The sequence below is a fragment of the Mytilus trossulus genome, chromosome 13 (genome assembly GCF_036588685.1).
Source record: "Mytilus trossulus isolate FHL-02 chromosome 13, PNRI_Mtr1.1.1.hap1, whole genome shotgun sequence".
Taxonomy (NCBI): Eukaryota; Metazoa; Mollusca; class Bivalvia; order Mytilida; family Mytilidae; genus Mytilus; species Mytilus trossulus.
The window spans coordinates 14,051,709-14,178,685 of NC_086385.1; the positions used below are offsets into that span (position 1 = coordinate 14,051,709).

Genomic DNA, 126,977 nt, shown 5'->3' on the forward strand with positions numbered 1-126,977 from the left:
TATGAATTTGACTTATGAATGATTTTTTTGTTATTCTGAGAGAGAAAGAAATGACAAGCATAATGGACCGTGAAGCAAGTGCATAATGGACCGTTAAGCAAGTGCATAATGGACCGTTAAGCAAGTATCAGCAACCAATTTCTGATTTTAACATATTCATAAAAACAAATGTTGATTTTACTATCAATATGTATATACAGTGGAATAAAACATTTAATCAAAGAGGAATTCCTAGTATGATTTTAGCCAATGAGAATACAGAAAATGTATAGTCATATGAAAAAAGAGAATATAATCAAAGTTCAATAAAAGGGGATATCAAATGCCAATAAAACAGGACCCATAAGGCCAATAAAAGAGGATACTAACATCCAATAAATCAGAATTTAGGTGATGAAAGACCGACAAAAGACCAAAATTTCAAAACAAAAAGATGGAAACGGTCTGCATAGCTCTAAAGTGACTATACTTGTACCTTGACAAATTTGTTTCGGTATATAATTTACCCCTATTTTTGACATTTTTACTCTTTGAGTATGTTTGTTTTGTTCATGCATCGTTGACAATGTAATGGAATTTGATGCGACTGTCATTCAAGTGAGAGGTTTAGCTAGCTTTAAAACCAGGTTCAATCCACCATTTTCTACATTAGAAAATGCCTGTACCAAGTCAGGAATATGACAGTTGTTATCCATTCGTTTGATGTGTTTGGACTTTTGATTTTGCCTTTTGATTTTTGATTTTCCTTTTTGAATTTTCCTCGGAGTTCAGTATTTTTGTGTATTTACTTTTTACTCATTGTTGAAGCTGAATGGGACAATTTGCCACATTTGCTAATATCTGCGTCATTTTGGTCTTTGTGCATGAAATCCAACCACAGTTTCTCATGTTGTTTTCTCATTTAGTATGTTTATGTAAGCATATCTTATAAACGCTATGTGTGCAATTTAGCGACCATGTGTTGGCTGTTACATGTACCCTTTTATAAAAACTATCTTCTCTTTTAGAACTGCAGTGGTGTCTTCTCCTTTATTTAAACTATTTGCGTTTTCAACCGCCATAACAGTACCCACTCCTTTATATAAATTGTTTACGTATAAAACCGTCAATAAATTGATGGATTGTGATACCTTGAAAAACTACTAAATTTGTATTAAATTTATTTTTTTCATTGACAAGATGATGGTACAAAAGTTGCACCTATTTTAACAGTTGTTTTCACCTACTCTTAATTAAGAAGCAATTAATTCACAAGTTTCAATTCTGTGGTTATTTTGAGAACGTATCATTATGTACTACATGATAGTTTCATAAATTCGAATTTTGCATTTATACTAAATCATATTAATATTGGTTTAAACCGACTTATTGACGATCCACGATTCTGTGATAAAGAGAATCTAACATTCATACATGATGCTTATGTCGTTACTACAATTCCATGCCTTTCCACGAATGTGACCTTCCGCATTTTTTCCGGTTTTTTACAACATAAGCAACACGACGAATGTCTCATGTTCAGCAGGAACTGCTTACCTTTCCGGAGCACATTAGATCAACCCCCAGTTTTTGGTGGGGTTCGTGTTGCTTAGTCTTTAGTTTTCTATGTTGTGTCTTGTGAACCATTATTTGTCTGTTTGTCTTTTTCTATTTTAGCCATGGCGTTGTTAGTTTTTTTTTTTTTTATTATTTTGTTCTATAAGTTTTAATATCCCTCTGGTTTCTTTCGCCCCTCTTTTTTTAACAGCAGATCTGCAAACATCAAAAAATTGATGTTTTGTTGTATTTCCTCGCATTTTGCTGACAATTTTAATTTAGAATATATGATTCTTATTCATTTTGTATGAAATGGATGTCTGTGACATATCTTAATTTCTCATTTTTAAAAGTATACTTTTTGTAGAAGTTGCATGCCTCGTTTCCTAAAAGTTTACTTTTTTTTCACTAGAGACTTAATCTGTTATATATATATTGTTACCGTCTTGAGTATATGTACGCTTATTTGGCTACATTTATATTGATTGAAAGACGTGTTCAGTAGCAACCTACAAATAACACAAATTGTTTAGTCTCTAAGAAAACCCATAAAATGCTATTTGCATTCTTTTGTGTAGAAAAGGCTGAATCTGCTTACCCTCCAAAAAGTAAAATTACAAAAAACTGAACACCAAGGAAAATTTAAAACGGAAAGTACCTAGCCAAATGGCAAAATTAAAAACTCAAACACATCGAATGGATAACAACAATGTCATATTTCTGACTTGGTACAGGCATCCAAGAGCACCTTAAATCATACACGGTTTTTGTTTAGGGTTCGTGTGGCTTAGCCTTATTTTTCCATGTTGTGTAAACTGATATATGTATTTTGTTGGCTACATTGGCCATGACGTTGTTGGTTCATTTTTGATAAATAAGTTAAAATTTTAGCGACAAATCAGGAATATAAAAAATATTTTCCATTCATTCCGTTGGTTGTTAGAGTTCACCCTGCATTTTGTCAGTTTGTATGGACTTTCCGTTCTTTAATTTGCCCTAGAACCCTAGAGTACTATTTTATATAAACTGTTTACACTTGTTTCAACTTATACAACAGGTGGGGTGTGTATTTTAATTTAAAACTGTTAAATGCAAGTTTCATTTTTTTTGTTATTGTACAGAAAGTACTAAAACATGTTTTCTTGATGGTCTTGATAGGAGGGTATCAATTTTTTTTATTTTTTTTTTCGTTATGTTTTAAAGTCCTTTGATCCCTATTCTTTATTGAAATGAAAATAAGAAGATGACTTTTTTAGTGGTACAATTGGACTTTTTTTTAGGTATAACTGCCAATAAGGCAAATATCCGCCAAAATTCAAATTAGTTGGATGAAAGCAATAATAGGCAATGGCAACAATGAGGAAGCCCATACCGTTTAGTCAACTATAAATGACCCAGACATGGAAAACTAACGAACATATTTTTATTCTATATTGTAATTTATATTTTAGGCCCACATTATTCTATATTAAAGTTTGATAAAGTTTCATATTTGATTTACCAGTCAGCAAAATTGTCCGTTGTTGTCTTTGCGTCCACCTTTTAAATTGTTAACTGCAGATGGATCAGATCTGTTTTATTAAAGTGGAGCGAAGATACCAGAGGGACATTCAGACTCATAGATCAAAAATAAACTGACATCGTTATGGCTAAAAATGAAAAAGACCATTAGGCAAATAATAGTGCACAAGACACAACATAGAAAAGTAAAATCTAAGCGACACAAACCCCACCAAAAACTGGTTTATTAAGTGCAGTGAAGACGTCAAAGTCCGGTATGAGAGGTACCAATTAAGGGTCAATTAACAGGTTTTATTTAATATGACACATTAAAATGGCAGCTGCGAGTCACAATATGAAGATGTTTCGAGTGGGAGAGAAAGATATCAATATTATATATGTGACGTCACAAAACCGTGATATACAAATTTAAGAAAAGGTTATAAACAGAGTGGTAAAGTACGAAAGAAGACCGATAAACAAATGGTGGTATATGCTTTGCTCATTGTTGAAGGCTGATTCTTTCTTTTTATCCAAAAAGCTTCTTAAGTTCTTCTGTAAATTTCTGTTCCAAATACTCTTTCTATTGCTGTAACTTTTAAATTTTTCATCGAATGATTATGTTGAATGAAGAAGATCGTCTGTAACCGACAACAGTTGTGTTTGTTGCTATTCTTTTACTTTTTAAGAATTACAGCAAACAAAACAGACGATGTTTAAAATAAAATTTTCAAATTTATAAAATCTGTGTTCTTTTTTGACTGAACGTTTGCACTAAAAATTGGGTTAAGGTGGTATGGGAGTCTAAAATAAAAATGATAGAATTTGTTCATACTTTGTCAAAATGTAGTATCTATTGATACATTTTCAAAAATATTATAAAAATGATAGGTCACCGTGCATTTTCTCAAGCTACAGGTTGTGACAAAATGACCAATTTTGTATGGATTATACAGGAAAAAACAACATTTTGTGAATAGAAACTAAACAAAATGATAGAATTGTAAAATAAATTAGGAAAAGATTGCTTTCATACAATGCTTTGAGAATATCAAAAGAAAAGATAGGGTCACCGTACCTTTTTTACGGCTAAAAGACAAAATAGGAAAATTTCATGAAGAGTCCTTCAGAAAATGCACTGTTTTAGAGTTACCTCCCCTTAGATTGCAAATTTGAAAATATTAAAAAAACAACCAAAAATAATCTACACTTGTAAAAAAAATAATATTTATAAGTTATAATAATGTAGCAAGGGGCAGATAACCCACAGTAAGCAACGTCATATGTGCCATTAAAACCCAAGGTTTATTGCTTTATTTGGGAAAAAAAAAACTCCTAGGACCACGTTTTTTTCTTTTGCAATCAATATGAACACCGCTCCGTAAAAAAATTCAGAAAAAAATAAAGATCGATTTTTTTTCTATACTTTTAGAAGACGCAATTGTCAATTTCTTTATTTCCCTAGTGGTAATATGAATTCAGAAAACAACATCAACAACAACGTTTGTATGGTGTTTCTAATTTATTACTTGGATAAATGCATCTTGCATGTTCAGGACAAGAAATATTTATCTATTATATAACGTATAAAAAAAGGTTTTGTAGGGTAAGGGGTGACCGAGGACTTGCGCATATTGAACTTGGACAGACATTTTGCCTTGCTCCAGGACAGTGCTCCTGACTTAACAGATATTTGTTTCAAGGGTTTAATGTAGAAATTAATGTAACTTACTATCAAATGGCCGTAGAATGATTTTTTTTTATTAAGTTTTCATTTACATTTTGAGACCAAATAAGGGAACATCCATTTAAATCCAAAGAGTTGTTTGTAGTTGGTTTTTTGTTGTGGGGTTGTTTTGTTGGGTTTTTTTTTTGGGGGGGTGGGGTGTATTTGGGTATGGGGCTAACAAAATATTCTAATTCGCAAATTGATAAAAAAAAAATAAAAAAAAACTGTTCAAGCAGTGGACAAATAATATTCTGAATCCATATTCATTCCGTATCTTAATTCAAGTGCTAAATTTTGAACAAACTAATTCGATTGAAAGCGTAAAACTAAAATTATATTGTTTGCCAAAAAAATACCCAAGTTTGCATAGATTGTTCATGTAGAAAATCCATTTTTTGTGAATAAAAAAAAAATCTTTGGGATAGAATTTTAAAATTATATTGTAACAGGTATTTCCCCTTGAATGGCTAACTTGAAGTTAAAAAAATAATTTTAAAACATATTTTTGGGGTATTTGCTGAAACATGTTAGGAGTATGCAACAAATTACTTAATATTTGTTCTATACAAATAAACTTCCTTTTACATTATTTGCAAACCTGCCTAAAACTTGCAGATTTCATGGAAGAACTAGACCGTCACCGATTGTAAACTGATATTGTACAATCCCAGATGGCGGTTTTCATACAGTGAATCTACATTAAATTCATATGTAGTATCACAAATGCTGAAATTGATGTAAGTATAATTTTCGATCAAATAAAAATTGAACTAACTAGGTTTATACTTTTTCGATCCAAGTTTCATTTGTTTTCGATTTCTTGTATTCTTTTAATGATTTCAGGATGCAGTCTGGTGCTGGCGGTTTAGTAACTGCTATCAGTCGTTCCATTGTAAATTTATGTTGAAAACTGTCATTCTACTTATTTTCTTCTGTTACCTTTTCTGACATGGGACTCGAACTTAATTTAAACTGAGTTTTACTGTACGTACAAAATGTGCATTGTATTGATGTATGTTTGTTTATTCCACATTTACTATAGATACATGTATATATCAGGGAAGGTGAAGATCTCACAAAACATGTTTCTCCTTCCGGAGCACCTGATATCAACCGATGCTTTTGGTGGGGTTCGTGTTGCTTAGATTTTATTTGTCTGTGTTGTGTTTTATGTATCATTGTTTGTCTGTTTGTTTTTGTTCTGTAGCCATGATGTCAGTTTATTTTGATATATGTGTTTGAGTGTCCTTCTAGTATCTTTCGTCCCATTTTTAAACATTTTTGCGCCCATCCCATGTTAGCTACCTATCGCCTTTGTTAGTATTTCCCTTTTTTCATGTTTAGGAGTTAAGTGTAAAGTATAAAGTGCTGGATTAGTATACATTATTATTGGGGGGCTAGTTGAAGCTCGCGTCCGGATTTCTTGATTTTCCCGCTACGTACAACACCCTATATGTAAAAAATATTTCCCGTGTCCAAAAAACTAAAGTTTGAGATTAAAGAATTGCTTTATATCATTTGAAAGAATAAATCGAAGAGATTGAGTTTCAGTAGAATTTAAATTATTTTATCTCTTCGTAAGTTAATTATGGTCTACAAATAACAAAAACATGTTTTGCTTTAATTGTGTTGTTTTGTCGATTTTATTGGATGAGGCAAACCTTACATACTAATTATACTGTTGTGCTTATTAGGTGTCACATGTTTTGCCGAGAGTTGAGCTCTCACAAACATATAGCTGAAATTCTTGTGTGTGTGTATTCTAAGCCATATTTATAATCTGCTGTTAATTTGGTTACGTTAATAGCCGTCTGCTCTCCAGACTCGCAAGTAATTTTAAGGCAAGTTTAATTTGACATGTTTGATGCAGCATTATTGTAACACTATGCAGTGCTTATACAATAACTTTAATATTCAATATAATTTTTAGCTACAAAAAGACATGTATACAAGTGGACAGTAAAGTTATTATATGTATTATAGTTATTATATAAACTTGCAGATTTATAATTGTTACTACGTGACTTAGTGCATACATGTTTTGCCTTTAAAGAAAACCAATATAATACTTTAGGCAGGTGGTCAGTTAATTCCCATTTACTGCTTTATATTGAATGAACTTCAATGCTCAGATATGGGTGGTCAGTTAAGTCAAGTCTATAGAAGTATTTAAAGGCTTAAGCTATTGAAGCAAAAGTAATATCCACCGTTTATAACTTTTGTCATCGTGTAGCGGTCAGTAAAGTCACGTTTGTAGAAGTATTAAAAGGCTTAAGGTATTGAAGAAAAAGTAATGTCCACTGTTTATCACTTTTTAACATATTGCTTTTGGCCTTCTAGAAGTTCGAACCCGTCGAAAAGTAGAAACACACAACATTCTTTCTAAATTTAAGTCACGTTTGTAGAAGTATGGACTGTCTTTTTCAGACAGTCCAGATTGTAACTTGATCAGTTAATAAAGAAACGTTTGTACATGTACCAGTTCAGCCATCGTTTGCTTTTATACTTGTGCCTTGACTAATTTGTTGGTTTGCTGTCGAACTTGACTTTTCGAGAGTCTAACATTATTTTAATTTGTTATATTGCACAGTGTCTTGAGGAAAGTACATAAAGAAAAACTTGCAAGTTGAGTTGATGCCCATGCTTTGCTCACAATAATATTAATACTTAATCAGTTTATTTGCGAAACAAACAAAAAACAATTTTGGTTATAGCAAATACATAGACAAAAAACATATTAAGAAAAATGCGACATTGATATATGTATAAACATGTTAAAATAGTTATTGGCCTTCTTTCCTCAGTTCTAAATGGCTCTTTGATAAAAAGAAACAAGTGTTTTTTTAATATCATTTGATGTTGATGGATTCAGTATAATCACGAGTTTATCAGTTAAGTTAAGTGTATCAGTGTTGACATATGTTTTTATTTAGTTTTTAAAGGGGCACTAGCTACAAGATACATGTATATAAAAAATCTAAAGTATGATTTTTTTTTTGTTCAATCATTAATGAAAGTGAAACAGTGAAATAATAATTTACTTTTATCAGCTAAAATGGTTCACATTTGTCAAATAAAGCTAATAAACATTGATAATGAATTATTCACTTGCAAGTAAAAAACTCGACCTCATTAAATCCGTATTCATGTGTCCAATTAAACCCCGTGGAAAGAGATAGAATACGCATGCATTGCCCGTGTATGGTTATTTAAAGAAATGATAATGTCAACATTAAAAGAGAAAGGTAAAAAGTAAAACGAAATTCAACAGACCTATAAAAATCTAATTGCACGGCTTGCTTAATCTATTTATATCTATATATATGTTTATGTTTACATCGCTTATATATGGTCATGGAAGGTCAACTCGATAGTTAATTTTATGGCGTCTTGGTTAAAATTCTTACGAAACTAAGCTACATCTTATTGAGACCATGTCTTGTAAACTGTTTATTTTATAAAAATCGGTGAACATGAATTTGGCAGCTAGTGCCCCTTTAAGAAAGATTTCTCTTTTATTTTTAATTGATTTAACAGTTAAAGAAAAATGGAATTCATTATCTAAGATATTACATATTTTATACATTTTCTTTCGTTTCTTGGTATTTTTATATCGTCCAGTTTCTATTATAAGATAATGATCGCTTAATTAAGTTAACATTGTTCTTGTTTCTTTGTTTGAGTGAGAATATTATAATGAAGGTAAAAAGAGGTAAAATATTTTAAAGAAATAAATTTTAATATTTCATATAAAACTTAGGAATTTTCTATGTAATTGTAGAAAATAACTAATTCTTGTATAAAGCTTTTTGTATAAAAAAAAAAGATATAATTAGAAAGTCTTTAATATTATGTAACTTTTAATATATAAGTATTAGATGTGAAATTCTTCTTATTTGACACTTAGCGACATAAATAAGGTTTGACAGCTTAAACTCTTAGAAGTATTTCCTTTAGCAAATATATCTGATTCTTTTCTATTGTTCACCTAGAATTCAATCTAACCAAAATAATCGGTTTCCCGTAATGGTCGTAAAAACAAAGTATTAAGTTATTAAAAATAGTAACCCCAAATTATGCAAAAATGAAAATAGGGTTAAAGAGATCTAACCAATAAAAACGGTCCTTATAAAAACTAGAGGCTCTAAAGAGCCTGTGTCGCTCACCTTGGTCTATGTGAATATTAAACAAAGGAAGCAGATTGAAAATTGACTACAAAGGTCAATAACTCCTACAGGGGTCAATTGACCATTTCGTTCATGTTGACTTATTTGTAGATCTTACTTTGCTGAACATTATTGCTGTTTACAGTTTACCTATATCTATAATAATATTCAATATAAAACAGCAAAATTTCCTTAAAATTACCAATTCAGGGGCCGCAACACAAAAACAGGTTGTCCAATTCATCTGAAAATTTCAGGGCAGATAGATCTTGACCTGATTAACAATTTTACTTCATGTCAGATTTTCTCTAAATTATTTGGTTTTTGAGTTATAAGCCAAAAACTGCATTTTACCCCTATGTTCTATTTTTAGCCGTGGCGGCCATCTTGGTTTGATGGCCAGGTCACCGGACACATTTTTTAAACAAGAAACCCCAAAGATGATTGTGGCCAAGTTTGGATCAATTTGGCACAGCAGTTTCAGAGAAGAAGATTTTAGTAAAAGATATATAAAATTTACGAAAAATGGTTAAAAATTGACTTTAAAGGGCAATAACTCCTAAAGAGGTCAACTGACCATTTTGGTCATGTTGACTTATTTGTAAATCTGACCTTGCTGAACATTATTGCTGTTTACAGTTTACCTATATCTATAATAATATTCAATATAATAACCAAAAACAGCAAAATTTCCTTAAAATTACCAATTCAGGGGCCGCAACCCAAAAACAGGTTGTCCAATTCATCTGAAAATTTCAGGGCAGATAGATCTTCACCTGATTAACAATTTTACCCCAATGTCAGATTTGCTCTAAATGCTTTGGTTTTTGAGTTATAAGCCAAAAACTGCATTTTACCCCTTTGTTCTATTTATAGCCATGGCGGTCATCTTGGTTAGTTGGCGGGGTCACCGGACACAATTTTTAAACTAGATACCCCAATGATGATTGTGGCCAAGTTTCAAATAATTTGGCCCAGCAGTTTCAGAGGAGAAGATTTTTCTAAAAGATTACTAAGATTTACGAAAAATGGTTAAAAATTGACTATAAAGGGCAATAACTCCTAAAGTGGTCAACTGATCATTTTGGTCATGTTGACTTATTTGTAGATCTTACTTTGCTGAACATTATTGCTTTTTACAGTTTATCTCTATCTGAAATAATATTCAAGATAATAACCAAAAACAACAAAATTTCCTTAAAATTACCAATTCAGGGGCAGCAACCTAACAACGGAATGTCAGATTCATCTAAAAATTTCAGGACAGATAGATCTTAACCTGATTAACAATATAACCCCATGTCAGATTTGCCCTAAATGCTTTGGTTTTTGAGTTATAAGTCAAAAACTGCATTTTACCCCTATGTTCTATTTATAGCCATGGCGGCCATCTTGGTTAGTTGGCGGGGTCACCGGACACAATTTTTAAACTAGATACCCCAATGATGATTGTGGCCAAGTTTGGTTAAATTTGGCCCAGTAGTTTCAGAGGAGAAGATTTTTGTAAAAGTTAACGCAGGACGACGACGGACGACGACGACGGACGACGACGACGGACGACGACGGACGCCGGACGCCAAGTGATGAGAAAAGCTCACTTGGCCCTTCGGGCCAGGTGAGCTAATAAGTATTCTAAAAGTCATTTTAATAGGTGAATAAAACAAGTCCAACCAGCACGTGTTCTTAGGGTTTAAAATAGGAAACCCTAAGGAATGAAACATTAATTTACTCGTATGGTTGGACTCCAAATAAACATATATTGACATCTTTGTTTTATTCGCCAGGTTCGTAAACTTATAATTTTTGTTTAATGAAAAGTTAAATAATAGAAGTTTTTCTTGATTAAAGTTCCACAACTATTATGATACATTATTTTAATTAATTGATAAAGTATTTTGATAATTGTTATTTCAATTTCATTTAAGAATCAAACTCTTTTATTACATATTTATGTATTTGATTAATTTACTCGTATGGTTGGACTCCAAATAAACATATATTGACATCTTTGTTTTATTCACCTATTAAAATGACTTTTAGAATACTTATTTTTATAAGGACCGTTTTTATTGGTTAGATCTCTTTAACCCTATTTTCATTTTTGCATAATTTGGGGTTACTATTACTAATTCTTGTATAAAGCTTTTTGTATATAAAAAAAAAGATATAATTAGAAAGTCTTTAATATTATGTAACTTTTAATATATAAGTATTAGATGTGAAATTCTTCTTATTTGACACTTAGCGACATAAATAAGGTTTGACAGCTTAAACTCTTAGAAGTATTTCCTTTAGCAAATATATCTGATTCTTTTCTATTGTTCACCTAGAATTCAATCTAACCAAAATAATCGGATTCCCGTAATGGTCGTAAAAACAAATATTAAGTTATTAAAAATAGTAACCCCAAATTATGCAAAAATGAAAATAGGGTTAAAGAGATCTAACCAATAAAAACGGTCCTTATAAAAATAAGTATTCTAAAAGTCATTTTAATAGGTGAATAAAACAAGTCCAACCAGCACGTGTTCTTAGGGTTTAAAATAGGAAACCCTAAGGAATGAAACATTAATTTACTCGTATGGTTGGACTCCAAATAAACATATATTGACATCTTTGTTTTATTCGCCAGGTTCGTAAACTTATAATTTTTGTTTAATGAAAAGTTAAATAATAGAAGTTTTTCTTGATTAAAGTTCCACAACTATTATGATACATTATTTTAATTAATTGATAAAGTATTTTGATAATTGTTATTTCAATTTCATTTAAGAATCAAACTCTTTTATTACATATTTATGTATTTGATTAATTTACTCGTATGGTTGGACTCCAAATAAACATATATTGACATCTTTGTTTTATTCGCCAGGAGCCTCGAAAGAACGCAAACGATAGTCCCCCAATTATCGTAGTTAAATAGAGAACTCAGAAACATGTAAAAGAATAGACCAACAAAATATATAACCCTTCAACGGGAAAGGGGAGGCAACTGTCTTAGTCTGCGCTTTCCCCCTCTTTCCCGCATAACAATATTATAATACTGTGTGGACACATTGAACTCTTATTTTCATCGTTTTGACAATATTTTAAGAGAAAATCGTATAATTACAATTATGTATTTGCTGTAATATGAATTGTATTGACGATGAATACCATTTTGTTTTAGTATGTCCTGTCTTCAGATCATTGAAGCTTTAATTTTTACCTTCGTGGCCAAATATTAGAAAGCTAGTATTTCTTTTACAGGCTAGCTCAAAGAATACAACTAAGATATTGTGTCAATTTTTAATGCAGCATGAAAGTTACGAGAACAAATAATCATTGCATAACAGTTGTAGTTCTGTGCATGTTTACTGTCATTATTGTTATTATACATTTTTTTGTATCCTGTTTTTTTGCTATTATATAGCATAACGTTTTCTTCTGCATTACAAATATTCATTCATTTCAAATTCAGTTATTAAGAAACAAATAATCAAACTTTTTTGAGCTTGTTGATTTTATGACATTTAGTTTGACATTATCGTCTCCCTTCAATTGACAGGTTTAATTGCTATAATAAACAAGCTTGTCTAGTTTGGTACTTACTTACTGTATTTGTTATTTATTGACATTAAAAACATCTGCTCTGATGCTCTGATACAGAGCAAAATAAAATTATTCCTTTTAAAAGAGATGTAGTGTAGACAGGAGTTCTCAGAGGCAAAGACTTTGTTTGTTTAGAGGAGCAACCATTTAACTTGAAAAAGGGGGTGTATGTTGGGTTTTTTTTTGTTTATCGATCAAAATATTTTTTTCAATTTTTCAAAATTTAATACTATATTAGGTATACAGAGAATTTGCACTCAGAATAATTTTTTTTGTCATCTGCTTGACCAGGATTCCCCCCAATCAAATTGAGAATATTTTGTTAGTAAAAACAATCCCCCCCCTTTTGGAAGTAAAATGGTCGTTCACTAATAAATTAGAAATTCCGCAATTACGCCGAAATCTGATTCCCCCTTATGTAAGTCCCCATTGACAAAACATGATTGATTGATTACGTGTTGGTGTTTTAACGCCACTTTAAGCCCCACTTTTGGCTGTCTGTTTTATTGGTGGATGAAGCCGGTGTGCCCGGAGGAAAAACCACCGAACTTCGATAGGAATACTGACAATCCTAGTCAATTAAGATTGTAGTCGAGTGCACCCGTACGGATGGGGTTCGAACTAATAATTCCGGTGTTATTATATGATAAATGGCTAGTGATTACAGTAGTAGAACTAATTAATTCACTTGGCCACCGAGGCCCAGACAAAAACAAGACAAATGTCAACCAGTATACATACATTCACTGGACACTGGAATTTTCCCTCAAAGGTCGAGTGTCTAGCGTCTAGGTCTTGACAGTAAACAAGGTATAACATTTTGTTTCTCAATGATATACACATGATACATACATACTTGTTTCAAAACAAATAATCGGTTCTTCGCAATGATTGCAATAAAAAAAAATGTTCTCGCGAAAAACAATCCTCTTGCCAAGCGACCTTCAACCCGAATATTTGTATTTCTTTTTTAATTTTTCAAAACATCTGCCTGCCCAATATCATATAAACATTTAATTTACTTGTTTAATGATTTGCGTCATTGTTGACAAAAAACACACAAAAAATAAACTGACGTATGGTAAAGAGATTTACACTTGCAGTTTACCATTTGATGGTATTTTGCATTTGGAATAAACAAGGGGAAACAAAGTGTAATAAAAAAACTTGCACAGACAAACATAATCAAGCAATGCCTAGCGTTTAGTATTTAGTGAACAACTCCTGCACATTTTGTTTTTATTTCTGTGTAAATAAAAAGTCATGCAGCTCTGTCAAAAATACAAAAATGTTAACACAATTGAGAATGGGAAAGGGGAATATATTTAAGAAACAGTAAGCCGACCAACGAGCAGATAACAGCTGAAGGTCGCCAATGGATCTTTGACACAGCAAAAACATCCCACGCCCGGAGACGTGATTCAGCTGGTCCCTTAATAAAAATAAAAATCCCCATCTGCCTTAACCTGTACATTTTGTTCTCATTGGGGCATCAGCAGCCAAGCCACCTTCCTCCCAAATATTGCGGGGGAAAATCTGCTGTCAAGCGACTGTCTCCCAGAATATTAAATACTTCTATACTTCAACTCGGAGAAAAATCATGTAAACATTTCTTCTTAAACTATTGGCGCCATTATTCACCCAATGAAAACAGACGCTAGAACAATGCAGTTTAACGCTTGGCGGTATTTTGTTATTTCAATAAACCAGATACAGTCGAGTGTTCAATTGAGTTTCGTCTCTTTGAAATAAGGTTGATTTTTGGCGTTAAGTTCTTAGTGATTAACACCTACAGATTTTGTTCAAATACCTACACGAAGCAACATTATGTAAACTTTTTTTACTTCTATAACTAAACGCTTATTCATTGACAACTACCCACCAACCTCCAAAACCCCACACACAAACAGCAACAACAAAAAACAACAAAAAAATCTCACACACAAAAGAAGTTTTAAATAAAAAAATAAATTTACCATTTGTCGGTGTTTCGCCGTGTCAGTAGATCGTAATAAGAAAAAAACGAAATCTTCCAATGCCTGCCAATCAATAAACTCTTCTAACTTCCAACTCTTAAGCTGTGGTCACACCTTATCGGATAGCACAAACGGACGCCTATTGGCTAAAAAGTTTTCCGATTACAAAATTGTTATCCGTTGGGAGTCTGTTAAAGTGACTGACCAAACAAAACGGACGCATAACGAATGCGTAACGGACACACACACAGGATATGCAACGTACGAGAAACAGAAACGTAGTGGACAGAGCGGATGAGTACCACATAAAACGAACATCTACCGGAAGCGTCCCTGATAAGTAAAGGCAACAGTAGTATACCGCTATTCAAAACTCATAAATCCATGGACAAAAAACAAAATTGGGGTAACAGACTAAAACTGAGGGAAACGCATTAAATATAAGAGGAGAACCACGGACACTTCATCGGTTGGACGTCCGTTCAAAGTTTTCAACATGATCAAAATTGGACAGAACGGACGTCGACGGATAAAACGGACGCTGAACGGACATGGAACGGAAAAGAACGAACGTCTAACGGATAAGAACGCACGTCTAACGGACATGAATGGTATGAAAAAAGTTATCCGTTAGGTGTCCGTTCGCGCTATCCGTTAAGGTGTGACCGGGGCTTTAGTAATATAACTCTTACTTTTCATATTTGTTGTACGAGAAGGGAAAACAAAAATATTCAACATTGTCTCCAAAAAAATCGTCCTCAAGTGACTAACCACATATATAGATATATAATTATAGGAAGATGTGGTATGGGTGCCAATGAGACAACTTAAAGCCATAAAGTTACAATTTAAAGAAGTACACAATTATAGGTCAAGGTACGGCCTTCACCATGGAGCTTGGTTGTAAAAAGTTCCCCTAAGAGCCCCTCTCCCCCTTTTGATTATTTGATATTTTTCCCTGAAGACCGACATCTGCTCGGCTCCAAGGCAAAATCAGTTATACAAATAAAAATAATTTCTTTAACTATTTACGTCAATATTGACAACAGAAAAACAGTGCTACACAGTACAGACGTTTAAAAATAGCAGTTTATAATTTGTCGATATTTTGGTGTAACATTAAACAAAATAGGATGTCATTATTACATTAGTAAATAAATGTCGCTCTGTTTTAAGTAAATCAAACTGAACTAAATGTTGAGTATCTAACTTTCTTGTTCTGGATTATACAAACCTAAACTACTTGTTTTCTTTTTCATTTTCCAAAAATGGCACTTCAAAAGTGGCGTATAAACACCATCTTTCTTTTTCTTTACTTTTACTGTTGATGACAACAACAAAAATAACATTGTTTTGTATATCCTCATAAATTCGGCCATCTTAATTGAATAAGCATATTAAACTTATTATGCAAGATGCAAGGTTTCGCAAAGAAAGGACCAAACAAACAAACAACTAGCCTAAGATCAGTTGAACGTGATAAGTACACTATTTAACGGAAATGATTTAAAACATATTGATTGCTTATGGCCGGAGCCTTTTTTTCGAGATATATTTTTTGTAATGGCTGTATAAGGCTGACTCGGACTTCTTCCTAATATTTGCACTGGTATTATTTTGGTCTCAAATTAAAAGGAAAGAAATCTAGAATCTTCGTAAATTTTGGTAAATGACCTTTATGGGGTGTTGTAGTCTTAAATGAGAAGAACAATGGATGAAATATGTTACCCTGTATCATAAAAACAGTTTTCAACATTTGTCAAACAAATCCTAATCCTCACCTAAGTGCATACTTAAAAACTTTAGGTGAACGTACAGCTTTTAACAACAAACCGATAATGTTTCCATGGCTTCGAAGAGTTCTAAAATTCTACTACTGAGATTTTTCCTAGCTTTTCAAAACTCCGAGCATATACGAATCTAGACACGTTTGAAGTAGAAGACTGTTACAGTATTTTAACTTCTTGGTAGTTTTTTTAAGGTACTATATCGCTAGATCATTTAAGGAATGACTATAATATTTTTTCTGTCTATGAAGAAATAACATAAAAATGTGGTGCACACTGAATAACGCGCGAAGCGGGTTATTTAACAGTGTGCACCACATTTTTTATGTTATTTCGAATAGACAGAAAAAATATTACAGTCATTTCTTATAATCTAATTCTGAATTCCATTTTAAACCATAGAAAACCATGAAAAAACTTTGATGACGTCACGGTCACATAACTAAATTATGTCTATGAGCTGATAACAAAATAACGTCAGCCAATCAGAAGACGCGTTACATCCAAAACTAAATTATTGTCTCATATTTCACATCACTTGTAACATCCGCTGACTCCTCTTCATAAATTCGAAGATTGCCGGAAAATATAGAATTATTATAACGAGCATAAGAAACCGAGAGGAAGCCTGCGACATTTTCTTTTGTTTTGTATGGAGTACAATTAAATTTTGTTTTGATTCCTATACTGTACGATTACTGTTTGCATCCTGCAACATTACATTGGTCTGTGACGTAAACAGATATAAGAAGATGTGATAGAAATGTCAATTAGACAACTCTATATCCGAGTCACAATTTGTGAAAGAAAAACCATCTTTCAACGGTCTTCAACACAGAGCTTTGGCAATGACAAGTGTAAAACCATTCAAATCAGTAAACCAACGGACTTATTAATCTTAATAAAAAAATCGAGAAATGATAAACACGCTAACTACTGAAAATCAGGTTCTTTTCCTCGCTCTAATCCCTTCTTTGGATTTATTTTTGATTGAAATTTATATGAATGAAACCATGAAGACGCGAACCACAAGTTTAATGAAAACGTAATTAGTGCAATTTTTTAAAATTTGATTATTATACGACAAAAATGACGTTTTTCTACATTCATGAACATTTGATAAATTTGAGCTATTTGTAAAAATAAAATGTACAAATTTATGCAATCTTTATAAAACACATAAATTACTAATAAATTAACAAAAACCAGCTCGTGTTTATCTTATAAATTAAAAAAGTTGTGTATTTCTATCGAAAGGAAAAATACGTGCACAAATCCGTATTTTGAGGGAATATCTGAAATTTTAACCTCAATTTACTAAAAAAATTACACATGAAGGTATATTTTTTATTATTACATATTTGATTTAATCAGATAAAATAGCCTATATGCAAATTTTAATCAAAATTTAAATACGGGATCAAAACTGTGTCGTCTGCCTTCAAAGACCAACCTGTATTTTTGACGTATTGCAAGACTTTTATTTTGTATAATAAACCTACTGAAGCTCGTAAAAACAAGATTTCTTCATTACGAAATCATACAATGTAGTACTACGTGGTTATAATGCCATCTTAATATTTACATTCTCAGTCTAGTAACGGCGACCACTCGACTCCGTCTGTTAGTCTGTCTATATTTCCAAAAGACTTTCGTGCAATTTTTCTTGATTCAAATAAAACGAAATGAGTTTATATCTTTGTATATGTATGATGCTGCTTTATTATGTTTAGTTATAGCTAGCAAGCAATTTTCATCAAATTTAAATTTGCTTTTATCGCCTAACTTTTGTCGACATTTTCGTAATTTTAGACATGGCAGTAATACCAATGAAAAGTCATGTGTCGGTCAATAGGAAGACAGAGTTCAAATTTATCTTTTGTAACATTCTGTCACTAGACTTAAAATATGACTAAAGCTGACTATGCGGTATGGTATGGGCTTTGTTTATTTGTTGAAGGCCGTTTGGGAATCTATAGTTGTTAATTTCTTAGTCATTTGATCTGCTGTGAAAAATTGTCTCATTGGCAATCACACTGCATCTTTTCTTTTATATTGTAACGTAAAGAGATAGTAGGATATTATACAGTGTAGTTTGTGGGGCCGAGTGGTCTAAGTAGTTAATATTGTAATCACTAGCCAATCAACACTGAGGTTGTGAGTTCTACCCCCTCTCGTGCGGGTACACTCGACTCTAATATTAATTGACTAGGAATGTCAATTTTCCTGTCGAAGGTCGGTGGTTTTCTCCGAGCACGCCGGCTTCCTCCACCAATAAAAACTGGCCGCCATGTCATTGTGGTGCTTAAAGGTGACGTTAAAACACAAAAAATCAATCAATCAATATTATTGTTTATAGTGTTTCTCTCATTTCTTCTTATATTTTACAACATTCGTTTCAGCATGCACCATTGGACTCACAGAAATATAAAATAAAATGTATTTTTGTCTTTGATCTTAACTTTCATTACTTGAATAGATAACATAGTCCCATGTTTTTACACGTGAATTTTGTTGTTTTTATTAATTTCTTCATTCATATCAGATTGTCAGTTTTGTATCACATGATTATCACATTCTATTGTTTTGCAGTACCAAACTGACAATTTCACACGCCTTTCGGAACTCTCTTTTGACACTTTTCGTCAATAGATTTTGATTCGATATTGGAGAACAAAACACGCCTTAAAATTTTCACACGTATATTATTTGAAATAATACAAATATTGAAAGATATTTAAAGATTTAGTGGCACTCAAATTATTTATTATTCTAAGAAGAGACAAACAACGAGCATCTACCTAAGACTTGATAAACTGTGTACATTATGTAAGTATTGGTATTATAAGTTATAACTGTTATAGACTTTTGAACTGTGCTGTATATCTAAGGTAGTTAATGCACAAATTTGCTGTGCATTATAGCACGGTAAGAACAAAGGAGTTTACCCATGTTATGTGAAAAGTATATTATTTGTTCAATGATTGTTAATTTCTTTTGATTATTCATTTTGTTCTTGCGTATAATGTATTGCCACAGATGTAAGTTATAGTTAATATTATTACAATTATAATTATTATTGGAGTCAGAATGACGCGTATCCTGGAAGGATGACCATTACTTAAATTTCTGCTGGATACAATTTGTGAACTACCACGTGAAAAATACAGCTAGTACTAATCATGGTTAATATATATATAATACTGTAATATTATGTTTTATTGTCTTGAACATACATTCTTGCCTTTAGTCGTTAGCAGCCACCCACCCACCATTTTCGTGATAATTTGACTATCACATGTATAACAAATTGAATGACTTAAAAACTGTTTTAAACGCAAACAGATAAATATTGCCAGCACATTTTTCTACTAGAATATTGGATTTGGTATAATTTAGATAATTTGATTAACACTCAGATCTATATCTGATTCAAAACTTATATTTTTCTTGTTTTATCATTACAGATCCTGAGACATAGTTCATCAAAACATCATTCATCAAAGCAGACAAAACCTGTCTGATCAAGGAAACGGTATCCAAAAACTGACAACGTGATTCCAGTCTATACTTATCGGAAAGTAACGGACAACTGTATGATAATAAAAAAAATATTAACGTTTGAGATCATTTGATAGAATCCTGTCTTCATCCAGCGAAAAGGGCGGCTAATTGACATAAAACTGTTGTAAGTAATTGTTAGAAAGTAGATAGCCAATCGTCAAGCGTCGGGTGAATCCGCTACTTTGAATCGGCCATCCTCGGGTTAATCCGCTACTCTGAATAGGCCTAGTTGTGACGAATTGGTAGACAGCATGTCTTCTAACACATCAAACATAAACGCAACCTTGGACGCAGAACTTAAACCTACCACGGTTTTAATTGTAACAATAATTCTTATACCGGTATGTTCTGCAATATTCATATTGAATGTTCTCGCTCTCGCAGTTCTCTCGAAATCAAAGAAACTTAAGAAAAATAGATTTCATCGTCTGACTTTGTATCTCAGCATCAGTGACATCATAGCGAGCATCTCGTCATTATTCCTCATTACAAACTTGCTACTTCAGTTACAAGGCGTCCATTTACCTTACATATGCTTCGGAAGTACTCTGGTGACATCGTTCACCGTATTGTTTTCTCTAGTACAAGTGTTGTTTATTTGTTTTGAACGTTTGTTAGCCACGTTTTCGGATACACGGGTAAACAAATGGAGCAACGTTTGCGAACTGCTGGTGTTCGTTTCGTTTGCTATTACTGTCGCGTATTGTTGTCTTATTCACTTTGGATTTGAGGATACCAGTAGCAATGATGGCTGCGAAATGAAATCCCTTTTCGGTAAAAATCTTTGGAAATTCCAACTAAGCCTCGGAATCGTACACTTAATATTATTCATTACTATGTTTATTGTGTATGGGATTCTAGCATGTAGACTACGGAAAAGATACTCTCCTTTTAAGCCGTCACGATATAGTCAAACAGACAATTTATATCCAATATTAACTTTTTTTCGACGCTATAGTATTGGAAACAAAAATAACTTCGAAAAAGAAGAAATATCAAATGGCGGAAGAGCACAATTGGTTCAACGTCTCGAAAGTAATCCGTCCAGTATCAGCAACAATCGAGCCAAAAATTTTCACACTGCTTTGCATACTCTTGGTTTGATAATAATAGTCATGATCGTAAGCAGCCTACTTCCGGGCATGGTGAATGTGTTGTCCGCCATTACAACGGACGTAATAAGCCATGACGTACTGACTTACGTAAATGGGCTGTTCTTGATTAACCCTTTGTGCGATCCGATAATCTATGTTCTGCGAATCAAAGAGTTTAGGAGTATTATAACACGTTCAAAATGAAAATACCGATAATACCCCCGGCGATTATCGTAGTATGCCGGTCCTCATCATTGCAGCATTCCGGAGTGTCTGAGTAAAAGCCAAACAGACAAAGCACAGGAAACCAGTTTAATACATGTTCAAAATGAAAGTACCGATAATATCGTATGTGAATACCGCTATATGCTGGTTTTCCACCTTTACATTCGAATATCTGAGTTAGAGCCAAGCTGGATTGGTCCCCTTCGTAAAATATCCAGTTTTCCTTCGGAATATACAAATATTAAGAATTTCAATAACGGCCGAGTAACAGACCAAAGCCAAGCAGACTCATTCCTGCAGGGTACCAGTCTTTTATCGCTTTTGTTAAAGCTGCGTATCCTACGTGATCTTTTATTGTCTTACCAATGTGGGGAGAGTGACATTGCATGGTTTTGTGATAGACGTTGGATTTTAAACAAGTGTGTTGAATAATTATTTTAAAAATGTACGAGGATTATAATTTGAAGTTATACTGGTTAATCTTAGAAGTTTTATTATCATTTGATCCGGATAACAATTATCACAAGTGTTTTATTGTTTTAAATTAACACTGTTTTGTATTGCAGTTTTATATTAATGAAATATATTTTGAAACTAACAAATGACAGATTTTAAGTTTGATATCTTAATAAACAGTGTTACATATCCATTCGTTATGTTTTTGATGATCGATGAAAGTCCCTAAGGGAGCTTCCATTTGATTTTTATTTGGGGGGGGGGGGGGAGGGGGGGGTCTGGGGGGGCTAGGATGAAATTTGAAAAAAATAGTCAGGACAGGAGTTTTGGGTAAAAAAGGCTGGATGAGCAACTTGGTAAAAAAAAAGGCAGGATGACCATTTATGTAAAAAAAGTCGGGATAAACTAGTAAAAAAAAGGCAGGACCGAATAGAGTAAAAAATAAAAATACAGGACAGAGATTACAACTAAAAGAATAAGCAGGACAACATTTTTCATCCTAGCCACCCCCCCCCCCCCCCCCCCCCATAATCAAATGGTAGCTCCCTAAATTAGTCTTTTTTAAACATATAAATATTGGTGCGCTATTTTCAATGTATATTCAAATACGGCATAATCATATTTATATATATGTTAGTATTATGTAAAATGAACATATTAACTCTCGAAGAGCTTTTCCAGGAACGCTCAAACCCACACATTTGAAAACTACAACGTTCAAGTATTAACTTTTTAAAAAAGCTTGTCTACAGATAACCAGCATATGTTGAATGTGATATAAGGAGTGATCAACTAGATGTTAAATAATGTTTTGGGGCAGATTTATGATCTCAGTTAAGGTGCGGATTGAGGTTGTTTTTTGTTAAACTATTAATTGTCACAAAAATGCATGGCACATGTATATGTGTAATGACATCGTTTACAATACAACACATAACTTGAAAGGCGTGGTGTTATGGTTTTCGCATCGGACTACTAACATTAAAGATGGACCAAATAGAACAGAGGGACATTCAACCTCATAGATATAAACTGACAAAGTCATGTCTGAAAATAATAAGACAAACAGACAAATAATATTACAGAAGACACCATGGAAAACTAAAGACTAAGGGTTCCTGGTTATACACCCATTCTGGGGAGAAAACTTTGGTTGACTATCAAAGGTTTATACAATTCAGTGCCCCAAATTTTAAGGTTTAAATATTTATTATCTGTTTAGGAGATAACTGTATACATTTTAAGCCCCGACGGTATTAATTGATGATTTGATGGTCACAAATTCAGTTTACTGGCGACGCGTTTTATTCAGCTTCATGTCTAAGTGCCTGTTAAAAAAAAAGCAACCCTGTCACTCAGTGGGTGTATGTTGCTTTAAAACGTGCTTCATCTTAATTTATTTCATTGTTCTGTTTGTAAAGATCTAATGTCATATCTTTGCTAATTTATTGTATGTTAATTGATACATTTTATATACTCGGAGCTATACTTTTTAATCTTGATGATTGGAGTTTTTAACGACATTGACTGGCTATACGGCCCTCGCACGGTCTGTAATTTCAATCTCTAGATGTCCTTCGGAATTTAAAGTGTGATTTTAACCTTTAGTTAACTTGTTTTGATTTCGCAAGGTTGACTATCGTCTGATTAAACCTGTCAACTGTTTTATTCACACTTTAAGAAAAAAATATTGCTAAATATAAACTAGTAAAACAAACAACCAGACAGACTGCAGAAAAACAACCTTGATATTAAGTATGTCTTTATTTAATATACATACATTCTCAATTTAGCATTCATAGCAAATATCTGTAAACGTTAGAAACCTGTCTTGTTTTGTCTAGACCGATGGACAATTGATGTGTCAAGACAGTAGGTATGGGGTAAATTTGTAGTGGTAGTGGGTATGCCAGGAAAGTGAAAATGGGGTACATCTGTACTACCACGACGTGTTTAGAGAGTGGAAATGAGTTATATTTATACTCAAAGGATCTGTCAAAAGGTGAGAAATGGGGTACATCTGTACTGCCACGAAGTGTTTAGAGGGTAAACATGAGTTGCATTTATACTCAAAGGATCTGTCAAAAGGGTAGAAATGGGGTACATCTGTACTGACATAAGATGTCAAGAGGGTAGAAATGAGGTACAGTTGTACTCGAAGGATCTGTCAAAAGGGTAGAAATGGGGTACATCTGTACTGCCACGAAGTGTTTAGAGGGTCAAAATGAGTTGCATTTATACTCAAAGGATCTGTCAAAAGGGTAGAAATGGGGTACATCTGTACTGACATAAGATGTCAAGAGGGTAGAAATAAGGTACAGTTGTACTCAAAGGATCTGTCAAAAGGGTAGAAATGGGGTACATCTGTACTGACATAAGATGTCAAGAGGGTAGAAATAAGGTACAGTTGTACTCAAAGGATCTGTCAAAAGGGTAGAAATGGGGTACATCTGTACTGACATAAGATGTCAAGAGGGTAGAAATAAGGTACAGTTGTACTCAAAGGATCTGTCAAAAGGGTAGAAATGGGGTACATATGTACTGACATAAGATGTCAAGAGGGTAGAAATAAGGTACAGTTGTACTCAAAGGATCTGTCAAAAGGGTAGAAATGGGGTACATATGTACTGACATAAGATGTCAAGAGGGTAGAAATAAGGTACAGTTGTACTCAAAGGATCTGTCAAAAGGGTAGAAATGGGGTACATATGTACTGACATAAGATGTCAAGAGGGTAGAAATAAGGTACAGTTGTACTCAAAGGATCTGTCAAAAGGGTGGAAATGGGGTACATCTGTACTGACACGACGTATCAAGAGAGTGGACATGAGGTACATTTGTACTCACAGAATCTGTCAAGAGGATGGAAAAGGGTATATATGTTTTGACACGATGGGCTATGAGGGTGACGATAGGGTACATTTCTATTCAAATGACGTGATTACAGGGTGAAAAGCGGGTACATCTGTACTGACGATTGGCCATGAGAGTGGAATGGTTTATATTTATAATCAAAAGACGTGCCAAAAAAATGGTACTTCTGAGAATCTGTCAAGAGGGGTGGAGATTGGGGACAAGAGGTGTTTTAAAGAGGGTGGGGATATGATACATTTGTACCCAAAGGATGTGTCTCGATGGTAAACATAGGGTACATTTATTTTTTCCTCACAGGATGTGTAAAGAGGGTGAAAATGGGGTACATCTGTCCTCATATGATGTGTCACATCTTTTCAGTACAAATGTCCCCCTTTCCTATCCTCTTGACACACCCTCTGAGGATAAATGAACCCTACCCTCTTGTCACATTCAATATCCCTTGAGGACAGATGTACCCCATTTCCACCCCTTTTCACATTCAATATCCGTTGATGTATGTGTCCTGCTAGACTGTACGGCGCAATAACTCGACTTCAAGTGTCACGCTAACAAAAAAATCAACAATCCCGCGTCACGCTTAGACCCCAAGGAGCCCCACTAAATTGACGATTGATATTTGTTGATTCATACATGTATAGTGTTTACGATATCAATACGCAACAGACTAATAACAGAGTCGGGATATGCTGTGAGCTTGCTAGTTAGTCAAGATACTAGAATAATTTCCGATCAAATTTCCATTGGCTTATATCTCAAAAACATGCACACACTATATTCAATTTATTTTGAAATCATAAAGTACCTACAATTTGCAATGACAAATGATCTAAGATGGATTTGTTTTTTTATGTCCTGCTTGGCATACAGCCCCTCGTCCATTTCGGTTTTTATTCAATAATTCTACTGGTGGAGGTTAATCGAGAAAAGCGCTTCGGACGTTCATAATTTATAACATTTTGTTTTTCTATTTTATAGTACAGGGTCGATACAACTGCTTGTTAACAATTAGTTTCCGAAGGCTTCATCAGTTCGGACTTTGATACTAACACGATTTACAACAAATCTTTGAACTCATTATACCCCCGCTTTAAAAAAGGGGGGTATACTGTTTTACCTCTGTCTGTCCTTCCGTCAGTCAGTCCGTCCGTCCCATGAATATTTTTCGTCGCATTTTTCTCAGGAACTACAATACAAGGATTTCTGAAATTTGGTTACAGGGTTTATCTAAGTCAGCTATACCGTGTGATGCGTTTTCAGATTGATCACTTGACAACTTCCTGTTTACCGAACACTTGTATGATTTTACACATGATAGCCAAGTTGAAAATTTTCGTCACATTTTTCTCAGGAACTACAATACAAGGATTTCCGAAATTTTGTTTCAGGATTTATATAAGTCAGCTATACCGTGTGATGCGTTTTCAGATTCATCACTCGACAACTTCCTGTTTACCGAACACTTTCATATTCTTACACTATTAATATTAACCACTTGCGGTGGGGGTATCATCATCAGTGAGCAGTAGCTCGCAGTTTCACTTGTTGTAGATAAGATTCTTTTGTTAACATGTTTTTTTTTATGAAGAAAACGAAATTTCACAAACGTTTGCATTGTTAGTGTGACAGCACTGTTTTATTTGTACACGCTATTTGCAAGGGTCAACTTTGCGCATTTGTTTTCAAGTATAATATTAATTTATAAGTCGTGTAAATGTGAAAATGTGACAGGTGTTATTATAACTCTTCATTTATACAAGCAAACAAAATCCCCGTCTTTTCTAGCCTTAACTTCATTACGAACATTCAAAACCAGCAATTTTAAAACAAGTAAGATGTGATATGAGTGCCAAAGAGACAACATTGTGTATCAAGTAGACAATTGGAGAATGCTTTACTGAAGAAGATTTAAGCCATATAAGTGTTGGAGTATGCTTTACTCAAGAAGATTTAAGCCATATAAGTTTTGAGTATGCTTTCCTCAAGAAGATTTAAGCCATATAGGTATTGGATGAGGAAATTGTGTCCTTAGTATCGAAATGGCTTATGAATTTATTATCTTAGAGCTAATTCCCTTATGTTGTGGAGTAAGGTTTTGGTTGGCTTGCTTGCTTTTTTGTTTATACAATTGCTCAACGATGTAATTAAAATTGACATCTGCAAACAATATAGGTACATGTACATGTAGGCATAATTAAACTTGCATATAGTATATTTAAATTTGATTGGACGCAATACTTAATATATGTGTACAATATACAAACAAAGCAAGCATGCTAACAAATTCTTTCTCTACATGCATTATTTAATTACATGTAGCTCTAACAATTACATTTGAATGGAAACTCACGCACATTGTCACACAGGACAGATGCCTGTCTATGACTTAATTATAACTTGACATTTCATTTGACTTTTCCTTTCCCCCCATTCATTCACTATTTTGAAATGTTATGATAATCCAGTCATTTGGTAAAATACATGTACGCTTCTTTCTGGCAGTAAATACACCTGCTTTATTAAAAATGTATGTAAATCGGACTTCTATAAAAATCTATGTCAAGTCTGGTAGACTTTTATTGGTTGTGCGAAATTCACTTTGCACTAGCTTTCAGAAACTGTAAAGATAAATATACCTGCTTTGTTAAAATTGTATGTAAATATATCTTGTATAAAAATCGTCTTCAAGTATGGTAGATTTATTGTTTGTTCGAAATTCGCTAAGCACTAGCTTTGAGAAACTGTAAAGATAAATACACCTGCTTTGTTAAAATTGTATGTACATAGATCTTGTATAAAAAAAATCGCCAGGTCTTTGCACTAGCTTTCAGAAACTGTAAAGATTCTTAGATATTTTAAGGCTGTTCGTTTACATTTATGTAAGATGTTTCTCTCTGCAATTCCGTTTTTAAATGGGTTTCGTGTTGCTGAGTCTTTAGATTTCTATGTTGTCTTGTGTAGACTGATTTGAGTGTTTTTGGCGTTTTTTCGCTTTTCATGTCATGAGCTTCCCAGTTTTTTGTCGACTTATGAGTATGAATATAAATTTCGTATCATCAGGCCCTCTTTACTGTCACTGATGACTAGTGAAATGGCATTATTTTATATAAATTAGGCCGTTAGTTTTCTCGTTTGATTGTTTTACATTGTCTTATCGGGACCTTTTATAGCTGACTATGCGGTATGGGCTTGTTGAAGGCCGCGTACGGTGACCTATAGTTGTTAATGTCCGTGTCATTCTGGTCTCTTGTGGACAGTTGTCTCATTGGCAATCATACCACATCTTCTTTTTTATATTAGCCATATAAGGATTATTAAGGACCCAAAAAACAAAACATCTGTAATTTCCATATTTCGGTCAATCTCTGAAATATTTATATAAAAATCTTCAGTTTTCTGAACCTTTACACATGAATATATGACATAAAAAAACCGCCTAAATGATTAATTATGGAACCCCTCGCTACACATTTATTTTTTGGGGATATAAGCGCATATTCTTTTTTTTTTTTTTATAAAAATGAGACTCAAATTAAAATATTCTACACAGAAGAACAAGTTTTCAGTATGCCATAGTTTCCCATTGACAACATATGCTGAACTTGGTGGTAGAATTTTCTAGAAGGTTTTCGTCAATCCTAGTTGAACTTAATGAGCACCTCTCTGACGACTTTTTCTAATTTTCATGAGTCAAGAGTTCCATTTGATACATTTGTACTTGTAAAAATAAAACGAACAAAGAAGCTACATCATTTAAATTCACATACATGACAATTGTATATATTGATGATGTTTTTTTCAATAAACAGTGCAAACTTTTCTGATTGGGTCCCATTGGTGTTTTCTATTTAAACAGAGATAAAAGAAACCACTCCGTCATTTATTTACAGTTATCACTAATTTGACAACAACGTTTATCGAGAAAGTGGACTATACTAAGTATGTACGGTATACATTTTTTTATCGGCGTTTTTTTTGTAAATTTACTATAAACTTTTTTTATAGATTATTTTAGTCAGCTTTGATGTATGTCTGTGATGTATGTTTCATGATAGATCCCGATTATTGTCTATCAAATAAGGGACGACATCAAAAGATCAATGTAAGATAAAAAAAAAAAAACTTTATTCAAATATTTTTTATTTTTATTTTTTTTTGGGGGGGGGGGGGGGGGGGAGGTTGAACTGTTACAAGATTTGGTTATCCGACATTGATTTTTACATATATCCATATGGGTCAATCAATTTTTCCCAAATTAAGTTAAGAGGGGGTAGGGAGGTCAGTGAAAAAACTATGTGAATTAATTTTTGTTTATCCTCCATTGAACTTTATCCCTAATCCTATTATGTATATACAAAAAAGAGGTGGCATGGTTGCAATTAAGACAACTCTCTACAAGAGACCTAGTGACACATACATTTCTCGTACGGCCTTCAAAAATTGACAAACCTAATACTGCATAGTCAGTTATTATGTCTGTTTACGTTACTCACTTCATTTTATTAACAAAAGTGTCTGACAAAAAAGCTAGCTATTAAACCAGGTTTAATCGAATATTTGCTTAGTCAAACCGGACGCATCTATTCTTAGACTATTTTTGGGTACATATTAGTAATTTTAAGCTTTATTGAGAGTTTAAAACCGAATGAATTTGGAAACTTAATTAGGATCTACCAAACATATTTATGTATCACTGAAACTAGATTTTAACATCCCACGCACATTGATATAAAGGTTGAGTGTCTAGCCCTTCAATTTAACTTGCCATCTACTTGACCTAATCTATTTTCCATAATCTTCTAGGACTAAATTTTATGATAATTTAAGTCTGTTAGTTTATCAATCGTGTACATGTTATTTAACAAAAGCATTCAGCAAAATAACAATTTGCAAATTAACTCAGATTTATTCTAAAGTTTTAACTCTCTTTAAACTAACATTGATTCAGTAACTGATAGTACTTTTATACTGGTATATTTCTGCTTTATATAATTTGATTTTTGTTTTGCACTCCAATCTGATAAGTCAGGCAAATGCCAACTTAGTTGAACGTTTGTGCATGTATATTATGCTGTTTTTCCACCATCAAAGATTAGAATGTGCTGTGTACGTAATGTTTTACCTACCTTGCCAGGAATCTATATATCAAGAATTTTTGTTTGTTGCTCTGGCTCGTTCATATCTTTTTTGATAGTAATGTCATGGTTTGATTTGTTTTACCTTTTCACATTGGAACTTTATAGCTGAATATAATGTACATGTATACATGTAACACATTTCCTTTTTTTTACATACAAAACAGTTCAACATTTTTACAGGTGAAACATGTGGAGCAGGATCTGCTTACTCTTCCGGGGCACCTGATATCACCCCTAGTTTTTGGTGGGGTTCGTGTTGCGTATTCTTTAGTTTTCTATGTTGTATCATGTGTACTATTGTGGTCTTCTTGTCTTTTTCATTTTTAGCCGTGGGGTTGTCAGATTATTTTCGATTTATGAGTCTGACAGTCCCTTTGTTATCTTTCGTTCCTCTTTTATAGTTTCCAAATTTAAACACGGTGATGGGTTTTTCTTTTTTTCTCCTCAAATTTAAAGGTTAAAAGTCTCCTGTCTAGATGAGACAAGGTTTTATTTGTTTGTTATTTTTTATGAAGAGTGTTCGTTACAAAGCATTGTATCTTTTGGGTGAGAGTTAATCTTTTTCGCATCTGCTATGTTAAAATTCTGACGTACAACATTTTTGTTTTCCTTCGTTTTATGACACTTATCTTTTAAACGTCTCCTTCGTGTTATTGTGTTTTTTTTTCTCTTTATAATCAACGTGGTTTTCTTTACTTGAAACATCAACAGTTTGTTTTTGATCATTTTTTTTTCTGCTGTGAAAAACTCTATATTCTTGTCCTTGCCATTTAATTGGTCAGACACAACAACATTGTTTTAATTCTCTTTCTAAATGATTCGAAATAAAACAAAAGTCTTAAGACGTTTACAAAAACTATTGGGAACTAAGTGCCTTCAATTTCGCAGTTATATGGATACGTAAATGGACTGTTCTTGATCAACACTCTGTGCAATCCGATCATCTATGTTCTCCGAATCAAAGAGTGTAGGGGTATTATAAATAACACTTTCAAAATGAAAATACCGAAAGTATCCCCGGTGAATATCGTAGTATGCCGGTTCTCACCATTGCAGTATTCGGGTGTCTGAGTAAGAGCCAAGCAGACAAAACACACGGTACCAGTCTTTTATTGCTTTAATAAAAGATGCCTCTCCTTTAGAGACAATGCAATTTCTGATTAACTATGTGTAATGAATGACAATGGATAGTTTTGTGATAGGCGTTAGATTTGAAACAAGTTTTAAACTTTGAAGTTATATTGCCATTAGCTACTGATAACTGTTTTCTAAAGGGTTTATTGTTTTAATTTAACACTGTTTTGTTTTGCAAATTTAAATCAATGAAATATATTTCAAAACTTATAAATGGCAGATTTTAAGTTTGATATCTTTAATAAATAGTATAACATCATTGTAAATATCCATTTTTTTAGGTGTTAGTTGATCGATGTAAGTCCCTAAATTTGTCTTTTTTAAATTTATTTATATTTGTGTGCTATTTTCAATGTATTATCAAATATGGAATGATCATATTATGCAAGCATAATGTAAAATAAACATTACTCTCTACAAAATTAGTGAGCACGAAGCGCTTTTCCAGTTTCACTTTGACCAGGAACGCTCAAATCCACAAATTTCAAAACTTAGAATGTTAAAGTGCTATACACGTATTTCCTATTTTTCAAATTGGAAAATGTCATAGATATATTTTGAAAAATATAACAGAAGTATTTCCTTTTTAAAAGCTTGTCTGAAGATGACTTCAGCCTAAACATTTTTGTGGATGTGATCAGGAGTGGTCAACTAGATGTAAATTAATGTTTTGGTCCTGATGGTGTAGATGTATGATCTAAGTTAAGGTGCGGATTGAGGTTGTTTTTTGTTAAACTATTGTCACAATATAACACCCAATTGAAAAGGCGTGGTGTTGTGGTTAGTGGATCGGACTACTTACATAAAAGAAGGACGAAAGATACCAGAGGGACATTTAAACTAATATATTGAATATAAACTGACAACGTCATGACTAAAAATAAAAAGACAAAGAAACAAATAATAGTACAAAAGACACAACACAGAAAACTAAAGACTAAAGAATACTGGTTCGACAGCCATTCCGGGGAGAAAATGTTGTTTGACTATCAAAAGTTTCTACAATTAAATGCCGCACAATGTATAACTTTGAGGTTAAAAATTTCTATTATCTGTTTAGGAGATAACTGTATTGCATTTTAAGCTCCAATGGCATCAATTGGTGATTTGATGGTCACAAATTAACCAAAGTTTAGTGACGACGCGTTTTACTCAGCTTCATGTCCAAGTGCCTGTTAAAAATCAGCAACCTTATCAGTGGGTGTATGTTGCTTCAAAACGTGCTTCATCTTGATTTATTTCATTGTTGAGTTAAAAGATATAATGTCATATCTTTGCTAACGTATTGTATGTTAATTGATACACTTTGATTACTCGGAGCTAAAAAGAGCTCGACCAGTGGCGGATCCATTGACTGTCTAAGAGGGGCCACTTCCGTCACGCTTCAGTGATACCCTATATAACCAAATATTTTTTTTCCCAAAAAGGGAGCCCGGGTTGACTGCAACCCTCACACCCCCCCCCCCCCCCCCCCCCCCCAAAAAAAAAATCCGGCTCTGTCCATAAATTGAATCAACACACGTCTATTGTTGAAGAGCATATTTTTAAACCTTGATGATGGGAATATTTAACGACCTTGCAGCCCGTGCACGGTCGGTAATTTTAATCTCCTTCGGATTTTAAAGTGTGATTTTGACCTTTAGATAACTTGTTTTGATTTCGCAAGGTTGTCATCTGATTAAACCTGTCAATTGTTTTATTCACATTTTAAGAAATAAATATTGCTTAATTATTGCTTAATATAAACTAGTAAAACAAACAACCAGACAGACTGCAGAAAAACAACCTTGATATAAAGTGTGTCTTTATTATATACATACATTCTCAATTTAGCATTCATAGCAAATATCTGTAAATGTTAGAAACCTGTCTTGTTTTGTCTAGACTGATTGAAAAAAGATGTGCCTAGACAGAAGGTATGGGGTATATTTGTACTCGCATGATAGTGGGTATGCCAGGAAAGTGAAAATGGAGTACATCTGTACTGCCACGAAGTGTTTAGAGGGTGGAAATGAGTTACATTTATACTCAAAGGATCTGTCAAAAGGGTAGAAATGGGATACATCTGTACTGACATAAGATGTCAAGAGGGTAGAAATGAGGTACAGTTGTACTCAAAGGATATGTCAAAAGGGTAGAAATGGGGTACATCTGTACTGACATAAGATGTCAAGAGGATAGAAATAAGGTACAGTTGTACTCAAAGGATCTGTCATAAGGGTAGACATGGGGTACATTTGTACTGACATAAGATGTCAAGAGGGTAGAAATGAGGTACAATTGTACTCAAAGGATTTGTCAAAAGGGTAGAAATGGGGTACATCTGTACTGACATAAGATGTCAAGAGGGTAGAAATGAGGTACAGTTGTACTCAAAGGATCTGTCAAAAGGGTAGAAATGGGGTACATCTGTCCTGACATAAGATGTCAAGAGGGTAGAAATGAGATATAGTTGTACTCAAAGGATCCGTCAAAAGGGTAGAAATGGGGTACATCTGTACGGACATAAGTTGCCAAGAGGGTAGAAATGAGGTACAGTTGTACTCAAAGGATCTGTCAAAAGGGTGGAAATGGGGTACATCTGTAACGACATGACGTATCAAGATAGTGGAAATGAGGTACATTTGTACTCACAGGATCTGTCAAGAGGATAGGGATAGGGCATATATATATATGTTTTGACACGATGGGCTATGAGGGTGAAGATAGGGTACATTTCTATTCAAATGACGTGTTTACAGGGTGGAAATCGGGTACATCTGTACTGACACGATTGGCCATGAGAGTGGAATGGTGTACATTTATAATCAAAGGACGTGCCAATAGGTTGGGAAAGGGTACATGTACATCTTAGGATCTGCCAAGAGGGGTGAAGATTGGGACAAGATGTGTTTTAAAGAGGGTGGGAATAGGATACATTTGTACTAAAAGGATGTGTCTCGAGGGTAAACATAGGGTACATTCATTTTTTCCTCACAGATGAGTTAAGAGGGTGGAAATGGGGTACATATGTCCTCATAAGATGTGTCACATCTTTTCAGTACAAATGTTCCCCATTTCTACCCTCTTCACACACCCTTGAAGGACAAATGTTCCCTTTCCTTACCGTCTTGTCACATTCAATATCCCTGGAGGACAGATGTACCCCATTTCAACCCCTTTTCACATTCAATATCCGTTGATGTATGTGTCCTCATAGGATGTAAAAAGTGGTGGAAATGGGGAACATCTGTCCTCAGCTGGTATTGAATGCAACACGACGGTATGAATTGGGTACATGTGTCCTCCAATTATGCGTAAAGAGGGTAGTAATAGGGGACATTTGTACTGAAAGGATGTGTCAAGAGTGTCAGTATGGGGTACAACTGTTCTCAAAGGATAATAGATGTGTGAAGTGCGTGAAAAGTGAGTACATTTGTCCTCACAGGATGTGTAAAGAGGGTGGAGTGGGGTAGGGTACATCTGTACCAACACCATGAGATAAGAGAATTAGGTACATATACATCTGTTATAAATTGGGGGGGGGGGGTCTGATCCCGGATCCCGGTTACTGTTTTGACAGATTCCCATATCCCGCTTACACTATGTATGTAAGCAATTCTCATATTTTTGTAATTTCCCATGTCCCGCTAGACTTCATTTCTCGTTTTCACGGCACAATAATTTGACTTTCAAGTGTCACGCTTTCAAAAAAATCGACAATCCCGCGTCACGCTTAGACCCCAATAAACCCCACTAAATTGACGATTGATATTTGTTGATTCATATAAATTAAATGTTTACGATATCAATACGCAACAGACTAATTACAGAGTCGGGATATGTTGTGAGCTTGCCAGTTAGTTAAGATACTAGAATAATTTCCGATCAAATTTCCATTGGCTTATATCTCAAAAACATGCACACACTATATTCAATTTATTTTGAAATCATAAAGTATCTACAATTTGCAATGACAAATGATCTAAGATGGATTTTGTATGTCCTGCTTGGCATACAGCCCCTCGTCGATTTCGGTTTTTATTCAATAATTATTCAACTTTAACTGGTGAAGGTAAATCGAGAAAAGCGCTTCGGACGTTCATAGAATCATATTCAAAACAGTATGGTCCTGGCCATTGATTGACGACCTAAATTATCACATTGACTGGGACAGATTAGGTGAACGTTTGTCGGTAACAATCACTGCTCTGATTTACTTGTTAAAGACACTGAATATGTGGGGTCACCAAAGGTTCTCAACACCTAAATAAAGCAATTCGAAAAACGAATCCGGAATAATACGATGTGTTGATTTATATTAATAATATAAATCAAAACATAAAGGTTATTCCTGAATGATTTTTCGAATTATTTTATTTTTTTTTATTTTTTTTAAATTGATACTTGTTTATTCCAAATATTTCCTGTTTACAATTTCCTCAGTTGCCCAGGATGCAAACTGTGGATTCCCGTTTACATTTAAGCCAACTGTCCGGGAAGCAGGAGGTTGAAAAATGTGCACTATATTATCCGAAAAAAATAGTATACATGTAATAATACTTATATTCTTGTATATGACAATGAGTGAAAAAGGAATATCTTTATAGAATGTACTACTAGTGGTAAATAATATAACATTATAAAAACATAAACGAGTGCACCTATAAACCAGATTCGCATAATATTGTAACATAATCGAGTGCATCTTTAAACCATGGATTACCGTAATCAATATAAATTAAAGAGATATGAAAAAAAACAGACAAACATGACTGCTATCTCCTGCAAGGTATGTACTTATAGTATGAAATTAATTAATGTGTTTATTTTCTCTTTGTCTAATGTATTAATTGATAAGTAACAGGGTACAGATGTGTTACCATGTATGATTTCCAAAGATTTAAAATATATGTAGAGGACATTTTTATCCCATCATATTTAATTTTGTTTCTTATTTTCCACAAGGACCATTTTGTCAAAATAAAAAATAGATTAACAAGTAAATTTTGGTTCGAGTGACCACTGCTATCTCCCAAAAGCATAAACTGTTTTTAATTATCATCATCTAATTGAATATTCCATAATGTAAAAATATCTTTGATTTTACTAATGATTAATTTTGTTGTATTGCAATCAAAAAATAAATGTTGAAGATTTTCAGTATTATTTACAGTTTGGCAAATATGACATTTTCCGTTTGACAATTGCATTTTTTTAAGTCTACTTTCCGTATATATGATATTGTGAATGCATTTCCATTGAAATTCTTTCATTTTATTGGTGATTTTAACTTTTTTCAAATTGCCCCATACTATTTTCCAATTAATTTCGTGGCCATAAAATTCTTGCCATTTAAGTTGACATTTTGGATATATATTCTTATTAATCATGTCTCGAATATATTTTAGTTTTAATTCTTTTGGTTTGATTGTTTTCCCAAATCTGTCTAATATAACCATTGCATTAGAAAGTTTCAATTCTATGTTTGGTTTCTTATTAATTTCATTATCAATTTCTAACATTTGTAAGAAGTCAATTGGTATTGCACTTTTAATTCTTGAAAATTCCGATATGCAGTTTCTTTTATCTACAAGTTTTTCAAATATAGAACAACAACTGTTAAATTTGTTGGTTTCTACATTCCATATGTCTTTGATATATTTCATGTTACTATTTAGAAAGGAAGAAAAAAACAATGGCTTATTTTGAAATGAAATTTTTTAATTACCAAATAGTCTCATATTAAGTACTTCGTTCTTAGTTTTGGGATTATCTCCAATTTTTAGAAAATTAGACCATGTTAAAATCATTTTCTGATAAAATAAAGGAATATTTTTAATATTTAGTCCTTTAATATTTGAACATTTACATAAAAAATACTGATCATTATACTTGTTGTCAAAGTGTCGAAGCCAATACTTGCCAATCGCATTCCAGCTTTCTAATGGTTCATGGAGAATGCGATAAAGAGGCTTTATTTGTTTACTTCTAATGAATAAGTCTATACTAATCATGCCCATTCCGCCCTTTGTTATATCAAGACAACAAACCTGTCTTTCTATTTGGTTAACTTTCCCATCCCATATAAAATTCCAAATAATATTGTTTATTTCTTTTGAATATTTTTCAAGAATTCCCCGCATTTCAATTTCATAACTACACATGGGCAATATGAAATTTTTTACAATTAAGGTTTTACCACTAAATGAAAGTTTCCTGCTTTTCCAAACGTGGACACAGTTTTTAATCTTTTCTATTATACTTTGCCATATAGCATCATTATCAATTTCATATCCGTGATTTACTCCGAGGGTTTTTACACTACCTGTAATCCATTTAATTTTATTAAATTTTAGTTTTTTCCTTTTAAGAGATCCTATAAGTAAACCTTTGGTTTTATCAAAATTAATTTTAGATCCCGAAGCTTTTTCGTATAGCGTTAGGACATCAAAAGATTTTTCTACTGATTTCTCATTTTTGTTAAAAAGCTGAGTGTCATCAGCAAACATGCATAATTTAGTTTCTATACTTTTACCCCCCTCACCAGGTATTTGAATCCCTTCAATTTCCTTGTTACCTCGTATTGCACATGCCATTGGTTCTGCTTGCAAAATATATATAAGGGGTGCTATTGGACAGCCCTGTCTGGCCGAACGTGTTATCGAAAAATATTTTGAAACATGTCCATTTGTTTTTATACAAGTAATAGCATCATAGAGTAACATTTTAATCCATTGTCTAAATTTCCCCCCAAAATTAAACTTTTCTAATACAAAATCCACCCATTCCTATTCAACTCTATCAAAAGCTTTTTGTTGATCAAGAAATATTATTATTCCATCTTCGTCTTCGTTGTCAATATAGTCTATTATATCTTGAATTAATCTGTTTTATTATTAAAGGCGTTACTGAGAACCTTTGGTGACCCCACAGTTTAAATTCTATAATAAGTAGGAAATGAGCAATGGTCGTTACAGACAAACGTTCACATAATCTGTCCCAGTCAATGGGATAATTTAGGACGTCAATCAATGGCCAGGACCACACTGTTTTGAATATGATTCTTATTTATAACATGTTGCTTTTCTATTTTATAGTACAGGGTCGATACCACTGCTTGTTAACAATTAGTTTCCGAAGGCTTCATCAGCTCGGACTTTGATACTAACACGATTTACAACAAATCTTTAAACTTATTGTGGATCAGATTCTTTTGTTAACTTGTTTTTTGATGAAGAAAAAAAAATGTTCACAAACGTTTGCATTGTTAGTGTGACAGCACTGTTTTCTTTGTACATGCTATTTGCAAGGGTCAACTTTGCGCATTTGTTTTCAAGTATAATATTTATTGATAAGTCGTGTTAATGTGAAAATGTGACAGGTTTTATTATAACTCTTCATTTATATTAGCAAACAAATTCCCCGTCTTTTCTATCCTTAACTTCATTACGAACATTCAAAACCAGCAATTTAAAAACTAGTAAGATGTGATATTAGTGCCAAAGAGACAACACTGTGTATCAAGTAGACAATTATAGATCAAAGTTTGGAGTATGCTTTACTCAAGAAGATTTAAGCCATATAAGTTTTGGATGAGGGAATTGTATCCTTAGTATCGAAATGGCTTATGAATTCATTATCTTAGAGCTAATTCCCTTATGTTGTGGAGTAAGGTTTTTGGTTGGCTTGCTTGCTTTTTTGTTTATACAATTGCTCAACGATGTAATTAAAATTGACATCTACAAACAATATAGGTACATGTACATGTAGGTATAGTTAAATTTGCATATAGTATATTTAAATTTGATTGGACGTAATACTAAATACATGTGTACAATATACAAACAAAGCAAGCATGCTAACCAATTCTTACTCTACATGTATTAGGAAATTACATGTAGCTCTAACAATTACATTTGAATGGAAACCCACGCACGTTGTCACACAGGATAGATGCCTGTCTAGGACTTAATAATAACTTGATATTTCATTTGACATTTTCTTTTCCCCCATTCATTCATTCATTATTTTGAAATATTATGATAATCCAGTCATTTGGTAAAATACGCTTCTTTCTGACAATAAATACACCTGCTTTATTAAAAATGTATGTAAATAGGACTTCTATAAAAATCTATGTCAAGTCTGGTAGACTATTATTGGTTGTTCGAAATTCATTTTGCACTAGCTTTCAGAAACTGTAAAGAAAAAAACACCTGCTTTGGCAAAATTGTATGTAAATAGATCTTGTATAACAATCGTCTTCAAGTATGGCACTTAGCTTTCAGAAACTGTAAAGATAAAAACACTTGCTTTGGCAAAGTTGTATTTAAATAGATCTTGTAGAACAATCGTCTTCAAGTTTGGTAGATTTATTGTTTGTTCGAAATTCGCTTAGCACTAGCTTTCAGAAACTGTAAAGATAAAAACACCTGCTTTGGCAAAATGTATGTAAATAGATCTTGTATAACAATCGTCTTCAAGTATGGTAGATTTATTGTTTGTTCAAAATTCGCTTAGCACTAGCTTTCAGAAACTGTAAAGATACATACACTTGCTTTGTTAAAATTGTATGTAAATAAGACTTATATAAAAAAAACGCCAAGTCTTTGCATTAGCTTTCAAGAAACTGTTAAGATTCTTAGATATTTTTAGGCTGTTCGTTTACATTTATGTAAGTTGTTTCTCTCTGCAATTCCGTTTTTAAATGGGTTTCGTGTTGCTGAGTCTTTAGATTTCTATGTTGTCTTGTGTAGACTGATTTGAGTGTTTTTGGCGTTTTTTCGCTTTTCGTGTCATGAGCTACCCAGTTTTTTTGTCGACTTATGAGTATGAATATAAATTTCGTATCATCAGGCCCTCTTTACTGTCACTGATTACTAGTGAAATGGCATTTATTTAAATCTCGTTTGAATTGTTTTACATTGTCTTATCGGGACCTTTTATAGCTGACTATGCGGTATGGGCTTGTTGAAGTCCGTACGGTGACCTATAGTTGTTAATGTCCGTGTCATTCTGGTCTCTTGTGGACAGTTGTCTCATTGGCAATCATACCACATCTTCTTTTTTATATTAGCCATATAAGGATTATTAAGGACCAAAAAAACAAAACATCTGTAATTTCCATATTTCGGTCAATCTCTGAAATATTTATATAAAAATCTTCAGTTTTCTGAACCTTTACACATGAATATATGACATAAAAAACCCGCCTAAATGAAATATTCTACAACGTGTTTTTTTTCAATAATTATGGAACCCCTCGCTACACATTTATTTTTTGGGGATATAAGCGCATATTCTTTTTTTTATAAAAATGAGACTGAAATTAAAATATTCTACACAGAAGAACAAGTTCTCAGTATGCCATAGTTTCCCATTGACAACATATGCTGAACTTGGTGGTAGAATTTTCTAGCAGGTTTTCGTCAATCCTAGTTGAACTTAAGGTTCATGGGACCCTATGGCTAAAATGGCCGTATTTTCACCTCAAAATTACAAAGAGTACAGACAAACCTGCGCATCTGTAAAAAAATTCAGGCATAGCATGCCCTAGATAAATGAATTTTAAATATGTTTTGTTTTAGAAAAATAAAAACTTACCCGGATTTTGCCGTGCACTTTTTTTCATTCCTCCAGAAGGTGACAAAATAAACTAAGTTGGGAAACAGGTTTGAGAACTTCCCCTCAGGTAAAAATTAAAGTGAGCATTTTAATTGACATGGACATTAGCTGGACAATAGATACCTGACAATAATTGGTTATTTAAACTGTGTACTTGAGTGGACCATATCAAGGTAAACTCAACTGTTTGTTAATTTTATCATCTTCTGCAGAGACGAAAAAAGACTTTAAGTGTACGGCAAAATCCAGTTAAGGTGGCTCACCCCATCTTCTGCAGAGACGAAAAAAAGTGTACGGCAAAATCCAGTTAAGTTATGAATTTTCTAAATCATACAATGCATTTGAATTCTATTTATCTAGGGCATGCTATGCCTTAAAACTTTTCCAGTTGCACAGGTTTGTCTGTACTCAGAGTAAATTTTGAGGTGAAAATACGGCCATTTTAGCCATAGGGCCTCTCCTTGACGACCTTTTCTAATTTTCATGAGTCAAGAGTTCCGTTTGATATATTTGTACTTGTAAAAACAAAACGAACAAAAAAACTACATCATTTAAATTCACATACATGACACTTGTATATTTAAGATGTTTCTTTCAATAAACAATGCAAACTTTTCTGATTGGTTCCCATTGGTGTTTTCTATTAAAACAGAGATAACAGAAACCACTCCGTCATATTTTGACAGTTATCACGAATTTGACGAATTTTATCGAGAAAGTGTATACTAAGTATGTACAGTACGATGTTTTTTTCAACTATAACATAATTTTTTATCAGCGTCTTTTCGTAGATTTACTATCAACTTCAAAACTTTTTTATTTGCATTTCTGTAAGATTTAGTTCTATGTTTTTGTATGGCTTTTTAGTGAGCTTTGTTGTATGTCTGTGATGTGTGTTTCATGCTTGATCCCGATTATTGTCTATCACATAAGGGACGACATCAAACGATTATTGTCTATCACATAAGGGACGACATCAAAAGATCAATGTAATTGTCTATCACATAAGGGACGACATCAAAAGACCAATGTAATTGTCTATCACATAAGGGACGACTTCAAAAGATCAATGTAAGATAAAAAAAAAACTTTATTCAAATAGTTTTTTTGGGGGGAGTGGGGGAGGGTTGCTGCAAGATTTGGTTATCCGACATTGATTTTTACTTACATCTATATGGGTCAATCTATTTTTCCCAAATTAAGTTAAAAGGGGGGTAGGAAGGTCAGTGAAAAAACTATGTGAATTAAGTTTTTTCATCCTTCATTGAACTTTTGATGTCGTCCCTAATCCTATTATGTATATAAAAAAAAGGGGTGGCATAGATGCGAATAAGACAACTCTCTTCAAGAGACCTATTGACACATATATTTCTCGTACGGCCTTCAAAAATTGGCAAAGCTAATACTGCATAGTCAGTTATTATGTCTCTTTACCTCATTTTATTAACAAAAGTGTCTGACAAAAGAGCTATCTATAAAACCAGGTTTAATCGATTATTAATTTTCCTTATCCAAACCGGACGCATCTATTCTTAGACTATTTTTGGGTACATACAAAGATATTGGTAATTTTAACTCTATATTGAGAGTTTAAAACCACCTGAATTTGGAAACTTCATTAGGATCATTATACCAAACATATCTATGTACATTTACCATTGAAACTAGATTTTAACATCCCACGCACATTGATATAAAGGTTGAGTGTCTAGCGCTTCATTTTTACTTGCCATCTACATGTACTTGACCTAATCTATTTTCCATAATTTTCTAGGACTTAATTTTTTGATAATTTAAGCCTGTTAGTTTATTCATCTTGTAATTATGAATTGCACATGTTATGTAACAAAAGCATTTTGCAAATTAACTCAGATTTATTCTAAAGTTTTAACCTGCTTTAAACTAACATTGATTCAGTAACTGATAGTTCTTTTAGACTGGTATATTTCAGCTTTATGTAATTTGATTTTTGTTTTGCACGCCAATCTGTATAGTCAGGCAAATGCCAACTGAATAAAACGTTTGTGCATGTATATTATGCTGTTTTTTCCACCATCAAAGATTGGGATGTGCCGTGAACGTAACGTTTTACCTACCTTGCCAGGAATCTATAAATCAAGAATTTTTGTTTGTTACTCGGACTCGTTCATATCTGTTTTTCTTTTATAGTCATGTCATGGTTTGTTTTGTTTTACCTTTTCACATTGCATCTTTAAAGCTGAATATAAGAAATATATGTAACACCTTTCCCTTTTTACATACAATACAGTTCAATATTTACATCTTCCAAATTTAAATACGGTGATGGGTTTTTCGTTTTTTCTCTTCACATTTTAAGGTTAAAAGTCTCCTGTCGAGATGAGACAAGGTTTTATTTGTTTGTTATTTTTGATGAAGAGTGTTCGTTACAAAGCATTGAATTTTTTAGGGTGATAATTAATCTTTTTGCATTTGCTATGTTTAAATTCTGACGTACAACATTTTTGTTTTCCTTCGTCTTATGACACTTATCTTTTAAACGTCTCCTCATTTCATGGTGGTTTTTTTTTCTATTTATAATCAACGTGGTTTTTCTTTCCTTGAAACATCAATAGTTTGTTTTTGATGATTTTTTTTTCTGCTGTAAAAAAAACTCTATATTCTTGTCCTTGCCATTTATTTGGTCAGACACAACAATAATGTTTTGATTCTTTTCTAAATGATTCAAACTAAAACAAAAATCTTAAGACGTTTACAAAAAATATTGGGAACTAAGTGCCTTCAATTTTGCAGTTATATGGATATTTCGTATCAATAATGTTCTATTATCGTGAAATCCCTAATTATTTTACAAATGTATGCATAACTAAGATTGATTGCTTTTGTATGTTCTATATGCTTGAAATTAGACAATATCATATAGTAGAGTACTAGTATTTGAATCTACATGAAAATGTTCCTTAGGTGTTTGAATCAGAGGTGGAAATTACGATTCCAAATATCTGTTGGAATACATACAACGGTAGTTTGCGTTCACGTCTACTTGAAGACAATATTCGCCTTTTATAACCTCGACATCTATACTACTGAAGGGAAAGACCGATTTAATTGAGTCGCAACTCATCTGAAACCATACAAAGTCGAAAATATTTGTGACATGTCGGGTAAATGTAGTGTTTTCTACGTCCTATTTGTCTTTATTAAGACACTCTTTTTTCACCGGAAATGCACATTTTTGGGGAAATATCAAAATTATGAGATCGCATTGATCCGTGTGGTATACGCAGTCGACGCAGATAGGATTTCAATATTAAAGAGTTATTAACTGTTGACATTGTAAATGGTAAACAATTTACTTACGGTGAGTTATTCGAATTAGTTTAATGCGCATTCGAAACGTGTGACGTCCTAACGTCCGATCCGCTCCGATCCGCATACAGGTACGCATACTATGGAAAATATTTCCGGAACGAACATGATCACTATACGGATTTTGTTGCAATGCGCATTAAATTCGCTTTATTCTCCGAACGAAGTTAACTTTTAATTCGTATTAACAAAAATCGTATTTCTAATGCTGCGAACTGGATAATTCGAATTAGCCAACTGTGTGGATGCAATTAGCGTATTCGATTTGCATTCGATTCGAGTTCAATTCGAATTAAATGTACGCGTGTGAACGAGGCTTCAACTATAAAATTACAGACAATAATGTGATTAAAAGACTATGCTAGAGAATTGAAACAGAGGGTGAAATATGTCGTTGTTCTCCGATTTTTTGTCGAGTTTGCATTCCATGCACTCCGGGCTCTCAGGCACACTTCCTTCCTCCACTGATAAAAACTGTCCCCCATGAAATAGCCCGATAGCGGTGATTGAAAGTTGCGTTAATACACAAATATCAATACTGTTATTCATGTCAGAATATGGTCAATGGTTGACTTATGTCATCACTTGATTTTCTTATTTTCAATATATCTTAGAGTGTTGGTTTCACAAGCAAAGTTTGCTCACATGAATTTCACATGAATCTCATATGAAATAACATAAAAAATGTGGTGCACACTGTTAAATAACCCGCTACTCGCGTTATTCAGTGTGCACAATTTTTTTTATGTTATTTCTTCATAGACAGAAAAAATATTACAGTCATTCCTTAAATAAAAATCAGAAAGCTAATTATAACGTTTATTTCTTGAATATTCAGAAATGTTAAGGCTACGTCTTGCACTGAAGTCAAGTCTAGATACCTAGATACTATAGGTAAAACGTTACTCCAGCGGTATTCTAATTTCTAATCTCCATTGGAAATTACGCGAATATAATGACGCTTGCGTTCAAATAGTTTCATTGCGGCAAATTATTTAGTAACAATCGAGCGGTCCATTGATTGCAATTTGAAAAAAAATAGTCAAAATAGCGTGTACTTATTTTTATAGTAAATTATAACTGAGGTATATTAATGATCTATATTATTTTCTTTGAAGTAAAACAATGGAAATATTAAAACCTGTAGTAGCAAAACCTATCTTTGTTTTACTTCATTCGAGCATTCTTCATCGCGGTTATAATCAGTTGCATTTCCATAAAAAAAAATGATTGTTTAAATGGGGGAAAAAATACATATCTAATGTATAGTCGTTAAATATATCAGGTAAAGGCAACGTTGTACAGAAGATGATATTAAGGAAGTTTGCTGCTCAGTTCAAAATAAGTAGCTTTCAATAACTCTAGTATATATTGGTAGGGGATTAATTGAGAAATTAAAAAGCAAAACAAATATAGGGGTCAGTGTGTTTGTTTTCGAAATATTAGCCATTGGAATTTTAGCGGGAAAATGTTCTCTCTTGATTTTTCATAGCTTTATCATTGACCAGTTAAATTTCTCAAAAACTGTTAAAAAAATACTAAGATTCTGTAAGAATTTTACAAATGGCTTATAATTATACAGATAAAACATTTATAAAAAGAAAAATGAGGGTCCATTAGCAATTTTTTAAGGCAAACACATGAACAAGTCCAGAGGATTACTAAATTTGACAAAAATTCAAAAACATGACAAGCCAACATTCTTAAGTAGCGATACAAGAGACGATAAGTATGAATACATGAAGTTTAACTTTGAATGTAATATTCTTATTCAGGAGTATATTGAACTCGTTGGATTGAGTAAATGTGACTGTATTTTTATAACGTTAAGGACGCAGCCGTGAACAGAGGTGCACATATAACCTTCCAAAAAGTTAATAATCTCCTTAAAACGGAAGTCGTTAAAATTACGATAATAATTTTCATCACATTCATAACCGTGTGTTCCAGAAGGACAATCTGTTTTAATATACAAACACATTTTTGCCAAATGCCTATACTGTGTGAAATCCTAATACTAATCTATCAGGATTTCAGGATTTAAGGATTTTAAATATTTGTTACATAGAGATAGATCTTTTTTAAACACATAGTTAGTAATAAAATTGAGAATGGAAATGGGGAATGTGTGAATGAGACAACAACCCGACCATAGAACAGTAATGTATATATATAATACTTTCCAAAGGTCCTTATTGCAAGATTTAGTGAATTTTGACTTTTCTAAACATACATCAGTGCTTGGTTGAATCCCTAGTTCGTCACGAAAAACAAGAAAACCAATCAGTGACGCTTAGATAAATAAAATCTGAAAGTGCCAAAAAATGTTCGAAGTTGAAGAGAACTGATGACAGATATTGTCGAATCGCTTTGTCTTTATTTGAGTCAGCATTAACTAATAAAGTTGAGAATGATAATCAGAAGAATTGTTTTATTCGTCTGCTTTTCTTATACCATTGTATACGTAAAGATCAAAACATTGATGCAACGGTTAATTTTCTTATCCTGATTTATGTTGAAAAAAAGTAAAATCACGAAAAAACAGAACTCTTCGGAAATTTCAATCAGAAAGTCACTAATCTCATGGCAAAATCAAATGACAAAAAACATCAAACAAATGGACAACAACTGTCGTATTCCTGACTTCGTACAGGCATTTTCAAATGTAGAAAATGGTGGATTGAACCTGGTTTTCTAGCGCTAAACCAATCACTTGTATGACAGTCAAATCAAATTTCATTATATTTACAACATACGTGAACAAAACAGCCGTTATAGGTAAAATAGTCAAAATAATGGAACAGCAGTCATCACTGTGTCACAATCTTAAAACTAATAAATATTAAACAAAAAAGCACAAAAAGTATCTATTAAATCTAAAAACTACAGCAACTTCACGAAATAACAAAAGTCTACTCTCTTTTGTCTTGTAGCAAATATATTTCATGTATTTTGTCATAATCATAAATGAATTCGCAATAAATATGACAGTCTCGTCAAATATGATGTTGGGACTTCTACAAAGAGAACAACACCTGGTAACGTAATGATAAAATACCTAATATGTTTATATCTATATACAGACTTCATTTAAAGTTTCTAGTTATTATGGCTGACATGAAGATCGTGAATTATTTAAACTGTAATTTCACGACAATAATGTCATTAATGAAACATGCAATTTAAGAAACACCTAGAGTTATTGAAAGTCATTAACCGAAATAAAAGATCCAAAGGCTATAATTACGTACATTATACGATATACAATTTTGAACAAACATTCTATGATCAGGTTGTTGTCTCATTGACACATTCCCAATTTTAATTCTCAATTTTATTAACAATACACAGTGTAATACACAAATTTCTTTTTATGTTATCAATAACCATTAGAGAATTTAACTGTTTCTATAGGTAATGGGATTATATATAGGCATTCGTGTTAATCAACCTTTATTTTGTGTCAAGTTAATGGGGGACTGGTGTTTGTATTTTTGTAAGTGTCGCTCTAGTTTTATTTTTTTAAACAGCTCTTTCAAAACTATATTTTTTAGTATAATTGAAAATATATACATTTTATCTTCACCAAAAAGTAATATTAAGTTTTAAATATCGAAACCAATAGTTCTTAGTGTTTTTTCAAATTATTTTATACACAGGTGATTTATAATATCTCAGTACTACCAAAATTGATTTCAACTGAATGGGCGGAGCTTATGTTTTATGTGATAAAAGGATGATTGCCGTTATACTTATCATTGATTTCCAATCACCAATCAGTGCAACCAAACGATTTTAAAATTTAAAATGACCATAAGGGAACACTTCATTGATTAGTTCATCCCAACACACCGTTTAGCAGATAGACTGGTCAATGATAAGTGACCCGTTTTAACTCCGCCCAGTCAAGTGAAATAAATCAAGTATATAGATAGTAAGATCATCAGATGTGTAGATACACGATGAATATACGTATAACCTTCTCTTTCATATTATTTGTAGCAACCCTGCATGGTTGATATATCTCTGCTTGTAACCAATGTGTTTTCTATTTCATCTGCCAGTTCAGTAGTGGCGGAGTCTTCTCGTAGAGATTTGAGAAATTCAATAAATCTCTTTTCCTTCCCATGCAAAAGAATGTCCATTAGTTTTCTGTTCTTTTGTATTTGTGCTGGACAGGCATTTATCATTTGACTATCAGCTATTGTCAAAATCTCACATGATATTAAATGATCTACTATGTTCTCATGATTTATACAGTCAACGATAGTTGAGTAATTCTTCTGCAGACGAACTCTATAAACAGGAACAGTCCACTCCGACAATCCTAAAATTTATAGATTAGAAGTTTTTATAATCACTTTAAATACACGTGTTATAAGAATAAACAACGAGAGTTTCAAGGTATATCATAGATCATGGCCACATAAGTCGTACACTATTTTGGAAAGTCCGAGTAGAAACTTTTGAGGGAAAACTCGACATAAAAATAAGACAAACAATAATCGAAAATGTAAAAACAAATACTGTTTTTTTTTAAATCATTTAAGTGAATGATAGTTTTAACAAAACACGGGTCATCCAGGTTAACATTGTAATTATATCAGCGACAAAACGAAAACCCAAACCAAGAATACAAACCCCTAACATTAACAATGGTGTCACAATAATTGTAGTGTCAGCCTATATGAGACTATCCTTTCCACATGTATTTTGTGGGTTTTTGCATTGTTTATTTTTTTATGTTAAGTCTACCATTACCTTCTTGATTGATTGAACCTTCGGTACTTTCACTTTTCAAACAAATATAAGATTTTTTTTTAACTTGAAATGTATCAAGAACATCAATGCAATACAAAGATTGCTATTTGTGTATTTTCATATAAAAGACAGCTCATACCTTTATTTTGAGGTTCTAATTCTTCACTTGAGCCCTCTTCCTGTAAATTATATTTTAATTCATCTGCTAAATCTGTGTATCCACTATCCCGTAGTGCTTCAACGAACACAGTATAAGTGTGCCATCCTCTTTTATTTACTACTTCAATCAATGCTTTATTTTGATCATCTTGTCTAACATACTGTTCAATGCTGCGTCTATCATCGGATGATATCACCAATTGTGACATCATATAATCTAAAGTCTGACTGATATCTATATCTTGTATGATTCTCTCTGTATTTGGGATATATGAATAAATCTAATTATACTGTTATACTTTCATATTCATGATGTTAGTAAAATATAATATTTAATTTGGTTTGTTTTGCGTGAAGCAGATTTCAAAATTGACTTCGAACTCTTGTCAAATGAACAGGCATACCTTCAATCATTTCTTTTTCTTTTTCGTATTTGACCATTTGTAATCTGGGGATATGTATTCTTCAAAAAAATACAAGAAAGCAGCTTGTATTTGATTAGAACTTCATGCTCTTTTTATTCATCAGAGTACAAATGTATGTTTTGTTTAAGGTTGCCCCATATCTTGTTTCATCGTAAGAGGGGTATATCTAGACCAGAGGAACAGTCATACTCATAGATCGAAAATAATCTGACAACGCCATGACTAACAAAGAAAAAGAGTAAAGTTTTTGGCTAAGTGTTAGTTGTATACAGTTATCCTTTCAGTATTAAGTTGGCTCTTTTTTATACTCTTTCTTTTCATCCGGCACTATTTTTGATTAGTTTTTAACATGAAAAAATCAACAAATATGGTTGATTATTATAACAAGTAGGAGACTTATTAAATCACTGAATTGGATGGTTATAATTAATAAAAGAAGAGATGCGAAAGATACCAGAGTGACAGTCAAACTCATATATCGAAAATAAACTGGCAACGCCATGGCTAAAATTTAAAAAGACAAAAAGACAAACAATAGAACACATGACACAACATAGAAAACTAAAGAATAAGCAACACGAACCCCACCAAAAACTAGGGCTGATCACATGTGCTCCGGAAGGGTAAGCAGATACTGCTCCACATGTGGTACCCGTCGTATTGCTCATGTTATAACAAATCCAGTAAATAGTCTAATTCGGCAGGTCACATGCATGAAAGGGAAAGGGATAGGGATTGTAGTTACGACGTAAGGAACATATCTGATATCATATGTGAAACAGTTATTTCATAATGGTCAACAAACTCGTGATGACGTCCGTGGTAAAAAATAAAAGCCGAAAATGGCACATACAAAATTAATATCAATGAAATCTTAGGCGAACAATTAAAATATTATGAGAAACATTTTACGTCGAGGTGGGCGGTGGGGTTGTAATAGTGAGGCTTGGGGAAAATACTACATAATGTAAATGTTTCGGACCATATGAGTATTTGGACCATATGCGTATGGTCATGACCATATGCGGATACTCATATGGTCCGACCATACGCGTATGGTCGGATCATATGACTATATATACTGATTTGGTTATTAAAGGGGCCGGACCATATAATCATTTGGACCATGAATTTATTTTTTTCAAATATTAATAAAGTTTATCTAAAAAAAAAACAATGATGTTTACATGAAAATATATTAATTTTATAATTCAAAGGCTACATAAAAATCAAATCATTTGTTTTCATCGCGAATTGTATTCTTAAAATTACGCTTAGGATGGCATTTACTTCCAACCGGTACCATTATTTTTTCTGCATTAGCACGTCTTGATCGTGCACAATCCTTTTCAGTTACACCATTTGCATTCGAGAGAAAAACTAGCCTTCTTATCAGCTGCGTGCAGTGATACCGAGGTCTCGGGAAATTCCATAACAGTAACTTATGAAAATATCTATCTAAGTCGACATATTGCCATGCACTCGTAATAACAAGTCGGTAATAACTATATGTAAAACATGTGTTTACTATAGTCACTAGTGAGTAAAATTAAATGCACGAAACAGCGTTTTTTTTTTTTATTATAATATAATGAAATGACCTTTGATATCGTCTTTTTAATGACGTAACAACTACAAGGGTTATACGCTATGAAGAGTTTATGTGTTACCTGAGTGTTAACTTGTTACGGTCGGACCAGATGAGTATATAGAAAAATACGCGTATGGTCCAAATACTTATATGGTCCGGAACATAAATAAAACTATATCAGAAGCAAAACACTGTTTATGTGATAGTGAAATTACAGAAGAAGAAATTTTCAAAGCAATTAAATTGATGAAAGGTGATTAATCACAAGGGGAAGATGGCATAACTGCAGAATTTTATCAGGAGTATTGGTTTCTGATACAAAACGAGCTTACGCAAATATTAAGAGAAACTTTTTATGATAAAACACTTTCCGAATCGCAGATACTTGGAGTGATAAGCTTATTATACACAAGTGGGGAGAGGGAGTATATTATGAACTGGCGACTTATACCATTATTAAAACTAGACTATAAAATGTGCTACAAAATTCTGGCTGAACGTTTGAAAATAGTTCTACCATCAATTATAGAAACAGATCAAAAAGGGTTTGTTAAGGGCAGAAATATTTTTGATATTAATATATGCTGCAAGATATTTTGCGATTTTATAAATATGGAGAACGAGGGAGGATTTAGCCTTTTTCTGGACCTAACAAAAGCTTTTGATTAGTCAGAATGGGAATGGTTAGATGCGTGTTTAGAAACCTTTCAATTTGGGGAAACTTTTCGGGAATGGGTTAAAATGTTGCAAAAAAATGCTTAAACTTGTTTAATGACTAACGGTTTTAATCATAATATGACCCAATTTCTAGATTAATCCGTCAGGGCTGTCCAATATCGCCGATGCTATACATTTTACATGCAGAGCCGATGGTAGATACAATTAATGCTAGACCAAAAACTCAAGGAATACATATACCCCACCCCAACACAGAAAATGAAAATGAAAAGAACGAGGTTAAGATAAACATTTTTGCAGACGATACACAAATTTTTAATAGAACAGAGGAATCGATATAGGATACATTTAAGGCTTCAGAAATATACGAGAAAGCATCGGGAGCTAAGATAAATTATGAAAAGACAGTAGGGGTATAGTTGGGTCGTTGGAAAAATAAAACACCAAAATATAAAAAATTAAATTGCCATTGATATATGATCATATTCATGTGTTCGATCCCTTAACGATTTTGCTTTATATTGGTTATTACAGAAAACATATTCACAAATGAATTCCTTTAAGTGATACTAGACTTTGAGAGGTAGCTAACTAGACAAAATGTGAGTAAAATTGATCTGCTAGATTTATAAAGTATATATACATGTAAGACATTGATGGATTACTCTGTAAAATTGTACATACCTTTAACTTTTCCCTCTAATTCTAACTCCTTTGTTTCATCTAACTCTTCTTCGTAAGTTATGTAAGAAAGTACACTGGATAATTCAATACGGTGCAGAGCTTTGACTAAAACTTCAAATGTAGCTTCTGGACGTCTTCTCCAATTGTTTAGAACCTCTTCTGTTTGGCCACGAAGATTTCTCACATGGTTTCTCTCAATCTGCTGCATCTCAACAACTTTGAACCCAAGTTCTATTCCCAGCTGATATGTTTGATCTCCTATATGATTAGGCAGTTATTGTATACTTGACTCTGACGGTCTACGAAGTAACACATCTCTTGGTTGGTCTAAAATATGTTCATCAACATAATTTTTCATCTAATTTCAATTGCAAAACATTATTATATGCTACCGACCATTACAACAGTGCTGACTTACTGTAGATTCATTTATTTTCCTAGGTTCTTTTTTTTATGTAGGAGGAAAAAATACGATTTTCGTGAATCGTTGATTTCTTGGTTTTGCAAAATTCTGCATGAAACATTGTAATAGTCTACAAAATGTTGATTTTAGTTGAACATTTAAGTTGGTATTTCATCTTTTCCCTATAAAATCCACGTAAATTGGTATTAAATAATCATAATCCAGTTGTATCCATATCTAGCATATCTTTCAATATAATAAGTGGGGAAAAATGGCTAGAATAGCATTTGAAGGGCAGCAACTCATATACGGAATTAACTAAGTTGAATTATTAAAGATCTTGTATATGTGATAAATGTTGATATCCATATCAGGAGCGTTCAGATTAGTAGGTCCTCAATACTCTTCAACTTTGTCCTTTATATATTATCACTCGTTTTTTATTGTTTTATTTAGACGTCAATGAAGAGTTGTTCGTATAAGAAAGGCGTGACTAGCGTTTACAATGTTAATCTGTGATGAATTTAATTTGTTATGAATTATTTCTAAATGATTTAAAGATTATGTATGTCCACTTACCCAACACTTTTTGAACTTCTCTTAAAATCTAAAATTAGAAATATTTACAAACAAGCTTGAAATTTCTTTCACAACAATCCTTATGTACCGATGGTATTTTTTTCCAGACAAATGGATTCTAATGACATTTATTATCAAATAATCTTCAATATGGTATATAGAGGGGGAATTAGTAAGGAAGCATACAATCGTATCAACACCTAGGCCAGTACGGTTATGAAGATTTAAAAAAGCGTATCTTGTTATCAATTAAAGACCTCTCAAACTTTGTGTTCAAATTATAGCCCTTTTCAACTGATGACTTTTATTTTCAACAAATTCCGATTTTTTTGAAATATTATACTTTAGCTGGATCTGCGCCAAACCTAATAATAAATTTACAGATGATTGTTTTCTTTATCGTTGAAATTCAGAGCCACTGTGTTTTTCACCCTTCGTTTAACTTTTACATTTTCATTTGTTTCTATATATATAAATTTGATAATGCACACAAGCTGTGAGTCAAACATTCGATTTTTAACAGGAAACAACTTTATACTTTCAGGTGTAGTGACGCAAAAGCTGAAATACACATGAGTCCATCCAGTTTTTGGTGGGATTCGTGTTGCTTAGTCTTTAGTTTTCTATGTTGAGTTTATGCACTATTATTTGTCTGATTTTCTTTTTTTCTTTTTTAGCCATGGCGTTGTCAGTTTCTCTCGATATGAATTTGTATGGCCTTCTTGTATCTTTCGCCTCTGTTTTGTATTGTCCTGAATGATTTCTTAAAAATTGTTGAGTTGTTTTATGAAAACTTAGAGGTAAAGATTAACTATAGGATTCTTTTGAATGATACATTATCTATTATTTATGAAAAAAGAGTAACATCATATAAACCCTATCTGACAAACTTATTCCAATTACAGTTACTATATACACCAAATACATGTGACATGTCACTCATAAACTGATAAACTAAACACAAAAACTTAACGTTGTCCAATATATCATGCAATCAGGTCAGGTGAACCATGTACGCGGAATATTGAAATATTTACAGTCAAACAATACAACGATATTATTGACTATTAAAAATGGAAGCAGAAAAAAAGGTACCTAACTATGAAAGCTACATATTGACCAAAGAATCATGACATTGCGGTTAAAAAAAACATAAGTCCTGACACGCTAGAACAAGCTTGTACAATGATGTACAATCTGCAATAGACATCTTAGACCACACGGCAACCAAAAGCCCTTTCATAGTTGACATACTACATTTTAGTATCTGATGTTCGGGTTTGACTACGAACATTGAAACTTAATTAAGATGTATCTGAAAGACATAGAGACCTTACCACGAGTATTTATAGCATGGTTGTTTTATTACTCATGATAAGAGAGACTATCACTGGTTTACAATTTTTTTTCCAAATCTGTTATTGAAGTAAAAACATGCGTTCAAGGATATTAAATTAAATAAAACACCAGTAACAATTTATGAGTTACATGTATACCTGACATAATTTGTGGATATCTTCCTCTTTCAAACTGTTCTGAAGCTGCTTAAATGTAGCAGACTGCGTACTTTTCTTCCAATCATATAGAGCGTTCATGTTGACATCAAAGGCCATTCTGATGCTTGATTCTTTGATTTTATCCCAAGACCTAAATGCATTTTTTTCCTTCAGGTGGATATACATTTTCCTTACTTCTTCTATTGTCATTTCAGCTGCTAAGCGTCCCAAGTGTCTATCATCTGGATTACTATCTAGCCATGCTATATCTAAACCTGCAATATATTGTAACTCACATGACTATAATTTAATGCGTTGTATAAGGTTGTATAACAGTTAAAACTAGCATTCTTATTTTAAAGGCATGATTTGTACATAGCTTTAAGACTAGTTTTACATTAAAAAAACCATTAAAGCTACAATGTAGTATTTTTTTTTTTATATAAAAAAAAACAATTGATTGAACTTGTTTAAGAAATTAAACAATAACTTTTTTCTCACAAAGTTTAACAAATATATGTATTACTTAAGAGAGTCAGAATTGTTTGCTGGTTAACAAAATGTTATTCAATAATTGAGGTCCATGCCATAGTTATAACAAGACATTTCAGATTTACTTAAAAATATGTTCCACATCGCAATTTAACAGTCACAGATATTTCTAATGAGAACACACCCAAATGTACAGGTTTACCTACAAGTGTTTTCAATGGTGTTTTTATTCAAACCTCTGAAACAGTTTTAACAGCAAAATAACACCCTACACATATTTTACAGTATGAACAAGGTAAACAATGAATTATTCATCATAAGGGATACAATACTTCAATTTTTTGGTTAACTGGAAATTGACGAAGAATGAACACAAACTCATGCTTGAATAAGGTAAAGAAAAATCGTATTTGTGGCTAATGGTCATTACTGAGGATTCATTAATTTTCGTGGATACTAATTTTCGTGGATTGAGGAAAACTTCCCTATTCGTGGTTATTTGAATTCGTAGTTTTCGTTCAGTCTCGCTTCATTCCTTTAGAAAATATGTTATTCGTTGAACATCTAAATTCGTGGTTCGCGTGTACCCACGAAATCCACGAAAATTGGTATCCAACGAATATTAATGAATCCACAGTATGTGTAAGCATATACATGTATAGAATAGAATGAATCACACAATACAGCTTGCCATACCAATGTATCTTTTGTTTGAATATTCCTTTTCTCTTTTTTTTTATAATTTAACACAAAAACCTTTAAAATAATGTTTGTTCGGGGTAAGGTTATCAATACTAGCAAATCAAACTACTGATTGTAATTCTAAGATATATTTCTTACCTGGACAATCAACTTGGCATATGTCATTCTCTGTATGTAACTGAAAGATAAAATTATCAATACACATTCAATTCTTTATTACTTTAAGCAAATGATGCTCAGCAGTACAAATATAATATATATGGAAATACAATATATCATAAATAAATACATAAAACAAACATAACTGATAAATGAATACTTCGAAGAAGAACAATGATTTATATCACATATCTGTAACTTATAACTTGTCTGTTCTACGCTTAAACAAACTACACATGTCGTTTTTACACTTAGTATGATGAAGATGAAATAAAGATATATATATTAGTTTTTGTGCATAATGGGACTTTAACTACCATCGAGTAACTTCTTCGAGTTTTCTTAAATCAGCATTTTTCATTTACTTTTGATAATTGATTCTGTTGGCAAAGTAAATTAAGCCATTTCAAACTGATCTTTACAGTTTGGTCTTAAGTTGCGGCATTAGTTTGTGAGAGAATTGAGCATTCACAAATATTTATAACGATATTACATTTTAAAATGAACTTGTCTAAAAGCGTCTAAAAGCAGAAACCTATTATATAGTGTGTGTCGTGTTAGCTTGTATGCAATAATGTTCATTTTTCTTGTATGTTCTAGTATAAATCAGAATATTTTTTTTTCAATTTAAAAAGTACCTAATTTATAGTCAAAGCAATATGTATACATCATTTTACGACATGCATATACTTTTTTCACCTGATAAGCTTCATAACATATACTTAAAGGTTGCTTGCCTCTGTTTAAATGTATTGAAAAAAATCAATGCAAGTACAATCATCATAGATAACAGGATAGGAATTTTATATTTGCTCTAGACGTGCGTTTCGTTTACAAAGGACTATTCAGTGACCAAATAAAGTACGAAGTTGAAAAACGTTGAGGATTAAAAATATCCGAAACGTTTTGGCAAATACAGCTAAGGTAATTTAATCCTCATACTAGGGTAGAACGGCCTCAGTATTAAATTCCTCATCCTAGGGTAGACCGGCCTCAGTATTTAAAAAAAATGGTAAACAGTTAATATATAATTATGACATAAGTACCGACTACTGGTCTGGTGATACCTTTGGGAAATACAACTCAACCAGCAGTCTGGAGTTTTCCTTATTTTGCCATTTAAAATATCATAAGGAATACTGTTATTATAGATGCGTTCTTTAACCTTGTTAGGGTATTCAATATACCATTTACTATTTAAATTATCTAGACCTTAAGGATGTACTTAGGTGATCTTGGGTAAAATGAAATAAATCCAAAATTTTAAAATTGATTATAAGCTGGAAGAGTATTAGTAAAGGATCATAATAAGCTTTGGATATTGATAGGTCATGGAGCTCCTTTTCGAGATATTTGATCTACAAATATGTTGGGAAAAGGCTGACTCAAAGTTTTACCTTACGTTTACATTGGTATCGTTTGGGTCTCAAATGAAAAGAAAGAAAATCAAGAATCTGCTTAAATTTTGACAAATGACCTTTTATGAGCTTAAGTCTTATATTAAAAGATATTAATATATGTTATGGGGAAAAATATTTTACATTGTATTGTATGGAAAAAACCATGGAGTTCGAACATCTGACACAAATTCCAAAACCGCACCTAAGTACATCCTCAAACAGTCAATTTCAATTTAAACAACAGAATGCGAGTTTTTTTAAAATGTTATTCTCATTCAGTTGCGTAATATTTATTAATCAATAGTAGTATACACCCTTGGTTTTAAAACATTTGGCATTAAGTGTTCTTGATGATGACAAATAAGTGAAGCGCTTTGCATGTATGAATTCTTTAAAGTGTTGAATTCGTTTCGTTTTTCTTCTCTTTTTCCCCTTACGATTGTAAAAATCCAAATGACTGTTTATGAGTTCATTTAATAGTGAAATTACTCTTCATCGAAACAGAAAAACGCATTTAATATTATATAAAACAGAGATACCTTGTCTGCAAACCACATAGACACAATATTAGTCTTGTGTATTCTTTTGTGATCAGGACATGTCCATTCCTCCTTGGTTCTCAACATGTGGTCAAAAAAGCAAAGATCTGACCCACAAACTATACCAATTTGAATGATGAATGGCAAATCTCTCGTGCAACCAGAATCATCTGAAACTGAGAAATAAAAATTGGAAATGTTTGTAATAGCATGTGTGAGGCATTCCTGAGCTGTTGATGCTATTGTATGTACAATGGACATTTGGCTTTCTTTGTGAGAAAGAGAAACTATGATTCTGTTTCCCTGAATGTCAATTCTCATATCGTGTTCATTATCAATTGTAACATCAGCACTGTCCGTGAAGATCATCAGGCGACTTGATTTTGTGCTGACTCGGAGCTTCCACATTGATATGAAAGTCGCGATGAATCGGTAAAGGATAGCAGGTGGTACAACTTCCTCCTTAAACCTATAAGCCAGATGTATACTTCTGTCAAAATCTATCTGTTGGCTGTCTTCTCTTTTTGTGCTTATCATGCATGGAACTAAGAAAAAATCAGATTCATTTTCATCGTCTTTTTGTCTACAAATTATGTCCAGATGAACTAACATTTCTACCATATAATCTTTGTGCTCTGAGATCTCCTTGAAACAGTCTTGTTTCCATATTTCATGTAAATCCTTTTTCAACAATTTTCCACTCTCTTTGAGATCTCTTAATATTTCAATGAGATGTTCTGGCCAAAACTGTTCGTCAGTAACGATGGAACGTAGCACGTCTACCAAAAATACTGGATCAATGATAACATTATCTCTCAAGCAAGCTTCATCGAAGTAGATCAGCTTTCCTAGGGCATGGTTGACCTTCAGAAACTTTTGTAGCTGATCTGGGGTTAATGCATGTTTTTCATTCTGCTGGTTAAGCTCATTCAGTTCACCAATGGATAGTACTTTCTTTTTCTCCTCTACTTTTTTGGCTAATTGAAGTTCAAGGGGCACAAACTTTGTTGGCATAGGTTCTCCACAACAAGGATGGCCTAATGCAACTTCCACCAACTGCCTCTTCAATGTGTCTAATTCTTTGTCCTCTTTGTTTCTTGCATCCACAAAAATAAGTGGTTGATATTGAAGATGTTGTTTTCCTCCATGATTTTCGAAGAGTTTTTCGATTGAGTCTTCTAAAATTCGTCTCTGTTCCTCAATATCACCCTAAAATATAAACAGATCAAAACGTGATATTTACAATCCTTCTACATTATTTTCCTTACAGGATAATATAAAAGTATCGTCTCCTTCAATGTAATCTCACTTTATCCTTGGATATAATAATACAATAAGATATAGCAAAAACTTTTGACGATTGCTTTGAATGGAAATGTTAACGATAATAGTTCCAAAAAATAATGTTTAATTGTTTAGAGAATTCCATAGGAGATAACAATTGACAATTCAAACTGTCACATGGGTACTTCATGATGTTGTTAAGTGAGGAAAAGCCATACAAATACATTCCAACTACATAACATATTTCTAGCAAAAGCGGACATGATCATTGATGGATCAAATTTTAGATGCACTTTGGTTTATTTAGAATGTTCAGGTTAGTTTTGTGTGTAGTTTGTGCAATTTTGTGCTGACATCAATTATTATTGATATGGTTATATGTATAAATTAACTGGGTTTTTTTAAAAATAATTCTGAAATACTAAGGCTTTTCTAACTCGGAATAGATTACCTTAGCTGTATTTGGCAAAACTTTTAGGAATTTTGGTCCTCAATGCTAGCTCTTCAACTTCGTACTTTATTTGGCCTTTTTAACTTTTTTGGATTCGAGCGTCACTGATGAGTCTTTTGTAGACGAAACGCGCGTCTGGTGTATATACAAAATGTAGTCCTGGTATCTATGATGAGTTTAATTATAACACAGTGATGACTGCTGTACCAATATTTTGACTATTTTATTTATTATTTCTGTTTTGTTGACGCATCGTTGTAAACATAACGGAATTTGATGAGACTGTTGTAAAAGTGAGAGGTTAAGCGCTATAACACCAGGTTCAATTCACCATTTTCTACATTTGAAAATGCCTGTTCCAAGTCAGGAATATGACAGTTGACGTCCACTCGTTTGATATATTTTGTCATTTGATTTTGCCATGTGATTAGGGACTTTCCGATTGAATTTTTTTCGGAGTTCAGTATTTTTGTGATTTTACTTTTTTCAGAGATCTTGAATACAACTTAAATGTGTCAATAACTTTTAACAAATTTATTCAGATTAATGAAGTGTAAAACACTAAAAAAAATAATTAAAAAAGAGCTAAGTGGCAGGTACACAACTACAATTAATTCTTCGAGGTTTAATGGATGATCTTTGTTAACAACAATAGGAGCTGATAGCACAAATCTAGTTCATCACCAATATTTTTTTGTTGAAAAGAACTCATTGCTGAGGAACGAAAATGAGGGAAAAAAATATTCGAACAATTTTGTAATAGAAGTGCATCACTTGTTTGCAATCCTTCTGTGAAAACTCAATAATAAAGGCTGAAAACTTTCAGAGTATATTATACTTAAATATGTACTATCTAGTAAATCAGACGGATGATCAAAATACCACAAAATATTTAATTGTGACAGCTTCATTTCTTCAACATATTTCAATCTTTTCTGTAGTTTTGGAGATAAAGGGGGAAACCAACGGATGGGTTCTTTACACAACATTCAATTGCGACTCTGTCTTACATAGCAAAGTATTAGAGCTACAAAATTCCTTAAATTACGTCAGTACTTACTTTTACTTGATCTTTGTGTGTTGCAACAAATTTGATTTTTGGGTATCCTCCATTTTCGGTCAAAGTTTTACAATATGTAAGGACTGAATTAACCCAATGGACGAGATAGACTGCAACGAACACACATACATGTTAATATGTAGGAAAGTGTAAAATAGTCTTTCAATAATTAATGATCAGTAAGCAGTTATAAGTAAATGAAAATAACTGATTCCCACAAACACTATCTAATCATATTAATCTTTTCAAGTGTTAAATGTATCAGCAGCATTGGTGAATTTAATACAAAAACAAACTGTCGATCATTTTAGTAGTTAGATTAATTATTCCTTTAGGAAAAATATTTTGTTTTCCTGATGACATAAACTCATACAATACTGTGTTATTTGCATGAATCATAAACTGAATTAAGCAACAACAGAATGTAGGGATTACATGTAGGCATAATCATTCTTATACATATCAGCATTTACGACGAGGTGATTTAAGAACATCACAAATCGGTCTTCCGCTCTCTGTGTTTAAGTTCAAAAACAACGAACAATGAAATTCTTCGTTCTTGATACTGGATAAAATAAAATCGATTTAAAACAATTAATTATCAGTTCATCTAGATGTTTAATTAACCAATAATACTAGATCTTGTATTGCTGACCCTGTTGCTGTATACATCTTTGAAAAAGGGCCTATAGTTTGTTATATTAAGGCCTTAAAATTACTATAAACATATCTTATTTAAATGAAAATGGACAGATTGTTTTGACCATTTATAAAAGGTACCATACCTGCTGTATTTCGTTGATTTCTACAGCCAGGTAAGTCTAGGTAGTCAGGTATTTCTTCGTTAATACCTTTACTACCGTTGAATATCAATACAAAAGTGCCTCTGCTAGATATGAAGAGTTGGTGTGTAAAGTGATATATCTTTTGACCGCCAAAGTCCCATAAATCAATGGGGACAATTACCATTTCGTAATTGCCTTTATTACATTCAGATCGGATTAGTTGAATAATGTCTTCTTCTGAAATGGCATTGGCAGTCAATTTATCTTCAGTGTCTTCCTCTCTCCCAGCATTATCATATCTAGTAGCTCTATGCATCAGAGCACTTTCGTCATTTGAAGATTTAAGATTTCCAACATTTTGACCTGAAAACAAAATACAAGTTGATTTGTGTATGTAAGAATTGATAATTGGAACAAGATAGTCGTGTATTTTGTTAAAATAAAACTTGTGTTTCCTTAATCACATATATTATGCGTGTAATTGAAAAAAAAACGAATATTTAAAAAGAATAATTGTCCATTTTAAAGTTTGTCAAACCAGTTTTGTTTATACAGACATAACTTATTCGCAAAGCATTGTTGCACTTTTCAAATGGTTTGCCTTTTGAAATGTATTGCACTGATATTCGTTTTAAAACAGCCATGTTTAAATACAAATAAATCAATGAATCAGATACAAAAGAAAAGATTATCTAATAGATCTTTAAAATGATACATGTACGGGCTAGTCCATTTTACACTTAAATGTTAGACAGGGGAATACAATATAGTCATTCTTTGGACTGTTCAATTCTACATGTTCTAGGCAGTACAAAACTTGTTAAAGTTCAGAAACTTTTGAAAATGGCCTATACAAATGGAAAAAAAAGTATTGCAACACCTTGATGTTTTAAAACTTAATTTTAGAGGGAATACGATAAAATATTTGTAAAATAATATTGAAACGTAGTTAATGATAACATTGGCCTTAAAACGAACAAAAAATGAATGAAAATTAAATGTTTTATCTAATTAAAATTTTTATAACAAAATGAAGTGCTTTTTGTACATAAAAATGCATTTTACAACTGTAGTCGAACTTTACAATGTGAGACATTTCAAAATTAATCTTTAGATGATTGTTCACATCATGGTTGATCGTTATACGCGAAAGAATTTGTACTTTATGTGCAGCCTCCATTTAAACGTATAACTGCATAGTTACGTCTTCTGATTCCTCTCATAAGTGTTTGGAGTGGGTTGTCCTTGCATGCACTTCACGCAGAATAGTGTCCCATATATGCTCGATATGGTTCAATCCGAGCTACGATCGGCCCCAGGAAGATAAACCGAATTTTATTGGAACAATGTATCTTCCTCCATGATGCTAATTTCCAACTTTGGCGAGCTCTGCACTATATTGGATACGGGCAACTGTGTGTCTGTTCGTATAGAAAGGTCCCCAGAACGGTCTTCTCGCACGTTAACCAGTACCGATGAGCCGAACTCGAACAGTTCTTGTTTAAGGCTCCCGTATGGTCATCACTCTCTTTTTAGGATTGTATTGTTTGCAATGGGTTTCCTTCTGACCAACCTTCATTATACCTGATTTTCCCTAGCAGATGGTATAGGGGTCTTCATGATCTCAGAAGGTCTTTAAATTGTTTGTTGCCTGATTTAATTGTCAAAACGACTTATAATGGAATGGTGATGACCAACAATACGTGCATTTGTCAAAGCGACATACCTGCTTCTCTCATGCTGATTTTCTGCCACCTTGCTACAGTTATGAGTTGTAAATAATCAATTACAAAGTTTCAATCACATATCTTTATAAACTTGGTTATTTAAAGTGTTGAAAACAATGAAGATAAAAAAATCTCTTTTATTGTTTACGAGTACAGAAGCTGCATGTGCAGATCAGAACTTATCGAGTCGATGTTTAATTGATTAAACTCAGGTGATATTTAGATAATGTTTAACTAGTTCTATTTCAACAAATCATATCACAAAAACATAAAGAGTGTGTTTTTAATTTGAATTTTAATTTGGTGCTGCAATACTTTTTTCCATGTGTATATAATAGTAAAACATAAAACATAAAGATACATACATGTACATTGACATAGTTTGATAAAGCATATTAAAGAGTCTTTACAATCAAATGTCTGATCGATGATATCAACATAATTTTATTTAGATTTTTTTCTGATTCAAAATAGACTAAATTGATAATACTTTGAATACACAGTTCGGTACGGCATATCAAAGAACTTTATGAATTATTGTTTTGTTTAATTTGAACAATAATGGTAAATTTAGACTCTGATTTAGGCCGATTTGAAAACCGGTTCTTAACTTATCTAAAGACATGTTCAGATTTTAAAAAAACATCCGTTAACTTCATTTGCTTTTCTATATCAAAGCAGCGTATTGCGGATACTCTATACCTAAATGAGGACCAACTTATAAAAGGGTTTACAATACAAACATGAATAGCATATTAAAGATACAAAAGAATTCAAGTCTTTGAATTATACCCCCACTTACCTTGGTAAAGAAAAAAACAATTTATATAAAGTACACAAAACTATCGTTTAGTCCCTTTTAGAAAAAAAAATGTGTAGGGCCTTAACCCAAAAAAATCCTTCGAAACTATCCATTTTCTGTACGGAGCTTAGTGGTTTTAATTTCAGAGACCCATACAATTATACTCAATTTGTTGTCAGGAACCATGGGAATCAAAGTCTTTCTGGTCACTACTTCCTACACAGTTTGTCCATTATTCCAAAAATAATACCTAACCTTCCTTTGACTATAATTTTATAGAGAGCCATAGAGTTATACACAAGCTATTGTCCAGAAACATTCAAATCGCAGTTTTTTGTCCTTTTTAACAGTTTTGGCCATAACCACCAAAATAAATATTGTGTAGTTTAACATATTTACAAACATTTATACCAAAATCCTAAAACATAAAAAAAAACTTCTTTTTGTCGGACTCCTCATTCACATAAACATAAATTGTCCGGGAACATCTAAATCCTATTGTTGGTCCTTTTCAACAGTTTGGGCCAAAATCACAAAAATCAATCCAAACCATCATTTTGAAGTATAAGAACTCATCATAGATACCAGGATTAAAATTTAATATTAACGCAAGAGGCGTGTCTCGTCTACAAAAAACTCATCAGTGACGCTCGAATCCAAAAATGTTGAAAAGGCCAAATAAAGTATGAAGTTGAAGAGCATTGAGGTCCATAAGACGTTGTCGTATAATGTAAAGATATCCAAACATTTATACCAAAGTCCTAAGACATAGAAAAAACTACTTTTTGTTGGAGTCTTCATTCCTAAACGGTGGTATAGTTTTAGAGAGATCCATAGTCTAATACACAAATAACTGTCCGGCGAAATAATCATCCTAGTTCTTTTTGTACTTTTACAAAAACAGTTGGACCATAACCATCAAAATCAATCCCAAACTCCTGTTTGAAGAATGGAACCTTTTGGTCAAATTCACAACTTGTCACTGTTTGATCACGTTCTTGGTTAACATAAATTGTGAAATGAACAAGGTTTGGCACAACACTCATATTGACACTGACAAGAAAGACAAGACGCCCACACAATATGGCATGATTTATATTTAGACATAATTCTAACAACAAATACCTTTCAATACTTTCTGTTTTCGACTTTGGAGACTGAAGAAAGCTTTTAACCTTGACCTAATTGTGCGTACACTTGGAGTACTGACATAAGACTTAACACCACTGCGATCTGGCATTTTCTCTTCACGTTTAACAGCACCTGGACTTGATGTATCATGACCTGGACTGGATGATACAAACCTTTGTTTTGGATTTCCTCCCTGTTTTTAGAATCATCAGAATCTGACATCTCTTCATCTGTAGTTGCCATTTCTTTACTCCGTAGCAAACTTTGCACAGTTGCATTTAAGATAGTCCCTAAATAATTTATAATATAATTTATCAATCAAAAGTTCGTTTCCAAAACATTTGCTTTGATCATTACAAAACATTAGTTCACATCAACTGGGGAAATACTCTTAGATTACGACATATGGTTGAGAAAGGCATATCATGGTTACATATAATCACATTGTCAAAAAAGTAATCGATAACAACATGAACAACTGATTACTTATAACGATAACCCCTGCCCTCATGACAAAATAAATTGTAAAACATTTCAAACAAGTAGGCTAAGGGTCTTTTTAATTGGTTAAACTAGAGAAACGATTTTTTTTTATTGTTGTTTGCTTAATATTCAGTGACAATTATTTCATGAACTTTCATTACTAGAATAGATTAACAATCAACAAAATAGGTAGGTCCAGTAAAGGAGGCCGTCAAGATGAAGGTCTGTGAAATTTCAGCTGCCACTGGAAAACGATGGTATAATGGATAGGGTCAGAAATTTAAATGACATTCTCTTTACACGAGGCATCGGATTAAGCATCCACATTTTAAATGGTTGGACATTTTATATATCCCATACAGCCAAACGGAAGCCTCTTCTTCGGCAGGATTTTACTGCCGTTTGGAAAAAGACCTATGGTGACAATATTTCTATTCACCTATGGGGATTTTTGTAAAGAAGGCAAATCTTAAAAATGGATTGGAAGTAAGTTCTGCATTCAGGAGTAACTGAAATATTCGTTTGCATTTGATTTTTTTAAATGGTGAAGAAGAATATATGAGAATATACCATGTTTGACTACACAAAGCATTAATGATTTTCCAAAAGATTGAAAATCAAAAGTTAAAAACGTAGTAAATTAATATTCTAACGTGATGAATTGAGAATACTTATATCTATATATATATATATACTGCAGCTGTGCTATTTGAGCAGTCAAATTGCATTGACTGTATATTCATGTCATATACAGTACATGACCGTATATCACCTTGTTTATGACGTTGACAATGGGTTTCCGTGGAGTTTTATTTATGACGTCAATAAAACATACAGGATCGCGGAAATTTAACGTCGTCCGCTTTAGATTAAGAAATGATGTTTTTTACCCAAAATACTTCATTTAGAACAGTTTTAAGAGTTGCAATATATAAAGAATAACCATACATTGTCTCGAAATATCAATTTGTTATTTGTACTCGGCTCGAAACAGGTAGAAATGCTCGGCGCAGCCTCGCTTTCAACCTGTTTCTAAGCCTTGTACAAATAACTTTGATATTTCGAGACAATGTATGGTTATTCTATATATATACAAAAAAAGTTTCTTTTCAAGCGGTGTACAGAACTATATATTAAAGATTTTAAATACACAAAAAGAGTTTTAAAAGCAGCATTGTCTAGCGCTTTCATCCATCTTGGGACTTTTCAAGACTATGAACGTCGTTATGAACGTCGTTATGGGGAACACATTAGTATTATGACGTAACGTCATTGTTCGTAAAATATAAGGAGTATGACGCAACGTTATTGTTCATGTAACTACTAGGCATTAAGCTTGGCGTCAAACACTTTAATGAATTTTCTTTCTAGTTCCTTACGGTATTTTTCTGTTGGTTCCGTACATTTGAAGAACGGGGAAAATTTGAATTTTCCGCCGGAAAAAAATGTCGAAATGTTCGCTCAACGGAATTTGTCTGTTCTCGGGTTGCGGTAGCAATACACAGTTAGAACTTTAGTTTCGCATTATGGCCCCTGTGATTTTTTTAAATATGAAAGTTTTTGTACAATAAAATTGATTGTTAGATAATTGAAGAATAATAGAGCCTTCTTAGTGGGTTTATATGAACATTTAGATTGATTTTAACATGTTTTATAGACCATTTGTATGATTGACAGTCCGTATTTTCCTATCCGTACCGTTCATAGGTCCTTACATTATTGAAGTGTTTATCAACAAAGATTTTGTGCTCGATCTTTTCAATTCAATTTTATGGAAAAAGGAGCAGGAAAGCATATGATTTTTTTTGGACCACTTGATAGATATAAACCTATGGATTCAGGAAAGGTATCACTGTAATTCATTGAAATTTTCCTTTAGACCAAATTTTGGAGACTTTTGTGACATGTTCACCCCCCTTTTTTGCTATATTTTGAATCTAAGAAATGCAGATTGTTGCCATGGTTACACCCAAAATGGATTATATTTCACCCTAATGAGCATTAGAAATCAAATATATGGAAGATTTTCTTTCTACAAGTATATACATGCATAACACACATATAAAGCCTTCCTTGTTAGACAGGAGGGGAAATAGGGTGATTAAAAATTATGAGTGTCAATTTTAAGTTTTTTTCCTAACTGTGTATTGCTACCTTATGGCATTTGACAAAGCAAATAATTGCTCTTTTTAAGACAAACATACCACAAAAACTATTGATATTTATGTTATAGATACAATTCTAAGGGAGAAACAACCTTTGGTATGACAATATATGTTAGTTTTGTTGTTTATTGTCCTTAGCAACCAATATAGACATTTTCACACAAAGACTTGGTTCCGTTATAAATTGATAATTTATTGGCTACCCCTTGGACAAGAAGATTGCACGTTATGTAGAAACCTTAGAAGGGGGCGCTTTATATTTTTTCATTCGACTAAATCAAATTTATTATTTTAGCAAGTATAAAGTCACAACTTAGGATGAATTAAGCCTATTTTTTTCCCCGCTGTTATAAAAAAAATTCAGTATTAACTAAATTTTAACCAAGGCTTTGGTATGGTAATACACAACAAAATTGACATTCTAGAGCTTTAAAATATCATTAACTTATAAAAGCTGTCTACTGTTAAGGTTAATTTAAGTTTTTAAATAAGAAAAGACAGGGTTAGAAGGTATAGTTTTAGAAAATTGACTAAAAAAGGTGAGAATGCACTCTGACATGGCATGTTTCATAAAATCACTTTTTTGTTGCATTTCAGTGTCAACTGCTAATCTTCATAAAATATTTATTTCTGAACCGATTTTCAAAACTAGCAGGCGAAAATGCTTGTTTTAACTAGTAGAAAACAGAAATCCATTTAAAGTGGAATTGGGGAAAAAAATGTTTATCCTTAAGGTAGCAATACACAGTTAGAACTTTAGTTTCGCATTGTGGCCCCTGTGAATTTTTTAAATATGAAAGTTTTTGTACAATAAAATTGATTTTTAGATAATTGAAGAATAATAGAGCCTTCTTAGTGGGTTTATATGAACATTTAGATTGATTTTAACATGTTTTATAGGCCATTTGTATGATTTACAGTCCGTATTTTCCTATCCGTACCGTTCATAGGTCCTTAAATTATTGAAGTGTTTATCAACAAAGATTTTGTGCTCGATCTTTTCAATTCAATTTTATGGAAAAAGGAGCAGGAAAGCATATGATTTTTTTTGGACCACTTGATAGATATAAACCTATGGATTCAGGAAAGGTATTACTGTAATTCATTGAAATTTTCCTTTAGACCAAATTTTTGAGACTTTTGTGACATGTTCACCCACCTTTTTTGCTATATTTTGAATCTAAGAAATGCAGATGGTTGCCATGGTTACACCCAAAATGGATTATATTTCACCTAATGAGCATTAGAAATCAAATCTATGGAAGATTTTCTTTCTACAAGTATATATGTTACAGTGAATTTGTATAATCAGGGATTATGTAGAATCCCTGATTTTTCAGGGAATATGTAGAATCACTAAAATCATTAGTAATTCTATATAATCCCTGAAAATGACCAGTGATTTTACATAATCACTGAACATTTTAATAATTATTCTACAAATTCCCTAATATGATTTCAGGGATTATGAATAATTTGATGGTCCTTTGTTTAATAAACAAAGTTAATATAGACACATTATAATTTTAAGTTTCTTTCATTTTCCTTGCCAGATGAAATAATTTAGCTTTTAAACACAGAGGATGATCTAAAAGATATAACCAACACAAGGTTTCGAGATATAGTTTAAGACTCCAAAATTAAAAATATTATCCTTCCCTTTATAACGATAGCATTATGTGTATTGTTTGTTTTTTAAAAGCCATCGTCAAATGGATATTCATGCTCTATTTGTAAATCCACAAGCATGTTATTTTTGATACATGTAAAGCAAATGGTGAAGTAGATTATGGAACAACTGTTTTGTGTGTTTGTTTTTGTTAAAAGAACAATTTGTGAGAACTTAGGCATCTAAATGTATAGAAAAACAGGCAGAACTTGGGATTGACAAATAGAACAAACTTTAAGAGGAAGCTTCCATATTCTCATAGCAATTCGACAGGATAAAAAAGAAAAGGGAAACCCATAATGGCAATTCTTAAAAGAAATGTCTAAAAAAGGATATTGCCTTCCACAAAACAATGGTATCTGTATCTTTCTTGCTCGAACCAGTTCAAGGTTGCAAATTCCCATTTATTTATTTATTTAAAAAAAAAAAAAAAAAAAAAAAATCGGGGGGGGGGGGTTGTACCTTAGTATGTTTTTACTGAACTTTTTATTTCTCTTAGGCATGTTGTTAAAATCTGATTCGATATTTGCAGATAAAGGATTTGTAATATGTGGATATTGTGGTTAAAACAGATGTGAAGCATATTATTTTAATATATTGTGTCTTACTTTAAAAAAAAAAGGGTTTATCATTTTGATATATTGTTACAATTTTAGTTACTTCATTCTGATGTTTTTATGTGATTGTATATTTTATTTTTATTTACTTTCTTTATAAATACAACGACTTCTTCATTTTAGTTATTATGTAGAATCCCTGACGATTTTTCTAGTGATTTTACATAATCTCTGAAAATTTCAGGGATTCTACATAATCACTAAACTAGCCAGTGATTCTACATAATCCCTGAAAATTTCAGGGATTCTACATAATCACTGATTATACAAATTCACTGTAACATATACATGCATAACACACATGTAAAGCCTTCTTTGTTAGACAGGAGGGGAAAGAGGGTGATTAAAAATTATGAGTGTCAATTTTAAGTTTTTTTTCCTTACTGTGTATTGCTACCTGCCGTATTTGCTGTTTATGGATCCTGACCCGTTCACACGTTTTTTTATATATATATATATAGAGCCCAGGTGGTCGTGTGGTCTAGCGGGACGGCTGCAGTGCAGGCGATTTGGTGTCACGATATCACAGTAGCATGGGTTCGAATCCCGGCGAGGGAAGAACCAAAAATTTGCGAAAGCAAATTTACAGATCTAACATTGTTGGGTTGATGTTTAGACGAGTTGTATATATATATATATATATATATATATATACAACTCGTCTAAACATCAACCCAACAATGTTAGATCTGTAAATTTGCTTTCGCAAATTTTTGGTTCTTCCCTCGCCGGGATTCGAACCCATGCTACTGTGATATCGTGACACCAAATCGCCTGCACTGCAGCCGTCCCGCTAGACCACACGACCACCTGGGCTCTATATATATATATACATAAGTACGTCTGAGTCAGTGACAACCCTACAACAGATGTGTCCATCGGATCGCCATCAATGATGGTGATACATGGATGTGTACATAATGTATATACAACTCGTCTAAACATCATCTGTTGTAGGGTTGTCACTGACTCAGACGTACTTATGAATATAATTATTTTCTGTGACTGTATCTTACATTAACTTGTAGGATCCTTTACTATAGATAATTTAGCTGATCTGTAACAATAACATCTTCATGCCTTATATATCATGTACTGTAGTACGCCGCTAGATTAAAACTGACGTGGAAAGGTAACATATGCCCACCGAAAGCTCTTTTTTTGAGAGCCCAGGTGGTCGTGTGGTCTAGCGGGACGGCTGCAGTGCAGGCGATTTGGTGTCACGATATCACAGTAGCATGGGTTCGAATCCCGGCGAGGGAAGAACCAAAAATTTGCGAAAGCAAATTTACAGATCTAACATTGTTGGGTTGATGTTTAGACGAGTTATATATATATATATATATGTAAGAACCAAAAATTTGCGAAAGCAAATTTACAGATCTAACATTGTTGGGTTGATGTTTAGACGAGTTGTATATATATATATATATATAGTGTCTACAAATAGCAACAATCAACATTCAATCTGGAACAGTTTGTAAATAACTGATGCATTTACTTAATTAATATATATAGATATTCCTAGTTTTAGCAATTCCTCTTTGCAACATAAGAATAAACTTTTGAAAGTTTGAAAATCTAACTGTAAAATAAAAAATGAACAATGATGTTATAAAGTTTTAAAGTTAAGTTGATCGGATGATTGTTTGTGGGTTTTAAGTACAAATAGCAAATTGCTACAAGATATGATCTTAAAACCCACCAAAGTACCAGCAAATGCTAACCTATGAGCTATAGACGCACAAGTATAGTAATGGCTAAGTAATAGAAAGTTAAAATATTGAATTTATAGTCTTGAAAACGAAACCAACTACACGTTACAAAATGTCGGTATGATAAATCTTCGTCAAAAGGCTTATCGGCCAATAATATGCATTTATCCATTTAAATGTGTCCATTTACAATTTCCAATTAGGTATGCAAAATAATGCACACGCAGATTGTTTGGAGAACAGAGAAGATTTTTCATAAAACATAATAATTTCACTGGCAGGCAATGTTTGATATCTGAGTTGTGCAAAATTTTTGACTTATTCATACTTGCCTCAAGTTATAGATTTCTATATATGTACGTCCTTAAATAGTGTCGAGTAAGGTGTATGAAACTATGTGCATAAACAGACAATTGTATACGCCTATCAGTAATTTTCCAACGTTTTACAATGTTTTATTATGATACCCCAATACTAGTCATATTCAGTATGTTTACGAAGAATGAAACATAATAATGGGCTTGCCACGGATTTACCACCAAAAGTCAATGGAGTAAACAGAGACCAATATAATACACGGAAATCAACGACAAAACAAATGATTAATTTTAACTGAAAGTGTAACTCGAGTTACATGTTGACCTAACAATATATAACTCGAATTTGACCGAAAATACGGGTTCAATCGTTTTTCTCAAATTTCAACATATTACTCTGAGATGCATTTTCTCAGTCAATTTCTCTTGTTTATATTCTTAAAGATTACATACCCTTTTCCAAGAATATCCAACAACGTTCCTTTATATTCATTCCAGCTCTGCCGAGGTAAATCCATATACCATCTGTTGACTCTCGTTGCTCTGGAGCCTCATCTCCCACTAGAATTTTGGCTAAACATGTCTTGCCAACACCAAATGGACCGGTAAGAAAAATACGGTTCCAGTAACATTTGTATGATCCGCTGCTTAACAGACCTTGAAATTCCATATCCGAAAACATCTTTATTTCTGCATAAGGTCCTGCATGTATAAAACCGAAATTAATATAAGTTATGAAGTTCAGATATCATTGTTATTGTTATTTTGCTGAAAAACATACAAGCACTATCAACAGGAAGTAACACGTAATCCAATACATATTCTTTAACTTTTATTCATTTTAGTACAAGAGTTCACATATTTAAATGTCTCGCCTGCTTTACTGACCATTGGTTTTGTGTTGAGTTTTAAAGATAAAGGTTTCATTGATTGTATCACATAAACTGACGATCTATGATTATGAGTTCAAGGTCAGATAAATCCTTTCAGACGGACAGATACACATTAAGATATTTTGAACACCAAATATAGTAGACCAATTACTTGTGGTTATTAAAAAAGACAAGACCAAAAAACAAACACTTAACATGAACAATGAACCATAAAGGTATGTCAAGTTCAGATTGTACCTACAATTCAAACATGTATACCTCAACAGTTATTCCTTGCACCAAATATATCTGACCTTAAACTTGAAGTATTTGACTTCTTTTAAACTGAGTTTTACTGCGCATATTGATATGTGGTTTTTTTCTTCTTTTTCTTAATTGGCTACAGGTATAGGCGAGAGGTAAATCCTTAAAAAAAATATGTTTAATACCGCCTGTCTAAAGTCAGTAGCCTCTGGCTGTTGTGAGTCTTGTATGATTTTTAATTTCAGTTTAATGATAGATTTTGGAGTTTAATATGACGTCCAATATAACTGAACTAGTACGCATTTTTCTTAAGGGGCCAGCTGAAGCACACCTCGGTGTGCGGGTTTTCTCACTGTGTTGAAGACCCGTTGGTGACCTTCGGCTGTTTTTTGCCTTTTGGTCGAGTTGTTGTTTCTTTGACCTATTCCCCATTTCCATTCGAAATTCAAAAATAAAATATGCAAAAAAATTAAGGAAAATTAGCTGACTTATTCATTTACACCGATTTGACTCAAATTCTCATATCTCATTATAAAATACTAAACCTTATATCCAAAATATGTTTGTACAATGAGTCATAAAAAACAATTAATAATACAATAACTCGATATTATAACATAATAAATGTGTGTATTTTAGCATGCTTATAATATGCCATGAATTGATTATCGAAATGACCTTCGAAGACTGCCGACAGTAAAACAAAACCAATTTTAACATTAATGAGGCTATAAGTTGATTACATAGATAGGAAACCTCGTCAAATTAGACATATCTAGGTCTGTTTGATTTCTTGTTATAGATTAAGTTTACACTTAATCTTTTAATTTGTTTGATTGATGTCTGTAGCTGGCATGCTATTAACTGCTAGTAGTCCTTTGTTGATGAATGTCATGTTGCTTAGTGTTCGTATACTCAGTATAACATTAGACTAGAACTTCAAAAAGAGGGACGAAAAATACCAGAGGAACAATCAAACTCATAAACCAAAAATAAATTGACAACGCCATGGCTAAAAATGAAAAAAAGACAAACAAACAAACAACGTCACACATGACACAACACAGACAACCAAATGTTATAACAAATCCAGTAAATATTCTAATTCGGTAGGTCACAATCATTAAAGGGAAGGGGATTGTAGTTACGATGTAAGGAACATATCCGATATCAACTCGTGATGGGGTTCGTAAAATTTACTGAATTTATTGAAACTGAGCTCTTCTATGCAAATTGATATGAGTTAATTTATTCTACAGAGTTATAGGGGTGACAAAACATGTTTTTTTTTCGCTGCATTTTTAACCTGTCCCGAGTCAAGACCCTTTGGCCTTTGTTAGTCTTGGTTTTTTTTTTAGTTCATTTATATGTTTTGGTGCTTAGTGTGACGTCACTATCACTGAACAAGAACACGTTTTTTAAGGTTCTATAGGAGGCCCATCCCGGGTGCGGGATTTTTTCGATGCGTTGAAGACTTATTGGTGACCTTCAGCTGCTATCTATTCGAGTTGTTGTGTTTTTGACACATTCCTCATTTCCATTCTCAATCATAAGAAAATATAATCAACGTTTTCCAGTATAAACATATTTTTTGTGAATCGAATTAGACAAGGAAAGTGGTTCACCAATGTTTAACTTCCAATGTTGACATTCTTTTTCTCTTAATTCATGAATATGACTTATACGTTAAACTAATTCTAGCTAAATAATTACAATATTTTAATTTTGATATGCATAGATTTGGGGACTGTATATTTATGCAAATATAAATTTCCTTTTTGATTTAAATAACACAATTAGCCTTAAGTAAGATTTCAAATAACACATATATATTAGATATGTAGAGCATACTTCATAACAATATAAAGTTTTGAAAAGAAAAATGCATATCTAAATATAGAATTTCACGTCTATATCTATATAACAATTTACAAAAACAATTGACCGGCAAAAATCATTATGTTATTTTTTTCAATAAGAAGATTAGATTTCTTTTGTTTAACACTATTGCTGTGGGGGTGAAGTAAAATATCAGTTATTTCCATGATTAAAGTTTATAGTTCTAAAATTAAAGTTGGAATTACCAAAATAAAGGTTGATAGTTCCAAAATTAAAAACGATAATTCCAAGATAAAAGTTAACGTTTTCAATTGTAAGGTTGTCAGTGTCATGACTTGAATTGACAATTCAAAGATTAAAGTTGCTAATTCCAAGATTAAAGTTAATAATTCCAAGATTAAAGTTGATAATTCCACGATAAAATTCGGACAATTAGAAAAAAAATATAAAAACGAATGGCCCTGATACGTTTCCGTAACATAGACACATATTTTGGTACAAGTATATTATTGAAACCTAAACCTCTTTTGATACTTATATAAGTATGATGCTATCTTTTATATATATCGGTGGGCATGTGTTACCTTTCCACGTCAGTTTTAATCTAGCGGCGTACTACAGTACATGATATATAAGGCATGAAGATGTTATATATATATATATATATATATATATATATACGAGTCTAAATTGAAAACTACGTTCAAACCTATGACTGCGTTGGACAAAAACCGCAATTTTTATACGTGTGCATGTCAAACAAATTTCGTTGTAGAAGGGTCTAAAAACAGCACAAACAACATTTTCCAAAAGACCAAAAGAGTGAAAAAGTATATTTAAACAAAACGCATTTGACTAACAGGTCGAACAACTGATGTTCTTTAACCCTGCTGACTGCCATTGGCGATTGCCAAATAAAATTGATCACAGGTTGTAACCAAATGGATCTTATTATAAATTTAATACGTCACAGAAAAAAAATAAAAAAAAAAAAAAAAAAAAAAAAAAAATTGTTAACTTGTGGACGGGATGTTGTGCCACAAACATTCGGTGTCAATATTTCTTTAGTACAACATATCCGGATTTCGACAATAAATGTCTCTTCAGTGATGTTAGGGATCGAAACGGTATTTGGAAGGCCATATAAAAAGCACCCTTATTTTTAGAGAAAGTACCCTCATTTTTAGATTAACTCTTGAATTTTAAGAGTCAATATATAGGATGAACGGATCATATAAACCGGAGGGAAAATATGATACATGCCCAAACAAAAAATATAAACGAGTCTAAATTGAAAACTACGTTCAAACCTATGACTGCGTTGGATAAAAACCGCAATTTTTATACGTGTGCATGTCAAACAAATTTCGTTGTAGAAGGGTCTAAAAACAGCACAAACAACATTTTCCAAAAGACCAAAAGAGTGAAAAAGTATATTTAAACAAAACGTATTTGACTAACAGGTCGAACAACTGATGTTCTTTAACCCGGCTGACTGCCATTGGCGATTGCCAAATAAAATTGATCACAGGTTGTAACAAAATGGATCTTATTATAAATTTAATACGTCACAGAAAGAAAAAAAAAAAAAAAAAAAAAAAAAAAAAAAAAAAAAAATTTGTTAACTTGTGGACAGGATGTTGTGCCACAAACATTCGGTGTCAATATTTCTTTAGTACACCATATCCGGATTTCGACAATAAATGTCTCTTCAGTGATGTTAGGGATCGAAACGGTATTTGGAAGGCCATATAAAAAGCACCCTCATTTTTAGAGAAAGTACCCTCATTTTTAGATTAACTCTTGAATTTTAAGAGTCAATATATAGGATGAACGGATCATATAAACCGGAGGGAAAATATGATACATGCCCAAACAAAAAATATAAACGAGTCTAAATTGAAAACTACGTTCAAACCTATGACTGCGTTGGATAAAAACCGCAATTTTTATACGTGTGCATGTCAAACAAATTTCGTTGTAGAAGGGTCTAAAAACAGCACAAACAACATTTTCCAAAAGACCAAAAGAGTGAAAAAGTATATTTAAACAAAACGCATTTGACTAACAGGTCGAACAACTGATGTTCTTTAACCCTGCTGACTGCCATTGGCGATTGCCAAATAAAATTGATCACAGGTTGTAACAAAATGGATCTTATTATAAATTTAATACGTCACAGAAAAAAAAAAAAAAAAAAAAAAAAAAAAAAAAAAAAAAAAAAAAAAAATATATATATATAAGTCTATAAAAAGGACCAACCAGCAAATTTACTATGTACCGGATCGTCTAGAATAGGCGATACTATGCAGATAAGGAAAAAATTATATCAGTCTGTTATAAAACGAAAATGTTGTTATATATAGTGTCTAATAGAGGGATGAAAAACAGTTCTACCCGAAACCAAAGGAATAAATCATCAATTTTACTTCTATTTAACTAAAACAACTATTTGTGTTAATTTTTGAACAAATATTTATGTACAATAAACGGCAAAAATATGTTTTATACAAATCATCAATCAATATGTTAAACTTTTGTGTAGCTCAAGCTACAAAGATATTTTTTGTCATGCATCCGATTTCACCTAGATAGATGCACACGCCCGATGAAGCTAATTTGTGTAGCGAAATATTGCGAGAATAATATATAAAATATAACACCTAATTTTATAACACTCATTAGTGTGTTAAAGTTACATTCTTAGACACTTATATAAAAATTGCGGTTTTTATCCAACGCAGTCATAAGTTTGAACGTAGTTTTCAATTTAGACTCGTTTATATTTTTTGTTTGGTCATGTATCATATTTTCCCTCCGGTTTATATGATCCGTTCATCCTATATATTGACTCTTAAAATTCAAGAGTTAATCTAAAAATGAGGGTACTTTCTCTAAAAATGAGGGTGCTTTTTAAATGGCCTTCCAAATACCGTTTCAATTTCTAACATCACTGAAAGACATTTATTGTCGAAATCCGGATATGGTGTACTAAAGAAATATTGACACCTAATGTTTGTGGCACAACATCCCGTCCACAAGTTAACAATTTTTTTTTCTGTGACGTATTAAATTTATAATAAGATCCATTTTGTTACAACCTATGATCATTTTATTTGGCAATCCCCAATGGCAGTCAGCAGGGTTAAAGAACATCAGTTGTTCGACCTGTTAGTCAAATGCGTTTTGTTTAAATATACTTTTTCACTCTTTTGGTCTTTTGGAAAATGTTGTTTGTGCTGTTGTTAGACCCTTCTACAACGAAATTTGTTTGACATGCACACGTATAAAAATTGCGGTTTTTATCCAACGCAGTCATAGGTTTGAAAGTAGTTTTCAATTTAGACTCGTTTATATTTTTTGTTTGGGCATGTATCATATTTTCCCTCCGGTTTATATGATCCGTTCATCCTATATATTGACTCTTAAAATTCAAGAGTTAATCTAAAAATGAGGGTACTTTCTCTAAAAATGAGGGTGCTTTTTAAATGGCCTTCCAAATACCGTTTCAATTTCTAACATCACTGAAGAGACATTTATTGTCGAAATCCGGATATGGTGTACTAAAGAAATATTGACACCGAATGTTTGTGGCACAACATCCCGTCCACAAGTTAACAACTTTTTTTTTCTGTGACGTATTAAATTTATAATAAGATCCATTTTGTTACAACCTGTGATCATTTTATTTGGCAATCGCCAATGGCAGTCAGCAGGGTTAAAGAACATCAGTTGTTCGACCTGTTAGTCAAATGCGTTTTGTTTAAATATACTTTTTCACTCTTTTGGTCTTTTGGAAAATGTTGTTTGTGCTGTTTTTAGACCCTTCTACAACGAAATTTGTTTGACATGCACATGTATAAAAATTGCGGTTTTTATCCAACGCAGTCATAGGTTTGAACGTAGTTTTCAATTTAGACTCGTTTATATTTTTTGTTTGGGCATGTATCATCTTTTCCCTCCGGTTTATATGATCCGTTCATCCTATATATTGACTCTTAAAATTCAAGAGTTAATCTAAAAATGAGGGTACTTTCTCTAAAAATGAGGGTGCTTTTTAAATGGCCTTCCAAATACCGTTTCAATTTCTAACATCACTGAAGAGACATTTATTGTCGAAATCCGAATATGGTGTACTAAAGAAATATTGACACCGAATGTTTGTGGCACAACATCCCGTCCACAAGTTAACAATTTTTTTTTTCTGTGACGTATTAAATTTATAATAAGATCCATTTTGTTACAACCTGTGATCATTTTATTTGGCAATCGCCAATGGCAGTCAGCAGGGTTAAAGAACATCAGTTGTTCGACCTGCTAGTCAAATGCGTTTTGTTTAAATATACTTTTTCACTCTTTTGGTCTTTTGGAAAATGTTGTTTGTGCTGTTTTAAGACCCTTCTACAACGAAATTTGTTTGACATGCACACGTATAAAAATTGCGGTTTTTATCCAACGCAGTCATAGGTTTGAACGTAGTTTTCAATTTAGACTCGTTTATATTTTTTGTTTGGGCATGTATCATATTTTCCCTCCGGTTTATATGATCCATTCATCCTATATATTGACTCTTAAAATTCAAGAGTTAATCTAAAAATGAGGGTACTTTCTCTAAAAATGAGGGTGCTTTATAATGGCCTTCCAAATACCGTTTCAATTTCTAACATCACTGAAGAGACATTTATTGTCGAAATCCGGATATGGTGTACTAAAGAAATATTGACACCGAATGTTTGTGGCACAACATCCCGTCCACAAGTTAACAATTTTTTTTTCTGTGACGTATTAAATTTATAATAAGATCCATTTTGTTACAACCTGTGATCATTTTATTTGGCAATCGCCAATGGCAGTCAGCAGGGTTAAAGAACATCAGTTGTTCGACCTGTTAGTCAAATGCGTTTTGTTTAAATATACTTTTTCACTCTTTTGGTCTTTTGGAAAATGTTGTTTGTGCTGTTTTTAGACCCTTCTACAACGAAATTTGTTTGAAATGCACACGTATAAAAATTGCGGTTTTTATCCAACGCAGTCATAGGTTTGAACGTAGTTTTCAATTTAGACTCGTTTATATTTTTTGTTTGGGCATGTATCATATTTTCCCTCCGGTTTATATGATCCGTTCATCCTATATATTGACTCTTAAAATTCAAGAGTTAATCTAAAAATGAGGGTACTTTCTCTAAAAATGAGGGTGCTTTTTAAATGGCCTTCCAAATACCGTTTCAATTTCTAACATCACTGAAGAGACATTTATTGTCGAAATCCGGATATGGTGTACTAAAGAAATATTGACACCGAATGTTTGTGGCACAACATCCCGTCCACAAGTTAACAATTTTTTTTTCTGTGACGTATTAAATTTATAATAAGATCCATTTTGTTACAACCTGTGATCATTTTATTTGGCAATCCCCAATGGCAGTCAGCAGGGTTAAAGAACATCAGTTGTTCGACCTGTTAGTCAAATGCGTTTTGTTTAAATATACTTTTTCACTCTTTTGGTCTTTTGGAAAATGTTGTTTGTGCTGTTTTTAGACCCTTCTACAACGAAATTTGTTTGACATGCACACGTATAAAAATTGCGGTTTTTATCCAACGCAGTCATAGGTTTGAACGTAGTTTTCAATTTAGACTCGTTTATATTTTTTGTTTGGGCATGTATCATATTTTCCCTCCGGTTTATATGATCCGTTCATCCTATATATTGACTCTTAAAATTCAAGAGTTAATCTAAAAATGAGGGTACTTTCTCTAAAAATGAGGGTGCTTTTTAAATGGCCTTCCAAATACCGTTTCAATTTCTAACATCACTGAAGAGACATTTATTGTCGAAATCCGGATATGGTGTACTAAAGAAATATTGACACCGAATGTTTGTGGCACAACATCCCGTCCACAAGTTAACAATTTTTTTTTCTGTGACGTATTAAATTTATAATAAGATCCATTTTGTTACAACCTGTGATCATTTTATTTGGCAATCCCCAATGGCAGTCAGCAGGGTTAAAGAACATCAGTTGTTCGACCTGTTAGTCAAATGCGTTTTGTTTAAATATACTTTTTCACTCTTTTGGTCTTTTGGAAAATGTTGTTTGTGCTGTTTTTAGACCCTTCTACAACGAAATTTGTTTGACATGCACACGTATAAAAATTGCGGTTTTTATCCAACGCAGTCATAGGTTTGAACGTAGTTTTCAATTTAGACTGTATCATATTTTCCCTCCGGTTTATATGATCCGTTCATCCTATATATTGACTCTTAAAATTCAAGAGTTATTCTTAAAATGAGGGTACTTTCTCTAAAAATGAGGGTGCTTTTTAAATGGCCTTCCAAATACCGTTTCAATTTCTAACATCACTGAAGAGACATTTATTGTCGAAATCCGGATATGGTGTACTAAAGAAATATTGACACCGAATGTTTGTGGCTCAACACCCCGTCCACAAGTTAACAATTTTTTTTTCTGTGACGTATTAAATTTATAATAAGGTCCATTTTGTTACAACCTGTGATCATTTTATTTGGCAATCGCCAATGGCAGTCAGCAGGTTTAAAGAACATCAGTTGTTCGACCTGTTAGTCAAATGCGTTTTGTTTAAATATACTCTTTCACTCTTTTGGTCTTTTGGAAAATGTTGTTTGTGCTGTTTTTAGACCCTTCTACAACGAAATTTGTTTGACATGCACACATATAAAAATTGCGGTTTTTCTAACGCAGTCATAGGTTTGAACGTAGTTTTCAATTTAGACTCGTTTATATTTTTTGTTTGGGCATGTATCATATTTTCCCTCTGGTTTATATGATCCGTTCATCCTATATATTGACTCTTGAAATTCAAGAGTTAATCTAAAAATGAGGGTAATTTCTCTAAAAATGAGGGTGCTTTTTAAATGGCCTTCCAAATACCGTTTCAATTTCTAACATCACTGAAGAGACATTTATTGTCGAAATCCGGATATGGTGTACTAAAGAAATATTGACACCGAATGTTTGTGGCACAACATCCCGTCCACAAGTTAACAATTTTTTTTTCTGTGACGTATTAAATTTATAATAAGATCCATTTTGTTACAACCTGTGATCATTTTATTTGGCAATCCCCAATGGCAGTCAGCAGGGTTAAAGAACATCAGTTGTTCGACCTGTTAGTCAAATGCGTTTTGTTTAAATATACTTTTTCACTCTTTTGGTCTTTTGGAAAATGTTGTTTGTGCTGTTTTTAGACCCTTCTACAACGAAATTTGTTTGACATGCACACGTATAAAAATTGCGGTTTTTATCCAACGCAGTCATAGGTTTGAACGTAGTTTTCAATTTAGACTCGTTTATATTTTTTGTTTGGGCATGTATCATATTTTCCCTCCGGTTTATATGATCCGTTCATCCTATATATTGACTCTTAAAAATCAAGAGTTAATCTAAAAATGAGGGTACTTTCTGTAAAAATGAGTGTGCTTTTTAAATGGCCTTCCAAATACCGTTTCAATTTCTAACATCACTGAAGAGACATTTATTGTCGAAATCCGGATATGGTGTACTAAAGAAATATTGACACCGAATGTTTGTGGCACAACATCCCGTCCACAAGTTAACAATTTTTTTTTTCTGTGACGTATTAAATTTATAATAAGATCCATTTTGTTACAACCTGTGATCATTTTATTTGGCAATCCCCAATGGCAGTCAGCAGGGTTAAAGAACATCAGTTGTTCGACCTGTTAGTCAAATGCGTTTTGTTTAAATATACTTTTTCACTCTTTTGGTCTTTTGGAAAATGTTGTTTGTGCTGTTTTTAGACCCTTCTACAACGAAATTTGTTTGACATGCACACGTATAAAAATTGCGGTTTTTATCCAACGCAGTCATAGGTTTGTACGTAGTTTTCAATTTAGACTCGTTTATATTTTTTGTTTGGGCATGTATCATATTTTCCCTCCGGTTTATATGATCCGTTCATCCTATATATTGACTCTTAAAATTCAAGAGTTAATCTTAAAATGAGGGTACTTTCTCTAAAAATGAGGGTGCTTTTTAAATGGCCTTCCAAATACCGTTTCAATTTCTAACATCACTGAAGAGACATTTATTGCCGAAATCCGGATATGGTGTACTAAAGAAATATTGACACCGAATGTTTGTGGCTCAACACCCCGTCCACAAGTTAACAATTTTTTTTTCTGTGACGTATTAAATTTATAATAAGGTCCATTTTGTTACAACCTGTGATCATTTTATTTGGCAATCGCCAATGGCAGTCAGCAGGTTTAAAGAACATCAGTTGTTCGACCTGTTAGTCAAATGCGTTTTGTTTAAATATACTCTTTCACTCTTTTGGTCTTTTGGAAAATGTTGTTTGTGCTGTTTTTAGACCATTCTACAACGAAATTTGTTTGACATGCACACATATAAAAATTGCGGTTTTTATCCAACGCAGTCATAGGTTTGAACGTAGTTTTCAATTTAGACTCGTTTATATTTTTTGTTTGGGCATGTATCATATTTTCCCTCCGGTTTATATGATCCGTTCATCCTATATATTGACTCTTAAAATTCAAGAGTTAATCTAAAAATGAGGGTACTTTCTCTAAATATGAGGGTGCTTTTTAAATGGCCTTCCAAATACCGTTTCAATTTCTAACATCACTGAAGAGACATTTATTGTCGAAATCCGGATATGGTGTACTAAAGAAATATTGACACCGAATGTTTGTGGCACAACATCCCGTCCACAAGTTAACATTTTTTTTCTTTCTGTGACGTATTAAATTTATAATAAGATCCATTTTGTTACAACCTGTGATCATTTTATTTGGCAATCGCCAATGGCAGTCAGCAGGGTTAAAGAACATCAGTTGTTCGACCTGTTAGTCAAATGCGTTTTGTTTAAATATACCTTTTCACTCTTTTGGTCTTTTGGAAAATGTTGTTTGTGCTGTTTTTAGACCCTTCTACAACGAAATTTGTTTGACATGCACACGTATAAAATTGCGGTTTTTATCCAACGCAGTCATAGGTTTGAACGTAGTTTTCAATTTAGACTCGTTTATATTTTTTGTTTGGGCATGTATCATATTTTCCCTCCGGTTTATATGATCCGTTCATCCTATATATTGACTCTTAAAATTCAAGAGTTAATCTTAAAATGAGGGTACTTTCTCTAAAAATGAGGGTGCTTTTTAAATGGCCTTCCAAATACCGTTTCAATTTCTAACATCACTGAAGAGACATTTATTGTCGAAATCCGGATATGGTGTACTAAAGAAATATTGACACCGAATGTTTGTGGCTCAACACCCCGTCCACAAGTTAACAATTTTTTTTTCTGTGACGTATTAAATTTATAATAAGATCCATTTTGTTGCAACATGTGATCATTTTATTTGGCAATCGCCAATGGCAGTCAGCAGGGTTAAAGAACATCAGTTGTTCGACCTGTTAGTCAAATGCGTTTTGTTTAAATATACTCTTTCACTCTTTTGGTCTTTTGGAAAATGTTGTTTGTGCTGTTTTTAGACCCTTCTACAACGAAATTTGTTTGACATGCACACATATAAAAATTGCGGTTTTTATCCAACGCAGTCATAGGTTTGAACGTAGTTTTCAATTTAGACTCGTTTATATTTTTTGTTTGGGCATGTATCATATTTTCCCTCTGGTTTATATGATCCGTTCATCCTATATATTGACTCTTAAAATTCAAGAGTTAATCTAAAAATGAGGGTAATTTCTCTAAAAATGAGGGTGCTTTTTAAATGGCCTTCCAAATACCGTTTCAATTTCTAACATCACTGAAGAGACATTTATTGTCGAAATCCGGATATGGTGTACTAAAGAAATATTGACACCGAATGTTTGTGGCACAACATCCCGTCCACAAGTTAACAATTTTTTTTTCTGTGACGTATTAAATTTATAATAAGATCCATTTTGTTACAACCTGTGATCATTTTATTTGGCAATCCCCAATGGCAGTCAGCAGGGTTAAAGAACATCAGTTGTTCGACCTGTTAGTCAAATGCGTTTTGTTTAAATATACTTTTTCACTCTTTTGGTCTTTTGGAAAATGTTGTTTGTGCTGTTTTTAGACCCTTCTACAACGAAATTTGTTTGACATGCACACGTATAAAAATTGCGGTTTTTATCCAACGCAGTCATAGGTTTGAACGTAGTTTTCAATTTAGACTCGTTTATATTTTTTGTTTGGGCATGTATCATATTTTCCCTCCGGTTTATATGATCCGTTCATCCTATATATTGACTCTTAAAATTCAAGAGTTAATCTAAAAATGAGGGTACTTTCTGTAAAAATGAGGGTGCTTTTTAAATGGCCTTCCAAATACCGTTTCAATTTCTAACATCACTGAAGAGACATTTATTGTCGAAATCCGGATATGGTGTACTAAAGAAATATTGACACCGAATGTTTGTGGCACAACATCCCGTCCACAAGTTAACAATTTTTTTTTTCTGTGACGTATTAAATTTATAATAAGATCCATTTTGTTACAACCTGTGATCATTTTATTTGGCAATCCCCAATGGCAGTCAGCAGGGTTAAAGAACATCAGTTGTTCGACCTGTTAGTCAAATGCGTTTTGTTTAAATATACTTTTTCACTCTTTTGGTCTTTTGGAAAATGTTGTTTGTGCTGTTTTTAGACCCTTCTACAACGAAATTTGTTTGACATGCACACGTATAAAAATTGCGGTTTTTATCCAACGCAGTCATAGGTTTGTATGTAGTTTTCAATTTAGACTCGTTTATATTTTTTGTTTGGGCATGTATCATATTTTCCCTCCGGTTTATATGATCCGTTCATCCTATATATTGACTCTTAAAATTCAAGAGTTAATCTTAAAATGAGGGTACTTTCTCTAAAAAATGAGGGTGCTTTTTAAATGGCCTTCCAAATACCGTTTCAATTTCTAACATCACTGAAGAGACATTTATTGCCGAAATCCGGATATGGTGTACTAAAGAAATATTGACACCGAATGTTTGTGGCTCAACACCCCGTCCACAAGTTAACAATTTTTTTTTCTGTGACGTATTAAATTTATAATAAGGTCCATTTTGTTACAACCTGTGATCATTTTATTTGGCAATCGCCAATGGCAGTCAGCAGGTTTAAAGAACATCAGTTGTTCGACCTGTTAGTCAAATGCGTTTTGTTTAAATATACTCTTTCACTCTTTTGGTCTTTTGGAAAATGTTGTTTGTGCTGTTTTTAGACCATTCTACAACGAAATTTGTTTGACATGCACACATATAAAAATTGCGGTTTTTATCCAACGCAGTCATAGGTTTGAACGTAGTTTTCAATTTAGACTCGTTTATATTTTTTGTTTGGGCATGTATCATATTTTCCCTCCGGTTTATATGATCCGTTCATCCTATATATTGACTCTTAAAATTCAAGAGTTAATCTAAAAATGAGGGTACTTTCTCTAAATATGAGGGTGCTTTTTAAATGGCCTTCCAAATACCGTTTCAATTTCTAACATCACTGAAGAGACATTTATTGTCGAAATCCGGATATGGTGTACTAAAGAAATATTGACACCGAATGTTTGTGGCACAACATCCCGTCCACAAGTTAACATTTTTTTTCTTTCTGTGACGTATTAAATTTATAATAAGATCCATTTTGTTACAACCTGTGATCATTTTATTTGGCAATCGCCAATGGCAGTCAGCAGGGTTAAAGAACATCAGTTGTTCGACCTGTTAGTCAAATGCGTTTTGTTTAAATATACCTTTTCACTCTTTTGGTCTTTTGGAAAATGTTGTTTGTGCTGTTTTTAGACCCTTCTACAACGAAATTTGTTTGACATGCACACGTATAAAATTGCGGTTTTTATCCAACGCAGTCATAGGTTTGAACGTAGTTTTCAATTTAGACTCGTTTATATTTTTTGTTTGGGCATGTATCATATTTTCCCTCCGGTTTATATGATCCGTTCATCCTATATATTGACTCTTAAAATTCAAGAGTTAATCTTAAAATGAGGGTACTTTCTCTAAAAATGAGGGTGCTTTTTAAATGGCCTTCCAAATACCGTTTCAATTTCTAACATCACTGAAGAGACATTTATTGTCGAAATCCGGATATGGTGTACTAAAGAAATATTGACACCGAATGTTTGTGGCTCAACACCCCGTCCACAAGTTAACAATTTTTTTTTTCTGTGACGTATTAAATTTATAATAAGATCCGTTTTGTTGCAACATGTGATCATTTTATTTGGCAATCGCCAATGGCAGTCAGCAGGGTTAAAGAACATCAGTTGTTCGACCTGTTAGTCAAATGCGTTTTGTTTAAATATACTCTTTCACTCTTTTGGTCTTTTGGAAAATGTTGTTTGTGCTGTTTTTAGACCCTTCTACAACGAAATTTGTTTGACATGCACACATATAAAAATTGCGGTTTTTATCCAACGCAGTCATAGGTTTGAACGTAGTTTTCAATTTAGACTCGTTTATATTTTTTGTTTGGGCATGTATCATATTTTCCCTCCGGTTTATATGATCCGTTCATCCTATATATTGACTCTTAAAATTCAAGAGTTAATCTAAAAATGAGGGTACTTTCTCTAAAAATGAGGGTGCTTTTTAAATGGCCTTCCAAATACCGTTTCAATTTCTAACATCACTGAAGAGACATTTATTGTCGAAATCCGGATATGGTGTACTTAAGAAATATTGACACCGAATGTTTGTGGCACAACATCCCGTCCACAAGTTAACAAATTTTTTTTTCTGTGACGTATTAAATTTATAATAAGATCCATTTTGTTACAACCTGTGATCATTTTATTTGGCAATCGCCAATGGCAGTCAGCAGGGTTAAAGAACATCAGTTGTTCGACCTGTTAGTCAAATGCGTTTTGTTTAAATATACTTTTTCACTCTTTTGGTCTTTTGGAAAATGTTGTTTGTGCTGTTTTTAGACCCTTCTACAACGAAATTTGTTTGACATGCACACGTATAAAAATTGCGGTTTTTATCCAACGCAGTCATAGGTTTGAACGTAGTTTTCAATTTAGACTCGTTTATATTTTTTGTTTGGGCATGTATCATATTTTCCCTCCGGTTTATATGATCCGTTCATCCTATATATTGACTCTTAAAATTCAAGAGTTAATCTAAAAATGAGGGTACTTTCTCTAAAAATGAGTGTGCTTTTTAAATGGCCTTCCAAATACCGTTTCAATTTCTAACATCACTGAAGAGACATTTATTGTCGAAATCCGGATATGGTGTACTAAAGAAATATTGACACCGAATGTTTGTGGCACAACATCCCGTCCACAAGTTAACAATTTTTTTTTTCTGTGACGTATTAAATTTATAATAAGATCCATTTTGTTACAACCTGTGATCATTTTATTTGGCAATCCCCAATGGCAGTCAGCAGGGTTAAAGAACATCAGTTGTTCGACCTGTTAGTCAAATGCGTTTTGTTTAAATATACTTTTTCACTCTTTTGGTCTTTTGGAAAATGTTGTTTGTGCTGTTTTTAGACCCTTCTACAACGAAATTTGTTTGACATGCACACGTATAAAAATTGCGGTTTTTATCCAACGCAGTCATAGGTTTGAACGTAGTTTTCAATTTAGACTCGTTTATATTTTTTGTTTGGGCATGTATCATATTTTCCCTCCGGTTTATATGATCCGTTCATCCTATATATTGACTCTTAAAATTCAAGAGTTAATCTTAAAATGAGGGTACTTTCTCTAAAAATGAGGGTGCTTTTTAAATGGCCTTCCAAATACCGTTTCAATTTCTAACATCACTGAAGAGACATTTATTGTCGAAATCCGGATATGGTGTACTAAAGAAATATTGACACCGAATGTTTGTGGCACAACACCCCGTCCACAAGTTAACAATTTTTTTTTTCTGTGACGTATTAAATTTATAATAAGATCCATTTTGTTACAACCTGTGATCATTTTATTTGGCAATCGCCAATGGCAGTCAGCAGGGTTAAAGAACATCAGTTGTTCGACCTGTTAGTCAAATGCGTTTTGTTTAAATATACTCTTTCACTCTTTTGGTCTTTTGGAAAATGTTGTTTGTGCTGTTTTTAGACCCTTCTACAACGAAATTTGTTTGACATGCACACGTATAAAAATTGCGGTTTTTATCCAACGCAGTCATAGGTTTGAACGTAGTTTTCAATTTAGACTCGTTTATATTTTTTGTTTGGGCATGTATCATATTTTCCCTCCGGTTTATATGATCCGTTCATCCTATATATTGACTCTTAAAATTCAAGAGTTAATCTAAAAATGAGGGTACTTTCTCTAAAAATGAGTGTGCTTTTTAAATGGCCTTCCAAATACCGTTTCAATTTCTAACATCACTGAAGAGACATTTATTGTCGAAATCCGGATATGGTGTACTAAAGAAATATTGACACCGAATGTTTGTGGCACAACATCCCGTCCACAAGTTAACAATTTTTTTTTTCTGTGACGTATTAAATTTATAATAAGATCCATTTTGTTACAACCTGTGATCATTTTATTTGGCAATCCCCAATGGCAGTCAGCAGGGTTAAAGAACATCAGTTGTTCGACCTGTTAGTCAAATGCGTTTTGTTTAAATATACTTTTTCACTCTTTTGGTCTTTTGGAAAATGTTGTTTGTGCTGTTTTTAGACCCTTCTACAACGAAATTTGTTTGACATGCACACGTATAAAAATTGCGGTTTTTATCCAACGCAGTCATAGGTTTGTACGTAGTTTTCAATTTAGACTCGTTTATATTTTTTGTTTGGGCATGTATCATATTTTCCCTCTGGTTTATATGATCCGTTCATCCTATATATTGACTCTTAAAATTCAAGAGTTAATCTTAAAATGAGGGTACTTTCTCTAAAAATGAGGGTGCTTTTTAAATGGCCTTCCAAATACCGTTTCAATTTCTAACATCACTGAAGAGACATTTATTGTCGAAATCCGGATATGGTGTACTAAAGAAATATTGACACCGAATGTTTGTGGCACAACACCCCGTCCACAAGTTAACAATTTTTTTTTTCTGTGACGTATTAAATTTATAATAAGATCCATTTTGTTACAACCTGTGATCATTTTATTTGGCAATCCCCAATGGCAGTCAGCAGGGTTTAAGAACATCAGTTGTTCGACCTGTTAGTCAAATGCGTTTTGTTTAAATATACTTTTTCACTCTTTTGGTCTTTTGGAAAATGTTGTTTGTGCTGTTTTTAGACCCTTCTACAACGAAATTTGTTTGACATGCACACGTATAAAAATTGCGGTTTTTATCCAACGCAGTCATAGGTTTGAACGTAGTTTTCAATTTAGACTCGTTTATATTTTTTGTTTGGGCATGTATCATATTTTCCCTCCGGTTTATATGATCCGTTCATCCTATATATTGACTCTTAAAATTCAAGAGTTAATCTAAAAATGAGGGTACTTTCTCTAAAAATGAGTGTGCTTTTTAAATGGCCTTCCAAATACCGTTTCAATTTCTAACATCACTGAAGAGACATTTATTGTCGAAATCCGGATATGGTGTACTAAAGAAATATTGACACCGAATGTTTGTGGCACAACATCCCGTCCACAAGTTAACAAATTTTTTTTTCTGTGACGTATTAAATTTATAATAAGATCCATTTTGTTACAACCTGTGATCATTTTATTTGGCAATCGCCAATGGCAGTCAGCAGGGTTAAAGAACATCAGTTGTTCGACCTGTTAGTCAAATGCGTTTTGTTTAAATATACTTTTTCACTCTTTTGGTCTTTTGGAAAATGTTGTTTGTGCTGTTTTTAGACCCTTCTACAACGAAATTTGTTTGACATGCACACGTATAAAAATTGCGGTTTTTATCCAACGCAGTCATAGGTTTGAACGTAGTTTTCAATTTAGACTCGTTTATATTTTTTGTTTGGGCATGTATCATATTTTCCCTCTGGTTTATATGATCCGTTCATCCTATATATTGACTCTTAAAATTCAAGAGTTAATCTAAAAATGAGGGTACTTTCTCTAAAAATGAGGGTGCTTTTTAAATGGCCTTCGAAATACCGTTTCAATTTCTAACATCACTGAAGAGACATTTATTGTCGAAATCCGGATATGGTGTACTAAAGAAATATTGACACCGAATGTTTGTGGGACAACATCCCGTCCACAAGTTAACAATTTTTTTTTTCTGTGACGTATTAAATTTATAATAAGATCCATTTTGTTACAACCTGTGATCATTTTATTTGGCAATCCCCAATGGCAGTCAGCAGGGTTAAAGAACATCAGTTGTTCGACCTGTTAGTCAAATGCGTTTTGTTTAAATATACTTTTTCACTCTTTTGGTCTTTTGGAAAATGTTGTTTGTGCTGTTTTTAGACCCTTCTACAACGATATTTGTTTGACATGCACACGTATAAAAATTGCGGTTTTTATCCAACGCAGTCATAGGTTTGAACGTAGTTTTCAATTTAGACTCGTTTATATTTTTTGTTTGGGCATGTATCATATTTTCCCTCCGGTTTATATGATCCGTTCATCCTATATATTGACTCTTAAAATTCAAGAGTTAATCTAAAAATGAGGGTACTTTCTCTAAAAATGAGTGTGCTTTTTAAATGGCCTTCCAAATACCGTTTCAATTTCTAACATCACTGAAGAGACATTTATTGTCGAAATCCGGATATGGTGTACTAAAGAAATATTGACACCGAATGTTTGTGGCACAACATCCCGTCCACAAGTTAACAATTTTTTTTTTCTGTGACGTATTAAATTTATAATAAGATCCATTTTGTTACAACCTGTGATCATTTTATTTGGCAATCCCCAATGGCAGTCAGCAGGGTTAAAGAACATCAGTTGTTCGACCTGTTAGTCAAATGCGTTTTGTTTAAATATACTTTTTCACTCTTTTGGTCTTTTGGAAAATGTTGTTTGTGCTGTTTTTAGACCCTTCTACAACGAAATTTGTTTGACATGCACACGTATAAAAATTGCGGTTTTTATCCAACGCAGTCATAGGTTTGTACGTAGTTTTCAATTTAGACTCGTTTATATTTTTTGTTTGGGCATGTATCATATTTTCCCTCCGGTTTATATGATCCGTTCATCCTATATATTGACTCTTAAAATTCAAGAGTTAATCTTAAAATGAGGGTACTTTCTCTAAAAATGAGGGTGCTTTTTAAATGGCCTTCCAAATATCGTTTCAATTTCTAACATCACTGAAGAGACATTTATTGTCGAAATCCGGATATGGTGTACTAAAGAAATATTGACACCGAATGTTTGTGGCACAACACCCCGTCCACAAGTTAACAATTTTTTTTTCTGTGACGTATTAAATTTATAATAAGATCCATTTTGTTACAACCTGTGATCATTTTATTTGGCAATCGCCAATGGCAGTCAGCAGGGTTAAAGAACATCAGTTGTTCGACCTGTTAGTCAAATGCGTTTTGTTTAAATATACTCTTTCACTCTTTTGGTCTTTTGGAAAATGTTGTTTGTGCTGTTTTTAGACCCTTCTACAACGAAATTTGTTTGACATGCACACATATAAAAATTGCGGTTTTTATCCAACGCAGTCATAGGTTTGAACGTAGTTTTCAATTTAGACTCGTTTATATTTTTTGTTTGGGCATGTATCATATTTTCCCTCCGGTTTATATGATCCGTTCATCCTATATATTGACTCTTAAAATTCAAGAGTTAATCTAAAAATGAGGTACTTTCTCTAAAAATGAGGGTGCTTTTTAAATGGCCTTCCAAATACCGTTTCAATTTCTAACATCACTGAAGAGACATTTATTGTCGAAATCCGGATATGGTGTACTAAAGAAATATTGACACCGAATGTTTGTGGCACAACATCCCGTTCACAAGTTAACAATTTTTTTTCTGTGACGTATTAAATTTATAATAAGATCCATTTTGTTACAACCTGTGATCATTTTATTTGGCAATCCCCAATGGCAGTCAGCAGGGTTAAAGAACATCAGTTGTTCGACCTGTTAGTCAAATGCGTTTTGTTTAAATATACTTTTTCACTCTTTTGGTCTTTTGGAAAATGTTGTTTGTGCTCTTTTAAGACCCTTCTACAACGAAATTTGTTTGACATGCACACGTATAAAAATTGCGGTTTTTATCCAACGCAGTCATAGGTTTGAACGTAGTTTTCAATTTAGACTCGTTTATATTTTTTGTTTGGGCATGTATCATATTTTCCCTCCGGTTTATATGATCCGTTCATCCTATATATTGACTCTTAAAATTCAAGAGTTAATCTAAAAATGAGGGTACTTTCTCTAAAAATGAGGGTGCTTTTTAAATGGCCTTCCAAATACCGTTTCAATTTCTAACATCACTGAAGAGACATTTATTGTCGAAATCCGGGTATGGTGTACTAAAGAAATATTGACACCGAATGTTTGTGGCACAACATCCCGTCCACAAGTTAACAATTTTTTTGTTTTTGTGACGTATTAAATTTATAATAAGATCCATTTTGTTACAACCTGTGATCATTTTATTTGGCAATCGCCAATGGCAGTCAGCAGGGTTAAAGAACATCAGTTGTTCGACCTGTTAGTCAAATGCGTTTTGTTTAAATATACTTTTTCACTCTTTTGGTCTTTTGGAAAATGTTGTTTGTGCTGTTTTTAGAACCTTCTACAACGAAATTTGTTTGACATGCACACGTTTAAAAATTGCGGTTTTTATCCAACGCAGTAATAGGTTCGAACGTAGTTTTCAATTTAGACTCGTTTATATATATAATATATATATATATATATTATATATATATATAAAACGTCTGTATAGTAGTCAACGATTTTCCCCACGAGGGCGCTGGATCGTTACGAGTAACGATACATGTACACAATAAATAAATTATATAAACGCCTAAAAAAGTGTACACAACAACTCCAAATACAAAAAAAGGTAACTATAAATGTAATTATTTATAAATATTTCGGATAACAGTTATCCTTCGTCAGTCAGATTCTGATGTGAAATGAATCATCTTTAAGTCTCGTTAGATTAAACTTTTACTAAATCTTGAAATGTATACAATAAAAAAGTCAAACCGAAGATCAGTGTGCACCATTCAAAAAAATTTGTTAAACATGACATAGGTTATATGGCTTATTTCAACAGAGAGCTCATATATATGCTTTAAATACAAATAATAATGTGCGATTTGAAGTAGCACAATTCTAAAAAAAATTAGGGAACGACAATTATGATGGTATATCATGTACAAGCATGATAACGTCTGTAAAATTACCAAAACGAATGCACTGAACGATCTAAATATTTGAAATTGAGAGTAAAGTAGCTACAACAGAGTCTGAATATCTAAACATCGCAAACAAACTGCCGTTAACATGTAATAATAATTTTTGACTAAGTTTAACTAGAAGAACGTGGCTAGGTACTTATACATCCCTCAAAAAAATTAAGCAATCTAAATTGGTATCTTCAACCCATGTATTTAATAAACGAAAAAGGTTAAGAAAAAGAAACAGAGACTGTAATAATAAGTAATATAACCTGAATGTGAAGCACTGCACGGAGTCGAACTACATCTTTTCATTTATCCCATTTGGTGCCAAAGTTGTTAATTTTCTTATCCAAAATCTTTCCCGAGCGAGTCTATCCTCCTTAGACCAAGCAGAGTTGTGGTCAATGATTTTAATGGTCAGTCGATTGAGATCTGCCTTAGTGTGGCCAGGGGATCTCAAATATCGACTGAGAGGGAGGTCTGGCTTGCATTGGTAATCGCTACGATGACCGTTCATTCGTTTGTGAAACGGCTGTTCTGACTCGCCAACATACTGTTTACCACATTTACACTGTAAGAGATACACAACATTTGAAGTCTTGCAATTAACATTGCAAAATATGGTGTATTCTGTGCCAGTGGAGTGACTGTTAAAAGTCTGGGTATCCAGTATTTGTTTGCAAGTCAGACATCGTTTGTTTCCGCAACCCTTGCAAGATCCTATAGATGAAGAGCCTGCATGAGAGGATAAATCAGCTCTCACCAGCAAGTCTTTATATATACAACTCGTCTAAACATCAACCCAACAATGTTAGATCTGTAAATTTGCTTTCGCGTATATATATATATATATATACCATAAGTATCATTTGATCATATATAAACCTAATGGGTTTAAATCAGTGGGCTGCTGTCTCATTCATTGTTGTAGTCCACACATACCACTAAATCAAATTGAAATCTTACCTTTGACTACACGTGCTTGATCTAATTGCTTTAGGGTTCCTGCGATCATTTCGGGGTCTTCCTTTGCCACGACAGTCTACAACACAGCAGATGACATATTCTGGTGATGAATTGTGTATTATACATTTCATTTACATACATGTTTTTATAAATCTTTAAGCTAATTTCTTATACATTTTATAGTACCCCTATATTTCTTTTGACACTTGGCATTTTATAACTTTCACTTACTTTTCATATGCTCCTCCTCCTACATAATTAGGATGCTGAGGCACAAATTTAACACTCGATGACCCCAAAATTTGCTCACCCAGAACAGTTAACCCCCGCTTTTTCCTGGGTTTACCGACTCTTATTTCTCTCGTTTTTTTTGTTTTTTTTTATCAGTAAACTATTTTATTGCATGACTTATATCATGTTAAAATTATAAGTTTATACTAGTTATTCTTGCAATGAATATCATGTTATACATTTTAACTGGAGAAAAAAAACATGCTCAACTGTTTTTCTATACATTTATAGTGTAATATTTAAGTCGAAACTGTTGCTGCTGGACTATTATTTCAAATAAAATATAATCAACTCAGTGGTTCGGTAATGACATGGTTTATATCAAACATTCTAACATTACGTCCTTCAAACGCTTTGAGTACACACCCGTGGTAAACTATGAATATATTGTAAGGGCTGTTCCGATTGTTCTTCCACGACATATATTTTTTTATGAATGAGCTTCTCGACGTCATAGAACAATGACGTAAGAATATAAGCAATTTACGGGAAAATACACGCTTGTGAAACGGAAAATCATCACAACATGGAAACGTCAACAAATGATGCTAAAATGAGTAATATTAGCCATTTTTGTATACATATGAGACATATAAGTACAATAATAATTAGATTCATCTAAAATTATCTAAATATGTTACCGTATAGCGGGTTATTTTCGCGGGGTGTAAATTTTCGCTTATTTTCGCGGATGGAAGAAAATCGCCAAAATAAATTCCGCCAAATTAAAGGTGTACATGCAAAGGTATTAATAAAAGTTTTCATCCGCCAAAATAATAACCGCTAAAATATTTCGTATACCTTGTTCAATGAAAATCGCGAAAATTTACACCCGCGAAAATAACCCGCTATACGGTATTATAAATAGTTTAAGGATCATCATTTATTCAGTTTGCTCCGTTATTTTACGTCAATTTAATAGTGCGTTTATTTATTGGAACGGTAAAAAAATCCAATCACCTAGAGCGCTTCGATCCAAAATAGTTGCCGTATTTGTCCTATTAGAATCGAAATAATTCATGGGGGCTTGAATATATCATGATTTTACCACGGGTTGTCCCTTGATGCCGATATTTTACCCCTCGCTATCGCTCAGGGTAAAATATTTGTCATAAAGGGCCAACCCGTGGTAAAATCACGATATATTCAAGCCCCCATGAATTATTTCTTAATTATTTTGTTTTAAATTCTCCGTCAATACATTCTGAAAAGTTAAAGATACTACAGCTTCAGCTTCCTAAGGCAAGTTGACCTTATACGGATTTTTGCCATTTAGTCTTTCAAGATTTTTTTTCTAGTCAAGTACACCAATTAGGTCAAAAGTAGGTTAACCAGAATGGAACTGATACGTATTCTGCATATTGTACACCAATTTGTCTATTGTTGAGGTCTGAATAGCCTTCAATGATGAGCAAAACCCAGATCAAATTGAATACTACATCAACTGAATAACAGACCCTTGACTTGAGAACACATACAGAAACTGATATGATTAACTTGTGTTGGAACTCAAACGCCCCCTATCCTCAACTCATGGTATACCAGCACAACAAATGAACAAACAGTTTTTGAAATGTCATTAATATAGGCAAACAATTTGAGGCGAAAATAAAAAAAAATATTGATGTTCATGGTTTATTCTATCTTTAATTCAAAATGCCAACCCTTGCTCTTGTTTTATTATTTTTAAATTAGTAGAAAATAGTTTTTTTAAGACAGCGTAGTTACTAGCTCGTGGTTAACTGTCCTCTATATCTCTTTATATTTCTATTCCTAGGCATCAACCGGTATTCTTTAGTATATTCAGGGGGGCATGGATTTTTTTACTGAAGATAAAAACATTGACTTCATTTGGAGGCAAATGATGTTTGTGCAGTGCCCTACAGGAACTAGTTATTTATATTTAAAAAGTATATCAAGAATATCGACTCAAGTATAAATTCAAACAATTCTTTTTTTTTTAATGGAAACATTTTTTTCTAATTATTCCTCCTTTTTCAAGAAATTTAGAATCATATAATTTATTTACATATTTCTATTTTATAAAACAACAGCTAAAGCGTATACAAGCATGTCTATGCACTTTTTGTAGTATACAACGGAAAACTATTATAGATTTCGATTGAATGTTGAAAATTCGATACTACTGTACTTAAATCAAAGTTGATGGGATCGAGAATTGAACAGTTGACAGAGTATGCAAAAACATATACAAAAATACATTGGAGAATTCTTAGTTTTTCGAAAAAATCAAAGTTTTGGTAACGGTTAATTTACAATTATGAACATATCAATGATAACTCAAGTCAACACAGAAGTGCTGACTACTGGGCTGGTTATACCCCCGGGGAAATAAATTTCCACCACTCCAATATAAAACACACAAAATTTAAATGCCAGGTTTTTATAAACTGTATTCAATAATTGTGACACCTGTTTAACCATCTCGGCAAAAGATGTATAATCTGGATATTAAAATATAAATAAATGCAATATTTTTTACTCTATAAACACATCGTAGATACAAGAACTAAAATATGTTATGGAAGTCGTCGTCTTGTTGTCTATAAAAAATTAATCTGAGACTCAAAGTTCAAATAAAGAACGAGTTTGAAGAGCATTGAGGATACCAAAATCCTAAATAATATACAATATTTTGAAATGCCGAGGTTAAATATTTAAATGTTTATTGGTAAGAAAGCGAAAAAATACGCAGCTGGAATGTTCATATTTTGTGTCTAGCACCTTAATATTTGATTAAAAAATAAATCTTAATCTTCAATATTACAATATAAACAACGAAAAGAAGGATAAAATATAAAAGAAATAAAAAATGAAACACGGAAAATAATCTATGTTTAATAAATTAAACATTTTACAGTCTTATGAAAGATTTTATTTTGATCAAATATTCAAACTTGCATTCATATATATTCGATACATATAACATGTATGAAGGTTAAAAAGGGAAATTGATACAAATGACCATATCATTGATATTCATGTCACATTATACCTGTACCAAGTCAGGAATATGATAGTTCTTATCCATTTTTGTGATGTGTTGGAGTTTATGATTTTTTCAATTTGAATAGGGACTTTTCGTTTTGAATTTTATTTTTTGGTGGTTTTACTTTTTATAATGTGCAAATAAACTTAAATGTAATAATCAGACGATGTGTAAAACAGATACATAATATGGCTTTGCATATTATGTATTATACGGATTTTACAAATGCAATACATACACAATAGCATGTTTGCTCAGAGATATGTTACGCCTCTCTGGATAAAGTTAAAACAAACACAATCTGATGGACATTACTTATAAAGTTAAAGTGTCTGGCCCAACAAGTGAAATATGGCCTTGAAATATGGTATGACTGAGATGTTCAGACACCAATCAAAATTTGATAGAAATATTGTCTATTGTAAGTAGATTCGTTTTCATTTATTTGATCATACAACTTAGCATTGAAAATCGTTAATATATTGAAAGCAATTGGACCATAACCCTAGGGAACATTGCATCGAAAAAGTCGTCAGACGGATAGCATCTTTACAGAAAATACTATTGATTCATAAAAAGTAGTTTATATTACATTAACGTAAGCAGAGAATTTATCATCAAAAATCACTTAATGATTAAAGGTCACTGAATCATTGGACAGGGCCTCAACATAGTCGTCAAACTTGTATGTACTGATAGCAATGCAACTTCAAACATTATTGAACTATAACCAATAATCATATCTATCTTACGTATGCAAAACTTATCGTTAATATTGATTATTGACCGAAAGTCACTGAACCATGGCCTTGTGGGCAGTGCTGCACAATTTTCACCAAACCATCATGACCATTGTGTACTGATAGCTATGCAACTTCACACATACTTGTTATATAATCGATCTATCACCAGTTAGGTATGTCAATTTAACTTAATTAGAAAACTTAACGTTTAAAATGGCTATAAAATTCTAAGTCTCTAGGTCATAGCTTAGGAAACAATTCCTCAAAATTGTCATCAAACTGATATTTCCTGATGGTAATGAAACTTCAAAATATCGTTGATCTATCACAAGTTCTTCCAATCAAAATAACTTAAACATAAAACATTACATAAACAATTACTACTTGAGTCAAAGTCACTGGACCATGGCCTCGAGAAATAGCCTCAAAATTATCGTCAAACTGATATAATAAGTGATATGGTTCTCTATTGTTGCATACGGATTCATAGAGGGTATTTACAAACTAAAGTAGGTACGGCCGCAGGCAGAATCTATTATTGATTTTACTCACCATCTATGGGACGTATGGGGTCAATGGTGAACCGTATAAAGAATCTATCGCACTTTTCCTGAAGTGTTTTGTAGGAAAAGAAATAATAAAATACAATAAAACCAAATGATTACGTGACCGATAACAGTAGACATGTCGTCATGAACCCACTAAGAAATTTACTAACCCCTACAGATCCATAGTGGGTCACTTTTCGACTGCGTTCAACCCAACACAACGATATAATTAACCCGCGGTGCGATACGTATTGGTAGTAATGAATACTGATGTTAATTATATCAATAACCTGTCACATATGCCTTTTGTTCACAAAGTTTTGAAAAAACTGTCAATAAAAATGTACATATTCTAACTTTCATTTATTCAACATAACATGTACCTTGAGGTAGTTCATTATTTCTGTCTTCCTCTTTTTTATCTCAGGAGAGTCATTGCTGTTTTCTTTTGCAGCCAGCATATATGGAGTGTTTCCCTAAAATACACAAATTTAAACTTGTACATATAAAATAAAGTTCAGTCTTCCTTTATATTTCAAGCAATACAGACAGCTCTATACATTTGTTTGTTTTTTTATAATTTATCTCAATATTTCAACAGAGTGACTTTTAAAATATATTCAATTTATTTTCGTTTAGATAACCTAGTATAAGAGACAAACCAGAATTTATGATTTGTAGACATCGATGTTGCTTGATCATGCGCATGTATGTAATTGGGTTAACTGTCAGCGTAACATGTTATAGCAGTATTAACTGCTATTTCGTCAAAATTATTACCTTAAAAGTAACCCTTTATATATCAGGGTTGCGTCTTAAAAAACGTGTTTAAAATTGTTAAATTAGAGACAGTCATATGTGTGACAATACTTTCATAGTGTTTAATTGTTTAACTGCTAGTGTAAGTGATTAAATTGTAATACGATGGTTCGTTGTAGTTAGTTTTTATTGACCTTTGGATGTTTGATTGGTACTATTGGTGACTCTATAACTGTATTGTTTAATTGTTTGTGCCAGTGAGGATAGTGCGATAAAGGGAGTTTGTTGTTGGTAGGACATGTTAACTGTCCCATGTTTGGTTGGTTATTATATATAATTTGAGTGGTTTAATTGCCACTGATTATAGTGCAATGAATAGAGTTTGTTGTTGATTGAACATGTTGACTGTCTCGTGTTTGAGTAGTGTTGAGTTGTGATAATGGTGTAATTAGATGGTTGTTCTTTTTTGTACCTGATAACTGTCATTTGTGATCAAAGATGATTTTTTGCGTATTGAGTGTCTTTAAGCAGTACCAGATTACTGTCACGGGTTTGATTTGTTACTTGCACCGATATGAGCTAAATGCGTATGTGTGTATTATGTGTCTTGTTTCAGTACTGGCTATTTACTCGCTTTTGTGTATCTATCTTTTGGTTGTAACTGATTACTTTAATTTTTGTGATTAATTATTTGCATCGGTGTAGGCTGAATGTTGATTTTTGTGTATTAAGTGTCTTTTGGGACTACATGATTGATGTCAAATGTTTGATTGGTGGCTGATATCGAAAGGGGATTCATTTTGATTTTTGTGTAGTACCTGATTTATTGTCATGCATATGAAAACTTGCTTTGTGTCAGTGATGATTTATTGTTAGTGTTTGGGATGTAAGCGAAGGGATTGTGTATTGGTGGCTGTCATTGTGATTAGTTGGTATGTGCATAAGCTGATTATGATTTTGTTTTAGTGTAAGACGACTAATAAACAATATATATAAAGGTGTGGACGATTTATTTTGTCTATGGCTATCAGTCTTGTAGTATGATTTTAGTTATTAACAATCATAAGAAATATGGTTTTTATTTCCAGAACAATTCACAATACTGTAAACCAACTAATTTTCGCGGATACTTTATTTTGCGTTTTACCCTTTCTTGACCACTTCGCGGCTATTTAATTTCACGATTTTCTGATTTACTTGACGAATTATAATAAGGAAAGATCAGAATTAAACATATTCGCGACGATTTATATTCGCGTTATTTCTACTCGCGAGAATCGCATAAATAAGTCGCTCGCGAAAATAAGTTGGTTTACAGTATTCAGTATGCCAAATTAAACAACATCAACTACTCGTTTATTTTTTTTCAAAACAGTTTTAAACTAAACGCTTAATATATAAACTTAACACTTAATATTTAGTGTCAAAGGTTACCTCGGGTGTTATAACATAGTAAATAATGCCAAATGTTACCGTAGATGTTGTGACCAGCGAACTGATACCTCCTTCTTCTATTAACCATCTGGTGACATGTAGATGTCCATACACAGCAGCTCCGTGTAATGCTGTTGATCCGTCCTATTGAAATTGAGTTTATAACTTTAAAGTGATATTCTAGATATTATTGCGTTATTAATATCAACAAAATAAAATATATGTTATAATGTCCCTAAAATTTGCAATTTCAACATATAAAAATATGTAATATCAACATTTTTCATATCAGAATCAGTGGTAAAAACTCAACACCATGTGCTAGCGTGAGATGTAGCATGTCATGTTTCAAAAATATTACGTTGTTAAAAGAGATGCATAAACTATTTATATCAATGGATTTAGAAAGACTTGTACGATTATTATCAGCTGACCTAATATGTTAACAGAGTTTATCAAGATAACACTTTGAAACCTCATTCATAGATTCAGTGCTTGAAAAATGATAGTCCATCCTAAACATTTCACAAATTGTGTCGTGTATCAAACCTGTCTGATTAATAATTCAATTTCAACAGAAGTAGGATCAGACAGCAGATATATCTTTCATTACGTTTGATCTGGAATGTATATTACATCCAACGCTGGCCAGGTAACTTATAATATCCAGATGTCCTCCTACTGCAGCATTAACTAATGGTGTGTCGCCATCCTGTTATAAAAAAATATAATAAACATCAACACTTGTATGAAAAACTGGACAATGTTATGTTATAAATATAAATACATTATGAACGAATGATATATATCATATACATCAGTGATCTAAACTGAATAAAATTACCAGTCATACTTGTTTTTATATACTCATCAGGAGTGTGTAAATTATTTTCTCTAGTTCTATGAAAATTTATCCCTTTCTAAACCCATTGTATAAAAAAATTTAATCAACGTGTGGTGGTAATGAAATTGACAACTTCGTGCAATGTGAAAGGCACTCGAAAGGGATTTTCGGTTAACAAAAAAGAAAATGTCTTTTTAATCATAAGAGAAACAGATTCTTACATAGTTACTCGTGAATTATCGGCTTTATCCAATCACGATAGTTAAATTATAAACTTTAACTATCTCGATTGGATAAATCCGATAGTCCACTGGTATCAATGAAAGAATCTATATATATCACCTTTATTGGGCGGGTGATTTTAACAGTGCTAGAATGTCGGATATAACTATTGTTGGTGGTTAAATTGATGGTGTCATTATTAGTGGTATAAGAATGATTAATATTATCATTGGTGGTGGATCAATTGAAGGCGTAATTATCAATCGTGTGAGAATGACGGATATTACCATTGTTGGTCGATGATTTACAGGCGTCATTATCAATAGTATAAAAATGACGGATAATACCATTATTAGTGGATGAATTGAAGGCGTCTTTCTCAATGTTGTGAGAACGATGGATATTACCATCATTGGTGAGTGAATTGAAAGCGCCATTATCAATGGTTTATGAATGATGGATATTATCATTATTGGTGGGTAAATTGAAGGCATTATCAGGGTTGTGAGAACGATGGATATTACCATAATTGGTGAGTGAACTGATGGCTTCATTATCAATGATGTGAAAATGACAGATATTACCATTATAGGTTAGTGGTATGAGAATTATGAATTTTACTTTTATAGTGGGGTGACTTGAAGGCATCATTATTAGTTGTGTGAGAATGATGGATGTAACCATTGTTGGTGGGTAAATTGAAGGCGACATTATCAGTGGTATGAAAATGACGGATATTACCATGTTAAGTGGATGAATTGAAGGCGCAATTATCAGTGGTAAGAGACTGACGGATATTACAATTGTTTGTGGGTGAATTGAAGGCGGCATTATTATCGGTGTGACAATGACTGATATAACCATTATTGTAGTTTGAATATATGGCGTCATTATCAATGGTAAGATCAGGAAGGATATTACCATTGTTGGATGGTGAATTGAAGGCGTCATTATCAGTGGTATTGGAATGACGTTTATTACCATAATAGATCGGTGAATTGTAGGCGTCATTATCAGTGGTAAGAGAATGACGTATATCACCTATGTTCGTGGGTGAATTGAATGCGTTATTATCAGTGATTTGAGAATAACGGACATAACCATTTTTGGTGGATGAATTGAAGGCGTCATTATCAATGGTGTGGGAATCACGGTTATAACCATTGTTGTAGTGGAAATTGAAGGCGTCATTATCAGTGGTATTGAAATGACGTATATTACCATTATTCGTCGGTGAATTGAAGGCGTCATTATCAGTGGTGTGAGAATGACGAATATTACCATTATTCGTCGGTGAATTGAAGGCGTCATTATCAGTGACGTGAAAATGACGGATTTTTCTATCATTCCTCGGTTAATTTCAATTGCCATTATCTGTAGCGATAGAATGATGGATATTATTAATATTAGCGGGTGAATTAAAGGCGTCATTATCAGTGGTGTGAGAATGACGGCTATTACCATTATATGTGGGTAAATTGAAGGCGTCACTATCAGTGGTGTGAGAATGACGGATATTACCATTGTTGGTGGATGAATTGAAGGCGTCTTTCTCAATGTTGTGAGAACGATGGATATTACCATCATTGGTGGGTGAATTGAAAGCGTCATTATCAATGGTTTAAGAATTATGGATATTATCATTATTATTGGGTAAATTGAATGCGTCATTTTCAGTGGTGTGAGAATTATAAATTTTACTTTTATAGTGGGGTGACTTGAAGGCATCATTATTAGTTGTGTAAAAATGATGGATGTAACCATTGTTGGTTGGTAAATTGAAGGCGACATTGTCAGTGGTATGAAAATGACGGATATTACCATGTTTAGTGGATGAATTGAAGGCGTCACTATTATCGGTATGAGAATGACGGATATAACCATTATTGTAGTTGAATTGAAGGCGTCATTATCAATGGTAAGATACGGAGGGATATTACCATTGTTTGATTGTGAATTGAAGGCGTCATCATCAGTGGTATTGAAATGACGTATATTACCATTATTCGTCGGTGAATTGTAGGCGTCATTATCAGTGGCGTGAGAAGGATGGATATTATTAATATTACCGGGTGAATTGATGTCGTCACTATCAGTGGTGTGAGAATGACGGATATTACCATCATTCCTCGGTGAATTGTAGGCGCCACTATCAGTGGCATGAGAATGATGAATATTATTAATATTAGCGGGTGAATTGAAGGCGTCATTATGATTGGTGTGGGAATGACGGATGTAACCATTATTGGTAGATAAATTTAAGGCGTCATTATTAGTGGTGTGGGAATCACGGATAAGACCATTATTGTAGTGTGAATTGAAGGCGTCATTATCAGTGGTGTGAGAATGACGTATATTACCATTATTCGTCGGTAAATTGTAGGCTTCATTGTCAGTGGCGTGAGAATGATGGATATTATTAATATTAGCGGGTGAATTGAAGGCGTCATTTTCAGTGGTAATGAAATGACGGATAATACCATTATTGGTGGTTCAAGTAATGGAATCCTCATCAGTAGTGTGTATTAGTGATGTCACTTTTAATGGTGAATGAATTTAAATTTTATTATCAATGGTAATTTAATTCAGGGTGTCATCAACAGTGGTGTGTGAATTAGCATCACCATGTGTTTGTAAACGAATTTAAAATGTTGTGTTAGAATATGGAATTTCACCATTATTGATGGATGAATTGACCGAATAGGCATGAGAGGTTCGTTATGTGATAGAGGTATATCATATCTTTTATGAATGAATTGAAACAGTCATTATCAGTTGTCTGTGAATTACGGATAACACCATTTTTAACGGATGGATGGCTATGGGATATCAGAATTTAGGTGGATGAATTTAAGGAGTCAACTTAGGATATTACTATTATTTAGGAATGACCTGAAGGATTTATCATGAGTGGCGTGTGAATAAGAAAAACCAATATATTTCATTGATTAATTGAATGCGTCAGCACCAGTTGTGTAAGGATTTGGGATATCACTATTCTTAATGGATAAAATTGAGAATAGAAATGGGGAATGTATCAAAGAGACAACAACCCGACCATAGAAAAAACAACAGCAGAAGGTCACCAATAGGTCTTCAATGTAACGAGAAATTCCCGCACCCGGAGGCGTCCTTTAGCTGGTCCCTAAACAAATATATACTAGTTCAGTGATAATGAACGCCATACTAATTTCCAAATTGTACACAAGAAACTAAAATTAAAATAATACAAGACTAACAAAGACCTGAGAAGAATTGAGGGTGTCACCATAAGTGACACAACCAGTGGTTTGCAATTCACCATGTGACCATCAATAGTGTGACCGTACAATGTAAGTGTTTTGCGATTGTACAATGTCATCGTCAATGTCGTGGTGTGCGAATTATCGTACCACTATCAATGATGTGACCACTAGTAGTTTGCGAAATCACCATATCATCATGAATAGTGTGACCGTACAATATAAGTGCTTGGCGATTGTACAATGTCAGCGTCAATGTCGTGATAATCAGTGGTTTGCGAATTTACTATGACATTAGTGGTTTTCGAATAACCCTATTATCATCCATTTTGTGCCTATCAATGTGTTACAATTTTCCAGGTCAGCATCAATTGTGTTGTTATGAGAAGTTTGAAAATTTACCCTGTCATCATCATATGTATTTGAATTTAAGGCGTCATCTTTATGTTTTAAGATTGTCACCATCATAAGTGCATGAATTGAGGATGTCGTCATAATTACTTCGCAATTTTCTACACCCTTTATCACGGCAATATGATTGTTGTATGAACTAATGGATCCTGATTATCTAAAGTGTCTGATTATTAGATGTCACCATCAGTGATTTTTTAATGTAGGATGTCACTATCGTTGGAGTGTAATTTGAAACGGTTTAATCACCAGAGGTGTGTGAATTTAAGGGTGTCTTTACATAGCAGTGGTGTGTTTTTTTAAAGGGTGTCATCATCAATGGTTAATGAATTAAAAGGGTGTCACAGTTAGTGGTTAGTGGTATGTGAATTCAAAGGAATTCATCATCAATAATATGTGAATTTAGGGTTCCACCATCAGTGGCATGTGAATTTAAGGTATCAGCGTCATTTGTTTGCGTACGACTTTTTGTCGTCATCATCAATAATTTCTGATTTTAAAGTTTCACCATAGGTGGGTGCAAATTCAGGTTCCCGGATTTAGGGTAATTCATATATTCTACAAAACATCAAGTAAATACAATTCTATGACTATGATCAAATGATTATGTAAAATGGTTTTTTTTAAATGTACAAATCATTTGTAACAAGAGAAGTGAATTGAAATTTCTCTTTATATAATTCAATAGAGTATCAACCATGATCAAAATATTTTTTCTAAACTGTATCTGTATGATTAATAGCATTAACTCCATGTAAAATCATAGGTTAACATAATAATATTTTTGTAAGAAAAACAAAAAAATCACCTTAAAGTTTATCATGTTTACTATCTCAATTAGTTTGGCAATGAAAATGTACACACTATTTATTTTAATCTAACAAGTATGTGTTGTCTATTAAACCTGTCTGATTGACAACCAGATTTTTAAATGATTCAATATAAAAAGAAATATGATAAGACTGAAATGATACTATCTATAATCACCTTGTCAATTGCTTCCTTGTCACAGCCGACTTTTACCAGATAACGGACTACTTCTAGGTGTCCATGGTAGGCAGCACAAAATAATGGTGTGGCTCCATTCTGAAATAAAACAGACATACAAACTCTTGTCATTAATTAAATAATTGTGTGTAATAAATATAAATGATAAACACGTTGTTGACAAACTGTAATTATGAAAAAGTTATAACTATTATTTTTTTGGGGGTAAAAGTTACCGTATCAGCTGTCTTTTATTAACCGCTTAACACAAATGGATAACTCAACCTTACTGTTCTGTGTTTCGCATATTTCTATCATATTGATTTTGCTTGTTTACCTGAGACAATCTGATATTGAGCACTGACATGATTGACACAAAAAACATCCCTAGATTATATTCATCCTTATAGGAGTTTTGATTTAAGGTGTTACCATCGGTGTCATAATCAGTGTATCAAAAACAGGATGTCCATCAATGGTTTATACATTGTAAGGCAACATCGTGGTTGGTGTTTGAATTCAGGATGTTTTTGTCAGTAATGTATGAATTTGGGATATCACCATTTTTGGTGGATGAATTGAGGGATTCATTATCGGTGGTGTTTGCGTTGAGTGTGAAATTTTCAGTGGTGTTTGTAGCAAGATTATCAACATTTTTTACTAATGAATTGATGACGTCATCATAAGGGGTGTTTAAATTGAGGATGTAATCATTAGTGGTGTGTGAAGCAGGATTTTCCTTTTTTTTTTGGCTAATAAATTGAAGAGGTTATTGTCAGTGGGGTGTGAATAAGGTATTTGAATGACGTATATTACCATAATAGATCGGTTAATTGTAGGCGTCATTTTCAGTGGTAAGAGAATGACGTATATAACCTATGTTGGTGGGTGAATTGAAGGTGTTATTATCAGTGGTGTGGGAATGACGTATATTACCATTATTCGTCGGTGAAATGTAGGCGTCATTATCAGTGGCGTGATAGGATGGATATTATTAATATTAGCGGGTGAATTGATATCGTCATTATCCGTGGTGTGAGAATGACGGATATTACCATCATTCCTCGGTGAATTTTAGGCGCCACTATCAGTGGCGTGAGAATGATGAATATTATTAATATTAGCGGGTGAATTGTAGGCGTCATTATGAATGGTGTGTGAATGACGGATGTAACCATTATTGATAGATAAATTTAAGGCGTCATTATTAGTGGTGTGGGAATCACGGATAATACCATTATTGTAGTGTGAATTGAAGGCGTCATTATCAGTGGTGTGAGAATGACGTATATTATCATTAATCGTCGGTGAATTGTAGGCTTCATTATCAGTGGCGTGAGAATGATGGATATTATTAATATTAGCGGGTGAATTGAAGGCGTCATTATCAGTGGTGTTGGAATGACGGATAATACCATTATTGGTGGTTCAAGTAATGGAATCCTCATCAGTAGTGTGTATTAGTGATATCACTTTTAATGGTGAATGAATTTAAATTTTATTATCAATGGTAATTTAATTCAGGGTGTCATTAACAGTGGTGTGTGAATTAGCATCACCATTTGTTTGTAAACGAATTTAAAATGTGGTGTTAGAATATGGAATTTCACCATTATTGATGGATGAATTGACCGAATGGGCATGAGAGGTTCGTTATGTGATAGAGGTATATCATATCTTTTATGAATGAATTGAAACAGTCATTATCAGTTGTCTGTGAATTACGGATAACACCATTTTTAACGGATGGATGGCTAAGGGATATCAGAATTTAGGTGGATGAATTTAAGGAGTCAACTTAGGATATTACTATTATTTAGGAATGAACTGAAGGATTTATCATGAGTGAGTGGCGAGTGAATAAGGAAAACCAATATATTTCATTGATTAATTGAATGCGTTAGCACCAGTTGTGTAGGATTGGGGATATCACTATTCTTAATGGATAAAATTGAGAATCGAAAGGAGGAATGTATCAAAGAGACAACAACCCGACAATAGAAAAAAACAACAGCAGAAGGTCACCAATAGGTCTTAAATGTAACGAGAAATTCCCGCACCCGGAGGCGTCCTTGAGCTGGTCCCTAAACAAATATATACTAGTTCAGTGATAATGAACGCCATACTAATTTCCAAATTGTACACGAGAAACTAAAATTAAAATAATACAAGACTAACAAAGACCAGAGAAGAATTGAGGGTGCCACCATAAGTGATACAACCAGTGGTTTGCAATTCACCATATGACCATCAATAGTGTGACCGTACAATGTAAGTACTTTGCAATTGTACAATGTCATTGTCAATGTCGTGGTGTGCGAATCATCGTACCACTATCAATGATGTGACCACTAGTGGTTTGCGAAATCACCATGTCATCATGAATAGTGTGACCGTACAATATAAGTGTTTGGCGATTGTACAATGTCAGCGTCAATGTCGTGATCATCAGTGGTTTGCGAATTTATTATGACATTAGTGGTTTTCGAATAACCCTATTATCATCCATTTTGTGCCTATCAATGTGTTACAATTTTCCAGGTCAGCATCAATTGTGTTGTTATGAGAAGTTTGAAAATTTACCCTGTCATCATCATATGTATTTGAATTTAAGGCGTCATCTTTATGTTTTAAGATTGTCACCATCATAAGTGCATGAATTGAGGATGTCGTCATAATTACTTCGCAATTTTCTACACCCTTTATCACGGCAATATGATTGTTGTATGAACTAATGGATCCTGATTATCTAAAGTGTCTGATTATTAGATGTCACCATCAGTGATTTTTTAATGTAGGATGTCACTATCGTTGGAGTGTAATTTGAAACGGTTTAATCACCAGAGGTGTGTGAATTTAAGGGTGTCTTTAAATAGCAGTGGTGTGTGTATCTAAAGGGTGTCATCATAAGTGGTTAATGAATAAAAAGAGTGTCACAGTTAGTGGTATGTGAATTCAAAGGAATTCATCATCAATAATATGTGAATTTAGGGTTCAACCATCAGTGGCATGTGAATTTTAGGTATCAGCGTCATTAGTTTGCGTACGACTTTTTGTCGTCATCATCATTAATTTCTGATTTTAAAGTTTCACCATAGGTGGGTGCAAATTCAGGTTCCCGGATTTAGGGTAATTCATATATTCTACAAAACATCAATTAAAATACAATTCTATGACTATGATCAAATAATTATGTAAAATGTTTTTTTTAAATGTACAAATCATTTGAAACAAGAGAAGTGAATTGAAATTTCTCTTTATATAATTCAATAGAGTATCAACCATGATCAAAATATTTTTTCTAAACTGTATCTGTATGATTATTAGCATTAACTCCATGTAAAATCAGAGGTTAACATAATAATATTTTTGTACGAAAAACAAAACAAATCACCTTTATCATGTTGACTATCTCAATTAGTTTGGCGATGAAAATGTTCACACTATATATTTTAATCTAACAAGTATGTGTTGTCCATTAAATCTGTCTGATTTTACAACCTGATTTTTAATGATTCAATATAAAAAGAAATATGATCAGACTAAGGTGATAATATCTATAATCACCTTGTCAGTTGCTTCCTTGTCACAGCCGACTTTTACCAGATAACGGACTACTTCTAGGTGTCCATGGTAGGCAGCACCAGATACTGGTGTGCTTTCATTCTGTATTAAAACAGACATACAAACTTTAGTCATTAATTGAAAAATTGTGTGTAATAAATATAAATGATAAACACGTTGTGGACAAACTGTAATTATGTACAAGTTATAACTATTATTTTTTTTGGGGTAAAAGTTATCAGCTGTCTTTTATTAACCGCTTAACACAAATGGATAACTCAACCCCACTGTTCTTTGTTTCGCATATTTCTATCATATTGATTTTGCTTGTTTACCTGAGACAATCTGATATTGAGCACTGACATGATTGACACAAAAAATATCCCTTGATTATATTCATCCTTATAGGAGTTTTGATTTAAGGTGTTACCATCGGTGTCATAATCAGTGTATCAAAAACAGGATGTCTATCAATGGTTTATACATTGTAAGGCAACATCGTGGGTGGTGTTTGAATTCAGGATATTTTTGTCAGTAATGTATGAATTCGGGATATTACCATTTTTGGTGGTTGAATTGAGGGATTCATTATCGGTGGTGTTTGAGTTGAGGGTGTCATCTTCAGTGGTGTTTGTAGCAAGGTTATCAACATTTTTTTACTAATGAATTGATGACGTCATCATAAGTGGTGTTTTAATTTGAGGATGTAATCATCAGTGGTGTTTGAAGCAGGGTTTTCCTTTTTTTTTTTGGCTAATGAATTGAAGAGGTTATTGTCAGTGCTGTGTGAATAAGGGATATCACCATTATTAGTGCACCAATTGAATGTGTCATCATCAGTTGTTGTGTAAAAAAAATAAAGGGATCAACAGAAGTGACTTTATACGGGGTCATTTTCAGTGGTTTGTGAATTTAGAAGTGTTTCACTATCAGTTGTGTGTGTATTAAGGGTGCCATCATTACTAGTATGTGAAATTATTGGATGTCATTATTAAAAGACTGTTAAATATAGGGTGAAATCAGTATTGTATTAATTAAAGGTATCAACATTAGTTGTATTTGATTATGTAGTGTCAACATCAGTGGTGTGTAATATTTGATTGAATCATCAGTGGTTAATGTTGATGGTGTCACATTCAGTGGTGATTGATTTTAGACCTACATAATCACTGGTGTTATACATTAAGGGTGTTAACATGAATTGTGCCTACATTTTGGTTGTTGTCGTCAGTAGTATGTGAATATAGGATGTTACCTTTAGTGTTGATTGGATTTAGCGTGTTACTATCAGTCGTCTGATATTTCAGGGTTTCACCTTCCAGAGGTGTATGTATTAGGGATACCAACATCAGTGGTGAGTAAATTTAATGATTCATCATCCCTGTCATCAGGTGAGTGAAGGGTCACCACCATTAGAGTGTGAATTCAAAGGGGTTCACAATTATCAGAGTGAACAGTTGAAGGGTTTCATCATCAGGGATAAGTGAATTTAAAGCGTGTCACTATCTGTGATGTTCAAGTTTAAATGGTTTTAGCATTAGCGGTGTGTGAATTTGCAGGGTTTTTCTATCAGTGGTGTGTGAATTGAAAGGGTGACTCCATAATTAGTGTGATCAGTTGAAAGGTTTCATCTACAGTGCTGTGTGAATTTAAAGCATGACACCATCAGTAATATGTAAATTTAAAGGGTTTCACCGTCAGTGGTTTGTACAATTAGGGTTTCAACATAAGTGGTTTTGTAATTTATGTTGAAACCATCACTTGTGTATGAAAATTAGGGCGTCATTGTCACTGATTCGTGATTTCAGGGTGTCACCATAAGAAGGTGAAAATTGAGGATGTCAGAATCGGGCATGTGTAGTTGTATGTGAATTAATGATGTCACGATCAGTGGTGTTTGATTTTAGGATGTCACCATTAGTGGTGTGTAAATTTGAAGGGTTTAACCATCAGTGGTGTGTGAATTAAGGGTGTCGACAACAATGATGTTCGAATTTGAAAGGTTTCAACATCAGATGTGTAGCATGTCACCATCAGTGTTGTGTGAATTTAAAGAGTTTCACCATCAGCTGTGTGTAAATATTTGAGGATGTCAGAATCGGGCATGTGTAGTTGTGTGTGAATTAATGCTGTAAATATCAATGGTGTGTAAATTTAGCATGTCACTATCAGTGGTGTGTGAATTAAGGGTGTCATCAGAGATGTATATTTTAGAGATCTTACCATTTAACTTGGATGTATTGTAGACGTCAACATCAGTTGTGATAAATAAGCAATATAACCATGTTTGCTGGATTAATTGAAGGAGTCATAATCAGTTGTGAGAAAATTTATGGATATTACCATAGTTGGTTGATGAATTCAAGGCGTCAAAATACGTTTGGTGAGAATTAGGATTATCACCATTATTGGCGAATGCATATTTAGGCTGTCATCATTAGTGGGGTGATAATAAAGGATATTACTATTATTGCTGGATGAATTGAATGTATCATCGTCAGTTGGTATGTGAATGATGATTATAATCATCTTCATTCACGGAAACATCGACGGTGTCTCCATCTCAGTTGTTTGTTAATTTGGAATTGTGCATGATTTTATTGGCCTACACTTTCACTGGTAAGTGAATTTAAGAGTGTTTCACTAGCAGTGGTATGTAAACATAAGTGGTGCTTGAATTTGAGATGATTTAGTGTCGCAATCAGTGGTGATTGATTTAAGAGCGCCCGAATCACTGGTGTTATGTAGGTTGTTAACATCAGTGGTGCCTACATTGTTGTTGTTGTCGTCAGTGGTGTGTGAATATTGGGTGTCACATTCTATATTGATTGGATTTAGCGTTTAGTGCGTCACCATCACTGATTCATGAGTTCAAGTTGTCAACATCAGTAGTGTATGAATAAAGGGCACCTTTTTAGTTAATTCCAGATGTTAAGGTGTTTACATCAGTGATGCGGTATTTCAAGATGTGATAATAAGTGGTGTGTGAATTTAATGTGTAATCATTATATTTGTTCATTTATGGTCATAACTATGAGCAGTAATTTTCTACATCTTTGTTACTATCAGCGGTGTGTGAATTTATTGGTCTTGGTTATCTTAGATGTAAGAATATCAGGAGCCACTATCAAGGTATTTGACTTTGTTGTGTCATAGCCAGTGGTGTGTCTTTTTCATTTATGTTTTCATTTAGGATGTCACCATCATTAGAGTGTGAATTATAAGGGTGTCACCATTGGAAGTGTGTGAATTTAAAGGGTTTCACCTTCCGTGGTCTGTTAATTAATTGTGTCACAATCATTGGTTGGTTAATTTAGGGCGTCACGAACAATCATGAACGAATTTCAAAGGTTTCAACACCAGATGTGTGGCATGTCACTTTCAGTGGTGTGTGAATTGAAAGGGTTTTACCAGCAGCTGTGTAGGAATAAATAATGTCACTATCAGTTGTGTGTGAATTTACGATTTCACCATCAGTGATATGTGAATTTGAAGGGTTTTACCGTCAGTGGTGTGTTAATTAAGGGTGTCACAAACAATGATGTACAATTTAAACAGTTCCAACATCAGATGTGTGTTAATCTTATGTGTGTTACCAATCTGGAGTATTTATTACGAATACCACCATTATTGGTTGATGAATAAAAGCTCTATCCTCAGTGGTATATGAATAAGTGGTATTACCATAATGGGTTGCTGAATTGAAAGATTCGTCATCAGTGATGTATATATTATAGATGTCACCATTTTTAATGGGGGAATTGAAGACGTCAGCATCAGTTGTTTTTAAATTCTGATATTCCTTTTATGAAAATATTTATTGAAGACGTCATTATCAGAGGTGCTAGATAAGCGATTTCAACATCTTGGAGAAGTCATCAAAAGTAGTATGTGAATTAGGTATATAACCAATTTTGGTGGATTAATTGAAGGAGTCTTATCAGTTGTTAGTGAATTATTGATATTATCATAATTGTTTGATGAATTAAAGGCGTCAAAATTAGTTGGGTGAGAATAAGGATTATCACCATTTTTGACGGATGCATATATATATAGGCTGTCATTATTAGTGGGGTGATATAAAGGATATTACTATTATTGCTGGATGAATTGAATGTATCATCGTCAGTTTGTATGTGAATGAAGATAATCATCTTCATTGGCGGATAAATTGACGGTGTATCCATTTCAGTTGTGTGCTAATTTTAAGTGGTGCGTGATTTTATGGGGCTTCACTGTCACTGGTAAGTGAATTTAGAAGTGTTTCACTAGCAGTGGTGTGTAAACATAAGTGGTGCTTGAATTTGAGATGGTTAAATGTCGCAATCAGTGGTGATTGATTTAAGACCGCCCGAATCACTGGTGTTATGTAGCTTGTTAACATCAGTGGTGTCTACATTGTTGTTGTTGTCGTCAGTGGTGTGTGAATATTGGGTGTCACTTTCTGTGTTGATTGGATTTAGAGTTTAGTGCGTCAACATCACTGATTCATGATTTCAAGTTGTCAACATCAGTACTGTATGAATATAGGGCATCATCGTAGTTAATTACGAATGTTAAGGTGTTAATATCAGTGATGAAGTAATTCAAGATGTGAATTAAATGTGTATCATTTGTAAACATTTATGGTCATAACTATGAGCAGTTATTTTATACATCCTTGTTACTATCAGTAATGTGTGAATCATTTGGTCTTTATTATCTTAGATGTATGAATATCAGGTGTTCTTATCAAGGTCTGTGACTTTGTGATGTCACAGCCAGTGGTGTGTCTTTATCATTTATGTTTTCATTTAGGATGTCACCATCCTTAGAGTGTCAAATAGAAGGGTATCACCATTAGAGGTGTGTAAATTTAAAGGGTGTCACCATCAGTGGTCTGTTAATTTATGGTGTCACCATCATTGGTGGATGAATTTAGGGTGTCACCATCAGTGGTGTATAACTTTATGATGAAACCAGCACTGGTGGACGAATTTTTGGCGACATCATCACTGATTCATGATGTTACGTTTAACCATAAGTAGGTGCGAATTAATTATGTCGGATTTAGGATGTGTGAACTTATATATGTTTTTATTATTATATATTCTAGATAAATGCAATTAATTGATCCAAACGAGTTTCGAGAAGATTACATGGTATTGAGGAATGATGCAATGGTATCAAGCAAAGAGCAATGCCATATTATAAAGAGAGTTTTTTATCTATCAACAATCAAGTGATAAAATCTTCTACATGAGAAAATCACTTAGGCACTAACAATTAAACCTTCCCTCACATTGACTAACCAAATTGATGTGATCTGCTCAAAAATTTCATCTAGGCAATATCTACTATTAAAGATTTAGATTTTCTAAATCTAGAATAATGAAACTTGTTAGTAATATATGTTCGTGTGGAGTAGGTGTAGCAGTGAGGGTTTAAATTGAATATCAAAATTACAAAAGATAGCTAGACTAATACTAGAAACAGACCCTTTCGTTCCTTATGATTCCTTATTCAAACACTTAAACTGTATGACAATAGAACAGAGAATAAAATATCACAAAATTAGTATGCCTTTAAAATGATGCCCCGTCATATTTTACTAATGAGTTTCATTATGTTTCAGACAAAAGTCCATACCCCTTTAGAAATGCTGTTCACAGAACCCTCATACTCCTTAAACTAAAATTATAATTGTTTCAAAAATCTGTTTATGTATTCTGGACCATTTTTTTTTGGAATGATTTGCCAATACCGTTAAGAAATATTACAAGTGTAAGTTCTTTCAAATCCAAATAACAGATAGTTTCTTGCTATAAATCTAGCTGTATAAATAATATTGAAAACTTATTATGTCATCATTTGTATTTTTTCATAACATTTGAGCAGTTGCATTGCACGTTACTAAAATACTCGACTTTTCATAATAAGTTATGCAATGCATATGTTTGCATATTGATTGATTTTTGTCTCGCCTTGACGGAGTCAAAAAGTAAGACATATGTATGCTGTTTTCGGCTTCGGCGACGGCTACGGCGACGGTGTCAACAATGTATTAGTTTGTGATTAGCTCAGTTTTATGGGGAACCACTTGTGGTATGTCAATGATAATTGGTATGCAGATGTATTACCATTGCCACATCTCATTGCCATGGAGATTATTTGGCTCCGCCCCCTCAGTCATGGTCTATTGACTTTGAATGGTTTGCTTACTTTACATGTATTAGTTTGTGATTAGGTCAGTTTATGGAGATCCACTTGTGGTATGTCAATGATAATTGGTATGCAGATGTATTACTATTGCCACCTCTCATTGCCATGGAGATTTTTTGGCTCCGCCCCCTCAGTCATGGTCTATTGACTTTGAATGGTTTGCTTACTTTACGTGTATTACTTTGTGATTAGGTCAGTTTATGGAGATCCACTTGTGGTACATCAATGATAATTGGTATGCAGATGTATTAGCATTGTCACATCGCATTGCCATGGAGATTATTTGGCTCCGCTCCCCTCAGTCATGGTATATTGACTTTCTTTGGTTTGCTTACATTACATGTATTAGTTTGTGATTAGGTCAATTTATGGGGGTCATTGATATTTGGTTTGCAATAGTATTAGCATTAATTGGCACAATTCATTGCCAAAATTACAAAAAGGCGAGACATATCTCTGTGATAACGGTTTATTAATGATGAGGGCCTCATGTAAGATTACTTATACAGCTTACTGTGTAACCCACTCAAAAAAAAGTATCATTGTTGTTGTTGTTATTATATCAAAAAAAATACTGTTAGTTTTTGCAAATTTGAAGTTTATTTCAGAAATTACTTGAAAATTATAAAATAACGACATTTTTTACAAGCAAAGGAAATTAGGCGTATCTGTACTTTTAGGCAGAATAATTAAGTGAATTAGATTCTAAAAATATTGAAAAACAATATTTACAACTTTAAATCCGCATGCTTTTGCATTCCTTCAAAATATTTGACATTTTATACGACAATTTACAGAATTCTGACCTTTTCGGATCTACAATTCAACTTTTATTAAATGTGTTTGCATTCTATCCGTTTCAGAACACACCAAATTACTCGTCAGTTATAGTATTTGTATTCAAGACCAAGACTTTATCTCAACATTTTTTAAAATCAGTAATTTTTGTAATTTTATGATGGTTGGTAAAAATAACAATAGTTTCCAGAATTCCTTATATACTTTGTTATCGGTTTTTGACTGACTATGTTGAACGCATCTATCCAATCGAACTAGAGATAAAGGATACTACAGATACTCTTAAGTCGGCCTCATATCTTCACTTACGTCTAGATATTGACAATAAGGGTCTGTTGAACATTGTTGAAAACAAAACTTTACGACAAAAGAGATGATTTCAGAATTGTGAACTTTCCATTTCTAAGTAGCAACATTCCAGCAGCACCTGCAAACGGGGTATATATCTCCCAATTAATACGATATTCCTGAGCTTGCATTTCCTATCATGATTTTCTTGATAGAGGGTTGCTACTCACAAGTAAGCTATTAAACCAAGAGTTCCAAATGGTGAAGTTAAAATCATCCCTTCGTAAATTTTATGGACACCATCACAAGTTGGGTTACCGATATGGAATAACCGTTTCATAAATGATATCGGATATGTTCCTTACGTCGTAATTACAATCTCTTTCCCTTTCATGAATGTCCCCTACCGAACTAGACAATTTACCGGATTTGTTATCACATAAGCTACACGACGGGTGCCCCATGTCGATCTGATTACCCTTCCGGAGCACCTGAGATCACCCCTAGTTTTTGGTGGGGTTCGTGTTGCTTATTCTTTAGATTTCTATGTTGTGTCATGTGTACTATTGTTTATCTGTTCGTCTTTTTCATTTTTAGCCATGACGTTGTCAGTTTATCTTCGATTTATGAGTTTGACTGTCCCTTTGGAATCTTTCGTCCCTCTTTGTTAATCGATGTTCGTGTACTTAATAGTGCTTTTAGCGTACGACGAATCATATTTAAAACGGTTATATTTATATCTTTTACTTCAGTGTTTTTAAAATCTTAAATCGTCCGAAATTAAGATCAAATCAAACTGAAACCTAGTTTTTGATTTCTGTCGAATCCAACCTTTTCTAAATAAAGAATCGAATCGGAAAATTGTTGAAAATCTTCCGAGTCGTGTCGAATTTTCACAGTCCAGTTATAATGAAACCCTTCCTATGCTAAAGAGGAAAAACTATCCATTGATTTTCACAGATGCATAGTATGTCAGGTAATTACTACGTAAATAGAAACTATGTAGTCCAACACTCAAACGAAGATACAGTTGTATTGCCGCAGTGGGAAAACGAAAAGATAAAGTTTACAGAAGACTGGTCGATGAATATAAAAAATTAAAACATCCTATTTGAAAGTACAAAATATCATAAGAGTTGCTATAAATATTTCCAAAGTAAGCATAACTTATCGTCTTCTGTTTTGTCTGTACAAAGACTATGTACTACAATACAATTCTACTGAGCCAGTCTCTTCTCGGTATGTCAACGATGGCAGTAGATTTACAACTCATTCTGATTTGTCTGTTTGCATATTTTGCAAATGTATAAAGCCTGTAAGCAAGTTATTCAACTTCATAAGGTATCCTCTTAGGAGCAATCTCAAGCTGTATTGAGTGGTGCTACACATTTCTCCTACAATGATCTGATTTACAAAATAACTCATGAGAATTTTACTAGTAAAGCTTTAAACCATCGCGCTTACATCACTAAATATTTGCTTCACAATTTGAAATCAGAAAGTTAAGAGCTATTTCATTGTGAACATGAAACAGCTTTTCCTACATTTCGACGACTAAAGATGACTTGACTGTGCACAAGAAAGTATTCTTGTTAACAACTTTACTTGATAAGTAAACCGTTAAGTTAATCATATCAGCTTCAACTAAGATATCTTAGCAGTGACTGCGAGCGAAACAGGTTGTAAATAATTTATGCAGCTGCTAGTATTTTACGGAAACAGAGAGTTAAAGTTGTAATCCATTCAAATGAATATCCATTATCTAAAGACATTTCACTGGATCATTCAATTGAAATTATGCCACCTGTTTTAAACATATTTCTGTATTGTCATTTGGATGATGGCGCATACACAGAACTTAATAACGAGTACGATATACCCATTGACAAAGTTCATAGATGTATTGCTTAAGCAGAATGTATAGTATCTATAAATAGACATTTTTGCTCCCTTCAATTTAAGTTTATCATTACAAATGCAACGTATGTATGGACACATTTTTGATAACTATATTTTAACAAGTTTGGCTGATCATGAGATTATAGGAAAATTGAAGATGAGGCATACATTCTACATGGTATTAATTCTTGTTCTGGGGGTAAAACCTTATCCAAGACAACGTCGACCTATCCACAGAAACAATAAAAGTTCTCCGTATGATTTCGGTTGGATAAAAGGCAACAGCGATCCGATGTCAATCTGATGTCATCTGACTTTCTACAAGATTTAATCTGTTCACGCAAATGCATAGGTTTATGGTTGACATCTCAAACACATGCTTAACCCGCTTCATGTTTACGCCTGTCCCAAGTCAAAGCCTCTGGCCTCTGTTAATCTTGTATGCTTTATGTTTTTTTGTTTTTGTTTATTTGGGAGTTTAGTATGACGTCCATTATCTCGTCAAAACATAGTATACATTTTTGTTTAGGAGACAGTTCAAGAACGCCTAGGGGTTTGGGAGTTTCTCGCTGCATTAATGACGCATTGGTGGTCTTCGGTCGTTGTATGCTTTTGTATCGGGTTGTGGTCTCTTTGACATATTCCTCATGTCTATTCCCATTTTTGAAATCAATCTGTAGTAAAGCTTGTGTCCGCTTTGACCAAAATCTCTGCTATACTGATACATGTCTATGTCAAGGAAGTGGTCTTTGTATGGATATGTTGACCGATAAGAATAATGAGTTTACAATTAAAATGAAGCTCTGATATTCCGATATCGCAATATTCCGACACCTAAATGGTCCGACATCCTATTAGTCCGACGTTTCGATCATTTATCTATATGTTAACGGAATATTAACATATATGAAAGCCAAATAAAAGGTTCAATATTAGGAAAACCTTGTCCTTCCTTTAAAGCGGTGCAATTAAAAGTACAAAGAACTTTGTCAAGAGTTGTATGAGTAATTAGATATATCAATATACACGGCGGCCGACCAAAGTAAAACCAAAGACAGTTTGACGTACAACGAATGATCATATTTTCTTTGTGATGTTTTATATCAAAATTGTTTTTTTGTTGTTATGAATATGTAGGACTCTAAAGTGCGATGGTACTCTAAAGTACGATGGTGACGCTAAAGTGCGATGGTGTCTCACACAAAAGTGAGATGGTTATTTATTCGCTAAAGTGCGATGGTTATTTGTTCGCTAAAGTACGAAGGTATAGCACGCTAAAGTGCGATGGACCAATAGAGCTATTATGGTAAGGTTTGGGGGCTTAAAAAAACGTTTAAGAATATTCAAGTAAAAATAGTCCTTTTGCAAAATCTAGTATTTTAAGGTATATCATATATGATAGTCATTATAATTTAGTAGTAGTCTTTAGTGAATGACCCTAAAAGACCGATCACGTTATAATTGATATAAAGGTAATTTTGGTGTAAAAAATACTATATTTTTGTAAATGAACTTTTAAAATTCGGGCGTATTAAATAGTGTGATCATAGGTGTAGCTAGCCGATCACACGTTTCAGTCTATAACTGTTTAGACCCCTTCCCTGTCTTTACAATTGTCCTTGTAAATTACAAATACAAATTTCAATTTTTTGTCGGAATATCAAGCATTTATTTGTTTACCCTTTGATTTGAATGAGAGAGAAATACGATGTTCCCCAAGTTTAATTTTCTCCATTTTTGTAGTGACTATATACACATCCATGCTATATTTTCCTGAAATGTACAATTTATAATTTACGCATTTAAACATGTACCTTCACTTTGCCGAAGTTACTTTTCAATCAAAGCGACAACATTTTAACGGGGACCGCAAAATAAACTGCAACATAAACAATGAATCAAGTGTATCCGTTCGCTTCCAGTAAAAGCAGGATACAGGATATCTACGCGAATACTACTTGTATCTATTAGGCTAAATTATAGTAAAACGGTCGACTACAGCAGGATACAAGTTCTACTTCCAGCTACCGAAATAAAACACATGTTCTCTAGCCAACAAAGCACAGTTAGGTTTAAATTAATTAAGTTATTGACATTTTGTTCAAAAGTTCTTGATCAAATATTTGTAATTAGTCTTCCGGTATGATCATTTTTGATTTGTATAAATGACTGTTAACGTCATAATCCATCTACGTTTCTTACGTCTATACTTTCGCGGACCATCGGACTTTAGCGTTCCCATCGCACTTTAGAGTCCTACAAATATACTAGAAGCACTTTGCTCATTTGAGTAATATTATGCTAGTTAGTACTCTTATCATATCTGATTAAGTGATGTAAATGAAATTGCGGTATGATCTTGACTCAACATATATATATTGCACTACAATAAGAAAAACATCTGCCATATGGTTGTCTTATCTTGACGCGGTTGGCAGGCTTTCAATATAACAGGAGACCATACGTTTCCTCCATTTTAATGTACAGTTCATCATTGGACTTCTCAATGAAATTAAAAATACGTCATATGTTCTATTTTCCCCTTTATCAAATATTTTGTTTCGGATTATTTCTATCAATTTGCAAATATATGTTAGTCAATATGTGCAATCAGGTGATATGGAGGTATAAGAAAATCTAAAAAATACAAGGGCGGCTACAGATACATTTGTGTGACTTAAGTGCCAGTCTGCCTAAGAATCAGGCAGTGGTGAAAACATTACCAAAAAAACCCACCCTATTTGACATTGATTTCAGTTCATAAAATGTAGTAATGCACAAAAATAACATTCATTTCCGTTTTCTGTTCTGGTAATAGAAGATACAATTTGGTTGAAATGCACTAGAAATTAACGAATAAGGGAAAATAACTCTGTAATTTGCTATCATTCTAACCATTTTCTAAACAAGTTAATTGATATTACCACACACACACAAACTAAAGACCAATTATTTTTAACTTGGGATGATGGTAAGTATTAAATAGCATGATTAGCTCGGTGGGTTTTTTCTGACCATATTTTGATTTTTACCTAAATTGCCTGATTCTTACAAAGACTGGCACTTAATTGTTGATTCTCAAAGACTCCGAGAGAAAACTTTGCCGTTAAAATCGACCAAAATTAATTATTTCTATCACAGAAATATATTTTCCCAACAGTAATGCAGTATTCCTATAGTATTATTTCTTTTTTGCATTTGTTTTGACTCGATTTTTCTACTGAAAGTATCCGTGAATTGAAATTGCCCCAATGACCTTTGATCCCGACTTGCACCATTATTTTTTTTGACGACCGGGATACTTAAAAAGTACACATTCTCAGCTTTCCAGTGATATATGATTTAGCCGTATGTTAGATAGGTGCATTAAATTGTAAATTTTGCTCTCATATCACTCGCCTACAGGTAAAATCAAAGGTTTACATAATATTTTTTTGTTACAAAACATGATTAAACCTTTATCAAGTTTATCATCCGATTCAGATAGACGATTCAATTGTTCACTATTTATTTTAATTCTAACAGGATCAGACTGAGGAGATGATATCTATAATCACCCTGTCACTTGCTTCCTTTTCACCGCCGATGGTGTGAGAGTGACGGGTAATTTTTTTTTTCAATGGTGGGTGAATAGAAGACGTCATTATCAATGGTGTGAGAATGACGGATATTTTCATTATTGGTGGGTGAATGGAAGTCGTCATTATCAGTAGTGTGAGAATGACGGATATTACCATTTTTGATGGGTGATTTGAAAGCGTCATTAACAGTGGTATGAAAATGATGAATATTACCATTATCGGTAGGTGAATTGAAGGCGTCATTATCAATGGTGTGAGATTAACTGATATTACCATAACTAGTGGGTAAATTGAAGACGTCATTATCAGTTGTATGAGAATGACAGATATATTTATCCATTATCAATGGGTGGATTTAAAGTGTCATTATCAGTGGTATGAGGATGACAAATATAACCATTATTGTTGGGTGAATTGAAGGCGCTGTTATCAGTGGTATAAAAGTGACGGATATTACAATGTCTGGTGGTGATTTGAAGGCGTCATTATCAGTGCTCTGAGAATGATGGATATTTCCTTTATATGTGGTTGAATTAAAGGCGTCATTAACAATGGTGTGAGCATGACGATATTCTTGTTATAGGTTGGTGAAAAGAAGGCGTCATTATCAGTGATGTAAAAATGATGGATATTACCATTTTTAGTTGGTGAATTGAAAGCGTCATTAGCAGTGGTGTGAGAATGACGGGTATTACCATTAATGGTGATTTTATTGAAGGCGTCATTATCAGTGTTGTGACAGTGACGGATATTACAATGTCTGGTGGTGATTTGAAGGCGTCATTATCAGTTCTGTGAGAATGATGGATATTTCCTTTATATGTGGTTGAATTAAAGGCGTCATTAACAATGGTGTGAGCATGACGATAGTCTTGTTATAGGTTGGTGAAAAGAAGGCGTCATTATCAGTGATGTAAAAATGATGGATATTACCATTTTTAGTTGGTGAATTGAAAGCGTCATTAGCAGTGGTGTGAGAATGACGGGTATTACCATTAATGGTGATTTTATTGAAGGCGTCATTATCAGTGGTGTGACAGTGACGGATATTACAATGTCTGGTGGTGATATGAAGGCGTCATTATCAGTGCTGTGAGAATGATGGATATTTCCTTTATATATGGTTGAATTAAAGGCGTCATTAACAATGGTGTGAGAATGACGATATTCTTGTTATATGTTGGTGATAAGAAGGCGTCATTATCAGTGATGTGAATATGTCGGATATTATCATTATTGGTAAGCAAATTGAAGCGTCATTTTCTATGGTGTAAGAACGATGTTAATAACTATTGTTTGTATGTGAATTGAAGGCGTCATTATCAATGCTGTGAAAATGATTGATAATTCCATTATTGGTGGGTGAATTGAAGGTGTTATTATCAGTGGTATGAGAGTGACGGATATTATAATGTTTAGTGGTGATTTGAAGGCGTCGATATCAGTGTTGAGAAAATGACGGATACTACCATTGTACGTGAGTGAATTGAAGGTGTCATTATCAATGGTGTGATAATGACGGGTATTTTCATTATTGGTGGCTGAATTGAAGGCGTCATTATCAGTGCTGTGAGAATGATGGATATTACCATTTTTAGTTGGTGAATTGAAAGCGTCATTATCAGTGGTGTGAGAATGACGGGTACATGTATTGCCATTATTCTTGGGTGAATTTAAGGCGTTATTATGAGTGGTGTGACAATGACGGATATAACCATTATTGGTTGATGAATTGAAGGTTCTATTAAGTGGTGCGTGAATGATGAATTTGAGAATGATGTGTTTGAATAATGGATATCATCATTAATGTTGATATGGCCCTGGTATCATTCCGAGACTCCCATATTAGCCCTAAACGTAGACCATTTGCTGACAGGGTCAAGGGATGATATCCGGGCCGATCTGGAAAAGGCCATTTACTAATCTCTTCATCATATTCTTCGATTAACACCGCCAGGTGATATGGATTTTATGTCCAGGCCGATAAGGCCAAATCAGCCCGAGCAGGGAAATCAATTTGGTGATACGGAGTTATCAATACAGGTGTGCACATATGGTTTCTATTTCATTTCGTTACACCAATACAAACAGTACTGCACTAAACATGATTAATAGAGATGTCACTATTACTGGTGGTTATATGGAAGCAGTTTTCATCAGCGGTGTTAGAGTTAGGTAAATTATCATAATTGATGGATGAATTTAAGAGTCATTATCAGTGCTGTACGAAAAAGAGATATCGCTTTAATTTGTTGATACATGGAAGCAGTTTTCATCAGTGGTGTGCGAATTGGGGATAACACAATTATCAGTGGATAAGTTGAAACAGTTTTGTGTGTGAATTCATGATATAATCATCACTGGTCTACGAGTTAGGGCATCATCATGACTGATTTCCGATTTTATTTCATATATTGTACATTAAAAATTAACAAATACACAACTTACTATGTTTTAAGATGTCAGCACAATGATCAAAACGTTCATATTAAAACATAAATAAGAAGAAAAGTATTCAATATCAATTTCAATAGATGAAGTAAGACAAGACAAGTAAAATAAAATTCAACTTTTTACAAATGCTCTCAGTTATTTGTTATCATTAAAAGGTCTTTTACATTATATCTGTATAATTAATATCATCTGACCAATCTTGTTCTAATCGACTAGGGGTTAAGTTGTTGTCGTCAGTGGTTAATTAAATTGATAGTGCCACAATCGGTGGTGATTACTTTTTAGATCGTCAACACTAGGGGTGTTATAAATTAAATGTATCAACATCAGCAGTGCCCACATTTTGGTTGTTGTATATAAATATAGGATGTCACATTCAGTAATTATTGGATTTAGTGCGTTACCATCAGTGGTGTATGAATAAATGACATCAACGGCAGTAGAGTGTATATTAAGAG

General features: G+C 33.0%; 2 protein-coding genes across 2 annotated transcripts; one reads left to right on the forward strand and one right to left on the reverse strand.

Annotated features, from left to right (window-relative positions):
* The first annotated feature begins 18,918 nt into the window (after positions 1-18,918).
* LOC134694898 (uncharacterized) lies at positions 18,919-21,674 on the forward strand. Its single transcript, XM_063556004.1, has 2 exons — positions 18,919-19,114; positions 19,753-21,674. Exon 2 carries the CDS (start codon positions 20,101-20,103, stop codon positions 21,145-21,147), a length of 1,047 nt encoding a protein of 348 aa, XP_063412074.1. The 5' UTR covers positions 18,919-19,114; positions 19,753-20,100; the 3' UTR covers positions 21,148-21,674.
* A 30,499-nt stretch (positions 21,675-52,173) lies between these two features.
* Positions 52,174-111,950, reverse strand: LOC134694105 (uncharacterized). Its single transcript, XM_063555100.1, has 17 exons — positions 111,858-111,950; positions 111,302-111,400; positions 107,735-107,833; positions 102,642-102,740; positions 102,068-102,172; positions 100,219-100,311; positions 95,244-95,319; positions 72,452-72,700; positions 65,206-65,322; positions 63,099-63,131; positions 61,373-61,735; positions 60,588-60,697; positions 57,793-59,001; positions 55,833-55,872; positions 54,501-54,775; positions 53,005-53,032; positions 52,174-52,349 (listed from the first exon to the last, which is right to left on the reverse strand). Exons 1-17 carry the CDS (start codon positions 111,948-111,950, stop codon positions 52,297-52,299), a joined length of 3,141 nt encoding a protein of 1,046 aa, XP_063411170.1. The 3' UTR covers positions 52,174-52,296.
* Between the last annotated feature and the right edge of the window lie 15,027 nt (positions 111,951-126,977).

Bases quoted from the DNA above. Each gene is read 5' to 3' on its own strand.
- LOC134694105 (XM_063555100.1), bottom strand. From the start codon at position 111,950: ATGTTGATAACCTTGCTACAAACACCACTGAAGATGACACCCTCAACT. The intron at 65,323-72,451 runs GTATGTAATCTT...TAAATTATTTAG, and splicing joins TTGGATATTCTTGGAAAAGG to GGACTATCTTAAATGCAACT. The intron at 53,033-54,500 runs GTATACATGTAA...TTCTAATTTTAG, and splicing joins ATATCCACAAATTATGTCAG to ATTTTAAGAGAAGTTCAAAA.
- LOC134694898 (XM_063556004.1), top strand. From the start codon at position 20,101: ATGTCTTCTAACACATCAAACATAAACGCAACCTTGGACGCAGAACTT.